Source organism: Trichosurus vulpecula, chromosome 3 (genome assembly GCF_011100635.1).
Source record: "Trichosurus vulpecula isolate mTriVul1 chromosome 3, mTriVul1.pri, whole genome shotgun sequence".
NCBI classification, from domain to species: domain Eukaryota; kingdom Metazoa; phylum Chordata; class Mammalia; order Diprotodontia; family Phalangeridae; genus Trichosurus; species Trichosurus vulpecula.
Window position 1 is genome coordinate 407697867 of NC_050575.1, and position 144179 is coordinate 407842045.

The following is a 144179-nucleotide window of genomic DNA, read 5'->3' on the forward strand; positions in this document are numbered from 1 at the left end:
TTAAAACATCCTTTAGCTCTTCAAAGAACTTCTCATGAGTACAGCATCAATCAATTATGCAGAATAGTATGTGATACAGGAATTCTTAACCTAGGGCCCATGAAATCACTTATTAAAACAGATAGATAGTTATATAACAGTATTTCAACAAAATTGATTTAATTTGTAAGGCTGTAATTTCATTTTTTTTCATTTAAAACCTTTTTTAAAAAGGAGTCTATGGACTTCACTAGACTGTGAAGGGATCATGACATAAAAATTTCTAAAAGCCCTAGAGAGTATAACAAGCAGTGGATAAAGAAATAGGAAACCCAGGTGCTAGACCCAGGTCTGACAATAACTAGTTCTGAAGCTTTAGAAGAAGGAAAAAATAATTTTCTGTTCTAGACCTTAGTTTTTTCATTAGCAAAATGAAGTTGGAGATCTCAAAAATACTTTATATCTCTGATTTTTTTCTTGAGATCTGTGAAATAGGCCAGTGTGGATTTAAAGAGAGATGTCAACAATTGTCACATGTTTATTCATTAAATTTTGATGGACTTCAGCTCTGATATAACTAGTCCATGGCCCCATCACTGAACACTATTGATTCATTTTCCAGAGCAAAAACTAAATACTGAGTCAGTAATGCCTCAATAGCACTCTTGCTGGGATGGATATAAAGTAATAGCATTGGCTTAATTTTATATTTATTAAACAACCATGTCCAAGTGAGTGCTGGGAGATCATTTGGTCTCCAAAGATTAACTTACAATAGTAATTTGAATAATGCTTCCATTGCTCAAGACCCTTTTGGAATTCTGTTTTGGAAAGTGTCTTCAAGGCTTAAACAAAGAACTTCATGTCATTATTTCATAGCCATGCCTTGTCCATTGCTTACAGCAACATTTGTCAGCTCTAACCCCAACCTGATTCAGTGACCTAGCTCCAAACACCTTTATCTGCCAGAGCTATAATTATCAATGTTGAGTCACAAGGCAACCAACTCAATGTCTCCTCATAAATTTTCAAGGAAAATTTGGACGGAAGGGAGAGATATCAAAGAAAGAAGAAACCAATATGGCAGTACTCTCCCAGGCTGCCATTCCTGCTTCAAGCCTAGCCTCACAACTGTCATCTGGAGAGCCATCTCTTGTGTAGAAGGTGCCAGCCATCCCTGCCAGCTGTCATTCACAAGGAATATAAGCCAGCCTAGCTGAGACAGAAATCATCTTGAAGGAGAGACAGAAGGCAGCATATGCCAGGCAGGTCAAACCACCACCACCACCACCTCAATCACCATCTCTCCTCAGACCCTGTTGAAAACAGCTTAGGACCCTGAACCCGAGAGCCTTGTGAATAGCGATGTTTTGGCTCAGTGCTTTCTTTCACTATCCTGAGAAGCGGCTCCTGTGGAGATGAATCCAAATAACTGCTCCCGCAGCCACATCTTTTAAGGAACCAAAAAAGAAAGTTTTTGTCACCAATGTCCTTAGCACTTTCAAACAGTTCTATATCAGAAACTGAGATGATTTTGTCAATGGAAACAATTTTAAAGAATAGGTGTTCTCATCTACTTTGCCACTGGATTCTAAGGACAATCGGACCTTTCTATCTGACTTGCAGCTGAATCCTTCCATATGTATCATTTCCCACGTTAGAATGTGAGCTCCTTGACAGCAAGGATTGTCTTATTTTTCAAATTGTATCCCCAGTACTTAGCACAGATACTGTATCTACTGCACATAGTGAGCATTCAGTAAATGCATTCATTCATTCACATGTTTATCCTAAAAACCAAACAAAAGGTTAGCTCTTATTATTAATGGAAATAATCGCTCTCAGTTTGGGGGACTTTTAAAGCCTTTCGTCAGCACTTCTCATCTTCCATTTTTGTATTATATTTGTGTACCTGTGTCATCGTTTTAACTTGGTTCTAAGCTCCTTCTCTTTGGTGACAAGTGGTGCAATATAAAGAATCTGTATCTGGAGATAGAGGACCTGGTTTCCAAGCTCTGATCTACTACTTCATTTTGTCGTTCAGTCACTTCAGTCATGTCTAACTAACTTTTCATGACCCATTTTTCCTGGAAGCTCAGAAGCTTAAACCGGTAAATCCACCTTCCCCCCTCCCCCCACCAAAAAAAAACCCAGTCTAAGTCAGACCGTTGTGCAAGGGGAAGAAATCACCTCAGGGCTTTCTGGACAGAAGTATCAAATATCCCAAATCATAAAATCATAGTATTTTTGAGTTAATAGGGACCTTAGAAGCCCTTGGTGATTTTTGCTCCCTGAGCTGGACAGAAGCAGCTTTTCTCATCCCTTTCCGTGTCTGCTGGGGTGCTGACCCAAGTGCCCCTGGTTTGCCAGCTTCTCCTGTCTCGGCCATAAGCCTGACTGGCTGCTGTGAAATGGGGAGGGAGAGAGGAACTTGAATCTGATTGCTCCTTTCCTCTCTTCTCTGCCCACCCTCCCCCTCTAGCCCTGTTGGCCTGAGACTCTGGGCCACACAAATACTGTTTATTGCCAAGAACCTAGATAGGAGCTGAGGGTAAGAGGCAGATACAGCTTCCTCCCAGCTTCCTGGGCTAGCATCATGGACTGCTCCGCATTTACCCTGCTGCTGCTGCTGCTAGGATTTCTCTTCCCTGTCCCATCTCATAGCCAGAGCTTGTAAGTAGCCCCAACCCCACCAGTCCATGCCTTTGTTCTCCTTCATGAGTCAGGCCTTTGTGCCTGACCGAGATCCCAGGGACATGGTGTTGTCTTCATAAAGTCATATGATAGGCTTAGGAGGAACCCCCACTAATATCTTAGCCAACCCCCTCATTTGAGACAGGAGGAAGTGGGATCCCAGAATTTTAAACTAATTAACTAAAGATCATCCAGGTGATAAGAGGCAGGACCAAAACTAGAACTCAGAGATCTTCCTGCTCCAGGACCTGAGCTGAGAAGGATCCAGGGTGACAGAAGTGCTGATTTCATTACAGTGAAATGATGAATGGGGGAAAGGGGAAGACAACAAGCATTTGTTAAGCACCTACTATGTGCCGGGCACTTTGCTATGTGATTTATGAATATTATCTCACTTAATCCTCACAATGAGCCTGGAAGGTAGGTGCCCTTATTATCTCCATTTTACAGTAGAGGAAATTGAGGGAGATAGAAGTTGAGTGACTTGCACAGGGTCATGCAGCTAGTAAATGTCTGGAGTAGGATTTGAACTAGGGTCTTCACAACTCCAGGTCCAGCACGCTGTATGGCATCACCTACGTGCCTACAGGCACTGGACTTGCAGTCAGGAAGACCTGAAGTCACATCATCTTTTTCCTGTATACTAGCTGTGTGACTCTGGGAAAATTGTTTAACATCTCTGGGCTCCTGTTTTCTAAAATATAAAATGGGGGATTTGGATCCAGTGGCCTCTAAGGGCTCTCCTAGCTCTAAATCTACCATCCTATGAGGAGGTAGTAGATGTTATCTGATGCAACTGTTTGTCCCATTTTACAAATAAGGAACCTAAGGCCTGAAGAGGCTTTTTCCAAGCTCACACAAGTGGCAAAGTCAGGACTCAAATTTGGCTTCTCTGACTGTCAGCTCTTTTTCCATTATACCACAGTGAGACAGAGTTCATGCATAGTTTGGAAAACAGTAGCTATGAAGGTTAATAATAACTCAAAGAGAGTGAGTTTGTACAGTAATTTGTGCTTTGCCAAGCGCTTTCCTGGCAATGATCCCGTGAGGTAGGCATGCTAAGATCCGGGATTGCATCAGCATGGGAACTCCCTCTCCCACAAACATACTTAGGAAATTCATCCTGGATTGTTGCTCGTGACACATAGCATTTGAATGCTTACACAGGGTCATACAATACGTGTCAGAGTTATGATCTGAAGCTGAATTCTAACTCGGTGCTTTCTCTACTCCACCATGCCTCATCTACCAAATATTTTACTGGTAAAGAAACTGAGACTTGGACAGATTAAGTGACTTATCTAAGGCCAAACAGCTAATAAGAGGTAGAGTTAAGACTCAAGCCTATATTATCAGCTAACAAATTTAGTGTTCTTTCTCTGACACTGGTCATTATTTAGCTATCAGGGTGGGGAGAGGGGAGGATTGTAATGACTCAGTAAGAAGCCCCAAGTCTCTAGAGAGTTATCTCTGAAGGTTGGCATTGATTTTGTTTCTTCCCCATCATTATTAGGTTGAAAAAGGAAGTCTAAAGTTTAATGTGAAATTTAAGTTGGATGTTAAGGGGAACTTCCTGATAATTAGGATGTTCTTTCTAAGCCTGGTCACTCATCATCCTGGATGCGGTAACATGTCCAAGCCCAATAGAACTGAAAGGCAAAATTATAGTGTTCTGATAGACAACCTCTAATGTCATTTGTCACCCTGACATTCAAAGATTCTCTACAGTTCACCTCCATTGTCAGGGACAGGAAAGAATGAAAGTAAGAAGGAAGGGATAGAGAAGAGAGGGAGGAAGGAAGGACACAAGCATTTCTTAAGCACCTACTATGTGCCAGGAACTGTGGTAAGCACTTTTTACAAATATAATCTCATGACAACCCTAGAAGGTAGGTGCTACTTTTATCCCCATTTTACAGTTGAGGAAACTGAGGTATATAAAGCTTAATGACTTGCCCAGTCACACATCTAGTAAGTGTCTGAGGCTGGATTCGAATTCAGGTCATCCTGATTCCAGGTCCAGCACTCTATCTGCTGCACCACCTAGCTTACAGTGGGAGAAATGAATCTGTGGTATACAAGGGATCCACAAACCTCTCCTCCTGTTGACTCGCCCCTCCACAGCATCTCACTGATCACTCCAAATGTCATGCATCCTGAGCGTGAAGAAATGGTGTTGGTGGAAGCTCATGGTCTCACCTTCGACATGACATTTACAGTCACCCTCCGTGACTTTCCAAAGAAGAAAGTTCTCTTTGATGAGGTCACCTTCACACTGAATTCCAGCAATAGCACAGCCCTTGTCAAGGTCAAGGTAAGTGATCCCTAAGATTCTGGAACGAGATGGGTCTGAGGTATAAGGTTTATTTCTTGGTATTAAGATTGTCCTCAAGTGTCAGGAATCATTGAGTCATACACTATCAGAGGAGGAACATGTTGTATAAATCCTTACTTTGCAGATGAGGAACCCCAGACCCAGAGAGACTAAGTTACTTTCCCAAGGTCACACAGGAAGTAAGCATCAAAGCTAGGATTTCGACTCATCTCTTGACTCCAGATCTAGTATTTTTTGTCACAACAGCACACAGCCTCTTTCAAAAAGAGCAGACCCTTACCATTTCCAAGAAACTCCTTTGAAACAATGAAAAATATCTAATTAAACTTGGGATCCAGAAGACACCAGGGTAGAAAGAAATGGACAGGGTAGCAAGAGATGGATTCAAACTAACATTGAACAGTGAAAAAAAGACATGAATAAAACCCTAGTAGAACCCTAAGTTCACTGAAGGTTCCCAGGAATTGGATTCTAGACAATCAGGGTTTTATAAGACCATAGATTTAAAACTTGAAAGGAACAGCCAAGGTCAACCCACTCATTTTACAGCAGAGGAAACTGAAGTCCAAAGAAGTCAATTGATTTGACCATAGGCATATAGTAGTAAGTGGCAGAAACAGAGTTCAAACCAAGATCTTCTGACTCTTCATTTTTCCCTCATCCTCCACTACCCACAGAAAAAAAACCTCTTCTGGGCTTATTCAAGTGGAAAAAAGTTCCTAGGTAAGAATAATAAGCCATCACTAGATATCTTGCTGCTAGCAATGTCAATAGCTTAGAGCTTAACCCTTGGAGTAGCCCAGTATAAATAGAGAATCTGAGGTACCCTTAAGCAGATCCTGTTGAGAAATGAGAGAGTGATAACAAGCACTTTTTGAGCCCAGGGCAAGCAGTACATAAAGCTCTCTCAATTCAATTTGTTGGGGAAAGAGAGAGGGGAATGGGGGAGGAGGCAGGTGGTAGTAAAGACCTTTAGATATCTTAAGGCCACTGATGCTGGGGAGGCCACTGTGGATTGAGGGGTGGGGCATGAGCTAAGATCTACCATGTAGAAGCACACCTAACATTAAGCCATTATCTTGTGGTTGTTCAGTAATGTCCAACTCTTTGTGACCCCATGGACCATCATAGTACCCTAGGCTCTTCTGTCCTCCACAAGCTCCTGAAATCTATCCAAGCTCATCTTCATTGTTTCCACAATATTATCTATCCTTCTTATCCTCTGCCATCCCCTTCTCCTTTTGCCTTCAATATTTCCCAACATTATGGTCTTTTACAATGAGTCCCATCTTCTCATTATGTGGTCAAAGTATTTAAGCTTCAGCTTCACTATCTGTTCATCCAATAATTAGTCTGAATTAATTTCTTTAGTGGTAGCTTCCTATTTTAACAAATTATTCTTACTAAGTACTAAACTCACTTCTTTCTATGAAGCTAAATGACTGTCAGCACCCTCTAAAGTTTGGTACCCTGAAGGAAAGTCCTGTCATTCTACCTGAGTTATAGCTTTTGGAATGAGTAGAGTCTAGAGGCTCTTCTTCACCTCCAATCACTCCATCACCACCCCCACCACCTCCATCTTCTTTGTCCATGAGCTGCTCTTTTTTCAATCTTCCTTTAGATTCCTCTAGAAATGACAAATCCAAACTCACCTGTGAAGCAGTATGTGGCTATCAGTGTGAAGAGCTCCCAATCAGAGGTGGAAAAAGTGGTACTAATTGGCCACCATAGTGGATATATCTTCATACAGACAGACAAACCCATCTACACTCCAGGATCCACAGGTGTGCTGGTCCTTTGGGATGGGGATTGGAAGTTAAGGGAGGGAATGACAAGGGTGGAAGGAGTCCACATAGTGGCAGAATGTTGGAGGGCCTCTTCCTCTCAAGAAATTTGACTCTCTCTTTTCAGTTCTTTATAGGATCTACACGCTGGATCTTCACCTGAAACCTGTCTCTAAAACTGTCATTGTGGATATTCAGGTGAGCTCTCTACAGGAAGTTTGGTGGTCCAAACTTGAACAAAAGCCCCTTAATCTCATACTATCTTTAGTATCCCATGCCTTTTTGGTTAGGAGCGACCTTTTCAAGAGCCCTGCCATTGGAGTCAAGAGTTCAAATTCCATCTCTGTTGCTTACTATCTCAATGACTTTGGGCAAATCATGTCCTTTACCTCTAGTCTTAGGTTTCACCTATACACACTACTGACATCACAAAGCTATAATAAGGGTTAATGAGATGACAAAATCTATGCAAAGTGCTTTGAACTTTGTTCAAAGATGTTATGTATGTATGTTAGACATAATATTATTAACTACCTTTAAGAATTATGATGTTGATTAAAATAAGCCAATACAATAATTTCAAGAACAATTACTATAAAATGTGACATTTTTCAGGAAATAATTTAAACCAATAAGGGTTCTGCCTATCTTTAAATCCATTCACATCTGTCCTAAATATGACTTCTGAATTAAAGAGGGAGTCAAGCCTAAACATCTTATTCATCATGATGTGTAATTGGATGATATCAGACTATATGACCCCATTAAAAAAACTGGTCCACTCTTTCATCTTGTGGAATCTTTCTCCAATCTTTGGACTTTATATGTATAAAGTTCTGAGTATGTATAAAGGAAAGATAAAGACACATTTTCACACTTATATCTGGAGGCCAGACGAAAACAATAGCTTGGTGTCCTCAAGGTTAGACAAAACAAATATAATATCAAGAAAAAAGACTCTGATTGAATATGTTAATGGATTGATTGGCATCCTAAAATTAAAACTGAATGGAAAGAAGTTATTAAAAGCATCTAGTGCCTACACAATACCAATGTTCTTTGTACAATTTCAGTGCTATTGAATAGACCAGGATAGGTTTGGAAAGTATATTCATGCTAGGATAAGGGTTTCCACACCCATCCTAATTACTGTTAACACAGAAGGTCCAAACTTTTTCCACTGAATCAACTAATTGATCAAAGAATAAAATGGGTATGAACTAGTCCTTCATTAATTTGGTGAGAGTACAATTCTTTGATCATTGAATGAAAGCAGATGATGCCACATGGGAAAATCTTGCTATTGGTTGAAGAGTATTATTGGTCATACTACATGGAGAAAGGAGCAAGCCAATCCAGAAGTTTGGCAAGTGAGCCAGTACAGTGGTGGTGGCCAAATCCAAGAGTGAGGGACTCCTAAGGTAGAATTTTTTGTGAGGAGGGAAAACTCCTCCTCTACTGACCTTGTGAACTTTGAAATGTCAGAAGATCTGAAGATCAGCATCTTCCCTGGGCAATGGTGACTTAAAATATCTGCCTCAGGAGACATAGCAAAGACAAACTAAAAACTATGAACAAATTAGATTTAGGACTGAGGGAAATCCACTTCATGAGTCTTTAAGGACACCAACTCTTAGAACCCATCAGATAGCTACACACAAGTTCCATTACTGAGAATTCCACAAAGAGACAAAAGGACTTCCAGTGACCAAGAGTTGTGAATTTTCATTTTGGCTAGATCTCTCTGAAGTTGAACCCACTCTTCCCAGGGACCTATGTGTGAAAAGGCAGAGTGTGCCTCTACAAGAGGCAAATAATTTTTATAATAAATAACCTTGCTACATTTGCTTAATAAATACCCTTCGTAACATTAATCAACTGCTTTGTGGCCACCAGTCCTAGAAACTCCAGCCCCTTAAAGTTGTCCCCAGAACCCAGAGAGAAGTAGTCAGCTACCCTGTGGGGACTCATTCTGTCAATGTAAGTAGGAGTTGAGGAATTGGCCCCAGATGGATCACTATACTCACAAAATCCTCACAATATTAACAAAACACAGAGCTCATTACCCCCAAGCATCTAAAGAAAGATGAAACCAAAGAGGGGGAAGTTAACTAACAGACATTCTTAGGGCACATAATCAACAGATTAAAAACCAACAGGAATATATTTGATATCACTTCACTGAGCAATAGTCAAAGCTTATCATAGGTACTTTTAATTGGATTTGTTAAGTATAACCAAAAGAGTTTTACCATCAGATTGTACTTATGAACTATCTAAGATCAAGAAAGGAATTAAAAAACCCTCATGGGTGACATCCACATGAATTCAGTCAACGATACACACAAAGAAGCTGCTAGTCATATGAATTTGTTGGAGAAATGGATGAGTTTATGATGGTAATTCAGGACCAAGGCATTGCCGCTAGAAATTCCAGAAGGGTTTTTCTTAAGTAGCTTAGATTTAGTGATCAATGTAAATTATTCAAAGAAATGATAGAAATGACACAACATCCCTGCAGGATATAAGAATTTAGCATCTTTCAGATTCCTAGTAAGATATGATGTGGTAGTTGTAATTACACATCAGAAAGCCATTCTTTTGCATGAACTATCTCAAAAATCACCCAAAGAATTCAGTGAATAGATTGTACTAGAATCAATCAGACCATTATCACAGACTAAAAATGTTGCCCAAATTGCCTGGACATAAAACTTAAGAAAAAAACATTTTAATAGTTGTCATGCTACTAACTATTCATGTCCAGTCTATGTAAAAAAAGATCTCAAAGCATAAAGACCTAGTGGAGGAGATCAAAGTCACATGAGAACAGAATGAGGTCTTGTTCTGTTTGCTATTGGAGTTATACTGAGGGTGCTTGCAGGGAACCCGCGAAGGCAGAGCTTGCATACTTATAATTTTATTCATCTATATAACTTACTTAACCATCTGCATAGTAATCCACAGAACAGTTTTATATAACTTTTATAAAAAAAGAATATCGGGATAGTGCTTTATCTTAGGATCATTTCAATTTGAATCACATCAAGATAGTAATTGGTGATAATAGATATACGTACCTATTAGAGGATATAATCTCAAAAGGACCAATGCCCTGAGCTAAGAGGCAATGGTTAGGTTGTGAGGGGGTGGGGTGGAGGATGAAATATATAATAAAAAGAATAAGAGTAATAACAAGGAAACAACTTACATTTATATAGCACTGGAAGTGAGAAAATCTGGAATTGGTAATAAGATTTCAGACTGGGAGAGGACCTTCAAGGACAATGAATCCAATCTCCTACTCAATGCAGGAGTTTTTTTCCTACAATATCCACTGCTAGACTCAATCTCTGCTTGAGGACTTCCAGTAACAGTCCTGTCAAGATAGCCTGCTTTAATATTGGACAGCTTTAGTTTTGAGAAAACCTTGGAATATCACAGAATGATTGGACCAGGGGAAAAGGGTAGCATCCTTATTATTTCTTGTTTGTGTCTATCTTCCCAGAATTCAGAAGGCATTGTGATAAGGAGTCAAACATTAACAGATCCTGAAAATATTGGAATCTTCTCTTCAACTTACTTCATACCTGAACTGATCACGTAAGATAGAGAGGGTGAGGAGAGTAGCTTCTGAGGTAGGAATCTGGTTAAATTGACAAAGGAAGCTTACTCCCAGCCCCCCTTTCACAAAGAAGAGCTGACTCATCATCGGTCATCCTGGATTCTAAACCCAGCTCCTACATTTACCTGGCTGTTTGACCTTTGGCAAATTACTGAAGCTCTGTTAAGTTTCAATTTGCTCATTTGCAAAACGGAGCTAATAAGAAATACCCTGTAGCTCTGGGAAAACAAATGATTACAGTAAAACTGTCCCAATACCAAGATGGTTGCTGTACATTTGGGGAGTGTCGTACAATGAAAGAGAGGGGAAGCAGGGTTTCCATATCATCGGTGTATACCCATTAAGTGGGCTTTGCTCCCTTCTGTCTAGCCTGGGTACATGGAAGATTGTTGCCCAGTATCAAGACGCCATCAAAAAAACCTTCTCCACAGAGTTTGAAATTAAGGAGTATGGTAAGTATTGCACTTTTGGGAACCTTACCCTATGCAACATAGGTCTTCCTCTGCCTCTAGCATAGACTAGCTCCAGCTCCTCTTTCTACTCTTTCCCCAAAACTCTAGTGCTACCAAGCTTTGAAGTCACATTGGAGCCATCCACAAAGTTCTTTTACATTGATGGGAATGACATGCTGGAAATTGATATCAGTGCCAGGTAGGTATGCCCTCCTCCTTCATTTCTTAGCTCTTCCAAAAGAAGCTCTCCCAGGGGGGCAGCTTCGTGGGAATTTGCCTATTCCACTGGATAAAATTAATTAATCCCTTGGATGTGGGAAGAACTTCCAGGTGTGCAACAACAAGGTGGAAAAAGGAGGAAAGTCCAAAGGTGGTGACCAAAATGTCCAAGAGGATGCTTACTTGACTCGAATAATGAAGAAAGGAAAAGAGTAAAGGGTTTTAAGGGTTAAAGAGAAATGGGGTTTAAGGCACCCTAACAACATATCAATCAACAAGCATTAATTAAGCACCTGCTATCAAAGACTGGGATTAAGTGCTGGAGGTACAAATAAAAAGAATTAACCAATCCCTGTTCCCAAGGAGCTAATATTCTAATGGTGGAGATAGCAACTACTTATAGAAGTCCATACAAAATAAATATATGGAGAATAAATACAAATAAATATATAGAGAAAAAATATAAAATATTAAAATACAAGATAGTTTGAGAGGGAGGGGCACTAGCAGTTGGAGAGATCAAGAAACTCTTCATGAAAAAGATACTTAAACTTCATTTTAAAGGATGAGGAGAATTCAATGACACTGAGGTGCAGAGAGATTGCATTCAAGGTATGTAGAATGACCAATGAAAAGACATGGAGATGGGAATTGAATTGTCATCTGTGAGAAACAAAGAGAAAGTCAGTTTGGGTAAATCACAGAGTGATAAAGAGAAGTAAAGTCCATTGTGGCTGGAAACATGGTTTGGGGGTAGGTTTTGAAAGGAAGGTTAAATTGAGTGGGCTATACTTTACCCAAGAAGCAATGCGGAGCCACCAGAATTAACTGAGAAGGAAAGTGATATGGTCAGATCTGTGTTGGAAGAAAATTACTTTGGCAGTAATATGTAGGATGAACTAGAGTGAGGAAAGATTTGAAGCAGGGAAAAAATTTAGGAATTGATTACAATTATCTAGAGGTGAAAGCCCTAATCAGAGTAGTTACTGTGTGAGTGCAGAGAAGGGATTTGTTGAAAGATTTTATTAGAAGTAGAAAGGCAATATTTGACCACTGATTGGATATGAGGGATGAAGGAGAGTGTGGAGTTGAGGATAAGTTTCAGCTTATGAAGCAAGAGGATTGCAAGGATGATGATACCTTAGGTAGAAATGGGAAATTTTGGAAGAGAAGAGAGTTTGTGATGCAAAGATAATTAGTTTAATTTTGGGCACGTTGAGTTTGAGATGTATTTGGGACAACTGATTTGAACTGTTCAGTAGAAAGTAGGTGATGTGGAAGCGAAGCTCAGGTGAAAGATTGGGACTGGATAAGTGGATCTATGAGTTATCCACTTAGAAATTATAATTAAGACCTTGGTAGCTGCTGCACTTACCAAAAGGGAGTGTTTAGAGAGAAAAGAGGATTTACAACGGAATCTTTATAACATGCACAGTGAGGGTACAAGATGTGAACAATGATGAGCCACAAAAGGAGACAGAGGAATGATAAAATAGATAAAAGGAGAACCAGGAAAGAGAAATGTCACAAAAACCCACAAAGGAGAGAGTATCCATGAGGAGGGAGGAGGGGAATCAACAGAGGCAGACGAAGGTGGAGAAAAGATCATCAAATCTAGCAACTGAGAGATCACTGGTAAGTCTAAAGAGATTAATTTCACTTGAATGTGGAGATAAGAAGTGATATTACAAAGAGTTGAGGAGTAAAAGGAGAGGAAGTGGAGGTGGTGAGCGTAGACAGTCTTCTACAAGTTTAGCTAAAAAAGGAAAAAGAAATAAGATGATTGCTTGAGTGTAGGTGATTTAACAAAAAAAATTATGGTAGGGGAAGCTAGATATTTGAACGTGTATGAGGATAGTAGAGAAGGAGCCTATAGATGTTGAGAATTCTAGAGAGAGGGGATGATCAAGAGTGTAATCTGAGGAAGAAGATAAGAGGATATGTCAACAAGTGCACGTGGTCTTGGCAAGAAGGACTGCCTTATTGCCACAGGCTTGAGGGAAGGAAAAAAGAATGGGGAGTGGGAATGATATTAAAGGGTTTGAGATGAAGAGAAGAGGAAATGAGTTCAATTTTCCTAATAAAGTAAGATGGATGGTCCTCAGCCAAGAGGAGAGAGGTGGACATGTGAGTGGCTTAAGAAGTAAGAGAAGGTGTGGAATACTTTTTTTGTGCGGAGAGTGAAGTGAAGAATCAATTAAAGTGGCCCCAGTGGATAGATGCCTGGACTTGGAATCAAGAAGATAAGTCTTCCTGAGTTCAAATTTAGCCTCAGACACTTGCTAGCTGTGTGACCCTGAGCAAATCCCTTAACCCTGTTTGCCTCAGTTTCCTCATCAGTAAAATGAACTGGAGGATGAAATAGCAAACCATTCTGGTATTTTTACCAATAAAACCCCAAATAGAGTCACAAAGAATCAGACATGACTGAAACAACTGAAGAACAACAACAAAAGGTATGCTTGGTTCCAGTGAGAATTTAATCAAAATTGGATAACATGAATTTACAATGTATTCAGTCTGTGTGATTGTGCGATTTCCTCCAGTTCTGCTTAGTAGCCCATGTGTAAAGGTGAAGGAGGCTGATGGCAGGGATGGTCCAGGACTGACATTTGGCAAGAGACGAGTGACAATGAGATAAGGGGGCAAGTAACTTATAAACATAGGACTAAGTAGAGTTGAAAATGATTAACTATAGTGCAGAAATTGGAAAGAAGAGAAGGTGAAGTCATAGTACAGCTAACGACCTTAATTTGGACTTTGACGTAGCTTAGTGAATAGAGCACTGGGTTTGAAATCAGGAAGACCTGCATTCAAACCTCAGTTCAAACATTTACTAGCTGTGTGATCCTGGGCAAGTCACTTAACTCTGTTTGCCTCAGTTTCCTCATCTTTGCCAAGAAAACCCCAAATGGGGTCACAAAGATTTTGATACAACTGAACAACAACAATGCCTTAGAAAGTACAGAGGAGTGGAGAAATTAGAAATCTCAATTAAGGGCGAAGAATAGGTTTTGGAGGGGTGTGGTATAGAAAGACATTGGAGGTTATAGCAGACAGAGTAGTACAGGTAAATTCAATTTGATATCATTGGGAGACTTCTCTGTTATCTATGGGATTATAAAATAAGAGCATTTTCTAAATTCTAATAAGGAGAGAGAATTTCAGAGAAGGGAAGTAGAAATGAGGAGCGGGGAAATAAAAAAAACTAAACCATGATAATATCATTTTGATAAGAATCTGAAATTGGGGGGGGGGCGTTGGAACTATACCAGTCAAACTAGTTTTCTCTGGTTTACAGAAAGATCAATGTCAGAGTTTCTAATTAAAGAATTGGAATTTTGTGGTTAACAGTGAAATCTAGTGTGTGACTGAGGTTTAGCAAAGGAATAGACATGAGTTAGAGGGAACATCAATATAAATGTTGAAAGTTCCCTAATACAGTAAGGACAGGCATTAGGGAGAAAAGAAAGACAGTGAGCCAAACACTGACTTCCTTGAAAAAGGAGGAAGAATAACCTGGGAGCTGGTGTACAACAGTCACCATGATGTGGATTAAGTGGAAAAATTTTTATTAAGTGGATTGTAAAGGAGAAGCTACTGAAGATACTGGTAAAGGAAAAATCAATCTATTAACAAGACAGTCAACAAGCATTTAGTAGGCCCTTATTATGTGTCATGCTATGTTAAGCATTAGAGATAAAAGAAAAAATACTTTCCATGACATCAAGGAACTTACATTCTGATGGGGAGACAGCAACACACAAGCAACCATGCATGTCCAAGATAGATACAATGCAAATGGGAGATCATCTCAGAAGGAAGACACTAGCAGTGGGGGTAACCAGGAAAGACCTCTTTCAGAAGGTATGATTTTAGCTGAATCTTAAAGGAAACCAGGAAAGCCAGGAAGCAAGAGGAACAAGGAGCATTCTGACACCCTCTCTAGCACCAAGGTTTAAAGGGTAGAGAGAGAGAAGAGACAGCCACTACTGGAGATCATGGCCGGGATGCATCGATGTCAATGGGGAGCCAGATCTCAGAAAGAGGTGGTAGATATAAAGGAGAGAGATCCAGGTTGAAGGGAAGTTCGTTCACTGTAGAATTAGAATTCCACCCCCAGAGGATTATTGGTAGATGCCCACTTCTTTCAATAAGTTCCTCTCTTCAGGCAACTAGGGGCATAGAAGGTAGGGTGCTGGACTGGGAATCAGGAAGACCTGAGTTGAAATCTGGCCTCAGATAATTAGCTGTGTGACCTTGCAAAAGTCACTTAACTTCCATCTATCTCAGTTTCCTCATCAGTAAATGAGGAGAACAATAGCGCCTCCCTCCCAGAGTTGTTGTAAGGATAAAATCAGATATTTATAAAACATTTTACAAACCCTAAAGTACTATATGAATGATGTTATTATTATTTTCTCCCCTCTTTAGGTACATCTATGGAAAGCCAGTAGATGGTGTAGCCTTTGTCCTCTTTGGGGTAATGAGGGATGGAGATAAGGAAAGCTTACCCTACTCCCTTCAGCGGGTTCCAGTAAGTGCATAGTTTGGGTTGAGATCATCACAGAGCTCCTGGGATTTATACCTAAAGAATATCCCCAGACATTCTCCCTTGGTCCCATCTGACTGGCTCTGCCCTGAGATGGGAGACAAATTATGTTGTCTGGGTGACTGTGGAGATAGTTCTAGAGTCACAATCCCTGAACACATTCTACAAGCTACCTGAGCACTTGTGCAGTTGGTCAACAAGTCTTCATGCGTTACTGATCACCTGTGATGGTGCTAAGCCATGAGGGCGCTACATAGAAATATGACAATCCCTGCCCTCAAAGAGCTCGTCTTCTAAATGACAAGAAAGCAAGCAAATACAGGAAACATGTCATGAATAGCATGCTATTTGGTGGAGGGAGAAGATGGCCAGGTTCATGCTTGGTTTAACACAGAGTAAAACAGGAGACAGAGGGAAGGAAGGACCTCATAACTCTTAAAGGTGTTTCTCATAGAATCATAGGAATGCTGAGCTACAATAAACCTCAGAAGCCATCCAGCTGAACCTTAAAATGAGTGGGCTGAATTTGAAGATTTCTAAGGTCTTTTCTCACTCTGAGTCTATAATAACATCTCTAATAAGGAGCCATCCTGCCTTTGCTTTAAAATCTTCGGTGAAGGAGAACCTACTACTTCCTATGGAAGCTATTCCACTTTGGGGAAGGTCTAATTGTTATGGAGGTTTTCCTGACATCAAGACTAAATTGAGCTGTTTGCAACTTCTATTTCTCCTAATTTTGCTTACTGGGGCCAAACATAGCATGTCCAATGCCTTCTCACATCAGAGTCCTTCAAGTATTCAAAGATGACTATGAACCAATCAATAAACAAGCATTTATTGAACACTTACTATGTGCCAAGCACTGTGCTAAGTGCTGGAGATACAAAGAAAGGCATCATTTCTACTCCACCCTCAGTCTTCTCTTTTCCCAACTGAACAGTCCCATTTCTTTCAGTTGATGTTCTTAAGGCATTGGCACCAGGCCATCCTAACTGCCCACCTCTGGGTGCTCTATAGATTGTCCCTGTCCTTCTAAACAGTGGCACCCACAGTACCCCAAATGCCATTTGACCAGAGCAGCATACAGCACAAATGTCACTTCCTTAATCTGGGACAATATGCTCCCCACCTCTTAATACAGCTTAAGATTTCATTAAAGCCGTTAAGCTTGCAAATTTCCTCTACTTGGTACAGGAGGTTGGGGGGGTGGTATATCCAGGAGTTAGAACCCTGCCCTTAATGAAATGTAGGCATACTGGATCTAAGTTCAAGGTCTGCCCAGGGAAATGGGAGATGGGGCAACAATGGTGGTGAGCCTTTGATCCTGTCTTTGTGGGCAAGGAGCCCTCAGCTAGTAGGTGGCATAGTGGACAGAGTGGTGGACTTGAAATTGAGAAGATCCGAGTAACGTGTCCTTCCTCAGGTACACTTACTATCTGGGCAAGTCATTTAATCTTTACAAGACTAATTTTTTTCTATCTGTAAAATGAGATAATAATAGTCCCTATGTCATAGGGTTGTGGTGAGGATCAGAAAAGATGATTTATGCACTTGAAGTGCTATGTAAATGCTAGTTATTAATAATAATAACGATCATTATTATTATATAGTCCCAGTCTCAAAACCCATTATAATGGGACCGGGCAGAGTTGGGGAGAGAGAATCCTAGATCTTACCAAAGGGGAAGTTCTTTGAAGTCTTTAGTGTAGCAAGCTGAGAAAAGGGACCTATTGGGAGATCTAGGATTCTCTCTCCCACTCCCACCCTCTGTGTTCTACAACTCACCACACTGACACATGGAGAATCATGGGGCATTGATCTCCACCAATCAGGATAGATTCCCATGCCAATGGCTCTGGGACTGGGTTACATTTGTCATTGTGGCTGTTGTTACTGTCTACCATCCCAGATAGAAGATGGAGTGGGAACTGCCACCCTGGACAGAGCTATAGTGCAGCGCCAGTTTGCAAATCTGAGCCAGCTAGTCGGTCAATCTCTTTATGTCACCGTCACTGTGCTAACAGATTCTGGTAAGTAGAGGATCTATGTCCTCCCTCTGTACTCAGTTCAAGCTAGCCACCAAGAGAGAACTGTCAGTTCCAAAGTGACATGACTTCAAGATTCCCATGGTTTTTACTCATGACCCTTCTTTCCTCCCCTCCACTGAAAAGAAGTGGTGCTGAGAGTTTCAAGAAAACATTTTTTATAATTGTATTTCAATATAATTGGTTTGCTTCGTATTTCCTGTGTGTTTCATTTTATACATTTAAACCCATGGTTCTGAGAAGGGATCCATAGGCTTTACCATTCCATCACTAAAAGAGACCATGACATGGAAAAGATTAAGAATTCCTGATCTATTTTAACCCCTATTTCTTTCTTATAGCAGGGCCAGTTTAAAAATTTTTTATTGATTTTTTTGTCATAGAGTTGTGATGAGGATCAAAAAAGATGATTTAGGGACTTAAAGTGTTATATAAATGCTAGTTATTAACAAAATAACTATGTCCCTTCCCAACTCAGAGAACTATACACTATAATAAGGGTAGCTGAGTGTATAGTAAGTAAGAAAAATTTTTTTTGGAGTCAGGAAGACTTGAGATCAAATCTCAACTCAGACATTAACTGTATGGCCCTGGATAAGGCACTTAATCTCTGTCAGCCTCAGTTTTACTCTCTATAAAATGGGAATAACAATTATTGCTAACATTTATACAACACCCACATACTATGCTAAATGCTTTACAATTATTATCTCATTTGATCCTTACAACAACCCTGGGAAGTAGATGCTATTATCATCCCCATTTTACAGATGAGAAAACTGTGTAAGTGTCTGAGGTCAGATTTGAACTCAGGTCTTCCTGACTTTGGACCTGGCACTCTATGCACTATACCACCTAGCTACCCTATATGTACAGTGCTTTGCAAACCTGAAAGTACTATATAAATGTAAGTAATTATTATTATTAACTATTTAAAAGGAATAAGGAGGGAAAATCAGTTCAGCAAAATTAGCCAAGACCTTAGCTGAATCTGACAGTTTCTACAATGTCCTACATCCATAGTCCCCCACCTCTGCAAAGGAAAAACCGAAGTATATTTTCTCATCTCTACTTCAGGGCCGGCCTTGGTCGTTGTAGTTACATCATGTTCAGTTTTGTTTTGTTCTTGTCGTTGTTCTTTTTATTTTCATTCCAACCCCCAATTTTTAATTAATGAACTGAGGCCCAATGACAGTAGTGGCAGCATCTAGAACAGCACCCAGATGATTTCCTCTTTCCACTACTTCATGATAATAAAAATATAAATTTCTTACATGGAAATTTCACAAAGAAACCGTGTTTGGCGATTGAGCTTTCACATTCACCTCAATTATTAAGTGTAAGTGCTTCATTAATGTTTGTTCACTGACTGACCTTTATGTGCTCTCTTCCCACTAGGAAGTGATATGGTTGAAGCAGAGAGAAGGGGGATTGCCATTGTGACATCTCCATATCAGATACACTTTACAAAAACATCCAAATACTTCAAGCCTGGGATGCCCTTTGAATTCACGGTAACGCTGAAAACCCTAAGAGTGGGGATAAAACTTGGGAAAACCGGAAGAACAGGAAGGTAGGGAAGACTAAGAGCAAGAAGGATCTGAGATAGTGGAGAAGAAAGAACAACGAAGCCACCACCTCATTAAGTCAGGTCAATGGGCTCAGGCACAACTTCTGTCCTGTTTTAGCTTCTCCTTTGAACCTCCTCTGCTCTGAGGACTCACATAATCACAGAATTCCAGGGCTGAAAGAAGGGGGACCTCTGGGCTTCAATAACTACCTAGTCTAACCCACTCCTGAAGAAGAATTTCTTTTCCTACAATGAGTTATCCAAAGCTATCCTTTGTTTGAAGACTTCATTGAAAGTCAGGATTGTTTCAGACTCTGTGCTTGTGTCTCCATCCCCTAGCACAGTGCTTGGTACACAGTGGGCTTAATAAATACATGGTGATCGATTGATAGAAGAAATGCTCATCACAATTTGGATAGCTCTAATTATTAGAAAGTCTGTTCTTAAAATCAAGCTTATGTTCGAAACTTCTCCTGATTGCTCCTAGGTCTTTCCCTCGAGGCCAAGAAACTCTAATTCCTGTTGTGACTATTTGGATCACCTACCTAACATAGGTCAGGAGAACTTTCCAGCCAGGGAAGAGGCCTGATTGGTTGGGCCAATGGGAAAACCAGGAGAGTCTGAGTGGCAATAGGAAGTTAGGTCACTGAAATTTGGAGGGTTTAACTGAGCCAGAAATCCAAGAACAGAAACCAGGCCAAGGTCCAATAAATGGTCTCACCTTTTTTATTCCAAAGTTTCCATTTATCTCTCTTCCAGCCACTCAACCTTTCTTGAACAATATAAGCTACTTGATCCTAGAGCATAAGACAAGGAGTAATGATTGGAAGTTACATAAAGGCAAATTTTAGGCCAACTCAAGTAAACACTAACACCTCTGACTATTAATATTACTCCAAAGTAGAAAGAATTACACCGTGAGAATATAAAGGTCCTCTTTACTTGAGGTCTTTAAACTGGAGCAGGATGATCCCTTGGCTTGAAGGCTACTGAGGTTTCCTGTTCAAGTTCTGGCTGAACAAGTTGATCTCTTTTCCAACTTTAAGATTCTGTGATTCAGTGCAGGGAGTGGGAGGGCAATCCAGCAGATTGTCTCCTTTGACAAATCCACAAATAGCCAGAAGGTTTAAAAAATGTAACTTTACTGAGAAACAACAAACACTTGGGGGTTGGAAGACATGAATTCACATAATAACTATGCTACTTACTAGAGGCAGCTAGGGAGTGCAGTGGATGGAGTGCTGGAGTCAGGAAGACCTGAGTTCAAATCCAGCCTCAGATACTAACTGTGTGTCCCTGGGTGAGTCACTTAATCTCCTTTGACTTTAGTTTCCTCATCTGTAAAATGGAGATAATAACAGCCCTTCCCTTCCAAAGTTGTGAGAATAGGGGCATCTAGGTGGTGCAGTGAGTAGAGACCCGGCCCTGGAGTCAGGAGGACCTGAGTTCAAATCTGGCCTCAGACACTTGACACATGTACTAGCTGTGTGACATTGGGCAAGTCACTTAACCCCAACTGCCCTGCCAAACAAACAAACAAAAATAAGTATATAAAACCAAAGTTGTGAGGATAAAATGAGATAACATTTATAAAGTGATTTGCAAACCTTAAAGTGGTATATGAATACAGGCTATTATGATCAGCCTGTACGACTCTAAACAAATAAGGATCCCTCTCTGAATCTCAGTTACCTAATCTGGAAACTGTTAGAATACTTACAGTACCTACATGTAAAGCTCTCTGGTAATTATAGAGGACCATGTACATATGGGTTATTATTATTAGCAGCCATAGAAGGAGCAGTGACAATGAGTTTGATGGTGATGGTAATAATAAACAAAGCAAAAGAGATATATGAAGGAATAAGTATGGAGTGCAAGCTTCTGTCTTGGTCTGATTGCTAAATAGTCTAAAGTCTAGTGTGTGATATATCTGGAGGCAGTGCAGGTCTGTGGGGTCCTCAGCTTCTCTCAGCACCTACTTCTAATTCCACCTTCTACTGTCTAAGTAATTTTTCTCTCCAAATTGAACAAAACCCCCAGTTTAATTACAAGGGAATACTCTCCTCTAATCTTGTAGACTTGCCATCGACATAATAACTCATATTTTTCTTTTTTCAATTTTATTTTTAATTTATGGAATAAAACAAGCATTTCCATGACATAGTATAATAAAGAAGATTTTGCACACGAAACTGCAAATCTACTAGGCATAGCTTTCTATTCCTTTCAAATATATAACAAAATTATCATGTAAATTTCTTTTTTATAATTCACATTTTTAATAACTACTATGTGATAAATCAGAGGCAGGGCTCCAATCCAGGTTTTCCTGACTTCCCCTCAAGCTGTCATGCCAGTACACTGCCCTCAGAGCCATCCCCTCAGCTCCAGCGGCTTAAGTTATCCTTACTCTGCCTCACCCTCCAATATCTCCTTTTTCCCCTTAGGTCTTTGTGACTAACCCTGATGGCTCTCCTGCTGTAGAAGTCCCAGTCATGGTTGACTCTGTCCATGGTAGTGTAAAAACCCTAGAAGATGGAAGGGCGACACTGATCATCAACACCCCTGGGTACCAAACTACGTTACCCATCCAAGTGAGAACCCTTTAAAGACTGGAGCCCACTAGTCCTTCAGGAAGAACCCAGTATATGAACAGTTCACTTGCCTTAGTCCTGGTCACAAAATCTGAGATTTGGAAGAGATATTCCCTGACTGTTGATGTGCCCAGTTTTCATCTCTTCAGTCTAAGTTTAGGTTGCTATGTCAGTCCCCTTGCTAGGGAGACTGTGGCAAAGCTCTTGGAATCCATTGACAAATACTAGTATCTTTAAACAAAGAGGTACAGCACCCTAGGGAGGGGAATGGTCTTTGTACCCTGAAACAGTGTCATAATTGGTCATCCTTGTGACTGGGACAAGTGCCACAAAATGTTCCCAGGATAAAGATAAATTTAGTTGGCAGTGCTAGACGGGAGCAGCAAGCAGCGGAACACTAGGAGGAGAAATATGGGACCTTAGGACACAAAGTCCAATTTGGGGGTGGACCCAAGATACTTCTCTTTGGGCTTAGGGGCAGAGACTTCAAGATACTAGGGTGGGGAAGAGAAGGAAGAATCTGTTGAGGAGGAGATAGCAAAAAAGTTGGCCTGAGAAGCTGCTCCCTTTGGGTGTAATCAGCTGGAACTGATCATTCTTGCTAACAAGGTGCTTAGCTTAGCAATTAAGAAGGCATAAGTGTTTTTAGATACCAATCAATTCTGGCACCCTGTATCAAAGTCTGCAGGGGCTACCTTGGTACATAGGTTCAGTAACCACATGAGTTTCCTTCCCAGGTGAGGACAGCAGATCCAAAACTCCCTCCTCATCGCCAGACAACTGCAACAATGGTGGCGAATGCTTACCAGTCTTTTAGAGGGTCCCAGAACTACCTTCACATCGCGGTCCCCTCCTCAATAATCAGGCCTGGTGATCACCTACACTTGCAGTTCATTTTGAAGAATGACAACAATGATGTGCAGAACCAGATCAAGTATATCTCCTACTTGGTATGGATCCAGTCTATTCCTGGGGAAGGGAGGCACCAGGAGCCAGGCAACGCCACATAACTGGGGAAGGGCAGCATTGCTGAGCCAAGTGATACTGAGGCAGCCACCAGATGTATGGCAGGAGGCACATTCCTGCTCAGCTATCCTTTTCTTTGTCTCCTCTATGCAGATGCTAAATCAGGGAAGAATAGTCAGACATGGCCAGCAGACCCGGGATGCAGGGCAAACGATTGTATCCACGACCTTGGAAATTGATTCAGACCTGATTCCATCCTTCCGTGTTGTGGCGTATTACTATGTTAGTTCATCAGGACAGATGGAGATTGTAGCTGATTCTGTCTGGGTAGATGTGAAGGACACCTGCATTGGCTCAGTAAGTTGAGCCCCCTCTAGTTGGTAATTCTACCCAGCAAGTTTTGGGGAAACAAAAAGGTGCTTTATGCTGATATTCTTTTAAAGTCTCTATAACTTTTGGAAAGAGATGAATCCTTCTGTCCCCTCTTTGTTCAGCAATCTGTCTCTATATTCATGAGGAACCAGAATTTTTTCTGGGTCAAGGTTGGGGTGCTTTGAGGTCCCATAGTATCCCTAGTGATGCTGAGGCAAATGAGATGCTTAGGTCTTAAATGTCCTTTCATGTGGATAAGTTTCCTTCCAAACCCCACCTCATAAAATCAGAGACTCTCAGACTTAGAAGGGACTCCAGTTTCTTCACCTGCAAAGTAGTTTAAGAAGTTGGACTAGATGATTTTCTAAGATTCTTAATTCTCATTCTTAGTTCTCAGATCTAGGTCTGTGATGTTATGATGCTATCTGAGGTAGTTAGGTGATGCAGTGGATAAAATGCCAGACCAGGAGTCAGGAAGACTTGGGTTTAAAAAAATCCGACCTCAGACATGTAACTAGCTAATTGCTAATATCACTTAACCCCCTAACTTCAAATATTTGTTTCGCTTTTACAAACCTCAAAACTTTCTGTAAGAACTATTAATGTTATTCCCCTTTGATTCAGTATATCATTCAATGTATAGATCACCCAGGTCCAGGTGACCTACACATTGGATATTGAAAGAGCTGGAAAATGATGATTGCAGAGCTAAAATCAGCGACTTTTGAAGTACTGTGAAGAATGGGAGAGATACCATAGGTGTGGAGAAGTACTGAAAGATGAGAGTATAGTCAGGTAGATTTAGAACTGGTTGAATGACCATACAAAGGAGTGACAATCAATTGTTTGATATCAGTTGGGAAAGACGTCTCCAGGGAAATGCCCCAGAGAACTGTACCTGTTCCTGTGCTATTCAACATTTTTATAAGTAATATAAATAAGGCACAGATGACATATTCTAAAATTTTCAGTGGACACAAAGCCAGAAAGGATAGTTAACATTGGTAAAGTCAGATATGGCAGATTAGAACATTGGACGTAATCACATAAGATGAAATTTAATATGGATAAAGGTGAAGTCTGGATGAAATTCTAGTCAGTATCAATATCATTTTTATTGTCCATTTCTCTCTCTTTTTTAAAAATTTCCAAAAGCTTGTTTAAGTAATTCAAGGTTAAATCTTCTTAAATGTATGCCTTATCTTTCACTCTTTCACTCGTTACTATTCTTTCCCCTGTGTCTGACTACGCACAAACTGCTGACTCCATGTCCTTAATAAGTCTTTTCTTATCCATTAAAATGTACACAGTTTCATTCTTTGTGATTTTACTTGGTGCTTACCATGTCTAATATCTACCTTTGTTTTTCATTTTGAGAAAAGTATTCAAGATATGGAAGCTTGGTCCTTCTGTATAAACTAAAAGTTTTTGCCCTCTCCCATTTCCATCTCTTGAATCATACTTTCACATGTATTTCTTCCCACCCAGAACTGACTGGCAGCATAGGAGATAGAGTGCTGGGTTTGTGTCAGGAAGATCTGAGCTTAAATTTGGCCTCAGACATTTTCTAGCTGTGTGGCCCTGAAAAAATTATTTGCTCTCTGTCCGCCTCAGTTTCTTCAACTGTAGAATGGGGATAATAACAGTGCCTACCTCCCTGGGTTGCTATAAGGATAAAATGAGATCATATTGGTAAATACTGTTTGGCACAATGCCTGGCACATTATAGGAGCTATATAAATGCCTATTCCTTTCCTGCTCTCATCTTTTCCAGCGTTTCTTTGAAGCCACCAGTTGATTTTATTTGGAGAACCTTATCAAATTCTTCATAGAATTTCTCTAGCACTTTTCCCTCAGCAATTGATATCAATATGTGCTGTTGTTCAGTCATTTCAGTCATTTCTGACTCTTCGTGACCCCATTTTGGGTTTTCTTGGCAAAGATACTGAAGTGGTTTGCTTTTTCCTTCTCCAGCTCATTTTACAGATGAGGAAACTGAGGCAAACAGGGTTAAGTGACTTGCCCAGGGTCACACAGCTATTTTGAGGCTGGATTTGAACTCAGGGAGATGAGTCTTCCTGATTCCAAGCCCAATGCTCTATCCATTGCTCCATCTAGTTGCCCAATATTGCCATGTAAGCTGCAATTATTTTCACCATGGTCTTTTGCAAATACTTATCATTAGTACTGTAATATGTGATAATCAAAAGTCCCATGAAATAATATTTCTTATAACTTTTGACTGGTTGATAAAACCCCCTCCACCAACTCCTTTCTTTCCCCCTCCAAGTATTACCTGTGAACTATTCTTCTGGTTTCATTTATAGTAAGAGTTTCAAGATTAATACGATTCATTTTCCATCACAATATAATCTACTCATTGGTCACTGGATAATGATCTCACATTTAACAAATCAAGAAAGCTGAAATTTGTTTGAAGATCTAAAAATGATCTAATTCTTAGCTCTCCTTGCTCACTTTCCTCCCTCTCCTCTGTTTCTGCCACCATCATTGCAAAAACAGAAGGGAACCACATAGAACTGAGGGCAACTTTTACAAGTTTTCTTTGCTTCATGATTGTCATGGCCAGAAAAAGTTTCATCATCAAGTGGCCAGCTTACTGGTAATGTGCTTTTCTGTAATTAGCAAGGATGGCAGTCGGAAAACAGATTTCATCTGTTTCCACATCCATATTTTCAGCCTTTCCAGAATGGTAAAACCCGACAGAACACGTGTTCCATTGCCATGGTCTTCAAGAGCTCTGGGTTATCTCCACCCCTTTCATCTGCAAGTTAAACAAATCTACAGGAGTTATTACAATGAGACCAGAAGAGCCCAGAAAGTGCCTGAGCAAACATGTGACTTCCTTACCAAATTGAGATGGATGTCTGCCAAAGGCAATAGTAGGTCAGAATATAAACTGCTCTGTAAAATCTTTTTGAAAAACAATTATTGGTGATCACGAGCCACATAATCTCATAAAGCAGAAATGTAAAATCAGTTTAATGAAAGCTTGTTAATATATACAATGAAGCAGAGTCATTCCAAGAACATTCAAAGATAAAAATAGAAAGATGTCTACAAACAGAAAAAAAAGTAAAGATTTTTTTAAAATTGCAATGATTTTCTCCATCAAGGATAACAGAACCACCATATCTGGAACCTGAGGTGGTTACAGAGGAAGTACCAAAGAAAATAAGATGGGAAAAGCAACCAAAGTAAAGCATGTATATATGAAAAAGATTCTTGATGGTAACAATACAGTTGTGATGTCTCTGAGGTGCTGTTACTATACAAGGCACCTAAAAGATAAAGATCTTTTTATTTTTAATAGTATTGTATTTTTCCCTAATTGTATATCAACACAATTTTAGCATCCACTTTTACAAAATTTTGAGTTCCAAATTTTTCTCCCTGCCATAATGTAAAACATATTTCCATATTTACCATGGTTGCGGAAGAAGAAACAGATCAAAAGTAAAAAGAAACATGAGAAAGAATAAAATAAATGAAAAAAATATTCTTCAATCTGCATTCAGAGTACATTAGTTCTTTATCTCAATATGGATGCTGAGTCTCTCATAGTTGATCATCACATGATGTTGCTGATACTGTGTACAGTATTTTCTGGTTCTGCTCATTTCACTTTGCATCAGTTTGTATAAGTCTTTCCAGGTTTTTCTTTCTTCTGTGTGTCTCTCTCTGTTTCAAGTGTGTTTCTTGTAAGCTACGTATTGTAGGATACTTGTTTTTGATCCACTTTGCTATCCACTTCCATTTTATGGGAGAGTTCATCTTATTCACATTCACCATTATGATTACTATCTGTGTATTTCCCTCCATCCTATTCTTCCTCCTGCTTCTCCTCTCTCTCCTTTCACCCTTTCCCATGTCATCAATGTTTTGTTTCTATATACCACCTTCCCTGATCTGCCCTCCCTTCTGTCAGTCTCCCACCTTATTTAATCTCCTCCCCTTCTAATTCCCTGGTGGGTTAGATAGATTTCTATATTCATCTGACTGTGTATATTATTCCCTCTTTAAGCCAAGACTAAGGAGAGTAAGGTCCTTTTCCTACCCCCCCTCCATGTTCCCCTCCATTGCAATAGGTCTTTCTTGCCTCTTCATGTGAGATAATTTACCCCATATTACCTCTTCTTTCCTTCTGCACCCATTTTACTTCTTTTTCTCATCCCTTATTTTTTTATGTCATTCCCTTAAATACCCCTTATACCCATACCTTTTGTCTATGTTTATTCCTTCTATCTGTACTGTTATTGATACAATTTTTAAGAGTTACAGGTATCATCTTCCCATGTAGGGATGTAAATAGTTGAACTCCATTGAATCCCTTCAGTTTTCTTTTCCCTTTCTACCTGTTTATGCTTCTTTTGGGTCTTGATATTGGAAGTCAAATTTTTGGTTTAGTTCTGGTCTTCTCCTTATATTTCATTGAATGACCATTTTCCCACTTGATGTGTTACTTTTAATTTTGATGGGTAAGAGATTCTTGGGTATAATCCTAGCTTCTTTGCCTTCCAGAATATCATGTTCCTTGACTTCCAATCCTTTATTGTTGCAGCTGCTAAATCCTGTGTGATCCTGATTGTGACTCCCTGATATTTGAATTGTTCTTTTCTGGCCACTTGCAATATTTTTTTCCTTGACCTTATAGGTCCGAAATTGGGCTATAAGGCTCCTTGGATTTTTTATTTTGGGATTTCTTTCCTGAGGTGATCAGTGGGTTCTTTCAAGGTCTATTTTGCCCTCTAGTTTGCAGGACATATGGGTAGTTTTCCTTGATAATTTCTTGAAAGATGCTGTCCAGGTCTTCGTTTTGACTATGGCTTTCATGTAGTCCAGTGATTGTGATATTGTCTCTCTTGGATCTATTTTCCAAGTCAGTTGTTTTTCCCAAGAGGTATTTCACATTTTCTCCCATTTTTTCATTCTTTTGAATTTGTTTGATTGATTCGTGATGTCTTAGAGAGTCATTAGCTTCCACTTGCCCAAATCTAACTTTTAAGGTATTGTTTTCCTCAATTAGCTTCTGTACTTTCTTTTCCATTTGGCCAATTGTACTCTTTAAGGAGTTGTTTTCTTCTGTGGATTTTGTATCTCTTTTTCCATTTGGCCAATTCTATTTATTAAAGTTTTCTAAGCCATTGAGTCTTTTTTTTCATAATTCTCTTGTGTCACTCAGTTCTTTTCCCCATTTTTCTTCTACCTCTTTCGTATGATTTTAATCTCCTTTTTTTGAGCTCTTCCATGAGTTCTTTCTGGGCTTGAGCCAACTTCCCATTTTTCTTTAGTGTTTTGCTCATAGGTGTTTTGAGATTGTTGTCTTCTTCTGAGTTTGTGTCTTGGTCTTCACTGTCACCATAATAACTTTCTATGGTCAGATTCTTTTTTTTTTTTTTTGCTATTTTCTTCTCATCCCTCCCCCACTTTTGCCTTTTTCCTTTCTTTTAAATTTGAGCTCTGCTCCCAGGGTGGAAGGGGCACTGTCTCTGGCTTCTTGAGCTAATGGCTACAGGCCCTGGCTATATAGCTGGTGCCATACTGATGTTACCCTGAGGACCAGGGGGACTCTTATGACTGGTGCTACACTGCCAGGGTGCAGTGGGAATTGGCTGGTGCTGCTGGAGGCTGTAGAGGTCTGGCAGCTTGCCTGACACTGAGCTGGGGTCTTACTGGTGGTGTCTGGTGTGTGCTGAGGCCCAATGGGGTTTTTCTTCATTTCCCTGGGGCTACACTGAAGTACATGGAGGTCTGGCCACTGGAGGACACCTGCCTGCCCAAAGCCAAGCATCTGGAGGCTCTCAGAGCTGGAGTTTGCTGGTTCCCCTGGCTATGTTAAGGCGCACAGGGGTCCTGGAGTTGGTGTTTGCCTGTTCCACTACATCGGGGCTCAGGGTCTTCCACTGGTTTGCTGAAGTGAGGCTTGCTGCTGGCTTGGTGGGATGCTTCCTGTCCTTGGCCGTGATCCCCTTTTACTTGAGTTAAATGGACCTTTCTTGTAAATCCTTCAAGTCTTCCAGGCTAAAAGACTGCTCCATCCTGTCTTTCTGCTGGATCCATTGTACCTGGATTTGTTCTGGGGTGCTATTTTATGGTTGTTTGGTTGTTTAGAGGTGGATATGGGAGAGTGACAGTGATTTACTCCTTACTCTGACATCTTGGCTCCTGGAAGTCCCCTAGTAGTGGTATTGCTGAATCAAAGAGTATGCACAATTTGATTGCCCTTTGGGCATAGTTCCAAATTGCTCTCCAGAATGGTTGATCAATTCACACCTCCACTAACAGCACATCAGTGTCCCAATTTTCCCACATCCTCTCCAACATTTATAATTTTCCTTTTTTGTCATATTACCCATTCTGATAGGTGTGAGGCGGTACCTAGAGTTGTTTTAATTTGCATTTCTTTAATCACTTGTCATTTAAAGCATTTCTTCATATGACCATAGATAGCTTTGATTTCTTTATCTGAAAATTACCTGTTTTTATCCTTTGACCATTTATTAATTGGGGAATGGCTTGAATTCTTGTAAATTTGACTCAATTCTCCATATATTTCAGAAATGAGGCCTTTATCGGAGACACTTGCTATAAATATTGTTTCCCAGCTTTCTGCTTTCCTTCTAATCTTGGTTGCACTGGTTTTGTTTGTGCAAAAGCTTTTAATTTAATATAATCAAAATTATCTATTTGACATTTGGTAATGCTCTCTATTTCTTGTTTGGTCATGAAACCCTCCCTTCTCCATAGCTCTGACAGGTAGCTTATTCCTTGGTCTTCTAATTTTTTTATGTTTTCACCCTTTATACCTAAATCATATACTCATTTTGATCTTATCTTGATATATACAGTGTGAGATGTTGGTTAATGCTTAGTTTCTTCCCTATTGTATTCCAGTGTTCCCAGCAGTTTCTATCAAATAGTGAGTTCTTATCCCAAAGACTGAGCTCTTTGTGCTTATCAAATACTAGGTTACTATGGTCATTGACTACTGTGTCTTTTGTATCTAATCTATTTCACTGATCTACCACTCTATTTCTTAGTCAGTACCAGATAATTTTGAAGGTTACTGGTTTATATTATAGTTTGTGATCTGGTATGCCTAGGCCAACTACTTTTGTATTTTTTTTATTAATTCCCTTGATATTATTAACCTCTTGTTCTTCCAGATGAATTTTGTTATTATTTTTACTAGCTCTATCAAATAATTTTTTTGATATTTTGATTGGTATGGCAGTGAATAAGTAAATTAGTTTAGGCAGAATTTTCATTTTTATTATATTGGCTCGGCCTACATATGAGCAATTGATATTTTTCCAGTTGTTCAGATCTGACTTTATTTGTGTGAAAAGTGTTTTGTAATTGTATTCATATAGTTTCTGGGTTTGTCTTGACAGGTAGACTCCTGAGTATTTTATATTATTTACAGTTATTTCAAATGGAATTTCTCTCTCCATCTCTTGTTGTTGGACTTCCTTGGTCATATAAAGAAATGCTGATGATTTAGTGGGTTTATCTTATATCCTACAAATTTACTAAAGTTGTTAATTATTTCAAGTTGTTTTTTAGTTAATTCTCTAGGGTTCTCTAAGTATACCATCATATCATCTGCAAAAAGGGATAGCTTTGTTTCCTCATTGCCTACTCTAATTCCTTTGATTTCTTTTTCTTCTCTTATTACTATAGCTAACATTTCTAGTACTATATTGAATAATAGTTGTGATAATGAGCGTCCTTGCGTGTCCCTCCTGATTCTATTGGGAGGGCTATCTCCATTACAGATAATGCTTGCTGATGGTTTTAGATACTGTTTAACATTTTAAGGAAAGCTCCCTTTATTCCTTTGCTCCATATCAGGATCTTCTGACCAAAGTGGCTACTCAAACAGAGGCATACATTCCAACTCCCACATATCCATTCCAACAAAGGGCTGAGATTAGAACCAGATTGAATAATAATCAAGAAATCTGATGAGATGGTTTCTCCCATTCATTAGAATTCTTCTATACAACATGACTAATGCGGAAATGTGTTTAATAGGAATGTATGTGTAGAGCCCATATCAGATTGCATGCTGTCTTGGGGAGGGGGAAGGGAGTGAGGGAAAGAAAATGTAAAACTTATGCAGTGAATGTCGAAAACTAAAAATAAATGAATTTTAAAAAAGAAATCCAATGAGAAACCCCAACAAGTGACTGACCTATCCGCATTTTTTGTGAAAAATGTTATTACTTGGCACTGGCAGAAACACAAACGGTATATTCTAATGGTCACTGAAAAAATTCTCCTTGACTTCTATGCTTTCTAGATGAAGATCCTCAATCCTTTGTCCCTACTGTTGGTTTTTATCACTAACTCTCATGGCAAACTCATGTGGTTCTTCCCAGAACATATGTGACTTGAACTTACCATAAAATAAATACCTATTTGATTTTCCTAAAGCACAGGTCTGACTGTGTCATTTCGCCACTCAGTAAACTCCATTAAGTCCATATTACTTCCAGGGTCAAATACAAACTCTTCCATTTGGCATTTAAAGCCTCTTACAATCTACCTTTCTAGCCTTGTTTTCTATCACTCCTCATCACACATACTCTGAGCAGGAAAAACTGGCCTATAGCTGTTGCTCACACATTTCCCATTTCTGCGCATTTGCCCAAGTCATCCTTAATAACTAGAGTGCACTTCTTCCTAACATCTGCCTCTTAGATCCCTAGTAAACTTCAAAGTTTAGCCCAAATGCATCCTTCTACATGTGGCCTTTCCTGATCCACCCAACTACTTGTGACCCTCCCTGCCAATTACCTAGTATTTATGTCATATTTATTTTGTGCAAGCTTATATGTTTAAAGATTTTTTTCTCTCAATAAAAGCTGAATTACTTGATAGAAAGGACTGGTTCATTTCTGTCTTCGCATACCCAGTACCAAGGAAAATCTGTTGACCGAGTATTAATACATACCATAGGAATGAAATTTTCTTTAAAAAAGACCATGTTGTTTTTTTTACCAAAAAAAGAAAACTCTGTATTTTAAAATTCCTATCATTATATTCCCTCCCTATCTGTCTTTTATGCTCTATGTGGCATCTTGTCTACTTAGTAACAGCCCTTGCTTAGACACTCCATTCATGCCCTTGTCCCTTCAACAGCTAGCAGTAAAAGGAGCAACTCCAGATGATGACATCGTCCATGAACCAAGGGCTTCCATGGCACTGAAATTAGAAGGTGACCCAGGGGCTTCTGTGGCATTAGTGATTGTTGACAAAGGTGTCTATGTCCTGAACAAAAAGAGATTCACTCAGAGCAAGGTAGGTGTAAAGCGCACTGGCTCGAAAATTAGAGGTACTGGATTCAAATCTACTTCTTATTTTCCTGCATGTGTGTCCTTAGGTTTCCCTGGCCCTCCAAAACTATGGATTTAGACCAAATGACTTATATGTTCCCTTTCAGCTTTAAAGCTATAATCCCATGGTAATAGTAACAATAATTCCCTGCCATTGCCCACAATCCCTTAGAGTGATAAACCTAGCTAATTCCAGCCTCCTTCTGAAAGTGATGCTTATGTCTTTTACCAGGGAAGGATGATTCTTTCTCCAAGTTTTGTGAATTCAGTCCAGGGAAACTTTAAACTAAAAAGGGCCAGAATGATTTTATGGGATAGAGACCTTCAGGAGCCTAAATTTTGGCCCCTGACCTCTGAAGACCTGTGGTCACCACAGTTCATGGCCAGAGCTCCATAATAGATCCTCAGCAACTAAGTCACAAGAAGTAGCCTTTTTTAAAGGAAGAGACAACATAGATCTGTGCACTATCCTGTCTTATCTCCAGAGTCATCTCATTGCATCTAATGTAATTCCTATATCCAGTGGAAAGCAGTAACAATAAATGAGAGTGACAACCAATCGATCAACAAATATTAAGCTCCTACTATATGCCAGGCCAAGGGCTATCTTTTCCATTTCAGTTTTAGTGTGTGCCTAACTGTGTCCCATCAAGCTCTAAGTCCACAAGCTAGAACTCTCTTGGATAATTGAATAGAATATCCTTCTTTTCTCTGTTGTCATCAAGGCAAGGCCCTTTCCAGAAGCAGAAACAAATGTCCATGGAATGCAGCTTTCTTAGGCGTTTAAGACAACTGAATTTATATACTAGAAAGGGATATGATCTCCAACTACCCTATAACGGGGTGTGTGTGTGTGTTTTCCCCAGGTCTGGAATACTGTAGAGGAAGCAGACCTGGGCTGCAGCCCAGGTGGTGGTGAAAATGCCCTTGAAGTGTTTACAGATGCAGGGTTGAGCCTGAAGACCACTGTGCAGATAGAAACCCGTCTGAAGACAGGTGGGTGTCAGGAATATGGTTCACGATTAGATCAAGAGCCCTTTTCTGGATAAGCAAGTAATAGGATGATCATTATAAACTGCCTATCTGAGGACATCTGTAAATGATGCCATTTTTCAGGAGGGTATATGAAAGACAAAGGTAGCTAGATGTCACAGTGCATAGAGTGCCTGGCCTGGAGTCAGGAAAACCTGAGTTCAAATCTGGCCTCAGGCACTTACTAGTTGGGTGAGCCTGGGCAAGTCACTTTATGCTGTTTCTTCATCTGTAAAATGAGCTGGAGACATAAATGGCAAACCACTCTAGTATCTGTGCCAAGAAAACCCCAAAATAGGGTCGTGAAGACTCAGATATGACTGAATAGCTAAAAAAACGACAACGTGAAGGAGAAGTCAAGCCTTTAGCACCCTGGAGAGTACAACTTCTGGGAAAAGAAGTTGAGTGACTTATGTCTAAATAAAAATTCCAAAGAGAGGGACCCTGAGAGATGGTTTTCTTGGGAAGTAGGAAGGAGCAAGGATCAGAGGGGTGTCCAAGGAATAAGGTAGTTGATGTCAAAAAGTGCACCGTAGAATACAATAAAGAAAAATAGAGTAAGTATAGCATAATATAAAAATGAACAATACAAATATACATATATAAATAAGGAATACAAAGAAATAAGAAAAAATAGAGTAAGACAAATATAAAATACCGCCTAAGATGCTCATTTCCTCGATCTCAATGTCCTAATTTGTAAAAATGAAAGAGTTGGATTTGGTGGCTAAGATCCTTTCATATTCTAAATGTATGGGCCTATGAATATTTAGAGGAGGAAAGTATGTAGAAGCAGCTTAGTTCAACCATATCATTTTATACACGAGGACACCAAGGCACATAGGGGTTGTGACCAAGCTGATCAGTGGCAAAGTTAAGATGATGATTCTTCTCTCAAGGCCTTGTTTAAGTCTTGGTTCTTCTTTGAAAGCTTTTCTGACTTCCCCCAATAATGCAAAATTCCTTCTTTGAAGTGCTCAAACAATTAATCTCTGTGCCATTTCTGTGGAACATTTTCTTTGGAACAAGAGTTGCAGGAATATGAGAGAAACATGGTTCTTGGATATGTTTTTCTATTTAGAAGTGGGTTGCAAACCATCAAAAGGACATCGCCATCGAAGATCCTTACAACTCATGGAAGAAAAAGCAGCTCAAGGTGGATGGACTGGGTGGGGAGGAGAGGTAGAGGGAGAGATGAGATGGTGTGAAGTGGGGGATTACATGGGGGCTGGACTTAGAACTGTCCCTCTCCTGAAGGCCCAAGTATCTGGAGGCAGTGGGTTAGGGGAGACAATCCAAGTTTATCTGTGCCCAGTCAGGCCACAAGCCTTACTCTGTACCACTTGCACCTTCAGTCTGAGGGTTGACAACTCCTAGGGTTTGGAGGCCATTTTGGGGTCACTCAACAGTTGACTGGCCTCAGTTGTTTCACAAAGGGCTATTTACAATAGTCTAGGGGTTCAACATGAGGAAAATTATGTCTATGCCAGTTCTATATTAGCAAGGACTGTGTCTTTGCCTCTGTTCGCATCCCTAGCACTTAGTACTATGCCTTGCACATAAACAAATGTTTAAAAAATATTTGTTGACTGACTGACCATACCACCAAGGGGAAAAGAACCCCATGAAGGGACTGATCTCAGACCAAAGAAAGCAGGGCCATGTAGTGCTAGAGGCTTGGGGCATGGTGTCTAGATGTCCAGTAGGGGTTAACATAAGAGTCTGGCCCTGGGCAGTATCTAAATACAAGGATCAGGAGCAGAGGCGTTGCTGTGAGCATGGCATGCACAGGAACCCAATGGACCACAGCTGTGAGAAGAGAACCTCCTACATTGTGGAGGGGAGTGAGGCCTGTAAGGAAGCCTTCCTGAACTGCTGCCGCCACATCCAGGACCTGAGAGACAAGCTCCAGCGTTCAGAAGACCTTGTCTTGGCCAGAAGTATGTGCCACTGGGGCCGAGGGGGAAGGTGCATGTACAGGTGGTGGTGTAGAAGTCCAGCACTGAAAGAATAGACCATTAGGGATCTTAGCACCAGGCTCAGAGGTAGACAGCTGACAAAGGGAAAGACTTCCTGGATAGGGTATGTAGCTGGGTGAGGAGAAGCAACGTGGGCTAATGTCTCAGCAAAGGGAAATTTAATAGAAAGAACCCAGGACTGAGCGGGGGTGGGGGGAATGCCAGGAGACCTGGCCAATTCTGCCACTAATTTAGAGTGAAACTTTAGGAGAATCATTGTCCCTCTCTGAAATTCATCTCCAAAATGAATGGGTTGGACTAAAGGCTCCTTAAGGTCCCTTCAGAGCCATGGGGGCTGGGGAGAGGGAAGAGGGACCAGTAGAGTTAGATGGGTGGGCAGTGGTGCTAGGAAGGAAGAAAAGTTAATGGGCTTGTAGAGGTAGTGTTAGGCAGAGAGGGGACATGTTCACAGCATCGGTAGAAGGTTTGGAATTTCATTTGCTCATCCTGATCTGTATCCTAGGTGACTGGGAAAATGACATATTTCCTGAGGAAGACATTGTCTCCAGGAGTCAGTTTCCAGAGAGCTGGCTTTGGCGTGTGGAACAGTTGACTGAGATCTCCAAGACAAATGACAAGTGAGAAGTTGCACATCCTCCCTTATTTCCCATTCTGAGAGGGCCCTCCCTGCCCCAAGTACATGGTGCTGCCTTTATGTCCCTACCCCATTCCCCATAGCACTCAGAACAATGTTGGGTGCACAGAACAGTTCAATGGGTGGCTAGAGACGATATAGGACCCCAGTGTGTGGTCTCCCGGGATCCCTTCAGCCTCCTGCTTTCTCTGAAGGCCTTGATCTTTTTCCATTTCACAGACTTGCATCAAAAATTATCCCTATATATCTGAAGGACTCCATCACCACCTGGGAAGTTTTGGCCATCAGTGTCTCCAAGACCAAAAGTAAGGTGCAGTTCATGAAGGAAGTGAAACTGTTGAGATCCCATGAGCTGGGGACACAAGACCACATACTGTATTGTAAGGAAGATAGAATTAGATTGTCTCCTTGGCCCCTGATGTGATGTTATGTGAACTTCCCAACTTCCAGCAAATTAGTTACTAACATATGAGGTTGCTCATACTTCCCAATGAGAGAGTGAGAGAGAGAGAGAGAGAGAGAGAGAGAGAGGAGAGACAGAGACAGAGACACAGAGACAGAGATGGAGAGAGACAAAGAAAGAGAAGTGGCGAGGGAGAATAAGAGAGGGGAGGAAGAGAGAAAATGAGAGAGGAGGGAAGGAGTGAGGGTGAGAGAGAGAAAGAGAGGGATAAAAGGAGGAAAAGGGAAGTAGAATATTGGGTGTTGGCCCTTGTTTTCTGGCACTAGAAAGGGCCCATAAGGAAAATGAAGAGTTAAGTTTCTGCCTCTCTGCTTCTGCTTCTCTGGCCTTATAAGGAAAGAGAATGCAGAGTGAATAGAGACAGCTCAGAAAACACTTTTGCATGCTGCTTCCACTCTAGTCAGGTCCCATGTAATTACCTCCCTTCTTGATAAAACCAGATATTTAATACACCTGGAGATCAAACTCAACCTCATACCTTTTGTATTTGAAGCCCTATGGTGATTATGAGGACCACTGCCCTTCCCTCCTTTTCAAGGGACGAGTCCATTTTGAAGCACTTGAAATCCAAGGAGGATTTCACAGAAGGGTGTCTGTCTCCTTTTCCCAGCCACTGTCATCTCTGAAACTTATTGCTCTGGTAAATGCTGAGTTGGGGAAGGATAAATTGTTAGAACTTCTATCCTGAATGGCTGGATGGTAAGGAGGTGCTAGTTGTAATGTTGTATTGCCAAGGATGATGGGGCAAGTGAGTTCCTGATACTCATCCTCTTGCTTGGCAGGCATCTGTGTGGCCTCCCCTTACGAGATCACTGTGATGAAGGATTTTTTCATTGACTTGAAGCTGCCTTATTCTGCAGTTCGTAATGAACAGGTGGAGATCCGAGCTGTGCTATATAACTACAACAAAAGACATCCTATTAGGGTGAGACTACCTCCTCTAGTAATTTTTCCTTCTCTCACCCATCTCTATTTGATGACCATTCTTTTCTGTTCTGTGTGCCCTGTGGCCACTTTCCTCCCTGGGGCCCCCAGGGATTAGCATCTGATCCTCATCATGCCCTGTTCTGGTAGATACATATCTCTATCAGGAAGCTAACTTTCTGTTCAGAGGGTGGGCAACTCATTGATCACTATATGAGGAGTCAGAAGTCTAGTGCTGACTCTACCACTAAATAATTGTATATGACTGAACAAGCCACTGCATTTCTCTGGGACTCAGTTTCCCCATAAGTAAAATGAGGGAGTTTGATTACACGGCATAAGTTCCATTCTAGCTCTAAATGACTGTACAAATGTCTTAATTTCCCTGGGCTTCAGATTCCTGACTTGTAAAATGAAGAAATTGGCTTGGATGATATCTATGGTCCCTTCCAGAGCTAAGATTTTGTGATACTATAACTAATCTTATCTTCTCTCCTTCCCCCTCCCACCCCCGCCACACCTTACTACCTTGTTAAGAATCACATAGGAAGGATAAGTACTGCCTAGGATCAGTTGGTGAGGTTATTCTCCTGGGGGAAGCCTACCCTGAGAAATAGCTCAGAAATTCATTTAAACAAATAAAGATTCCTTTCTTTCAACCTAGGGCTGTACCACAATGGCTAACCACTCCCTTTGCCATTTAGGCATCCTCTCCTCATACCTCTTCTCTATTTGTCACACCCCAGGTCCGTGTGGAACTTTTGTACAACCCTGCATTCTGTAGTTCCTCTACTGCCAACAGACGGTACCGGCAAACCCTGAGTATTGAGCCTAGTTCCTCTCGTGTGGTGCCATTAGTTATTGTCCCTTTGATGCTGGGACTGCATGATGTTGAGGTGAAGGCAGCTGTCTGGGGTGCTTATGTGGCAGATGGAATAAAGAAAAAACTGAAGGTTGTGGTGAGTTCTGGGCTCCTTCCACGAGAGCAGATTCTGTCAGTAAAACTTGTTCCTTCATCAACGTTTTCCTCCTTTTCCCTTTCCTTGGTGATAGACACACTGTTCTGACCCCCAGAAGGAAGCCAGCTAAGGATAGGATCCATTTGACAATGTGATAATGGAACACAGAAGACCCAAAATTAGAAATGTAATCATTCATTTTTGTACCTGGGGAAAATTCCAGGGACTGGAATTTTATTCTCTTCTCATTCTAAAATGGTCACTTTTCCCCAAGATTCCCATTAGCTCTACTTCAACAACCAATTTCTTCTTGGTAAGAATCACTTTCCAGGAGGGAGCAAAGAATCTGGAATAAATGACTTAAAATCTAGGAATTAAGGGCTCTTAGCCTGGGATTGAGTATATCTAATGAAGGATGATAAGATTGATTTTTCCTAGTCTTGCACATGTAATCCAATGTATATTAGACTAACAATGAAAGAAAACAAAGAAAAATGTCTGTGTATCGCCTCTAAGATATAGATAATAAAGAGTAGCTATAATATAGAGAAAAGAATTGCAGTGGAAATGCCCCAAAGTTCACAGAATCAAAGAAAGGAGGCCCCCCCTTAAAATATAGACTCTCCAATGCCTATACACAAAAGTCTGAAGTGTGAAGTAATATGAACTAGAAATCCTAAGGTATCACTAAAATTTGGTAGGATAAAACTCAACTTGAATAGGGATCTGGAATAGGTAAATGGAGATTGAGGGGCTTAGTGTATTGAGCACCATTGTATATTAAGCAGATATATTCTCTTAACAAATACAGAAAGCCAGAGAGAAGAGCATTTGCGTGAAAATCTACTAAGGTGGAAATAAAAACTACATTGTCACCAAAGTCTAATACAAACCATCTGGATAGAAATGGGAAATAGATGAGGAGTTCAGGAAGCAGAGCACAAGCTTCAGCCAGTAGTGAGATAGTAGTGATGGGAAATAGCAATTTTCCACACTTCTGATGCAACTCTCTCTATGCCAAAATCAGATTTGCTAACCATTTCTTCACTTGCCTTAATTTCATCTTTCAAAGGAAGAGGAAAGTATGAAGGGAACTTCTATTCTGGGCTCAATTCTTGCCAAGAAGGGAGAGATGGTTGCTAAAGTAGAAATGTTGGGAATGTTGGGCAGAAGTGACCAGTTTAGAATTTCTGATAGATAAGGAGAGGAAAGCTTATCATAATCTGACATGTGTGCTATATTTCCAAGAGGCAGATTTCAAAGGATACAGTAAAGGATGGGAGAAGAAGATGTAAATGGGATGAGAAGCTCTTGGCAATTAAACTCTGAAAAAATAGAGAAAATTATTGGGAGAATGAAAAGAAAGAGTGGCTCTGAGATAGATGTGAATTCACAAGGAACTTAGATAAACTCAAAATCTGAAGACAGGGAAGCACGGGTAAAAATGGATGATGGATACAAAAGTGTGCCAAAGTCATCTATGTAGTATAAAAGTATTAAAGCCCTCAGATAGGTTGGGTAGTAAGCTCCTTGAGGGCAGAGAGTGTTCCTTTTTAAAAATCTAATTATTTTTGGTGCCTAGCATAGCACATGTTGGTTAACATTATATTTTAATTTTTTGGTCTTTTTTTCAGCCTGAGGGAATAAGAATCAAACAGAGTGTCATGAATGTTTTCTTGGATCCAACTGAGAAGGGAGAAGGTATGTTGAGAATATGGAGTTCATGGATCTTTTTCTTTACAACTCCTCACAAACCCCTTCATTCCTTCCTAAAGAAGATATTACATTAGCACTTAGCACAGTGTCTGGCACATAGTAAGTGCTTAATAAATGCTAAGTGATTGATATTGCATGCATGGGACATCTATGTAGCACAGTGGCTAGAGAACCGGACTTGGAATTAGGAAGACCTGAGTTTGAATCCTGCCTCAGACAGTAACTTTGTGACCCTAGGAAAGTCACTTAGTTTTCCTAGCCTCCATTTCCTCATCTTTGAAATGAGGATCACAATAACAGCTGCCTCTCAGGGTTGTAGAGAGGATCAAATGAAATGGCATATGTTAAACACTTTGCAAATCTCTATAAATGTTAGCCATTATTACAAATATACTTCAATTGTTCTTTGACACATACATAATTTCAAAATAAATATTCTATATATGGTGCAGAGAGCAACCCGTGTACCCCTCCTTGTCCTGTGCTATTCCTATCTATGATCTCCCATAGATCTTCAGAGAATCTATTCAGCTTCGCAGAGTACTCTCTTTGGGTCTTTCAATATTTCATGGGTTTGAAAACTCTAAAGGACTATAAAAAAGTAATATGAGATTATTGAAATAGCAAAACCCACAGCATGCTTGGGAGCCATTCCTATAAGGGGTGAAAAGAGAGCAAATGAGGTGAAACCAGAGAACAACGTCAGAGTGCGTGGGAGCACTGGAGCAGACGACATCCAAGGATTTGGGGTTTTTAGCCATTGTGTTCATTTCTGTGTATGTGAAACAATAAATATTTATTGATTGATAAAAGACAAGCAAGTTCTAGTAAACATGATCTTCCCGCCACTCACCAGGTTCTATTATATGTTCATTTCTATCTCCTTTCTGATTAGAGAATAATTCCATCATTACTTACACAGTTCCATACCTGAAGTAAGACACTCAATCACTGCTGCCTTAGATTCAAATCAATGAAACAATAAATATTTATTGCACTCATAAAAGACAACAATAACTTATTTTTTGCATTTTTTCTTTGGGGGGGGCATTTTTTGCATTTGCGTGGGCCTCATCAGAACCTCACAACAGCCCTGAGGTAGGTACCATAGTATTATTATTCCCATTCTCTAGATGAAGAAATAAGAGGTACAGACAAATTAAATGACTGCCTATTCTTACAAAGCTAATAATGTCAGAAGCAGGATTTGAATCCAGACCTTCCTAGTCCAAATCTAGCACCTTATCCATTCATAGCTCCAAGTTGCCTCTCTAAAATGATATTTGTACAATTATCCTCCTAAGACAGGCCTTAGGAAATTTTTTTGACCAGTTCTCTCAGACCTCATGAATTCCTACACCATTTACTTTATCATTGGAAGTGACCCCAGTTCTCAAAGGCTAGGCCGGTAGGACACAAGGTCTGGCAGCTATGATTGGCCACTGTTAGGAACTTTTTTCAGCTGTGGCAGCCCATCCCAACCCATGTTATGATCCAAAAGCACTAGAATGGTTTCATCAAGAAAATTTCAATTTCATCTAGGAAATCACAAATTCTCCTTTTGGAACTCCCCTGTGAAGTTCTACTTTACCTTGCATCCTCTTTATTCTATAAGATGCACCTCTTTTTCTTAGTATTTTCTGTAGAGGGCCAACTCTGAGAAAGTACATTATGGGATATAGACACAAGCCAGGTTTTCCGTGAAGCCTGATCTTGCCCTTGGGCTGATAACTCAGCACATGGGCTCTCCTAACCCCTCCTTGGCACACACATGCTGTCTCCAACACTCCTCGGTACTCACGTGCTAAAACCCACCTGTGGGCTATTAGCACAATATTGTTTATGGCAAAAGGGGAACAAAGCATGAGGAAGTCATGCAATGCAGCAAATATCTCGCACATGAACTTGTTCATCTGCTTGCCTAAAAAGGTATATAAGCCCCTTTCTTCAGCCTAATAAACAGAGCTGTGCTGTACTCTCCCACCTGGCCCATGTAATCTTTTCACTCTCCGTGGCATTGGGCCATCTCTGGCCATTTCAGCGCCACAGCCGCTGACGGCAATTTTCCATTCCTATTTCTAGTCTACACCCACTCTTATCAACACCGTGAACATTAATGAATGTCTAAAAACTATCCTGAGATGTATGATTCTTTTGTACCTTTGCCAGAGAAGCAGGGGCCCACTTACAGAGCCAGGTTTGATATTTGGCTTTCCACAAATATTTTTTTTTGCTTTGATGCCTCAGATAATGAGCAGAACATAATAGTGAGAGCAGCAGATCTGGAAAACATCGTACCAGGCACTGAATCAGAGACACAAATCATTTTCCAAGGTAAGAACCGTATTTTGCTTTGAAAAATATTGATGCTTAATAATACATCATCCTTAGACTTACTTTGGTTATAAATAACTGATTTCTTAAAGAGATCCTAAACTCATTTTATTAACATTTTGATAATTATTTCAATAGTATTGTTTCCTCTGTACTCCTATATATTTTCTTTCATTTATTTAAAAACATTATTCTGAGAAAGGGGTCCTTAGGCTTCACCCAAAGGGGTCTGTGACCTAAAAAAAGGTTAAGAACCCCTGAAGGTGAATTCTAGCATCCCTTCTAACTCTGTAAAGCCAGAAACATAAAGTAACCCAATACTTTTGAGTGCAGGGTAGGTTTTGGTTCACTGCACAAGCTCAGTTGATCTGCTTAGCCCTGATATTGTGTTTAGAATAATAGAGAAAATACTTCACATAGTGGCACATAGTAGATTATTGTCACAAGAGATTATTGACTAAATGACTGACAATATCATGCCTCTGTCTCACAGGGAATCCCATTGCAGATATTATTGAGGCAACCATTGAAGGCAAGCATATCTCACAATATATTGTCCTCCCCGGTGGCTGTGCAGAACAGACCATATCTTCAGCTTCCCGTGCAATCATCAGCGCCCACTATCTGGACAGCACAAATCAATGGGACAAGGTTGGGATTGACCGCCGACAAGAGTCCATCAACAACATTAGGCAGGGTGAGTCAGTGGTTAGTGACCCAGAACTAAGAGCTCTGGGAGTTTTTATAGTATATATGATGTCAACCAAGTTCCCACTGGACAATTTGCCACATCTCCAAAAACTTTGTCATGATTCAGGTCCTTTCACCATTTTGCTTCATTCTAGCAAACTCAGAAAATATGGGTTGGACTACTCTGGCAGATTGGGAAACTGAACCTTTCACCATCTCCCATTGGTAGATAGGCTGAAGCCCCTCTTCTTGCCCCTCCCAGCCACAGGAGCTCAAAGTTCTTACAAGATCAATCCTCTGGATTCCTAGGGATCTGCAACTGGGGAAGAGCAGTGGAGTCCTCCACATTTTAAAGGTGGAAAATTCAAGACCCAAATTGATCTCAATGATTCATGCAAGCTTCAAGATAATACCAATTTGTATTCGTGTGAGAACATTTTAAGGTTTACAGACATTTTCCTCACAAAATATCCTGAGATTGTTCAAATATTATTGTCATCATTTTTAATGAAGAAACAACATCTGAGAGGTCTAGGCCACAACAACACAAGCCTGTTGTGGTTGGTTTTGAATCCAAGTTTTCTAACTCCTGGTCCAATATTCATTTTGAAAGAGATTGTTTAATTCTTCATTTTTGTATCTATGGTGCCCAGCACATAGTAGGTACTTTTAAAAAATGCTTGTTGATTAATTAATCAAGAAAATGAGAAGTAATGTGTAATCCTCCTAGAAAAACAAGCTAGGGTCAGATAATAAAAAGCTTTAAATGCCAAACAGAGCTTTCATTTTATCCTAAGAAAAGTGTCCCCGCCACCACCCTGATACAATCCTTCATCACCTTGTGTCTATCTTATCACAATAGCCTACTGATTGGTCTTCCTCCCTCAAGTCTCTCCCCATTCCAGTTCATCCTTCATTCAGCTGTCGAATTGATCTTCCTAAAGCACTGCTCTGGCCATGCCATCTCCCTATTCCATAAACTTCAGTGGCTCCCTTCACTGGAGGGAGTGGACTCCAGGATCAAATATAAAATCCTTTGCTTGGTCAAAAGCCATTCATGATCTGGCCCCTTCCCAGATTTCCAGTCTTCCTATATCTTACTCCCTTCCACACACAGTGTGATCCAGTGACACTGACTTCCTCACTCATCCTCACAAATGACACTCTATTCACTTAACTCTCAGGATTTTCACTGGATTCTCCCTATGCCTAGAAATTTCTTCCTCTTCATCCTGGCTTCCTCCAAATCTCCATTAAAAGCACTCCTTCTGAAAAACACCTTTTTCAGTCCACCTTAATCCTAGGGCCTTCCCTCTCAAACAAACCTCCAATGTATCCTGTTTATATCTTGTTTTTATATAATTATTTACGTGTCTTTCTCATTGTAATGTGAGTTCTTTTAGAAAGAGGACTACTTTTTGCCTTTCTTTGTATCCCCAGCACTTCACATAGTGCCTGGAACATGATAGATGCTTCAAAAAATGCTAGCTGACTGATACTTTATCTATTTAGTTTCTCTGCCTATGAGTTCTAAGACAAAACCCCCAAGCAATGGATATAACTTCACCTCTTGTTTCTTTCTATAGACCAGAGTCCAGGAGATAATGTTATTTTAACCACAAATAGTCCACAGCTGTGGCCTGCTCAGAGAATAAGCTAACTGACACTTCCTGTACCAGAATAACCTTGTGTTCTCTCTGTAGGTTTTGCCAAAGAGATGGTATTCAAAAAACCTGATCACTCCTATGCAACATTACCTGGGAATCCCTCCAGCACATGGTAAGACTCTCCTATTGGCATGTAGCCATCTGTCCACCAAAGCAGCCAAGGGGAACCCTAGTATGAAATTCTGGATACTAACTCCATTCTGTGAGAGCCTTAGGACAGGTGTTTACATAGGGTACTGAATAAAGCAAGCAGGACCAGCAATCCTGTGTTCTAATCTCAGTTCTGGCACTAATTTACCAGCATTCAGGAAATAACTTTAAGGCAGTTCCTGCTGATGGTGAAATGATGTGACCTCTCTGGTTCTGTTTACTCATCTCTAAAATGAGGGGAAAGGTGATCTCTAAGGTCTTTTTTAGATCTAAAAATTCTAGTAATACTTTGATCTAGGGCCTCCTCAGAGTACTGATAAAGGACCAGAACTCTTGGGCCAGCTCCAGACCAGCATTCTCTGATCAGGAAATGATCCAGAAGTGAGTCAGACTTTTAGAACTGGAGCCATTGCTTCAGTTTCTCTTACCAGCCAGCCTTGCATGTCAGTCAGTGAAGAGTCAACAAGTATTTATTAAGTTCCTGCTATGTTCCAGGCCCTGTTATAAAGAGATGGTATTCAAAAAATTGTTGTTTTCTTCATAAATTGTATAAAATTGCTTCCTCGGGAATCACATAGAACTCTATTATAAGAACGAAGGTACCTGACACCTAACCCATTTGAAACTTAGAATCTCAGAATGTTAGAGTTCAAAGGCACTTTTGAGATGACTTAATAGACTTTCCTCATAAAGCAGATAAGGAAACAAGATGAGGGAGGGGAAGTCATTTACCCAAGGTAACATAACCTCTTAATGACCTGATATTTGGTTATGGCCATCTCACTTCAAGCTTAGATTTTGGCCTGCGTACATGATAATTCTTGAGAGGACTTTGCTGAAAATCAAACTAATGGCTTCCCCATGACTGCGTCTCTTTTTTTGTTTTTTTGTTTTGTTTTGTTTTTTTTGGAGGGGGGAAGGCAGGACAATTGGGGTCAAGTGACTTGCCCAAGGTCACACAGCTAGTAAGTGTGTCAAGTGTCTGAGGACAAATTTGAACTCAGGTCCTCCTGACTCCAGGGCCGGTGCTCTACTCACTGCACCACCTAGCTGCCCCTACTTCTCTTTAAAAGTTCATGGTTTCTCCCGCTGTAGCTGCTATGACAAAGAGTGAAAGAAATGCATAGTATATTAGAATAGAGGAAGGAGAAAGTGCTTATGGTGTCCAGGAATAGAAGAAATCTATGTGTAATGGAGGCATCACACAGGCTTAGATCACCTCGAAGGGCCTCATCCATGTGGAAGACACTAGGAACCTGCTTCCACCAGTCAGGAGAAGTGGCCCATGTGTGGACATTCTATGGTGACCCACCACATGGTTGGAAACAGCCTTTTTCCATTAGTGATGGAGATAAAACTTTTTTTCTTTTCTTTAAAAATGCTTAATTTGGCAACGGATTTTCTTATATTCTTTAAGGGTGAAAGATTCCTTCACTCCCTGCAGGTGAAACTGTGGGAAGGCCAGAGAACCTTCTCTATCCCTCCACTCCCAACTTAGGCCATGTGGTCCAGAGGAATGGATCTGGGAGGGGAGGGGTTGAGATTTTTAATTCATCCTTTACAGTTGTAGATACAGAGTGAAGTCTCTGACAGAATTCCTGCCAAGAGTGCGGCAGCTGCAGCCAGCCCAGCAGTAAAGTCCTGAGGAGCAAGGGTCCACAGACACTAGCTAGGTGAGGCTTTGGATTTGAAGTTGGTGGAATGAATGCAGTGTAGGAGCTAAGCTGAGCTGTGGGGCTTATAGAGTTAGTATCTCCGGATTGGCTCCTCAGGAATCTTTGTGCTTTCCAGTCCCCAAGGTTCACACTCCCAGATTGATGACTCCATTCTCTATACCTATAACCCTATAACTGAAAAAGGAATGAATGAAAAAGGCTAGTACTCCAGTACTGCTTCTTGAAGCCATGTGGCCTAAATAGGTGGGAGAAAGGAAGGGACCTTCAAGCCCTGAGTGACCTGATGGTGTCACCTGCTGTGAGTAAAGGAATCTACCACCTTTAGATGGGAATGCAGGGAAATCCCAGACTAACTTCAATTAGCTTGAAATGCAAAAACAAACAAAAAACAGTTCCAGCTACACAGTCAATAGAAAAAGGCTATTCCCAACCATGTGGCAGGCCAATAATATCCACAAATGTACAAGTTTTTCTGTTTCCCAGAAGTAAATTTCCCCCAGCATCTTCCAAGTGGGTGACACCACCTTAGGTGATCTAGACATACACCAAGCCCCGCATCACATGTGTCTCTTTTAAGATCCAAGCAGAGGACTATGTAAAACTCTGTATCGGTTTTGAATCTCTAGGATGACAGCCTACTTAGTGAAAATGTTCTCCATGGCCAGTGGAATAGTGTACCTTGACCAAGACTCCCTTTGTGGGTCAGTCAGGTGGTTGGTACTAGAGAGACAAGGACCTGACGGGGCCTTCTTTGACACAACAATTCCATACTCAAGAAGCATAGTGGTAAGTTTCTCTTCTTCCAAAATTTTCCCCCAATTCTAAAGGCCCAGGGATCAAGCACTCATTCTGACCATTGGGATCTATCTAAATGTCACCAAACAAAAGCATGATAGGAATGAGCGTAGCTCCCCATAGGTAGAGAGGAAACAGGATTATGTATGAAGTGAGGCCTTATGGAGTCAGCTGAGAATAAATATGAGTGGTAAATGAGTAATAATCTTTATTTTAATGTTCATATTTAGAAGGACACAGTACATAGGATCACAGAATTCAGAGCTGAAGGGACCTTAGCAACTATCTAGTCTAAACCACACATTTTACTGATGAGGAAACTGAGGTTAAGAGAAATGGAATGATTTGTCCAAGTTTATATTCTGAGAAAGTGGCAGAACCAGACCCAGAAGCCAAGCCTCTCGACTTCCAGCCATGAGCTCTTTGTGCCACATGGATCTGCAGGTCTTGGATTTGCAAACCTTGGCCTGCAATGGGGACTTCAGTGACTTTGTTTCTAACCATAAGAGACCAGCTGGTTTTTTATGGCCTTTTCTTCCTTTGAATTAAATACCCTAAACATCTATTAAATACCAACTCTATACAGAACCTTTTGCTCGGTGCTGAGAAGTATAAGAAGTTTGAATGAGATCCTTACTCTGATGGAGCTTCCAGTCAGATAGGCAAAGTGAGATAATGCAGAGGACATTCTTATCTCCTCACCCCCATAAAATCAGGGGGCAGCACAGTGGCTCAGAAAAAGATAGATATGATACTAGACAGTTAATATGTATTAGATATAATATATAATATATAAGATACAAGATATTAGACATTCTATCTGTTCTAGATATTGCTGTATAGACAGACAACACATGCAGTATAATTAAACTATGTAATCTATGGGTTCTTTGTCTGGGCTGTGATACCATTGGTATCAGCAGCTCCTGGTGAGGAAATTGCCAATATTGGCACCTGCTTTGCAACTTATAATTTTGCAGAGCTGTTTGGGGGCACTGAGGGGTTGTGACTTATCCAGGCTTATGCAGCTAGTGTGTGTCAGAGATGGAACTGGATCCCAGATATTCTTGACCCTGAGGCCAGCTCTTTCCACTACAGGGTGCTAGTATATATAGCATAATTTATATCTCTAACAGGTAAAAGGGACTAACCCTATGGTAGCTTTAGGACTAAAATCCACTACAGAATTCTTACCTTTAGATCCTTAAAGCATCCTTGGATAGATTTCAGGGGGTCTGTAAACTTGAATGGGAAAAAATTTATATCTTTATTTCCTTTGTAATCCTATATATTTTATTTTATGTATTTTAAAATGTTATTCTGAGAAGGGGTCCAAAGTCTTCACCAGACTGCCAAAGGTATCCATGATACAGCAAAGGTTGAGAACAACCCATTATACATAGTCAGAATTTGTGCTGGCTTCCACACATGAGACCACTTCCATATTTCTTTATCATTTCTTACCTACACTTATGCTAACATGTAAATACTAACTTGCTTTCTATATTTTCATTTTTGTATTTGGTAAACTGCAGCATTTTCCATGAAAAGACATTCCAAATCATTCACTCCCTGTTACTCCATTTCTAAAGTATGTCAGAAAGAAACATGTGAGGTTCTCCTCACTGAAACACCAACCTAGGAAGTCCTACCCTTCCCAAGGGCAAAAGCTGAAGGAGGAAAGGCACTTGAGATGGGAGTGAGGGGCTGAGTTGGAAGGAGTAATTTCAGAAATCTTGCTCTACCCCCTCTTAATCTCTCAGGAAAGTTCTCAGCCTCATAAGTTGAAGCAGTCTTGGTAGTTATATGTAATAATGGCTGAAATAGCCTCTTTCTACTACATAGCTCAAAAGATATAGAGTGGTCAAGGAGTATTTGACATGAGTAAAGACAAACTCCCAAAGACATGAAAGTTTTACATGCCCCGTTCTGTTTACATGGAAATTCTTCTACCAGGAATGCCTATCCTTCAGTTAACTCTTGGGGTTGTATAACATTCTCCCTATCTCTCTGAAACTCATTCTGCTATCAAAGGACTTTTAAAAAGGGCTGCCAAATCTCAACATCAACCATTCCTGATGGCTCACCTAATGATTCTCAACCTGAATTTTTTTTAAAAGAACATATAATGCCACAACTAGCTCTGGACAGAACCAAAGAGTCCCTAATCTACTTAGTTCACACACCTTTTGGCTGAATGAAATTTTATAGCTAGGATGGAAATAGGGGTGGTATCATTCTAAATTGGGGCAAAGGAAGTAAGAAAGGCCAGAAATACAAAAATCTGAAATAACATTAGTGATCTAGTGAGGGGGGAGATGCATGGATAGCTTGCCTTGGTGCTTCATTGTTGCCCATTAAAGGCTAAATAAGAGGTCTAAAGAAAGATTTCCAGTAGATGCTCTATAGGAAGACATGGGCAAGGAATACATGAACCAAAAGGGTGTGGATGAGTTGCTATCTGTGCTGTTGAAAAAGTTCCTCCTGATACTATAGCTTCATTGAAGTGTTAAGCAATGAAATTGAGGTTGAAAATGGCATTTCTAGTTTGTGGCTTATTGATCACCAGTGAAATAGCAGTTCATCACAATCTGGGTTCATTTTGCCAAGGGCTATTTTGTGTCACACTGGCAGGCATCAACTAGGCCCAACATTTTATCTTTTCAAGAAAATGTTATAGTAGGGGTAGCTAGGTGGCACAGTGTACAGAGCACCAGCCCTGGAGTCAGGAGGACCTGAGTTCAAATTTGGCCTCAGACATTTGACACTTACTAGATCTGTGACCCTGGGCAAGTCACTCTACCCAAATTGCCTCACCAAAAAAAGTGTTCTAGTAAAGTAACCTAAAATTATCCTTCTGTGAAGGGCAGAAAGTCTAGTGGAAAGAGTGTTGGGTTTAGTATGGTGGGAACCTGGGTTCTAATCCTGGGTCTGCTCCTTATTACCTGCAACCTCAAACAAGTCAGTTCACCTTCTGAGCCTCAGATTCCTTAACTATAAAAGAAGAGCAGTAGACCTGATGATGTCTAAGGTCCCTTTAAGCTCTAAATGCTATACACAGATTCTCTAGGTGGCACCCACAAGTTGGCACTGAAATATATTAATAAGATAGAGGAGAAAAACTCCTGTCATGTTGATTATGTCTCTTTAAGCATCACAGATTTCTGCCTCCAAGATTCTATTCGGTGATATTGGCCAAAAAAGTCTTATTTAAAATAGGAATATGATAGATATACTTGCCCCTCAGTAATACATTTTCTTTTTTTGATAAGGAAACTCCTCTCCTGTCTCGATGTCTCAGCTTCTCTGTCTCTTTAGGTAACTGAAAGAAAAATGATCAGAATTGCAAAGTGTTGCTTTGATACATCAGTATCACAAATACACAGGGAAACAAAAATGATAAAAGTGAGATGCCATCAGCCTTCCCTGCCATAAAAAAGTTATTTCTCCTAGTTTTTTCCCTTTCTTTTAGACTTCTCCAACATGAGTGTGGATTTTTATTTTTCTCTAGGGAGGCTACGATAACATAAATTCTGAAGTCGCGCTCACAGCATTCGTGGTTGCTGCGCTACAGGAGTCCAGACCATACTGTGTGGACCGTGTGCAAGTCAGTGTGCATGGATGGGTGGTGTCCACATTCTTCCTTCAATCCCTTCTCTACTAGCTTTGGAACTTATGATCTATGCCCCTGAGCCCATCAGATATTCAAATTCCTACTTTCCATCAATCCCCTCTCTCCTAGTGTCCAGTTGAACTCTTTTCACTGCCTCATGATCAATTCTGCCTGTTCGTGGTTTCCACAGAGGTCTGGGTTCAGACCAAGAGAAGAACTGATGAAGAATATAAACCTATTATAATCGATGTGCTATCCTCCCTCCACTCTCTTGATGATATAGCTATCCTGGCCTTCTTGCTGTTCCTTGAACTCCATCTCCCAACCCTCAGTCTATGTAATGTCAACCATTTCTGGAATTCTTCACTGCCTCTGAGTTTCCCTGGCATCCTTCATGGTTTACCTCAAATTCCACCAATGTTCCCCAACTTCTGATGCCTTCCTCTCTAAGGTTACCTTCCACCTACTCTTTATATATCTTGTATATAATGAGTTATTTACATGTTGTTTCCTCCTTTAAAATGAATGATCCCTGAGGGCAGGGACTATTTCTACCTTTCTCTGTATCTCTAGAGGCACCTGGTGGCACAGTAGATAGAGTGCTGGGTTTAGAGTCAGGAAAAAGTGAGTTCAAATCTAGCCTCAGAAATTTACTAGCTATGTGACTCTGGGCCAGTCACTTAACCTGTTTGCCTCACTTTCCTCAACTGTAGAATGGGCATAACAATAATAGCATTTACCTCTCAGGGTTCTTATGGGTATCAAATGAGGTAAAATTTGTGAAAAGCGCTTAGCACAGTGCCTGGAACAAAGTAGGCACCATATTAATGCTTATTGTCTTCCCTAGTGCTTACATAGTGTCTGGCACATAGTAAATGCTTAATAAATAGTTGTAACTGACTGAATCTGTTATTCAGTATCTTAGCTATCCCTCCAGTTATGAATTATTTGAAAATTTGATGTGCACTCCATCTATGTCTTCATGGAAGTCATTGATAAAAAAATTTTTTTAAACACAGATCTGTAGAGTTCTCCTAAGTCAACTGGAAATAACTAATTACTCATTAGATCCAGCTATTCAACTAGTTCTAAATCCTAGTTCCACTGTCATCTAGCCCACACCTCTTCATATTTCCCCCACACAAAAAAGTATGAGATGCTTTAACAGATGCTTTAGAACTTCGATACTCTAAACCACAATTCTCCTGGTCTGCCAATTGAGTAACCCTTTACAAAAAGAAAATAAAGTTAGTCCACATTACCTCTTCTTGATGAAGCCATGCTGGTTCTTCGTGATCGTTGCTTCCTTTTCTAGATGTCTACTAGCCAACTATTTAATAATACATGCTAGAATTTTGCCAGGAATTGAGTTCAAGTTCACTGGTCTATGATTTGCATTGTTCTATGATTTTGTATTCTCTTCCCTTTTGGAAAGTCAAGGCAATACTTGCCCATCTCCATACCTGGAGTACTTCTCCAATTCTCCAAGATGAATAAATGAATGAATGAAAAACATTCATTGAAAACTTACTATTCACCAAGCACTGTGCTAAATATTAGAGGGGTAATAATAACAAACTTCAAAGCTTGCAAAACACTTTACAAAACTTATTGGATCCTCATAAAAGTCCTGGGAGTTGGGTGCTATTATTAATGTCATTTCATTATTTATTTATTTATCTATCTATTTATTTATTTATTTATTATTATCATCATTTTACAAACGAGGTTAAGTGACATGCCCAGTAAGTGTCTGAGTTCATATTTGAATTCGGCTCTTCTTCACACCGGTTCCATTGCCACCTAGCTGCATCCTATGTCAAATCCAAAGATAAAAACAATCCTTGAACTCTAGGACTTTACATTCTAACAGGAGAAGACACACATGTAGGAGAATGGTGAACGGAAAAGGGAATTTTTTTGAGTATCACTGCTGTGATTCAGTAACTACATCAGTTTTTTTCAGTATCAGAAGATCTGGTTTTTTTAGGACAAGCATGTGATGATGGGCCATTGGTGATAGGAAGGAAGGAAAGGCAACAAGTAAGATGGTCTTTTATGGTGACAGTAGGTGTCGTTAAACTGGAAATTTGTCTATTTTCCAAAGGGTAAGTAGTCTAACCACCATATGTCTTGGCACCAACAGACTGCGTAGTGCTGTGGGGAAGGGAGAAAGGGGAGATTCTGTCCATCTTGAATCTTCTCCAGGTATAGCAGACTCTGTAGCTCTTAGGATATAGGGAAAGAGAAGGGAGTCCTTTGATCTGCCCCTGACTCCCACCCAGATCTAGAATGTCAGGGGCTGTGAGAATCTTGTCCTCAGAGCTTCTCACGGATATAGTCTTAAGACTTAAATGGGATGTCAGAGACCATTGACCTTAACCAATCCATTCCCCAAACAAACAAGCAAACAATAATCCCTAACAATGGCAATCTAGCCTTTACTAGAAGACCTTCATAAGTGGCTATTAATGGAATTATTGACTCAAGTGAGGGGAAACTCACTAACTCTGGAGGCCATCCATTTCACTTTTATAAAGCTCTCCCAGTTAGACTCTTCTGGGTGTTGTTTCAATATCCCCTCTCACGTCTCCTGTTCTTACTCCTCAGATTTTGAACGGAAGCATCACCAAAGCTGTGGATTTCCTTGCCCAGAAGTACCCTCAATTAACTCAAACCTATGAAGTGACCCTGGCCTCCTATGCCCTGGCACTGATGGACAGGCTGGATAATGAGTCTGTGCTTCTTGATGCAGCCACTGGTGAGTTCAGAGAGGCTCCTTTCAGTTCAAGAAAAAGTTGCAAGGATTTGAAGATAAATTAGAATTTATCTATCAATCAACAATAAAAAAAACACTTAATCTACTCCAGGTACAAAAATGAAGCAATTCTGGCCCTCAAGGAGCTTACATTCTAAAGGAGAAAACAATATGTGTAAATATAATATGTGTAAATACAATATAGACTGTCCCAAAACTTTTGGTGGAGTTTCAAGATACTAGGGCTTAAATTTAAACTATTAGATTAATTTAAACTTTTAGAGCTTAAAATTTCACTGACTTTTGGGACATTCTGTATATACAAAATGAAGATGAGGTTCTTTAGGGAGGGGGTATACTAGCAGCATGGAGACTATGAAAATCCTCCTGCCAAAAGTGGCATTTTAACTGAGTCTTAAAGAAAACCAGGGATCCTGAGAGGCAGAGGTGAGAAAGTTGTACCTTCTAGATATCAGGGAACAGCTATTGCAAAAGAACACCAGTAGGAAATGGAGCATCACATGCATACAGGATGTCAGGAGCACAGGCAGAACTGACTTCCCACCAAATCATCCCCCAGTGTATATCTCTTGTTAACTTTCTGCCTAGTACCATCATCTTGGCTCTAAGGAGCATGAGCCATTGACAGACTATTTTAAGGAAAAGCAGCTAGGCTCAATCTTGGTCTTTATGTTCTGTTTGTGCCTAGATGGGGATCACTGGGAAGACACAAGATCCCACTATTTTGGTATAGAGGCCTCTTCCTATGGACTACTGAGTCTCATACACTTGAAGAAATTTCAAATGGCAGCAGAAGTGGCCCAGTGGTTGATGTTACAGAAAATCTATGAAGGGAGCTATGGAAGCACTCAGGTGAGACTTTTTCATACCCAGTTTCATAGTGAACTTACTGTTTCTCAAAGATCATGGTTGACAGAAAAGGCTCTGTGTGTACATGTATGTGTTAGGGGAATGGAATAGGATTTGGGGACAGTATTTGTACAACATGACTAGGAAGTGGGGAGCATGGATGCTATGAATAGCCTTCTGAGATGTCCCATAAGTCACAGATGAGAAAATGTTGGTGGAGGAATAAAATAACTTTACCAGATGAGCATAATACCTTTAATTTCTTAGTTGAAGGAGCTAACCAGGCCTAGAGTCATCACAGACCTTCAAAGCTAGATGGGTCTTAGTCATCTAGTCTAATCCCCTTCATTCTGAAGATAAAATCTCGGAGAGAACATGATTTGCGTCAGATGAGACAGAGTCAATAGCTAACCAAGAAGGAAAGGGAAACACCTACTCTCCTTCTGCCTTGTCAAAAAGGAATATATAGGAGATAAAGCTAAGCTGATCCATAAACGAAGAAAAGGATAGAGGCAGGAAATTAGAAAGGGATGGAATGTTCCAGACATGGCTGTAGGGTTATCAGCAAGCTAAAAGTCAGGACGTAGGGTAAGCAAGCAAAAACCTAGCCAAGACTACGATGACATGGAGTCACTAGGAAGCATTGCCCTGTCTGGGCACTCCTGGTCTTAGCTGGAAGTCCCTTCTTCCAGTTATGAGGGTCAATACTTTTATGTGTTCCACAGTAATTTTGAGGCCCCATTAGTACAGAATTCCTACCTATTGCCCTAGGACTCAGCTGAAAAATTAATCCTGATGTAACCAACCTGGTGGTGAGCTTCTCCCAGCATGGCTAGGCTGCTCCTACACAGAGCAAAGATGTATATAGTCTGCCACTGGGTGCATACTCCAAGTCTTTCCAGGTTGGTGGAGCTTGCCGGAAGACATACCACAAGTAAAAAATACAGTAACCAAGCTATGTTAAGAAAAAACAAACCTCAATGACCTATGGAAATGAATGGAATGGTGTAGCAGAGTTAAGAGACTGCAGCTATAGTCTTGACTCTGCCACTAACTTGCTATGATATTGAGTTATTTAACCTCTGGGTACCTCAGTTTTGTCGCCCATAAAATGAGGATGATCTCTGAATTTCTTTTGAAAAAGAATTCTAAGTGAAGCCAAGAAGATGAAATAAGAAATGACAAACTAAATAACATGGAAAAATACATTTTTGTTTTAAAGCAAGAGACAGAGAAGACTCAGGGAACAGTAGGGGATGAAAGACATCTTCAAATGTTTGGAAGTTTATCTCTTAGAAAAGAAATTAGACTTGTTCTCCTTAGCCCCAAAAGACAGAACTGGAAACTGAGGCAAATGCAGGTTAAATTACTTGACCAAGATCACACAGCTAGTAAATATCTGAGGTCAGATTTGAACTCAGGTCTTTCTGACTCAGGTCTTTTCTGCCAGGGCCCAGCACTTTATCCACTGTGTCATCTAGCTGTCCAAACCATTCATTTCCTCATTTCTTACGTTGAAATAATATTCCGTTACATTCATATACTAAAATTTGTTTAGCCATTCCCCAGGAGATGGGCATCCCTCTTAGTTTTCAATTCTTTGCTACTACAAAAAAGAGCTACTCTAAATATTTTTGCACACATGGAAATTTTTCTTCTTCTTTTTTTTAATCTCATTGGCCTAGTAGTAGTATTGATGCATCAAAGGATATATATAGTTTAGGGACTTTGGGAGCCATATTTCCAAATTGCTTTCCAGAATGGCTGGACCAAATTTACAATTTGACCAACAGCACATTAGTGTACCAGTTTTCCTTCAGTCCTTCCAACAATTGCCATTTGCAATTTTTGTGATCTTTGCCAATCTGGGGAGTGTGAGATGCAACCTTAAATTTGCTTTAATTTGCATTTCTCTAACTATTGGTGATTTGGAGCATTTCATTTTTTAAAATATATTTATCGATAGCTTAGATTTCTTCCTTTGAAATGATTCATAGTCATTTACCATTTATCTATTGGGAATGGCTATCTTTGAACCATTGGTTCTTATAAATGAAGATGACATAACTGTGTCTACAGGTTATCATCTGTTAGCTATTGGGTGTCACTCACTTAGCATGGTATCTTATACACCCCTGAGCAGTTGATTCTCCCTAACTGTCCAGGCCTATTCTCCCTAGATTTGGAGGAACACAAGTTACTATTTATTACTTTTTCTACATGGAACTTCTGATGTACAGTAATGGGTATTATACATGTGACTTCACCATCTGTTCCCGGATTTCTAGACCCTCATCATGGTGCTACAAGCTTTGGCTGAGTATCAGAAAAAGGTACCACAACATAAAGATACCTATCTGGAAATTTCTCTGCATCTACCAGGCCGTCAATCAGCTGTCAATCACCGGATAGACTATTCAACTAATATGTTGAGCAGAAGAGCTGAGGTATGTTTTCTCTGTATCTTTGAGAGGGAAAGAAGACTCAATTCGTATGATCCTAACGATTCAATCCTACAACCATTGAACTTCCTACTGAGTGTAAGGCTCTGTGCTAGTCATTGGGGATAGAAAGATAAAAATGAAACAACCCCTGCCCTCAAGGAACTTCCATTCTACTGCACAGAGACAACATTTGTTGAGGTTTCAGTGATTTTTTCAGTCATGTCCAACTCTTCATGACTCCATTTGGAGTTTTCTTGGCAAAGATACTAGAGTATCTAGAGATACTAGATAAGGAAACTAAGGCAAACAGGGTTAAGTGACTTTCCCAGGGTCACAAAGCTAGTAAGTGTCTGAGGTCACATTTGAACTCAGGAGGATGAGGTTTCCTGACTCCAGGCCCAGAACTCTATCCACTGCACCACCTAGCTGCCCCCAATACAAAACATAGATATGGTAAAACAAAGTAATTTCAAAATGGAGAGTGCTAATAACTAGGGGTATCAGGAACAGTGTTGCATAGGAAGAGGCACTTGGGCTATGCTCTGAAAGAAGCTAGTGATTCTACAAGGCAGAGGTAAAGAAGAAATACATTCCAGGCATGGAGGGATAATTTCAACAGTGGCAGATGGAATGTCTCTTATGAAAACAGCTAGTAAGCCAATTTTACTGGAAGGGAAAATGTACAAGGCACTACATCAGATTACAGAATACAAGGTATTACATTAGATGAAGTGGATTCTTCAGTATTGAACCAATTAATAGGGACCCTAGAAAGTATGTGTGATCCAATAAGGTGTCAGCATCCTTGCCTCTATTTCATAATTCTTCAGTGTTATTCAACTCAAATGATATCACAAAAATTTTAAATCTTCATTTTACTTCAAAGTTTCAAGGAAGTATGAATTCATTAGTATGGTCTGGCCTCCCCATGTGTATTACAATCCCCTACTATTTAGTAACTGCTCTTTGAGAGTTCTGCAGCTGAAAAATTAATCCTGATGTAACCAACCTGGTGGTGAGCTTCTCCCAGCATGGCTAGGCTGCTCCTACACAGAGCAAAGATGTATATAGTCTGCCGCTGGGTGCATACTCCAAGTCTTTCCAGGTTGGTGGAGCTTGCCAAAGTGTCTTCTGTAATAGCAGAGCCTTTGGGAACCTAAAATCACTGCTATGCCATGACAAGGCATCGGAGTAGAATTCTGTTTCACTTTAGTTTATTAAAAATACTTTTTAAAGTAATTCTATAAGCATAGAGAAGGGCATCAAGAGAGTGTTTCAGCCACACAATGTTATAAATTACTAGTACAACTGTTATCTCTCAATTTGAATCATACTTTCTCACTTTTCCCAATAAATGCCTTTTCCCTTGGCCATGAATATCACCCCTTTTTATAAAAATATTGCTCCTGACTATATAGATATCTTTATAGATACTTTTCAGGGCTTCCTTAGAGAGCTTGTTATATACTTGGGCTCCTATGTATACATACATACATACATACATATATATACACACGCATGCATGTATGTATGTTGTGTATGTATGTGCATGTATATGTGTATATACATGTATATTGTGATAGTATATATCATATATATACTCCATAGTAAACTTGGTCTGTCATGAAATTACTGAGGTATCGGGGCTTCGCACAGTGCCTGGCACATATTAAAGGCTTAATAAATGCTTGTTGACTGACTGGCTCTTTGACCAGCTTGGAATGAATGAAGAAAAAAGTATTTATTATGTGCTTGCTAGGTACCAGGCACCATGCTAAGTGCTAGGTATACAAATGCAGGAAAGCAGCAAGCAAGGCAGTTCCTGCCCTCAAAATCTTACGCTCTAATAAGGGAGGATAATACAACACCCAAGGAGATCTAGAGTTGGAAAGCTCTTTTAAAGTATTTTAAAGCCTTAAATCACCATATAAAGATTAGTTATTATCATTATTGTTATCCATTAATAGATAGAAATTAAAATAATATTTGGTTTGTGCTCAATCTAAACAATGAATGAAGTTGAATGGGGATGAGTAGTGGGAGCAGAGGTTGGCATGACAGTTATGACTTGCAAGAGTTCTTATTCATGTACGTTGTTATTGACTTTTTACTTATTTGGTTTGTTTTTAGTTAGCCCTGTCACACAAGATGTCATGCATGCCCTTCACTTTATAGGATTGTGACCATAGAAAATTCAACTAGCAGAGATCTATTATTCAAGTTTCTGAACATTATATTTGTCAAAATCTTAATTGCCTGGAGTTCACATAGAATGAATTCATAATATGAATCAGAAACTATATAAAAATATGTGTTATTACCACTAAAACCCACTTGTTTGTCTGCAGCTGAACTATCTGCCACAAATGATTCATTCTAACTCAGCTTTCTCCTGTCAATCAGGAGGCTCCTGATTGACAATGGCCATTCTCCTTACCCCCACCAGTCCCTTTCAGTGTTCAATTTATATTCAGATAATGCAAAATAATTTTAATATTAGCTTCAGCCCAAAAGAAATAAATAGAAGTCAGTGTAAAGAGAACAAGACCAGGATTCAATGACCTTGGTCTCCAAACCCAGATTCACCTCTGTGGGACCTTGAACGAATGACTTTGCCTCTGCTACCCCTCTCTCTAAAATGAGAGTCTGACTAGCTAATCATTCAGATTCATTCCAAATGATGAGATTTAATGATCCTGTTCTAGGATAGGGCTATATATGCTCAAAAAATGTTATAGGATGGAGCAAGGACCAGCAAGGATGAAATGAATGTTTTTTGCTCTTATAACCTTCTGTGGAAATTAAAAGATAGCTCTGAGCTGGGAGATGTTGTTAGCCTTCTCAAAGTTCTGATGTTTAAACATGGACAGATTAGGAGAATTAACCATTGAAAACTGACTAGGTATTTTCTTTCAGATTCCCCTCAATTCCCACATCAACAGTAACCTGTATTCTTGTTTCAGACCAAACTAAATCAAGACTTTGCTGTGAGAGTGAAAGGTACTGGGCAAGGAACAATGACGGTATGTAAGAATAATTTTATCCCTCCTTCCTTTCAGTGCTACCCAGCAAACAAACATCAGATCCCTGAGAAAACTGATCATCATCAATTAATTTGTCAAGCACATTATATCTGCTTCACATCACACTGGTCACTCCTTAAGGGGAAGATGTTTATTATTGGAGGCAATAGAACTAAGTTGGGAATAACCAAAATGTCCAAGACTCCGCAGTAATGTGAATAGGATGTTAAATAAGGAGATATTACTGACTGGTACGTTGGGGTCTGAACTGATGGGAATACAGAGAACAGGTGTCTAGTGCCTGCTTGGTTAAGAGTTCCTGGGGGTCAATACCTTCTCTAACCCTTCTTAAAGGAAAGGCAGGCAGAGGAGAGGAAGGTCATATATAGGCCAGGGGATGAAATTAATGGTAAATCAGAAAATAAGTCTGAAGCATATAGTTGGCCCCTCTGATCAGCACCAATATACCATTTCTGAATTTTTATGGAGCTCCAAACACTGTTCTGATGTTATGTGGAAGGTAATATGATTTAGTAAAAAGAGCACTGGACATAAATGGAGTGAGCAGCTTTCAGAAACTACAATTTCCCCAACATTGGAGATTTTCGTTCAGAGACTAGATGATTGCTAATCAGGCACGTAGTAATGGGAAACACTCATTTGGAAGCAAGATCCTAGTTACAGTTCCAGGGTGGAAAGGAGTGCTTATGATCACTCACAGAGGAGTAAGGACCCTGGTCTCAATTCCAAGAAAGAGGGGAGGGGCAGCTAGGTGACACAGTGAGTAGAGCACTGGCCCTGGAGTCAGGAGGACCTGAGTTCAAATCCGGCTTCAGACACTTGACACACTTACTGTGTGACCTTGGGCAAGTCACTTAACCCCAATTGCCTTGCCTTCCCACCTCCAAAAAAAAGAAAGAGGGGAGCACTAGCATTTGGGGCTTCAGGAAAGACAGAGACCTGGTCACAGTCACAGGGCCAGGAGTAGTGCTAGTGCTGGTGGCCACAGGGGAATAAGGTCTCTTTGTCAAGACTGGAGCACAGGAGAGCAATGACCACACTTCTATGTAGATCATAGCTGTGAATGTACACATACAGACATACACACACACACACACACACACACACACACACATGTTAGTATAATAAGCACTCTATTTACTCAAAACTAAACCTTATTCACAATTCATAACAACCTAACAACTTCAAAACATATCATTCAGTACATAACATACCATCCCAAAATACTTTTTTATACAATCAGGGAATCCCAAGCCCAAGTCAGGGTCTTCCCTAGTACAACACATCCCCAGGGGTACCAGAGAATACAACACACTCCACCCCTAGGTCACAATAGGTTACAATCCCCTCAATCCAAACAGAGTGTCCAAATAAAGTCCTCTTGGGGGTGTGTCTTTCCTTCCATGCTGCCTTTGAAGGCTCCCATCTGGCACTCTCAAGTGCACACATTCTTGAATGAGCCAGAGTCCAAGTCACAGCATTGCTCCAGGCTTTGCTTCTAAGTCCTGAGGGGTGGCTCGGGTGACAAAGTTTTCATCTTGACCTGGGGCTTAATTCCAAGCCCCGTGGTTGCAAGTCTGTGGGCCCACCTGTCCCAGCTCCTTCTTGGATCCTGACATAGGCAGCTCTTCACTCCTGCTCCTCATCTCATCTCCTGGGCACAATTTGGGGTAGGACTACTCCATTTAAGCTCTGCCTCCGGCCACAGCCTTGGCTCTGAGAAGTTCAAAAGAAACTTCTCCCCGGCTCCTTTGCTATCTCTATCGGAGCTTTAGCTACCAAAAGTAACACAACTGGGAATCAACAGACAACTATCCCCATCTCACTAACCCCATACTTTCCTTTGGTCTGCTCAGATCCTGCTGACAGGAGGGCTGTCAGCACAGGTTCACTCTTAATCTGTGAGAGGTCTCCTTCCCTGCTATCGGAGATCTCCTCTCTCTCTAAGCAAGTTTCCACTCATTTTTCTTCCCATGCTTCTTTTTCTTCTTCTTTACACTCAACATTCAATGCTCAACTCTCAATGCATAATCATTTTCTTCCTCTGGGTTCACGTTCATAGTTGGGGGCGGGGGGGGGGCCTTAACAATGGCTACCCAGAATCTTGTCAAGGACATTAAGAGTTCTCAGGAAACCTTCCAGCTTATATAAACAGTTTTACTCAACATCTGATTGGCTCAGCACAGAGAGCCCACATGTGTAGCACCAAAACTCGACACCTGATTGGCTTAGTGCTCAAAGGCATGAAAGCTGTACCTCAGCACCTAATGTGTTACAGCTGTGGATTACCAGGGTTCAAAGGAGATTAATCCTTTAGATGTTTACAATTTAGCTTAATAAGCCTGGGAAACTTAACCCCAAAAGAAAAACAACAAAAATCCCGCCTTGCTTGTGCTCACACTTGGAAGCATCAAAAACCTACAGACCCTGACAGCTATATCTAAAAACAGCAGCAAGCAAGGCCTGAAGCTTGCAACAATCCCCCATCCACATCAAGAGCAGAATCCAGCTTTAACATAAAGTTAAAAGTCAAGAAATGGCTGGGAAAATTAGCAAACAACAAGAGAAACTAACCATAACAACTTACTCTGGTGACAGAGAAGATGAAGAAACAAATGCAGAGGAAAGGGCTAAGGGAGGGAGGGGGAGTATAGAACTCAGATTTTTTTTAAAAAAAGTTAACATTTTTGTTTACATGTAATCAAGAAAAAATTAAATAGAACTTAAATGAAAAAAAGATAAATTTGAGACTGAATGGGGAATGGATTGGGATGGGAAAGACTTGAGGCAGAGAGGCCAACCAGTAAGTTATTATAATAGTCCAGGTACAAAGTGATGAAAACGTGTACTGGGATGGTGATAGCATTAGGAGAGAGAAGGGGCCATATTCAAGAGAATGTCAGAACTTTGATCTTTGCTGCTTAGGTAACTAAACAGCAGTGATGGCTGATGAGACACTCCAAAATTCTTAGGTGCCACTACCATCCTTATAACTTCTCCCTTAAAGCTTTCTTTTTCCTAACAGGTTGTGACTACTTACTATGCAATGCCTGAAGAACAGGATTCCCAGTGTCATAACTTCAGCTTGCATATCTCAGTGAAGAATGAGACTGGCAGTGAGTGACCTCCAAAAGGATCTTTAGAAGTTCTTGTCAAGGATTCTGTAAAATATTCTCATATATTACATGATGGTCATCATCTTTATCATCCTCCTCCTCCTCCTCTTCCTCCTCCTTATCATCATCATCATCTACTACTACTACTACTACCACTACCACTACTACTACCTTTCTCTGCTACCAAACCACACTCCAATCCTTATCTAGCTCAGTGTTACCCACTTCTTTGTTGCAATCCTCCTTTGCCCCTTATTATACCTTCTGGAGTCCCATACCACACTAGAAACAATCTCCCCTTCACATAAAGTCTTTCTTTCACAGTTTTTTCATCTTCTCAGAGAAATCTTACTTTCTCCAGAAGACACCTCACACCTGGCAACCCTCTCCACTGGTGGGTACTTGTGCCCTCTCCCAAACCCAACAATTCAGGTCAGGAGGAGAAGTCAGCAGACTACCTTATTCCTCATTATCACATGTAGACCTTCCCATGACAATGACTTGGCAACCTCTGCTCCTTTGTGGTGCACTCCATCCAAACATATCAGCAAATGGGATTCTTTTTGCTTTCATATTCCAACCCTCAAGTCACTCTTTTTTCTCTAGGAGTTCAGTACTTTTCTCAAAGTCTTTTCCACCCCAATCCCTCTCCTTCATACTTGAGGATCTCAGCATCTATGTAGATATTTCAAATACCCTAGCCTCCCAGTTTAACCTTCTTAGCTTCTATGACCAACATGATCAACTATGATCTATGATCAACATTGTCATACCCACAACACAAGGAAATGAGGATTGGGTTTGGTGTTAGAAAGACCTGAGTTCAAATTCTGCCAGACACTTGATAACTATGTGATCATGGATAAATTACTTAATCTCTTCAATTTCCTAAATTTTAAAAGAAAACTAACTGGACTCTACAGTCTCTAAGCTCAGTTCAAGTTCTAAATCTCTGATACTATGCTCTCCACTCAACCTCAGCCACCCAATAAAGTGGATATATTCTCAATCTCATCAACCCCCAATGATCTCTGAAATTCCCCTCTCATCGTAATCACCTGTCTATCCATTCATCCCTATGTTTTAGTTCTCTTAATCCTATTCTTTGTCCCAGTAGTAACCTCAACTTCCTCTCTCCTTCCTTATCATGCCAGCCCATCATCTCTTTTCTGACTTCAATTTTCTCCCTTCACAATCTTGACCTTATTGTCAACCAGTTCAACTGTACACTGTCCTCCACTTGATTCCCTTGGATGTTTGAGCTAACCCTATTAACTGTTTTCTCTTTTCCTCATACTGGGCTGCTGGATGCCATTGAAGGAAGTCATCCAACTATATCACCAGGGTTCATTAGAAATTAATGTTATCTAAAATAAATTGAGCTTTAAACTGGTACAGTCACTAGTTTAAACCTTCTGCTTTCTCCATAAGCCCCGTCTCACAAAAAGAATTTATTAAGAGTCAGATTTATTATGTGCCAGGCACTGTGCTAAGTGCTGGTGATACAAAAAACATGGTGACAGTTATATAAAAACAGGAGATATACGGGGTACATTAGAGGTCATCTCTAAGGCAAGGCACTAATAACATCTAATAACTAACTAGTATTATATAGCACTTTAGGTTTTGCAAAGTACTTTAGAAATTATCATATTTTATTTTCATAACAACTCCAGGAGATAGATGATGTTGGTATCCCCATTTTACAGGTAAGGAAACTGGGGTAGTCAGATGTTATTTGCTCAAGGTCACACAGCTAGTAAATATCTGTGGTGGCATTTGAAGTCAGGTCTTCCTGATTCCAGATTCAGTGCTACACTTCACCTCCTAGCTGGGAAAAGCTTCTTTAGCTGAAACTGGAAAGAAGACAGGAAAGCTAGGAGGCAGAAGTGAGGAGGAGGAAAGCTCCAGGTAAGGGGGACAGCATGGAATGTGAAGGCAGAATGTCTAGTGTGAAGAATAGCAAGGAGGCCAATATCATTTGTCTGCTGCAAACAGATATATGCTCTAATATGCCCAAATCTTTAAAAAAAAATTCGCTTTGACACAATCTTACCCTCAGACAATCATTCTAAGTTTTTCCTCCCTTTCACAGCCAAACTCTCAGAAAGAATAACTTTCTCACCATTTGTTGATTCTTCAACCCCTTGCAATCTGGCTTCTGACTCAACTATTGTATTAAAATGCTCCCTAAAATGTTACCATGATTTACAGTTACTTACCTGCTAAAAGTGGTTATCTTTTCTCAATCCTAACCTCCTTGACCATTCTAAAGCGTTAGACATCATTGACCATCAGCCTATTCTCCTTAATAGTCTTTCCTTCCTTGGCTTCCATTAAAGTGTTCTTTCTTGGTTCTCCTCTTTCCTACTTGCTCCTCACTCTCTTTTCCTAATTCTATATCCATTTCCTTACCTGTAAATCAAGAGTGTTCCCCAACATTTTGTCCTGAGCCATATTCTCTTCCCCATAATTTCTCTCTTCGTGATCTATTCAAGTCACATTGGTTATCATCTCTAAGCTGATGATTTCAAATCTACACATCCATCTCTAATCTTCCACTGGGAATGCAAAGAAAATAGGCATTAGTCACGAAATCACGAAATTTCCAAGTTTGAAGGCACCTCACTTAACTTCTTTCAGCTCCATTGTCTTATTTGTAAAATGATGACCAATAAACATATCAGCCTCAGAGGGCTGTTGTGAAGATCAGATGAAACAACAATAAATTCTATTGTAAGCGTGTAGTAATAATAACTCGTCTTAATATAGCATTTTAAGGTTTACACAATACTTTCCTAACAACAACCCTGTGAAGTATTATGTGTTAACTAAATTTTCCAGATGAGGAAACTGAGGTTCAGAGAGGATCAGTGGCTTCCCTATGGCTGCTATCAGGTGTCAGAGTCAGCATGGTCCCAGTCAAATGGACTTGAAAAGTCAGGGAGACATCCCTTCCATAGGGCTGACATATGTCTTATTTCTCTATTCCTTCCCAGAACATAAACTAGAAGAAACTCTTGGTTCTGTGTCCATTGAAATCTGCATGAGGTGAGAAGAAGCAAGTGGGCCAGTGGAATGCCTCTAAGGGGCCATCACACCTTCTATCTCACCCATTCCCTTCCCTACAACTCTAGGCTTGAGTAAACCTAAAATAATCTGGATAGGTATTCTATTTTTAAAGGCAGATGCAGGAGGGGTCACAGTGTTCAGCCTCATTCAGCTACAAGAGTTTAGCAATCCTATTACCAGGCAAGTTCCCTGTAGCCTATCTGGATTTTTCCTATTGAATTTCCTTTTTTGATCAGTCAGTCAATAAACATTGATTAAGAGCCTATTTTTGGACAGGCACTGTGTTGGGTACTGAGTTTGCAAATACAAAAGCAAAACATTTCCTGTCCTCAAGTAGTTTACATTCTAACAAGGGACTGCCAAGAAAAGAGGAAGATGAACTAGCTTGTTATGAAGTTTAATACTGAATAATGAATACTGTTGCCAAATTAGGTAATATTTGTAAAAAGTGCTTAGCACAGTGCCTGGAAAATAATAAGTGCTATATAAATGATTATTCTTCTAATCTAGTGGCTGATGGCATTTCTTGACCTTTCCCTTTCCTCCTCAAAGTAAATGGTCCCAATTCATAAGATTCACAGCATCATCCATTTAGTTCTGGAAGGAACCTTAGAAGCTATTTGGGCTAACTTTCTTCATTTTATATATGAGGAAACTGAAGCAGAAAATAGCAAAGTGACTTGTCCAAAGTCACAAGAGGACTAAGTGAAAAACTGGTATTGAAATTTAGGCCCTATGGCTACAGATCCACCAGGATTTCTTTTCTAAGCCCTTAAGTCATCTATGTGACTCTTCTCTGAACACAGAGTTGTTTTGACCTCCTCTATAACCTAGAGTTGTCCAGAGAGCCCTGACCACTTCACAGGCACAGAAATTTAGGCCTGGAAGGGACCTTTTAAATAGAAATAGGAATAATGAATGTAATGACTGACCCTTTATCATACACATCTGGCTTCTGGCTGGCAATATCTTGGTAAGAATGTCCTCTCTTCTTCAGGTTCTTGGGTGACACTGATGCTGCTATGACTATCCTGGATGTCTCCATGCTTACAGGTTTCTCTCCTGATATTGAAGATCTCAATCTAGTAAGTCAACTTCTCTAGGCTATTTATGGGAATACCAAAAGCCGCTAATGTTCCAAGGAGTCACATTAAGAAGGTCAAGTTGAGGACTTCCAAACAAACATTAGTGTTAGTGGGGATCATGTCCTCCATCAGCAACAACTTATATCCCAATTCAAAGTCTCTTATATCTTAACTCAAGAACTTATTGAGATTTTCCCATGTGTTCAACATGATGGCATGTCTATGAAAGATACAAAATTCCTATCAGAAAGGTCCTGAAGAACCTTACAGACAGAGATTCAATTATCAGAGAATGGTTCTAAGCCATATGTAAACAAGTCCTGGGTTGTCTGATTATGCTGTTCATATTTCCCCATTAGAAGAATCAGAATCCCAAGAGATATTTCCAATAATGAGACCCAAAACAGTCCTCTCATCAGGCTCCTCATCAATCTTGTATAATACCTATATATCCTTCTTCCGTACCTGGGATATACAGATACAGATGCTTGCTTATTCCTGCCTTCTTTACTCCCTCATAAATACACACACACACACATACACACACACACAGGCACACTTATAGAAGATGATTGAAGTGGGAAAGGCATTGGCTCTGTGCTGTTAAATTGGTTTTATCAGTTTCTTGGACAATGACATACAATATTATCAAGCCTGCAGATAACAAAGTTGGTAGAGGAAATTCTCTTGGCAGACTAAATTATAGGGAAAAATCTAATAAGGATAGACATAAAACTATATTTGAGGTTCAAAAAGTTACCTTCACAAGTACAAAATGGGGGAAGAATGGTTAGATGGCCAAATTAATCTGAAAAAATCTGATATTTTATTTTATTTATATATACATATATGTGTGTATATGTGTATATATGTAGGTTAGTTAGTTATAGAAAGTGTGAGTATGTGTGTGTGTGTGTGTGTGTGTGCTGACTCATGGAGCTGATGTGATCTGAAGACCCAGAATGAGGGAGCTGATATTCCTGTGGCCCTAGTCTAGTCAAGAGACATCTGGGTGCCACCACTTATTATGAAAGACATAGGTAAGCTAGGAAACATAAAGGAGATAGTGACCAGAAAAGTTAATAGACTAGAGATCATGCCACATGAGGACAAATTGAAAGAACTAGGGGTGCTTAGCCCAAAAAAGAAAAAAAAAACTGAGGAAAGAGGTAGAAATATGGCTCTCTTCAAGTTTTTGAAGACTTACTATAGAGAAGAAAGATTAGACTTGTTCTGATTGGCTTCTAAAAACAGAACTTGGAGACATTCACAGAAGTTGAATATGAACAGATTTGGGCTCGATCCAAGGAAATAGTTCCTATTTAAACATTCCGAAGTGAACTGGGCTGTCTGGAAAGGACTTTAAGCAAAGTGTGGATGTTCACTGGGATGATTCTTTTTCCAGAAATTGGCGAGACTGAGTTGCTGCTGAAGTCCCTCCAGTATTAAGGTTCTGAATTTAAGAATATACCAAAAGGGCAAGCGTAAATATCTTTCCTCACTCCTTTGCCCATATCCAAGTTTTTCCCATCATAGGAAGGCGTTGATGTTAAACATCTTTGCAGGCCAACAGACAGGGTGTGCTTAGTCTTTTTAAGTGCTGATGCTTCTCCACTGAACCTATTTCAATGCCTCATCATGATGTGGTTGGTTCTCAAAAGCTGTAACGGTGCAATTAAAGATCTGGTACATATTACCAAATGTAAAGAGGTAAGACTATAAACCTGGTGATCTCAGGTATTTCTGCCATCTAAGGACCAGTCTAAGTTTGGAAATTTTCATCATCAGAAGATTGGCCACCAAGGGACAAAGTTTTTTTCTTTTTTGTTTTTCTAGTGGTATTTCAAGCTTTACTAGTAGTGAAAGTAACAAAAAATGAAGTAACGGATTTTTTAAAGCTATGAAATGTTGGCATTCATGCCAATATCTATGCCCACTGCAGGATCAAATTGTTGACCATTATTAAATACTCTTCAAACTGATTCTAACTCCTCGTTCTGTCATGTGTCCAACAAAGCCTGCACTTTGTGAAGATGGCCCTAAGAGAAGAAATGGGCATGAATTAAGGTCTTCCCTGACCTACTCCAGTTGGGATCCATCACTCCTGATGTAAGAGAAGCCCAAATATTCCATGGAGGCTTCTCCTCTACCTAGATGAATCCTATAATCCTAGGCAAATATGAGAAAGATCAGCTTCTTGCTTCAACCAGAGTCACTAATTGACCTCTGCTTCCAGAAAGTGTGGTTCTCCACGTAATAATAATCCATAACATCATAGGACCATAGATTTAGAGCTAGAAGGGACCTCAGAAGCCATTTAGTCTAACTCCTAAATTTTTCAGATTAGAGAACTGAGTCTGAGTGGTTAAATGTCTTTTCCAAGGTCATCACAAAAATCAGGATTTGAATGCAGGTTCCTGTATTGAAAAGCTAGAGTTCTTTCCACTGAGCCAGGTTATTTTGTCCATCCATGAGACTCAACCCTTACAACTGAAAGTATCTGGAATTCTACTGATCTATCACTGATCAAACAAAATTCAATCAGTGAATAGGAGTGAAGGATGCCTTTTCTTCATTAATAAGTAAAGTCTTTAATAATGTGTTCTCTGTTCCTCTGGAAGAGATGCCAGGTGGCAGTGGCCACCACCACATACCCATTTCCAGCCCTAGACCTCATGGCCTTCTGTCTCTCAACATATTTTATTCTCTTTAATGTTCTCAGCTTTCTCAAGGAGTTGACAAGTATATTTCCAAATTTGAAATCAACAAATCCCCGTCGGACAGAGGGACCCTCATTATCTACTTGAATAAGGTAATATTTCCTTTGACTGAGTTCATCTCTCAGGTATTCATCCTCTTGTATAATCTCCTCCAGGTGGGTTAGGAATAAGCCAAGAAAATATTTTCCCCTTCTATCTCCTGACTCCATCATCACCTCATGCCCTCCTCTCACTACCACCAGCACTGGATGCTATTACCTCTCCCCAACATCCACAACCATATAATGATTGTCTGATATGCATCATACTCTCCCATTTACACAATTTGTTCTCATCCCAGCAGTACTGGCCCACTGCATTGTTTGCAGTGATCAATGACCCACTTTCCCACTAGCGCATGCTACCCCTGCCTCATCTCGACTAATTAGATCTTTGTTTCCTCCCACTTTACCCTTACAAATCTAGAATGTGTGTTATGCAGGCATGCATACACACACACACACACACACACACACACACACACACACACGCATGCACACACAGCTCTCTGGTTTTTCCTCTTCTTTCCTGTTCATGCTCTTATTTCTCCCTTTTTCTTCATCCTGCATGCCTGAAGTTCGTTTCCATTCATTCAATGTTCTCTCTGTACTTTCTGCCTCAGAATCCCTGGTTTTCTTTGAGAATCAGCCCAATCAGATTTTTCTGTAGGAGCACTTTCCTTCTACCAGATGTTATCCTTATGTAAGTCCTATTACGCTTAAGATTACCTTCCATCTACTCAGTGCCTCAAGCCAACAAGCATTTAAGTGCCTACTATGTGTCAGGCACTGAGAAAGACCATAAAAAGGGTCCCTTCTCTCCAGGAGCTCCATTTAGTGGGGGAGGCAACATGCAAATGTCTATGTAGAAACAAGATATAGACAGGATAAACTGGAGATGATATCAGGGGGCGGCACTAAGATAAATAAGAACTGGGAAAGATTTTACGGGTCAGATTTTAGCTAAAACTTGAAGGAAGTCAGGGAATCCAAGAGGTAAAAATGAGGACAGCTTACTTATGCTGTCTCTCCTGCCAGAATGTAACCTCCTTCAGGGTAGCGACTCTCTTTTGTCATTGCATCTCCAGAATTTATCATAGTGCCTGGTAAATAGTAATCAATTAATAAATGCTTGCTTGATTCACTGGAATTTTCCCTTCAGGTTTCTCACAAAGAAGAGGAGTGCCTCAAGTTCAAAGCCCACCAGTTTTTTGAAGTGGGTGTAATCCAGCCAGCAGCAGTCAAAATCTACGAATACTATGCTTTAGGTAACACATCAGCTGGGAAATGAAACTAACAAATGGAGCCAATGAATTGTTCAAGACTAAAGCCCAAAAGATCATGGCCCAAATATTCGACCTGGAAGTGCCCTCAGTGATTATCTAGTTGAACCCTCTCATTTTGAAGTTGATGAAACTGACACCTAAGTCTTCTCATAAAAGAGGAAACTGAGATCTGAAAAGAAAACCACATTGCTGATCTTAATGGTAGAGCTGAAACTAGAATCAAGGTCTGACTCCTGGGCTAGTGCCTTTTCTGCAGGAACACTTAAGTTTAGCATAAAAAAAACTACTCAAGTACTTCTCAACTCAACATCTCCTCTACCCTAATCCATTGAAGTAATTATCAACTTTATTATATATACAAATGTATGTCATGCTAATCTCCTTTTCTAGATGATAGCAATCTTAGAAACATGAAGTGTGTCTATTTGTTACCAAGTGTCCTCAATGCCTTGGTGGGCACTTAATACTAATGTACCTTATGGATGCTTAGGAGATGTCATGTAATGTCCCACTAAATGTGTTTGCTCAAATGGGTAATAGAAATAATTCTTACCAGACCCTGGAGCTTCAATTCTGTAACCCTTGTGGAACTATCTCCCCACCTTGGCTACTCTACTCTGGTCATTTGTGACCAGAGCAGAGGACTCAGAAGGCACATATTAATCTTGTCCCTCTCTAGAGAATCGCTGCACCCGTTTCTACCACCCAACTCGAGAAGATGGACAGCTCAACAAGATTTGCACTGGGGAAGTGTGTCGATGTGCTGAAGGTAACCACTATGTCAAAGAGTGGCAGAGGGTGGGATTTCTCTCCTCTCCAGAGGGCATGGTATCCTCCTCTCGGAATACTTGTATAATCCTGGGATTAGCCTCCATATTAAATTTGGTAAATGAGAGGAGGCAAGAAGAAAAGACAAAGATAGTGGGAAATAAAACCTCTCAATTGGCATATACACTGAAGCTTTCCTCATGTCATCATCTTTACTTAAGAACTGTAAGCTTTCACTTCATTATTTTTTGAAAGCACGTGCTGATTCTTGGGTATATATTGTAACACTGATTTTTCCTGCATAGAATTTCATATAACCACTTTTCATAATTCACACTGGCCAAACCTATTATTTTTTAAAATTATGCTTGCCATCCAGTCTTTCTTGATTATTGCATGAAAATGGCTTGTTGCAAATAATCTTTTAATATACTCTTCTAATGGCCGCAAATACCCACTTTCTGCATCTATTACTCCCTCCTCCTCAAAAAAAAATCACCATTCAGGGAGGGTTTCAAAGTGAAATTAACTATAAATGGGAGCAAGTGCCTGAGGCTTGGTATAATCACACACACAATGTCTTAGTACATAGGTGGCAGGCAAATCTCTGTACATCAGCCTCTGCACAGGAGCAAAGCATTAGAGCCAGAGAAGCAAACTGACCCCACAGTCCAGAGGAGTTCCAGAGATTAATCCCAGAAGGGCAGTCAGTCTTTATAAGGTCACATATGAACAAGATCATTGAGTCAATGCTAGATTAGTAGATGACAAGTTGATGAGTCAAACAACTCAGAGTCAGACAGGTAGAGTAATAATCAAGGGGCCAGAGAAAATACTGAGAAAAGTACTGAGAAAATCAGGAAGTTGGCAAACATGGGAAAGGTAGGGAAGGAACAGAGGGAAGACGTAAGTGACCTTGATAGAATCATAGATCACAAGATACATAGTTTTAGAATTGAGAGGGACCACAGAGGTCATCTAATCCAATCCCCTCATTTTACAAACAAAGGAAAGAAGTCTCAGAAAGGGTTAAGTGACTTGCTCCCAAGATCACATAAGTAAATATAGTGTTGGGATATCTGAAACAATTTGATTTCTTGGTTTTAGTTGTTTCTATTCTTTTCCTACCATAGTGGAAGCCAATTCTTGATTTGCTACTGGCATGGAAACTTCCAGAGAAAGGGAGTTGAGAGGCAGGATATTATAGTGGTCAGGGTAATCGACCTATGTCTATTAGACATAGACCTATGAAACACCTGTGTCCAAATTCCACCCCAAATATTGTGTCTTAGCCTCTCTCAATGTCATTTTATTGATCTGAAAAAATGAGGATAATAGCACCTATTTCACAAGATTATTGTGAGGATCGAATACACAGAAAATACTCTGCAAATATTAAAGTACTACATAAATGCTAGCTGGAATCCTGAGAAAATTGTCCTCACTAACCTTCATCATCCTCCCTACTGTACCAGAGTAGAAGGATTTTAGGGCAAAGGACTTACTGGAGGATTTTTGTATATCTTGTTCTTCTCCTTAAAAATGAATACATTTATCTCATTTATATTGCATCAACTGTCAACTCAGTGACAGTTACACCAGGGTCATGTGTTCATATTCTGGGGTCAAGAGCAGAACCAAGACCAGATGTAGTTCCCAGAAAAAGAAAAGAAACAACTTCTAGAAGAAGCATTTAGTGACTCAAACACATCAGTTTGGTTCAGGTGTGTGTGTGTGTGTGTGTGTGTGTGTGTGTTTTAATAAAAGGTTCAGTTTAGTCCCTGTCTGTATCTTCCTATTCTCTCCTGCATATCTGGAGTCAGGAAAGTGTGAGTTCAAATCCTGCCACAGACACCCCCAAGCTATGTAATCCTGGTCAAGTCACTTAATCTCTATTACCTCAGTTTCCTCATCTATCAAATGAAGAAAATAGTAGTGCCTGCCTCACCTGTCATGAGGATAAAATGAGATATTTGTAAAGCATTTTGCAAACCTTAAGGTGCTACCTAAATTCTAACTAACTATCATTATCATCTCTATGCCCCCATAAGCTCTTATTTCAGCTGTCTCCATCCTCTTCCCCATCTTAACTGCCTGTTCCTTCTTTCCCACTTTGCAGCTTGTTCCAATTCTAAATATTTCCAACTTAATCTCTGCCTTTCACGTTCTCCTTCTCTACTATGCATAATACAAGTCTTTAATTTTTTAGTATTGCTAATTTAGTATTTTATTTTCCCCAATTATATGTAAAACTATTTTTAAACTCATATTTAAAAATTGTTGCATTCCAAATTCCTTTCCTTTCTCCCCTGCTATTGAGAAGGCAAGCAATTTGATATAGTTTATGATTTTTTGTTTTAATTTAATTTGTTTGCAATAACAAAAAATCTATTTTCTCTCCCTCCCAATCCCTTCCAACATTAGGGAAGAAAAAGGATGACATTGTTTTAATCCTACTGTAATCAATTGTCTTCCCTCCCTGTAAAGTATCTGATGCTCTCTGTATTTCCCACTCTGTGACTTGACATGGTCTATATACCTACAACAGCCAGTGGGATAAGGATGACAAATTAGACTTGAGCAATAGCCCTCTGGACTAGAGATGTGAATCAAAGAGATCTGTGGAGAATGGATTTCAACAACTGAGCCTGAGAGTACCAGGTCCAAAAACAACTTTCATTGCAATAATCAAAATACGACATTCTAATAGGTAATTGTGGATTGTAGATGGATTTACTTAAACTATTAAGCCAATTAGTGCCCTGACGTGCAAGAGAATTGTACATCTAATTTCTAGTAGGTCCCCAACCTCTTCCTGCCATCTTCATTTGTCCTCCATCCCTCAATTCTCTTAGTGATTTCTACTCTGTTCCCATTTTATCTTGGGGTTTGCTTCCTTAATTGGAGGGCTAAGAGAACAGATAATAGATTTAGAGCTCTAATAAACCTCACAAGCCATCTATTCCAGCCCATTCATTCTATAGATAAGGAAATTTAGTCCAGGAAAGGTTAAGAGATTTACTCAGAGTCAAACTGCTAGCAAGGGCCCGAGGTAGCATATGAACCCAGGTCATCTTGATTCTAAACCAGTGCCTATCCCACTACACCACATTGCCTCTCTTGTTAGACACATCTATTTTCCATGTTCATTTCCTTATGCATCTGTTTCCCTGATAGATCACTGCTTCATGAAAGAAAATCAAGATGGCATTCGAGAGGAAACAGCCTGTCAGCCTGGAGTGGATTTTGGTAATGTCCTGAGATCTGTAATTTTCAACTGTCCATCTGATTTGTAATGCCATAAGAAGCAGAGCACAGAAAATGAAAAGAGAGGTGGGAGCTACTCAAAAAAGGAGAAATGGATGGAGGACTCAGGGCTGCTTTATTCCTTGTGGGACAGTGAGGGAACAAGTCTGTGAGAATTATAAATATGAAGCAGAATTTATTCTAATATTTGACTGCCAAGCCTGACTTAAGGGATTGTTTTGGAAAAGCTCTAGCTGTCAGTAAACTTCCTGAGCCCCCAGAAGCATATTTTGGGGGGCCTTCTCTTTATGCCTGACTCTTTCTCTTTGTGTTTCAGTGTACAAGACAACACTCCTAAGCATAAACCAGAGCAGCAGCCATGACAACTATATAATGAAAATCCTGAGGGTCATTAAACAAGGTCAGAGAGAGCCCAGTTTTCCCCCTTGATCTCCTAAGTTTTGATGTTCTTTCAATGTTTATACATGGTAGAAGTGAGACCCCTGAGTCTTCCATACCTCATACCTTAGGATGTGGACTAAGCTCAGATCCTGGCAACTCCATCTCAGAATGTGTTGCTTCAGAGTATCACTGGGATCCCTCATTTGCAGACAGAGTTGAGGGGGAACATTTCAGCCATTTCAGCCTAATTCTGACCTTGAGGAGACCTGACTTCATTCTAAAGATTGTTTCCATATTCTTTTTTCCCCTTAGGGTCTGATGATGGTCCTGAGGGGAAAGAAAGGAATTTTATCAGCCATGTGAAATGCAGAGATACTCTGAGACTAGAGATTGGTAAAGATTACCTGATCTGGGGTGCTAGCAATGACCTGTGGATGAAGAAGTCTGAGTGAGTTTTCCATTTCCTGGTGTGGCATTTAGGTTTGGTCTAAGATTGGAATCCCAAGGGGAAGGAGATATGATTCTAGCTAACACTGGATATTATTTTGAGAGGCAGTTAGGCAGCACAGTGGATAGAATGCTGAACTTTCAAGCTTTATTATGTTCATCCTTTTCCTTTACATAATCTTTGGTCCAGCCAAAGTGGGTCTTCTTGCTATTCCTCATAGATGATGTTGTAGCTCCCTTCTCCATGCCTTTACAAAGACTGTTCCCCACCCCCATACCTGGAAAGTATTCCTTCCTTACCTCCAACTCTTAAGATCCCACAGTTCAACTCAAATGTCATCTCCTAAATGAGAACTTTTCTGACCTTCCCTGCTGCTAATGCCTCCCCTGCAAAATTACCTTATATTTATTTTATATATGTATTTGTATATATTTCTACAGTACATAGAAACTGTCTCCTTCTATTGAAATGTAAGCTCCTTCAAAGCAAGGACTGTTTCATTTAATTCTTTATATCTCCAGTGCTTAGCACAGTGCCCAGCTGCGGGGCACTTCTAATGGGCTTTTTGGTAGATTGATCACTTAACTGAATAGTACGATCATTAAAATCTTTAGGCAGTCTGGACAAAGCAGGGGTTATCTACTCTTCCCATGTCTGAATGACAAACAGACTAAGTTTCAGTATGAAATAGTCAGACTCATTAACTAACCTATTCAACAAACATTTATTATGTGCCTATTATAAGGTAGGCACAGTATTAGACTCAATAAAATACAGAGGCAGTGAGGATAGAGTATTCTTTCAAGAAGTTTGGCAATGAAAGAAAGGAAAGGTAATTTCAAGTACTAATGGCAAAGTAAGCACTTTGTTGGGGAGTAGCACGATTATACATGGATGCGAAGGTGGAGGGAGGGAGAAGGGGAAAAAAATTAAGATGGAAGAAGAGAACTGATTCATGAAACAAGGTTCTAGAGGAAATGGAGAGGAACTGAGACCAAGGGCACATGTGGATGGTTTAGCATTGGTAGTAAGGAGAGCAATCTCTTCTTCTGAGCCAGGAGCAGAAGAGAAAATGAATGAAAAAACTCCAAATGTTTTGAGGTGAGGAAGAGGATATTTAAAAAAGAATGGAAGGACATTGTCAAAACAGAAGGCAATGGAAGAACAGAGTGATGCTCAGCAAGAATTAGCACCTTCTAGAGCAGGGGTTCTTTACCTATAATCCATAAACTCTCAACAGGTTCATAGATAGATTTCACAAGGTCCATGAACTTAGATGGAGAAAAATTTATATATTTTTATATAATTGGTTTCCTTTGTAATCTAATGTGCTTTATTTTATGCATTTAAAAATATGATTCTAAGAAGGGGTTGACAGGCTTCACCAGATTGACAAATTGACCCATGACACAAAAGAAGTTAAGAACTCCTCTTCTAAAGGCATCTTCTTAATTAAGGAAGACTTCCACATAACAAGAAAGTCAGGAAGGACTTTGAAATTCCAACCCATCTCTTGCTACATAGAGTGTGGAAGTAGGGAAAGGATCTGGTGACTGGTTAAATCAGAGATTTCCTTCCAAGGAATTGTAGAGAAAGAAAGCCACAAAAAGGCCACTTAGGAACAAGCTCTACAGGGTCAGAACCAAAGACTTGGGTGATGGGGCTGAAGGGAGAATAGCAACAAAGATGCCCTCTTTTCTACTCACTCCAATGTTAACTTACCTTGGTTAGGCACATCACTGTTAGGGATATGCTAGAAAATGATGACTAGGGAAAGTGACCTTGTTAATTTTGTTATGTGAAAAAAGGAACAAAATTTGGTATTCTTCACCTGAATTTTGCTTGCTAAGACGCCTCTGGCTTACTGAAATTTCTCTTTATGATTTCTTATTTGTCTGCAGTGACTATCTATTCAGTATTTTGAAGTGAGCATTCTTTGGGATGTATGTATGGGATAGGTCTTCGGTGCTAGGTTTTGGGTGCGGCGTTTTGACTGAGTTCAAGTTTTACAGAACAAATCCTTTTATTAAGGAGATTTGTTCTGTGAAGCTTGGATTCAGTCAAAAGGCCACACTTGGGGACCTAGAGGTCTACATGTGGCCTTGAGGCCGCAGGTTCCCCACCCCGGGTTAGGCTATATGGTCTCTGAGGTCCATTCCAACTCTCAAATTCTGTGATTCTACGACTTTCAAACAATTTTCTTTCTTTTCTTATAGTGGGTGTGAATTAATGGCATAAAATCTCAGGTGGACCCTTGCTGATGCTTTACAGTCCTTCAGTTCCCATCCCATTTAGCATTTCCCCTGAGTTTCTGTGGTTGCTTCCTCCTGTGATAGCTAGATCTAAGTGCCTTCTTGGATACTACCATTCTCAGTGTAAAATTTTCCTCCTTTAGTATCTACCTAATGGTGCATATCCCAAAGGCACCTAGGACTGGAATTTCCTCCAAAACCATGGCACTTTACCCGCTTGAGATAGAGAAGAAAGGGTGGCTTCATTTCATATAGTTAAAGGGCTTTTTGGAATGTGTCCTATCACTGGGTGGCTTGAAAAAGAAAGCTTTGACTCCTTCTAGCTAGCCTCACTTCATGCAGGTGCTAATATGACAACTTCTTGATCCTTCAAGGATATCTTACATCATTACCGAAGACACCAATATTGAGAAGTGGCCCAGTGGTGAGGAATGCAAGGATCAGAAAAACCAGAAGCTGTGTGAGGACCTTGATGACTTCACCAAGAAGATGCTATTTGGCTGCCGCAACTAAATGGTAGAAACGCTCTAGACAGATCATGAGAATAAATGTCTGTTGATTGATTGATTGATTGACTGAAGACAAAACCAAATATGATACTCACTTGAAATTCCCTTCCTTCAATATATGACTTACTCTTCCACAGTTTATCCTGTTTAAATCTTGCTTGTACATAGTTCTTTGTATGTTGTCCCCCCCTCATTAGACTGAGATCCTTGAGAACAAGGACCATCTTTTACCTTTCTTTGTATCTCCAGCACTTAGCACACTGCCTGGCACAAAAATGTTTACTGGACTGGTTAATTTCCTTTTCCCCCTTCTTTATAAAAATAGATTTTACTTAGTTTCTTGCATGACTATTATTTAAATCATTTATTCCTTTTGAAAAAGATGATCATTTTCTCCTGGATACATCAGGGAAGGCATCATGGAGGAAGTGGTACCTGAACTGCACCTTGAAGTTTGAAAAGAATTTTCATATATAGAAATACAGACAAAGAGCATTTTAGTGATTCTGAGAGGCAGAAATGAGGAAGGAGTGCATTCCAGACATATGGGATGGACTTTGAAAATATACAGAAGCAGGAGGAATAGTGTGTTTGGAAGATAGCTAATAGTACAGCTTGGCTAGAATACAGAATATGTGAATAGCAGTAGTATGAAATAAAGCAAGAAAGGGAGATAGAAATCATATTTTGGAGGCTATATTCAGGGGTACTACAGTAATCAGTCAAAAAGTACAGTTAGTGAGTGTCTATCATGCAGATCTAGGCTCCAAGGGGGTGGGGTCTTTAGTTCTTGGTACCATATTTTAGGAAAGAGATTGATATGCTGAAGATCATTCAGAATTAGGCACCCAAGATGCTGAAGGTCCTTAAGAGCTTGCCATACAAATATCAACTGGTATAACTGGGCTTGCTTAGCCCAGAAAAGAGAAGGCTCTGGGGAACAAACGATAAAGTTGTCTTCAAGTATTTGAATAGTTGTCATGTAGAAGAACAATAAGGTTTGTTTAGATTAATTTCAGAGGCAGAACTAAGAGAAATGGGTGTAAATTAGAGAGGCAGATTTAGACTTGAGGTAAGGAAAAGTTTCCTAATGTTTAGAGCTTCCCAAAGGTGGAATAAGCTGCCCCCAAGAGATAATGGATTCCCCCTCACTGGAGGTCTTTAAGAAAAGCTAGTCATGCTTGCCAAATATGCACTAATGGGAATTCTTGGTCAGGTATAGACCAGGCTACTTTGCTTCTGAGGTCTCCTTCTAATTCTGAGTTTTTAGGATTCTATAAAGGTCAAGATCTAAGCCATGAGGGAGCACCTTAGGTTGACACCTAGAATTCTGAATACCAGTTATGAAAGTCATTGAATTGGAACCATTTTATTTTGGAAGAAATCACAACAGTGAAAGGGGAGGAGAAGGAGAAGGAATGAGGATGAGAAATGTATCATTAATATTGACTGGAGAAGGAAAAAGGGAGACCAAGAAAGAAATAATGATGCTCAGTGGGAAGAAGCAAGCAGAATACAATCTGCATCTGAGAACTAGAAAGAGTCTGAATTCTGTGTGAACCAATAGGAAAGCAAAGGGGCAATAGATGGGAAGTCCTGGATGAAGGTAACAGTGGTTCAGACCAAATGGACTAAAACATTTATCAGTGTGCATGTCAGGGAAAGGAAAGAGATGGCCCACGTCCTAAACTACTATCTCTAACCTTCCTAGTCATCCTCATTTCCCTAAGCTAAGGGAAGAAGAGCAGAACATATAGCAGAGTAACAATGTCCCCAAAACATGAAGTCTCGGTAAAATTTTACTTTAGAATATTCTCTAGGAAAAAAGGAATGTGAAATTCCATGTAAGCCAACTCCCTGATTTGCATTAGATCTCTGCTTTATCTCCTTCAGGATTCATGACCACTCTTTCTTTTGGAAGCTGAAGCTTGGAGAGAAAAGACAGCTAGAGAAGATGTTATCGGTGTGAAGTCAGGAAAATCTGAGTTCAAATCCTGACAACCATTTAGTAGCTGTGTGACTCTGGGCAAGTCACTTAATCTGTCTCCAGCCTTGGTTTCCTCATCCGTGTAATGGGGATCATAATAGCACCTGCCTCATAGCGTAGCTGGGAAGACCAAATGAGATAACATGTAACAAATGCTTTGCAAACTTAAAATATATAGCAATGCTAGTTATCAAGATGGTGGTGGTAATGATGGTGATGATGACAATCATGGTGATGATAATGGCAGTGATGATAGTAGTGCCAATAATGATGAAAGTAAAGCTGAAGGATCTGCTGAAATGATAAGCTCGGGTGATGAGATGAGGAATGTCCAGAGGATGTGCATGTGACACACACAAGAAGGAATCTGTTCTTGAATGGCCCTGCCTCGAATAAAGAGAATGAGGAGGAATAGAGGGCCTCAGGGTACAGACTTTTCAGTTCCACTCCCTATCCCCTGAGCTTGGAAAACCCTTCCCCTACAAATCCAGAGAGTCTATATAAGACAGGCACCACTATCTCAGAAGGGGAAGCAGTTGGGACAACTTAAGCCTGGGGAAATTTAGGTTCAGTACTAGAGCACTTTGCAAGGATGATAAGGATTCTGAGCACAGGAATAATCTATAGCAGCCTCAGCCTCCATATCACTGACTGTGAACTTGAAATCTATGTCACAAACACTGTCAATGAACCTGGCAGGGACCAAAGAGTACCAGATGGAAACTGAGCAGATGAGATGTAGGTTTCTATTAGAGCCAATTTGGGTATATTTTCCCATCAGAATGTTCCTCACTGACTGTTCTTGCAATTGACAATGTCTCCTGGGATCCCAGAAAGGAAGTCAGGCTGGGTGAACATTATGTCCCCACTGAAGTCTAAAGGCAGAAATAAGAGATAAGCTTTCATGCCCCAAACCAAATGCAATTTTCCTAAATCTTGGCACTAAGCCTAAAAACATCCTGTTAGAACAAACTACCTTGTGTTACAATAGAAATACACATTCCCACTTTGTTGCACAGACTCCCCACATTTTCCCAAGTGACTTTTAAACCTCACATCTCATTAGAAAAGAGTACATCTGGCTGTTTCATTATCATATGTTGTCACCTGGAACCAAGAGCAAAATAAGATTAAGGAACTGGGATGGTGACTCCATCTTGCTGTGCTTGAACCCATCACTAGCAAAATGACCTCTTTATAACTGTTTAGCAGCACCATTTCTGCAGAATTCTACAAAGCAAGTGATGTAACTTGGAGATAATGGAGCAGAAGGGAGTTGCTCCAGCTCCTGGCAGACCCTAAAACCTTGTTATCTTGAACAATGATGGCTTCCAGGAGTCCTGCTAAGGCATATGGTCCTAGGTGGGAGATCATTTTAACATTGAAGAAAATTCCACCATCCCTAAGATACTAAGGTCGAGTGCTCCAAGAAACCAGAGTTAGAGGATCATAGGATTTAGGGATGAAAAGTACTTTTGAAATAATCTAATCCAACATTCTCATTTTAGAGAGAAGGAAACTGAGGACCAAAGAATTAGATGAACTAGTCAATAGTTAGTAAACATTTATTAGTCATCTACTATGTGTCAGGTACTATGCTAAACGCTGAGGTAACAAATACAAAAAAAGATAGTCTCTGCCCTCAAGGAGCTTACATTATTTTTAAAAAATATATTTTCTGTCCCCCCCCAATTACATGTTAAAATAATGTTTTTAGCATTTGAGTTTTTCTTAATTTTTGAGTTCCAAATTTTATCCCTCTCTCCCTCACTTCCCCCTTCCCCAAGATAGTAAGCAATCAGATATAGGTTATACATATGCAATAATGTAAAACATTTCCATATTAGTCATTTTGTACAAGATTTAAAGAAAAGAAAGAGAGAAATAAAGAAAGAGAGAAAGAAAGAAAGAAAGAAAGAAAGACAAAGAAAGAAAGAAGGAAATAAAGAAAGGAAGGAAGGAAGGAAGGAAGGAAGGAAACAAGGAAGAAATAAAGAAAGAAAAAGAAAGAAAGAAAGAAAGAAAGAAAGAAAGAAAGAAAGAAAGAAAGAAAGAAAGAAAGAAAGAAAGAAAGAAAGGAGGGAAGGAAGGAAGGAAAAAAATAGCATGCTTCAGTCTGTATTCAAACAATATCAGTTCTTTCTCTGAAGATGGATAGTATGCTTCATCATTAGTTCTTTGGGTTTTTCTTGAATCATTGTATTGCTGAGAATAGCTAAGTCATTCACAATTCTTCATCGGACAATATTGCTGTTACTGTGTATAAATTTCTCCTGGTTCTGTTCACTTCACTTTGCATCAGTTCGTGAAAGTCTTTCCAGGTTTTTCTGAAATCATTCTGCTTGTCATTTCTTATAGCAAAATAGTACTCCATTACAATAATATACCACAGCTTGTTTAGCCATTCCCCAATTGATGGGCATCCCTTCAATTTCCGATTCTTTACCACCTCAAAAAGAGCTGCTATAAATATTTTCGTACAAATATGTCCTTTCCCCCTTTTTGATGTCTTTGGGATATAGACCTGGCAGTGGCATTGTCAGATCAAAAGGTATGCATAGTTTTATAGCCTTTTAGGCATAGTTCCAAATTGTTCTCCAGAATGGTTATATCAGTTCACAACTCCACCAATAGTGTAAACTCTCAAGTATTTTATATTCCTACAGATATTTTAAATGGAATTTCTCTTTCTATCTCTTGCTGTTGGACTTCGTTGGTAATATGTAGAAATGCCAATGATTTATGTGAGTTTACTTTATATCCTGCAACTTTGCTAAAATTTTTAATTTCAAGTAGTTTTTTTAGTTGATTCTCTAGGATTCTCTCAGTATAATATCATATCATTTGCTAAGAGTGATAGTTTCATTTCCTCATTGCCTATTCTGATCCCTTCAATTTCTTTTTCTTTTCTTATTGCTATAGGTAACATTTCTGGTATAATATAAGGAGCTTACATTCTAATGGGGGAAGACAACATACACACAAAAAAGAAAGCTAAAAAAGTTGGGGGGAGGGGTTGGGAGGAAGTTACCCTTAGAGGTTTGGTGGAGAATACAAATATTTCCAAAATAAGCATGGCTGCACGGAAAATGAAGAGATGTCTTGGTAGATGGTGTCATTTTCATTCCTCCTTAAATGGAAGAGTGTATGGGTCGACCCTCCAATCAAAGGGGCCAAAGGCTTATTGGATCCTGTGAGACAATGAGATTTCCCATTGATGAGTGAATTAGCTAGGGGCATGGTGGAGGAGCCAAAGAAGTCCCAAAGTAGTGCAGCTGGTTGCAGGAGGGAAATGCAAAGAATTGTCCAAAACCACAAAGTGGTATGAGACAGAGCCAACATTTGAATTTGTACCCTATTGCCTCTTTTGATCACTGTAGAAAATGGAAGCAGCTCATTGACTAAGCTTTCCTTGGTTCCCCTCAATCTGTTCTGCTGAGGACAGAGGTGTAAATATGAAATCGAGATCGAGACAGTATATCAAGGACTAACAGCTGCTATCTCCTCCTTCTTGCCTTCAGAATAATAGTGTTGTGTTTGTTGTGGTTGTTACTGGTATATTTGTCAAAAGGTGGAAGAACTAACTGCTATTCTCTACCTGAATCTGACCAATAAGTACAAACAGAAGACAAGAATGGACATAACAGAAATCTCAGGATTGTCAACTCTGGTAACAAATGATCAAAGAATCACAGGGGTTTTGCAACCAGTGTTAACTCCAGAAATACCAAAGAGCTCACACAGGTTAAAGATTTCTTTATTCTATTGGGGAAGGGTAACTAGATGCATGTGTCAGGGCTTCCTCTAGTAAGAGACCCAAGGCAGTGAGGTTTAACCTTGATTTATGTATTAATGGCTAGACAAAGAATCAAACAGTGTAGTATGGTAACAGTGATGAAGCATAATAGCAACAATAAGGTAACGTTTTGTAGTGACAAAAAAAGTGCATTCACAGTAGGACTTCACGTCTGGGCCTGTTGGTGCTTGCCTGAGCTCAGGGACCATCAGTTCTGTGATTTAGCTGCAGCAGTGTTTGTCCAGAGGGTGAGCGCAAAGGATTATTGTTATGCCAAGCTCAGGGCACAGCTTGCTTGCTGAGCGTTGGCTCTGGAAAACAAGGGGTCTCCTAATAGTAAAAACAGAGAGGAGTAAAAGTAGAGGGGTAGTCTTGGCATGGGGATCCTGACAGGAGTTAGGAACCACCCATTCCTAGATTGTGATGGAGAAGGGGCATAGAGGGATCAGATAGCCATATAGTTATAGCTATTACCCTAGTTATAAGAGTTTCTAGATAATCTGGTCTAGATTTTGAAAGAGTAGATTTCAAAGGGCTCAGAGGAAGAATAAATAGGACCCAATGGCCTTATATTTTGACAGATGAAGTTAGCCATTGAGGGAAAGAAAGATCTCAATAATGAGATTCTGAAAACAGAATGAGAAATAATTCTGATTAGACACAAGTAAAGAGCTGCCTGATGCGGGTGCATAGGCAACTCATCATCCAACTTAGATTTTTAAGAAGCGTATATATTAGATGGAAGCACAGATAGGTGTGGTGATGAATGTAGAAGAGTATTAGGATCCTGTAAAAACAATGCTGGCAGATCTATATCCTAATGTAAACCCTGCAAGTTAGAGAGGAAAGGGAGTTAGATATAGGAGAAATCATAGGATCATAGATTTAGACTTGGAAGGGAACCTTAGAGAACATTGATTCCAACCCCCTCACTTTAAAGATGAGGAAACTGAGACCAAGAAAGGTTAAATGACTTGCCCAGGGTCATACAGCTAGTAAGTGTCTGTGATAGGATTTGAACTCATTTTCACCACTCCAATCTCTCCATTGTATCATCTAGCTGCCACCAGCTCTGGGTTCATGTGGACCAGGACCAACCCAAGGGGGAACCTGATACCAGAAAGAAATACTGGAAATCTTCTTGAACTTTCTTCTTCAGTGAACCCCCAGCCCAGAATGGAACTCTGGGGAAAACTTCTGAAATATAGATTAGAAAATTCTCCAATTGATAAATTGTCAAAGGACATGAACAGGCAGTTTCAGAAGAAGAGATCAAAGCTATCAATGTTATTATTCAGTCATTTTAGTTGTGTCTGAAACTTCATGACTCTATTTGGGTATTTCTTGGCAAAAATACTGGAACGGTTTACCATTTCCTTCTCCAGCTCATTTTACAGATGAGGAAATTGAGGCAAACAGGGTTAAGTGACTTGCCCAGGGACACACAGCTAGTGTCTAAGCCTGGATTTGAACTCAGATCTTCCTGACTCCAAGCCCAGTGTTCTATCTGCTGCACTACCTAGCTGCCCACGCTATCAATAGTCAAATTCAAAAATTCTCTAAGTCATTATTGCTTAGAGAAATGCAAATTAAAATAACTCTCAGATGCCAAAAGGGAAATGACAAATGCTGGAAGAGATGTAGAAAGATTGGGACACCAAAGCACTGTTGATAGAGTTGTGAACTGGCCCCATCCCTTGAGCCTTGCTTATATTTACATAGACCCAAGGAATTCACATCTGAGCAATCCCCATAACAACTGCCAGGGAAGGAGAAGCAGCAGGGACATCAGTGCTATACTCATCAGCCAGCCTAGGGTTGTTTAAGATCTGGACTAGAGAACTGTGGGTAAGGAACATTATAGCCCTGCTGACAGTAATAATCAGCAGCATCTTCTACTTCCACACTACTGATTATAAATGTGAAATCTGTCCCGGACCCAGAGCCGCTGAACCGTGCAGGGACCTCAGAGGCCACCATAGAAGCGTGGTAAATGAGTAACCTCAGGACTTGGCCAGGCTTCTGTTGGTACCAGTGCATGAAGCTGGTGCCTTGGCTTCCAATTATACTCTTACTGGTCTTGCAGGTGGTGGTGATGCTCTCTCCCGGGGACCCAGACAAAAAGGCTGGGGACTGAGTTACCGAAACTTGTCCGTGGGTGTCTGAGTTGAGAAATACCATAAAAACTTCAGAGAAGAAAATTTTCATATCATCAAATATCATCTTAGACCTACAAAGAGCACTATTTCTGGAGTCAAAAGACTTGAGGTTAAATCCCACCACAGACAATACTAGTGTTTCCTTGGGGAAGTCACTCAACCCTTGTAGGCCTCATTTTCCTCATGTATAAAATGAAATAATTGAACCAGTTCTCAATCTATAATCTTACACTATCTAAAATCAGCACACACCAACATGTACCCTTCTCACTTGAGTACCTCTTTTTCTCTCAATCACATCCAGTCATAAGCACCTTATTCCACTTCCCCACATCCCAAGCCAAGAAAGAACCCATAAACTGTCCCATAGACACTTGGGTCTGTCCTGTTTCTCAAAAACCCAGAATTATATTCTCTCCTAGTGTCATTTCACGAGGGTGAACAGAAGGACTACTAAACTGACTCTGACTGGGTTTCTCTATCACTTATTCTTCCTTTCTACTTTCTCTCACCCTTCATCCAGAACACCAGCAAGCCTAAGAATCCAGCCAGGGACAGCATCCTGCAAAGTCTGACCTATAGGAGATTGATGAATAAACATCAATTACTGAGATGCCCGCTTTATCATCATTTTATCATCAGAGGTGCTGCCTCTAAAAAGGAACAGACTTTGAGGGCAGAGGAAGTTATGCAAAGTAGCTGCAACCATGCAAGAAAGTCAGGATGTAAAGGGACCTCCTAACCACAGCACTTATTATTAGACCCTGAGTTCCCTTGAAACCTGTGGGCCCCACTGCTTTAGCAAGAAAGGCACCAAACTTCCCTCTTGTGCCCAGAGAGATAAGTTATGGTCCCTCTGAAAAGGCAAGTGTCAGAATTTTCATAGCTTGTCACCCATCCTTCTCAACTAACCTTGTGTTGTTCAGTAGAGCGGAGGAGCCCCCTGGGAAACCTGGATTCCCATTCCATGGTGGTACCCATCTCTGCTCCAAAGAAACATTGACATCTCAACAGATTCTCCCTATCCAGCCTGATAATCTGACCCTTCCTCTAGATGCATGAGTTCAATAGCCAGAAAAAGTCAGGAAACCAATCTTGATTGACAAGGAGATGATTTCAAGCCTTCCTGTCAAGTTATCAACCTTAGATCTCTGGCATGAACAGTGCCTAGCACATAGGAAGGTCTCAATAAAGGTTTGTTTATGGACTGACTGTCCTAGGGCACTACCTCACTTTTCTGGATACAGAGACCATATCAAGCCCAGATATTTATAAAGGTTTTTAAGGTTTGCAAATCCCTTTAAATGCATTATCTTATGTAAGTCTCTCAGCTTTTCTGTGTGGTAGGTCCTAGCAACTTGTATGGATGAGACCTTAGTGGCCTTCTAGTCTAATCCATGCCTGAATAAATTTCCACTCCGCAGAAATGGAAAGATTAGTCTAAGTCAAGGGGTCTTAATTTTGGCGGGGGGCTGTGTACCCCTTGGGCATTCTTGGTGTAGCCGGTATACCCCTTTTCAGAATCTTTTTAAATACATAAAAGAAAATACGTAGGATTACAAAGGAAACCAATTACATTTAAATATGTTTATCATTTAAAAAAAAACAAGTTCATTAACTCCAGGTGAAGAACTCCTGTTCCTGGTGTTTTCTCTAAGACTTTAAGTTACAGCAGAATTGTGGATCTGAATCAATAAAGAAAAAAACTTCTACACCAGAGAGGTCCCAACATTGATGAAATCACAGGTCTGGAAGAGAGAGGGAGAAAGAGAGAGAGAGAGAGATTTTAAATGATGCATTAAGTACTATACAATACACACTAGGGACATTAGTACAGGAAACAGTGCCTGAATTTCAATTCCATTCAACTTTCCTTCTCATCTGGTACCTTCTCTCTTTGGAACTTCCCTCCCTCAAGCCAGCCTCCTTCTCCCACTGGTGTGTTCCTTCCAGAGGCCTTTATTTTGGGGATGAGTCCAGCCCATCCATGCTTCATTCCCCTCCTTGCTCTGGGTCTGACTCTTTAGACTTCAGTACCATGCACTCATGGATACTCTTTCTACTCCCAACCCACACCTCTTTTCAGCTCCCTTTTGTGGGTTGCCTTCTCCCATTAGAATGTAAACTCCTTGAGGGCAGGGATTGCCTTTTTCGCTTGTGTTTGTATCCCCAGCACTTAGTACAATGCCTGCCTGGCATTGTACCAAAGGCAAACTGAGATGCATAACTGGATCTGAAAAGAAAGGAACTTGGTCCTTCATGGGCAAAGCAGTCAGCCTAGGAGACTAGGCAATGTCAAGGCCATCCAGCTGATACAGGGCACTCATCGGTCCTCTCAAGAGCTCAGCTCCCTCTGAGTCACAAAGAAGTCCCTTTTAATAACTGTTTTTCAAATTGAATAGAATTGAATTGAAAGCAACTCTGAGTTGCTTGGGTTATTTCAACCCAACATTACCCATCTGGAGCTCTCCCATTTAATTGATGTTACCTTGGATGGAGCAAGTCATTTCACTCAGTTATTATTTTTCCAAATATTTTTGATGTGAGGAAAAAGCAGGAAATGCAGGGGTAGGATAATCACAGGGCTTGTAACATGAATGGAGTTGCCCAAAAATGATGATGATAGTGATCACTAGGATTTAATCTGGTGCCTTAAAGTTTGCAAAATGCTTTATAAATATTGTCTCATTTGATCCTCATAACCACCCTGGGAGATGGGTCCTATTATTATCCCCTTTTTGCAGATAAGAAAACCAAGGCAGAAAAAAAGTTAAATGACTTTCACAGAGTCACACAGCTATTAAGCCTCTGAGACAGGATTTGAACTCAGGTCTTTCTGACTCACTCCTGACTTGCCCAGAGTCAGACAATTAGTAAGTGTCTGAAGCAGGATTTATGTTCAGGTCTTCCCAACTCTGAGTACAGAGCTTTACCCACTGTACCACCCACCTGCCTGTACATATGTTATAAATGAGATCATGAAAAAAGAGAGTCATCATGTTTAAAAGATCAAAGACCTGTGAGAGAAGAAACAAGTGTCCTTCAAAGTTCACACACATTGACTAGGCCCCCAGAGTGGTAATTATGAGACCTCATGAGGAGTCCTGGAGAAAGACCATGGTGAGAGTTCTCCAGTACATCTGGTACAGATGAAGAGAAGAGCTGCCCTACCAGTGAGTAGGGCTTGAGAGCAAGAATAAGGCACTACTAAAAGTGCCTCCTTGTTACTATACCAGCAATGGTGACATGAATTTTATGAAACTGTGCAATTTGTACTTTTGAAAGGGAGCTGACTTTCAGACCCCAAAAAGGAATGGGGCAGCTGAGATGGTGAATGACCTTTTTCTTCCTGTTTGCCTAGGGACATTTTAACCTACTAGATACCAGTGGCATTGAAACTTGATTCTGATTTCAGCAGGGTATGATTACATTGGTAATAGACCCAATTACATTGTCATACATTATATGCACTTGGGAAATGCTTGTTGTCATTTTTTATTTTACTAGGTTAACTCATGAATTATATCTCTAGAAAGAAAGCAGGTCAAGGAAGGAAGATCCTTATTATATTTCCCTTTTTATTCTAAAGCAGAGGTTGGATTGGAACATACCCCACGTAACATATGACCAATGACACTCACAGCTCAGTGCTAAAAGATTTGTCTCCCAATGATCAGGAAATTATGCCAAATGTGACACAACAGGACAACCCTAAGAAGCTGATGAATAAAGGCATTCGTGATATTTTTAGTGGAGGTCAAAGGAAGACATTTTATGAAGTAGCTAAACACGGAAAGGGGCAGCTAGGTGCTACAGTGGATAGGGTGCTAGGCCTGGAGTCAGGAAAACTCATCTTCCTGAGTTCAAATCTGACCTCAGACACTTACTAGCTGTGTGACCCAGGACAAGTCACTTAACCCTCTTGGCCTCGGTTTCCTCATCTGTAAAATGAGCTGGAGAAGGAAATGGTGACCCACTACCAGTATCTTTGCAAATGGGGTCACAAAGAGTTGGAAGTGTCCAAAACACAACTGAGCAACAACAAACATAGAAAAAAAAGTTGTATTCATATATGCTATATACATTACCCTACACATATAGGCACCACCACCATGTAAGCTCCTGTAGAACAGAGATAGTTTCCCTTCGGTTGTGTACCAAAAGAACTTGCCCTCTCTCTTTCCTGGTGGTGAGGGAGGCAAGAACTTCTGTACATCTGTGGGTGAGGAGAGAAGTAACACCAATGGCCTGCTCTCATTACCCAGTCCAACATGGATACTTGAACACAAGGCATCACTGTTTCTTCTCTTCCTGCTGTGTATATTCTTTCCTATTGTTAGGTGAGTGGGTATGGGAGATGGAAAGTCAATCAGTCAACTAGCATTTATGAGGGTCTTACTATGTAAGATACTGTGATAAGTACTAGAAAAAGCCAGGATGAAATCTTATGAGCTTCAAAATATCAAAAGAAGTACCACAGAACCAGCATCTGAGCATAAGAATTGGCTAGCCCTAAGAAGTGACCTGCTTGACCCAGTCCTGCAGCTAATTGTCCTGGTGGACTGGACATCCTGTCCTGCAGGCCAGATTGTATTTTATCCCTTATCTATGTCATACTTGGAATTGAACTCAGTGGTGAAAATGTTTTATACTCACCATTTTAAACTTGAGTTTATTTTCTCCTAGGACCATTCGGTTTCACATCTGATTATACTTTTAGTTCTTGCTGTATCATTTCTGCAAATATCCTCTATTATAGAAAATGGATGTTCATTGTTTATGGGTGATATATAGGAGATGTCAACATGTTACATTATACGAGGGGCTAATCACTGGCAATGATATTGAACAGAGAACACCAGAATGGGTAACAGTAACACTAGAAAGATTCTCCCAAACTTTCATTACCTTTAGAACACTAAGAGCGGCTAACCTCCAGGGCCACAACCTGCCAGTAGAACTATGTTTGACATACAGCTCCAGCTGGAACAGTTTAATGATTGTGGGCAGAGTCCTGTAGGAGAGATTATTGAGCTATGTATGAGTCTAGAGACCAAAATGAATCAGGAGGTGACTCATCCCTGGGATGGAGGAATGAGGACAGGTGTAAAAAGGAAGTGAGTTGGATTGTGGAACAGATGAACTAAATGAAACCCAACATAGTAGGCACTTAATATAAATGGTTTTTTTGTTTTGAACTGAAATCAAATCAATAGCAACTTTGAGTTGTTGATCTTTACCATCACTTGTCATTTTAGTCAAGAACTTACTATATTGTGGTTGTAGAGATCATTGTTCATGTATATTTCTGTAGTTTGGAAAGAAAATGATATTGGGGAGTGATGAAATCACTAGGCTGGTACTGCAGGATCTGGAAACTTTGGAGAAATGATTCAATCCATCCTATGTGACAGGATCACACATAAAACACCTTAGACATATGAGACACAGTTATGGTTTTTAAGGGCTTCCAAAGAAAAGAAGTGCCCTGAAGTTTTCTTTCAAACTCAATAGAATCTGTTATTTGGATCACTCATTTTAGCACCAATGTATCTCCTTGTTTTGTTAATTTGCTATTTCATAAGTATATATCTTAACTTCCCAATTATATGGTAAGCTCCTAGAAGGACAGAGATCATGTCTTAAATTGCTTTATTTCCTCCCAAGAACCCAGTATAGTGCTATGATCAGAATAGATCTATAATAAATGCTTTTTGATTGAAAGAACATTTCATATCTAAAAACACTTTCTATCCACATCAATTCATTGTGTTGAAGACTGAATACAGCTCCTTTTGGTCCATGTTCAATGGAAGTGAAATTTCTTTGAATGAAAGTTCTTTTTCAGGTACATGTTGGACCAAAGGACTGTTAAGTTCTGAACATACTGTGATTCCAGAATCTGCAATGCCCTGAGTTCTGTATTTTTGATCAATAGTCAACTTCTCCACACATTTACGTGCCTTTGGAAAAGTCCATTTGCAACTGGGCCAAATCATTCTAAAAAAATGGAATTATATAAAAAAGTCTGTCACATGGTAGGTACTTAATAAATGCTTATTAACCAAGATTTTTATACCATTGGACCCAGAGATTCCACAGCTAGGCATATACATCTAAGGAAGTCTATTGATCAATTAACCACCAAGCATTAATTTAATACTTACTATGTGGCAGGAACTTTGCTAAGCACTGAGATTATGAGGAAAAAGAGTCCCTTCCCCCAAGGAGCTGAGACTCTAAAAGAGCAAATCACAAGTATTTCACAAATACATACATGTTACATGTAGAGTAGATCGAAGTTAACAAAGGGGAAGGCACAAGCAACTTGGGAAACCAGGACAGGGCTCCTGCCAAAAGTCGTGTTTGAGCTGAGTAGTGAAGGAAGATAGGAAATCTAAGAGACAGAGGTTTGGGGGAAGAACATTCCAAGCAAAAGGGACAGCATGTGGGAGATAGTGTACCACATGTGAGGATCAAATAAGTATGGCCAACATATAGAGTGTATGAATGGGATTAGTTTATGAGAATGCTGAAAAGACCAGTTTATGGAGACCTTTAAATGCCAAACAGAGGGACTGATATTTTATCCTAAGGGTAATAGAAAGCCATTGAGGTTTATCAAGTAGGGAGGTGACATGGTCAGACCTATACTTTAGGAAAATCAGTTTGGCAACTGTGTTAAGGATAGACTCTAATGGACTGGAGGCAGGGAGACCATCCAGAGTTTTTTCAATATTCCAGGCAACAGAAAAAGAAGGGCTGGAGTAGTGGCTGTATGAGTAGGGAGGACACCCCATGAGAAAGGTGGTGGAGGTAGACATGAAAAGATTTCACAACTGATTCAGTACGAGAGTGAGGCGTCAAGCGTAACACCAAGGCTGCAAACTTAAGGGATCTGGAGGATGATGCTGCCTTCAAGAAATAGGGACATGAGGAAGAGGGGTGGTTTGGGGTAGAAAGATCATTAGTTCTGTTTTGCACTCTCCTTCTGTGACTCCTAAGGATAATAGAGTTCAGCGGCAGCATATGGATCCTTTCCCCAAACTAAAATGCAAGCATTTTATCCTTGTTTGGTTCCTTATGTTTGACTATTCATGTTTGTTTACCTCTTTATGTTTTTCTTGATTCCTGTGTTTGCATTTCAAGGTTTCCCCACAGTTATGGTCTTGTCATCAGGAATATTTGGAAATCCTCTTATTTCATTAATTTTCCATCTTTATCTTGTAAGATCATGCTCAGTTTTTCTGGGTAGTTATTCTTGTCTGTAAGTCTGGATCATTTGCCTTCTGGAAAACTGCATTCCAAGATCTTTGCTTCTTCAGGAGTGAATGCTAAATCATGTTTTATCCTCATTGTGGCTTCTTGCTTCTCGTATTCTTTCATTCTGCCTGCTTGCAATATTTTTTCTTTCCCTTCGAAGCTCTGGATTTGGGCTATAATGTCCCTGGAAGTTTTCATTTGAGGACTTATTTCAAGAGGTGATTGGTAGATTCATCCTATTCCCACTTTGCCCTCTGGTTCTAAGAGACTTGGACAGTTTTCTTTTTAAGATCGCTTAAAATGTGGTATCTAGGTTCTTTTTTTTGGTAATGACTATAAGCTTAGTCCAATGTTACTTAATTTTTTTCTCCTTGATCTGTTTCAAAGGTCAATGTTTTTTTTTACTATGAGAGACCTTATATTTTTCTATTTTTCTGTCTTTTGACTTTACTTAATCTATCTCATTGTCCCATGGAGTCATTGGCTTCTATTTGAAACCTATATATATATAGGTGTGTGTGTGTGTGTGTGTGTGTGCGCGCGCGTATGTGTGTGTGTGTATTTGAAAACAATATAAACCAATATAATCTATTTGAAACCAATATAATGTATATAATATTTGAAACCAATTTATCTTGACTATCACTTGACTCTCTCTAGATTCGCTTGACTGTCACACTATAGAAACCCTTATCATTTTCAAGTAGTTTGGTGCCTGGGCAAGGTTTTGTACGTTTTGTGCCCCAACTGTTCATTCTCTCGTAAATCTTTCTTCTGTAACCGTAATTAATTTTAATGACATTTCTCAATGCTAACACTAGGGGGTGGGAAATAGCTACAGCAGAAAAGACCTGGGTGACTAACCCTGTTCTTTTATTGAAACTTCAATTTGCCCCAGTTTTATAACTGAGTTTTCAACCCTTTTTAAAAATCTAAAGCATAGATCTTTACTAACATCAATTTCAAATTAAACACCAGGCTTAAAGATGAGATCTTCATCAGAGCAACCTTGAAAAAACAAATTGATGCCAGAGAGGTCAGTAGATGGCACAGAGGATAGAGTGCTTCCCCTGGTGTCCCTAAGACCTGAGTTCAACTTACTAGCTTTGTGACTCTGGCCAAGCCACTTAATTGTTGTCTGCTTCAGTTCTCTTCTGTGTAAAAGGGAATAAAAATAGTACTTACCTCCCAAGGTTGTTGTGAGGACCAAATGAGGTAATATTTATTATAGAACACTGATATAATATGCACTTAATAAATGCTTGTCTCCTTCCTGCCATATTCTGAAATATATCTCTCTTAACTGGCAGGGAACTTTCAGTCCATTCACACCTCCTTATGCTCATCCCACTTAATCTTAAAACCCCATTTGTGTTATACTTACATGACAGAACCATTTGGCATCAAAATCCTGATACCTTATTCTTCAGATGAGGTCTTTAACTTACAATCATTAATAAAGTTCCCATGTGATTTAGTACTTCAAGGGGAAGAATGACGCTGACCCCATCTTGGAGCAAATTTAACAATCAGAACTGGTATGATAAGTACACTCCTGTGAAGCCACAGTTTGAGAATTTAAACATAGAAACCACCGGATGTTAAAATCCTCTTGATGTTCTTCTACTGTTGCTTGGTCCCTTTACACCTGTACAAGTGAAAAGTTGTATTGCCATGTAGAAAGTAATCAGTGCTCAGAGTACTTCAACTTTTATCTAAACAAGTAAAATCTCTTGGCTCGTGTGATTTTTAAAGCTTGATTGACAGGGGGTGGGAGGGGAGGGCAATACCTAATAATAAACCGACTTGGTTATTCACTGTTATCCTTCTGACTTGGGTTGCAACCTAGCTGAGATCAGAAACCATTTCTTATACTTCTTTGTCCTTTGAATGCCCACTGTGATACTCAAGAGGTGTTCAACAAATTCTTTTGAGTTATTGAATGACTAACTAGGGAAATTTCCCTGATTCTTGAATGATTCAAGAAGATCTCTCTGTGTGACCTTTAACTTTCATAAAAATGTAAAGGGGTCAGCTGTCTAGTGTCTAAAGCATGGGCATTCTGCCTCCTCTCCCCATACAATATGACCAGTAGCAGAAAACAGCTGTCATGCCATAAGAACAAGAGTCTCTGAGCTTAGCAAGGAGGTTTCTGTTTGGGTCTGTGTCACTGTGGGAGGGAGGACATAGTGCTGCTGACAGTGATAAACTCCAGCATCTTCAGCTTCTACTCCGCGGATGGTCAAGGTGAAGTCCAGCCTGGAGCCACCTCCTCGGAATCGGGCTGGGGTCCCAGAAGCCAATGCAGAAGCACCAAAGATGAGGAGTTTGGGGGCTTGTCCAAGTTTCTGCTGGTACCAAGCAATGGAGGTACCCACCTTAAAGATGGTTCTGCAGTGGAGAGTGACGTGGTTTCCTAGTGACACTGCCACAGTCTCTGGAGATTGAGTCATCACAATCTGTCCCCTGGAATCTGGATGAGATATTCCATTACAATAGCACAAACCATTCCTTTTACCTAATGTTAGAAAATAAACTTAGATCTATGAGCAAATTATTACCTTTTTAGCCTTGGCATAAAGTAACTTATAGATGGGCTGTCCATATAAGAAATGCTTCAGGATCAGAATGCAGAGTCAAGCTCTGGGACCCTCCTAGTTACCAGAACACTGTGCCAAATGTGAGACAATAGGACAGCCCCACTCTGGAGAGCTGATTAATCAAGACATTAATGACATTAATTATTGATGGAAGCATTTTTGATGGTGAGCATCTTACAAATATAGAAGAGGAAGCCCTGGATGAGACCCTATGTGACAGTCAAGAGATAAAAATCATCTCTGACTCCATTTCCAGTCATGAAGACTAGACATCTGTGCCTCAGTTTCCCATCTGTTAAATAGTGGTTACAATTCCTACCCTGTTTTGTTTCTCAGGTTTATACAGGAAGGTTCATACCTTGAATGGAAAACACCAGGAGCCAGAGGAGCTGAGCCAAGGAGCTCCACTCCGAGCTTCCAGAAAACATCTTATCCCAGATCTTCCAGCAGAGTGGTGGCAATGAACTGTCTGATTTCCTCTAACTTTGAGTCAACAGTTCCAAGGGTTTAAGTAGGTACAAGAACTAGGTGGGGTCACTTTGCATGGTCCAACCCAGAACCCTCCTCTGAGAGCATAAGATCATAGGGCCCTTAGAGTTTACTTAGTCCAACTATCTCATTTTACAAATAGGGAAACTGAGACCAAGAATCCAAGGCTACACAAATAGTAAATAGTAAAAACAGATTCTAACCATATCTGAATTCCATATCTTCCCTCTACACAGTGGAACTTGTATGAAGACGGAATTGCAACAACTCAGCCCAGGAAGCAGCTGTCGCACTGTCCCTACAGCATCTGAAAGTCAGTGGTTGTCTTCATTTTCGGAGAAGGGAAATTAATTTTCCACTCACAGAGACAACCCTAGCATTTCACATTGGTGGGAGGGGAGAGTAATATCAGCCCCAGGTCTAGGGATGAGAGGCCAGGAAGTCCCAGAATGACTGTGTAACTCTGAAAAGAGGGGTAGGGGTCTCTTAAGAGACCAATAAGTTCTTGGGGGGCCAACAGATTGTGCCCTGGTCCATTCTCTCCACCATGTGGGAGTATCAAAACATGCCTGAAATTGTTTCCTACGATCTGAACCAGCTACTTTGACACACAATCAAGGAAAGGATGGAAGGAGCAGGAAACATGGTGACAACATTGCCCCAGGTCCTCAGAGCCAGTGAAACAATCCTGGAGAAAACCAGAGGCACTGATCTTTAGAAAGGGAGGAAAGCAACAGACCGGGCAGGAGATTCTCATTGATTCTAGATTCAGGATCTGGTTCCAAGGGCTGGAGGATCTGAGCAAAGAGGCTTCCGTGTAGGTAAATACTGAGAGCCTTGTGGATATTCTGGGATAGCTTGCGCTACCTATATGGGGGATGCTACTCAGCATTTCTCTGAGGAGATGGTGAGCATGGAACATGCGGATGGGGAGAGTCCAGCTGGGGCAGGAAGAAAGAAGAGAAAGGAGAAACAGAGTTTCCTTTGGCCATGAACTTAGAACTGGAAACAACCCAGGAACAGAGCCTGAAGAAGACTTTGATCTTGTTTGTTGTTTAGTGGTGTCCAACTCTTCATGACCCCATATGAGGTTTTCTTGGCAAAGATACTGGAGGGGCTTGCTATTTCCCTCTCCAGTTCATTCTACAGATGAGGAACTTAGGCAAGTGCTTAGGCTTATATAGACAGTGTCTGAGACCAGATCTGAACTCATGAAAATGTGTCTTCCTGATTCTGACCCCAGTGTTCTATGTGCTATGGTGCCACCTAGCACTTTAGGAGAGAATAGAATGATGTGGTCTTTACCCAGGGCAGGGTATGAGCATTTGATACTGAGGTTTGACCCTTCAGGAAGCAGCTGGTATGTGGGTGAGACCAAAAAAAGCCAGAGAGGAAGTTTGTGCTCAGGTCTATATCCCTAAGGGAGAGAGGCTGCCATCCTTCTGACCAGACCCTTAACTGACAATTTAGGAGCCTGAAACAGTTGGTGAGAGGATAGAGGAAGTCATTTGCAATAGTCTAGCATGCCAGAAATTTGGTATGCTACTGAAGGACAAAGATTTCTAAGGAAAGATGCAAGAGAGAGTGGCGATCACAGGGAGCAAAGAAGGAGGATAAACTGGTCCATTGCTAATCTGCAGAAAAGGCATTGCATCCCAGAATGAGGCCTCTGCTGCCACCACAGTCACTGAAGGGGAAGGGGAGGAAGTGAGCATTTATTAAGTCCCTACTATATGTCAGTCACGATGTGAAATACTTTACAAATATCACCTCTTTCGATCCTGAGGAGGAGACCAGGCAAGGAAAGAAGAGCTATCAGAAGTCAATAAATTTCCTGCCCCGAAGCAAAGCCTCAGCAGCCCCACCTTACTTATAGACCTGCTTCTGGCAATAACCTGCCACATCTTCAGTGCCCACATGGCTGCTTAGAACAAAGTCCACAGGCTTATGACTTCTGGAGGCTAAATGTTTTTGTTTTTTTTCTTTTGGAGGGGGGAACATGGGGCAATTGGGGTTAAGTGACTTGTCCAAAGTCACACAGCTAGTAAGTGTGTCGAGTATCTGAAGTCGGATTTGAATTCAGGTCGTCCTGCCTCCAGGGCCGGTGCTCTACTCACTGTGCCACCTAGCTGCCCCAGAGGCTAAATGTTTTACTGTTTCTTCCTTTTTCCCATTTTCCACTCTCGTGGAAGGAGGCCTAACATAAGTGACCTCCCTGACACCCCACTCCAAAGCAGGGCTTAATTAGACCCTGCCCTCTCTCACCTTGTGCCTGGGGAGGAAGCTGCTGCTGCTCCACTGAGCTGAAGAGCAGAGGACCCTGGAGAGGTTTGTGTAAGAAGCCAGAGTGCTGGGGGAGGGAAGGGGGGGACATGATTATATTTCTGACAATAACAATCTGCAGCATCCTCAGCCTTCACACTGGCAATAGTGAAAGTGAAGTCTGTCCCAGTCCTGATGCCATTGACCTTGGCAGAATGGCGGTGTTGTTTAGAAACCTCTTAGGAAGGTAGCTGAGGAGACTGTCTTGCTTCCTACTGATAGCAGGTTTATCATTTGCCAATGCCAATACCATCCCTGCAGTTGATGGTTACTCTCTCTGCTGGAGTGAAGGACAGGAAGGCTTGGCATGAGGTCAGCACAAAGGCTGCCCAGAATTCTTGGTGGGAAAAGAATGAGAAGAAGGGAAGAATCCCATCTAGATGCCATGAGCATAACAGGCAATCCCCTTCCACTCAGGTGTATGGCTGTTGCTGAGATGTCATTCCCACTAGATATAGGGACCCCACACTTCTTTGGTCATGAAAGCTCCTGTTTTACCTAGAGGAAGAAGGGTATTTATTCCCTGAGCCCAGAGAACTAGGAGACAGAGGAGCTGGCTTTCAGCAAGCATTGAGAGACCCTGGAAAATGCAGCCACAGAACTCTGAGCACAAAGACAGGGACAGAGAGACATTTATTTCTTAGAGTGATTGGGGACTGTCCCTTGGGTATGTATATGCAAATGAGCCCCAGTCAAGATGGAAAGATGTGCTCCTTGGAAGGAAAGCTGTGGCAAATCTGGACATCGTACTAAAAAGCGAAGACATCACCTTAACGACAAAGGTCCATATGCTCAAAGCCATGGTTTTTCCAGAAGCAATGTATAGCTATGAGAGTTGGGCTATAAGGAAAAATGAGCACCACAAAATCAACACTTGAATTGTGCTAGAGAAGACTTTTGAGAGTACCTTGGACAGCGAGAAGATCAAATCAGTCAATACTTAAATTAATTCAGGCTACTCACTGGAAGGTCAAATACTGAAGCTAAAGCTTAAATACTTTGGCCACATAATGAGATGACAGGACTCATTAGAAAAGACCCTGATGTTGGGAAAGATTGAAGGCAAAAGGAGAAGGGAATGGCAGAGCATAAGATGGATAGATAAGTGTCATGGAAGCAATGAACATGAACTTGGGGAGATTTGGGGAGATAGGAGAGGATAGAAGGGCCTGGTATACTGTGGTCTATGGGGTCATGAAGAGTTGGACATGATTGAATGACCGAGCAACAACAGAGCCCCAGTCCCTGCTCTGAGCCTAGCTGAATGTGCCTGTGCCTTATGTCCGATGTACGGCTATAGCTATATCATTTTCTCATTAATGCTAATCTAGAGATGCCTCACTGTTTCAACAATCTGGCTAGCAGCTGCTGGCAGGTGAAAAACCAACCACAACCAGCTCACAGAACGCTGCAAGCCCAGGTTCTTTTGATCTGCTTTACTAAGGAAAGCAACGTTAAGGGGTTAGCAATCTTACTTTAATCCAGCATACAAATATCATTCATTTAGTTCAGGGGAAAAAGCCAGCCCCCTGAACTTCAGAGCAAATACAAACAAATTACAAACATCGACAGACAGACCAAATACAATTCCTAGTTACCAAGGAACCATCAACAGCCAGGAGCTCAACAAGGCTGGCTCAAAGTCAAGCGCCATTCCTGCTGTGGCTCAGAGCTCCAAAAAAAGAAAGCCAACCCCTGGTTTTTTTTTTTTAATGCAATTTATTTATTTAACATATTTGGTTTTCAGCATTGATTTTCACAACAGTTTGAATTACAAATTTTCTCCCCATTTCTGCCCTCCCCCCCCCACTCCAAGATGGCGTATATTCTGGTTGCCCTGTTCCCCAGTCAGCCCTCCCCTCTATCACCCCCCTCCCCTCTCATCCCCTTTTCCCTTCCTTTCTTGTAGGGCAAGATAAATTTCTACGCCCCATTGCCTGTGTATCTTATTTTTTAGTTGCATACAAAAAGTTTTTTTGTTTTTGAACATCTGATTTTAAAACTTTGAGTTCCAAATTCCCTTCCCTCTTCCCTTCCCACCCACCCTCCCTAAGAAGTTGAGCAATTCAACCTAGGCCACACATGTATTATTATGTATAACCCTTCCACAATATTCATGTTGTGAAAGGCAAACTACATTTTGCTCCTTCCCAACCCATCCCGCTTTATTGAATTTTCTCCCTTGACCCTGTCCCCTTTCCAAAGTGTTTGTTTTGATTACCTCCACCCCCATCTGCCCTCCACTCCATCATCCCCCTGCCTTTTATTTTTTTTTTATCTTCCTCCCTCTTCTTTCCTGTGGGGTAAGATACCCAACTGAGTATGTATGGTATTCCCCCTCAGACCAAATCTGATGAGAGCAAGGTTCACTCATTCCCCCCTCACCTGCCCACTCCCCTCCTCTCCTAGAACTGCTTCCTCTTGCCACCTTTATGGGAGATAATCCACCCCATTCTATCTCTCCCTATCTCCCTCTCTCAGTAAGTTACTCTCTCATCCCTTAATTTCATTTATTTCTTTTAGCTATCTTCCCTTCATCCTCAACTCACCCTGTGTCTGCTCTCTTTCTTTTACATATATATATATATATATATATATATATACACATACATACACATACATACATATACACATAGATACATGCATACATACACATTCACTTATATATATACATAAACATATATATATGCATATATATATATGCATATTCCCTTCAACTACCCTAATACTGAGGTCTCATGAATCATACTCATCATCTTTCCATGTAGGAATGTAAACAAAACAGTTCAACTTTAGTAAGTCCCTTGCAATTTCCGTTTCTTGATTACCTTTTCATGCTTCTCTTGATTCTTGTGTTTGAAAGTCAAATTTTCTATTCAGTTCTGGTCTTTTCACTGAGAAAGCTTGAAAGTCCTCCATTTTATTGAAAGTCCATATTTTGCCTTGGAACATGATACTCAGTTTTGCTGGGTAGGTGATTCTAGGTTTTAATCCTAGCTCCATTGACCTCCGGAATATCGCATTCCAAGCCCTTCGATCTCTTAATGTAGAAGCTGCCAGGTCTTGGGTTATTCTGATTGGGTTTCCACAATATTCAAATTGTTTCTTTCTGGCTGCTTGCAGTATTTTCTCCTTGATCTGGGAGCTCTGGAATTTGGCAACAATATTCCTAGGAGATTTCTTTTTGGGATCTATTTGCGGAGGCGATCGATGGATTCTTTCAATTTCTATTTTGCCCTGTGGCTCTAGAATATCAGGGCAGTTCTCCTTGATAATTTCCTGAAAGATGGTATCTAGGCTCTTTTTTTGATCATGGCTTTCAGGTAGTCCAATAATTTTTAAATTATCTCTCCTGGATCTATTTTCCAGGTCAGTGGTTTTTCCAAGGAGATATTTCACATTGTCTTCCATTTTTTCATTCCTCTGGTTCTGTTTTATAATATCCTGATTTCTCATAAAGTCACTAGCTTCCACTTGCTCCAATCTAATTTTTAAAGTAGTATTTTCTTCAGTGGTCTTTTGGACCTCCTTTTCCATTTGGCTAATTCTGCCTTTCAAGGAATTCTTCTCCTCATTGGCTTTTTGGAGCTCTTTTGCCATTTGAGTTAGTCTATTTTGTAAGGTGTTGTTTTCTTCAGTGTATTTTTCAGTATTTTTTTGGGTCTCCTTTAGCAAGTCATTGACTTGTTTTTCATGGTTTTCTCGCATCCTTCTTATTTCTCTTCCCAATTTTTCCTCTACTTCTCTAACTTGCTTTTCCAAATCCTTTTTGAGTTCTTCTATGGTCTGGGGCCAGTTCATGTTTTTCTTGGAGGCTTTGGTTGTAGGCTCTATGACTTTGTTGTCTTCTTTAGGCTGTATGTTTTGGTCTTCTTTGTCACCAAAGAAAGAATCCAAAGTCTGAGACTGAATCTGGGCGCGTTTTTGCGTCCTGGCCATATTCCCAACCAACTAACTTGACCCTTGAGTTTTTCAGTGGGGTATGACTGCTTGTAGATTACAGAGTTCTATGTTCTACGTTTGGGGGGGAGGTGCCAGCTCTGTCAGAGCCGCACTCCTCCTTCCCCAAGGACCCCCAGTCCAGACTGGGCTCAGATCTTCGGCAGGCTGTGCACCCCTGCTGTGATCCGCCACTTAATTCCCCCCACCAGGTGGGCCTGGAGCCGGAAGTAACAACAGCTGTAGCTGCCCCACCTCCGCTGCCCCCGGGGCTGGAAGCCGAACCGCGAACTCCTTCCACTCCCGCAGCTTTTCCCACTAACCTTCTCCGCAGTCTTTGGTGTTTGTGGGTCGAGGGGTCTGGTAACTGCTCACGTATTCAGGGCGCTAGGGCCCCCTCCGCCCGGCATCTGGTCTGGATCGTCCACGCCGCTCAGGCTGGGCTCTGCTCCACTCCGTTCCCAGCTCCCAGCTCCCAGCTCCCAGCTCCGTGTGGAATAGAGCTCCCCCAGAGACCATCCGGGCTGTCCTGGGCTGGAGCCCTGCTTCCCTCTGCTGTTCTGTGGGTTCTGCCGTTCTAGAATTGGTTCAGAGCCATTTTTATAGGTTTTTGGAGGGACTCGGGTACGGAGCTCACTCTAGTCCGTGCTTACCAGCCGCCATCTTGGCTCCGCCCCTCCAACCCCTGGTTTTGTATCTTTTTCAGGGTCAAGGGGGAGTCACACATGCGATTCACCCATGTAACCTAAAATCGTCACAAAAATTCGACTTAAATCCAAGTGGTCTAAAAGCCCCTGATGTCATAAACACGTCAGTCAAACCCATGTAAACTAGGCTTTCCCTTGACGCAAGGAGGTCATCAAGGACTCCTAATTTAATCAAGGAAGTAAAGGCCAAACTCTTCAAGGGCACTTGGTTGAATCAAGTGCTAAGAGCCCATTTTGATTGCCAATACACTCACCCATCTTGTACTTGTGAAGAAGTTGACTTTTTTTTTGAGACTACGTCTCCCTGTCTCATCCAGGCTAGAATAATAGTGGTCACCCGATGCCCAGACCCCACTGATGTTCAACACAGAAGCTCCATTTTCTACCTGGGCCAGTTTTCCCTTCCATGGTTGGACCCTCCTCCCTCCAAAACAGAAATAGTTACATCAAAAAGGAAGAGAGGGCAGGGCTTGGATCAAAGCTAGAAGTGAACAAAGCACGTTTATGATGCTTGGGCACTGAAGGGGAGAAAGGGGGAGATGATCTGAGTGGATGGAGTGGTGGACAGATGTTTCTGTGGTGGGAAAAAAGGAGGCTTTGATTCTCAGAAAGAAGATGGTTGGGAGGAGGGGCCAGTCTCTTTCTTTATTCCCTTCACATCTCAGGCTTCTCCCACTATCAGTCTTTCATACTCTTCTAAGGGTGGCAAAATGGCTGAAACCATGGACTTCCTTAATAGATAACCCCACTCCAAGCTGTGTTAAGAGGTGTAAATAACATTTGCTTTCTGAGCCAGAAGAGGAAGGTTAGTGTGATTTTAAGGCTATGTCCCACCAACCAAAAGAAATGTCTCCCCATTTGCTGTTAGCTGACAATCTTTTACGAAAGAGCAGAACTTTTTATTCCACAGTTAAGGGGAAACCCTTAATAGGGGAAAATAAATTGTTGATTCAAGTACTATGTAAGGGAAGAAGGTTTTGTTGGAGAAGGCTTAAGAATGGGAATCATGTGGGAGAAAGATGAGAATGAAAAAAATAACTTAATAGCGACCTTAGAAATTGGAGAAACATGCTAAGTAGCCTGGCTTGGAAGAGAGGAAAGTCTGGGTTTAGAGCTATAGAGATGGATTGTCTCCAGGGTTTACAACATGGGCAATTCTATATGTCCCAAGTTAGGACAGGGCCGCTCATTGAGTCTCAGGGAGATTATACAGTCTGCTCAATATGGCTTAAAAGGACAAGACTCACTTTATTGGCTTCCTCTAAAACAAGCTTAACTGCAGAAGTCTTCAGGAGTCCCTTGCCTCTGGTTAGAATTGTACCCCTCATAAAAACTGCACTTTATTTTAAAAAAACAAATGCATCTTCCTGCCTCTGAAATCTCCTAGAAAGATCATAGGACCCTAGATTTAGAGCTGGAAGGAACATCACTGGCCATCTACTCCAACCCCTTCCATTTACAGAGGGGAAAACTGACGTAGAACAAGTAATAGGCTTACCTGTGGTCACACCACAAATAAGTATTAGAGGTGCGAAATTCTGACTGGAGTATGTGAATGAAAAGCATTACAAATTGCAGGGACATCACTTCTCTTTCTCATCCCTAATTCTGGGCATGGTCTACAGGCCCACTCTGTGGGCAACTGCTTTGTAGAATGTGGAGGAATGTTTGCTCTGAAAACCAGACCCAAACTGAATATACAGGTGAACTCCTCTCCCATGGAGGGTTTTCAAGTCAGACTGACCATTGGGGACCAGAGTCACCCTGCTCCCTCCCCAGGTCCTAACAGCAGGGACAATTAGGGGCAACTTCTACCTCTTATTCATTTCTTTCCTTTGGAGAAACTCAATGGTGTCTGGCCATCTGACTCAGACTCCTGAAGACCCTAGATTAAGAAATGCAGTGATTTCCCTTTAGGCATCAATATCCTCCCTCCCTATAGCCCCTTGGCCACCAGGGAGAGAACATGGTGGCCACATCAATCCCAAGAATCAGAACTTGGCCTCAATGGATGCAGTCAATAATGATAGGATCCAAAGAACACTCAAAAGTGAGGGGCAAACCATCATTTTCCCACTTCATGAAGTCCTTGGTATTGGCACAGTGAAAAGAGCATTGGCTACAGAGTCCATAGTGTGAGTTCAAATCCCACCTATGATCACCACAGCTCCCCTGGGCCTCAGCTTCCTCATCTATAAAATGAAGGTGTCAGAATAATGGTTTCTAAGGGCCCTTTTAAGCCCTGGATCTATCAGCCTATATTCCATATCAGTTCACTACCTCCCTTTCCTTTAGAAGCGATACAGGGACAGAATTTACTCCTTAAAGGAAACTTTATTTTCCCTTCCCTTGGTGTGTTTTGAGATTTGTTCTTTCAATGTGCTTAACAAAGAAAAGAGCCTAATAGATAAAAAGTGCTGGGCATGGGACAGGGAGATGGGATCCAATCATAACTTTCACATAACCTTGGATAAATCATTTAACTTCTCTGAGACTCAATAAGGCATTTCCCTGGACTTAGCTGCAAAATCATCCAGGTGTAATCTGTCACAAGTGGAGGAAGCCACCACGCCATGAGTTTCCTACCCTGACGAAGTCACGATACCTCAAATATCAGTAGAAAATAGCATGTGTATTATATCCATGTGTACACAAAACACATTTTAATTCAGTGTATTACATGCTTGTGGCCCCCAAAATGCACAGCCTCTGGGACTTTCCTATCCAAACACCCCAACTCTCTCCCCAGCTCAGTCCATCGCCGCTTTCCTACCCATTCCCGGCTTGTGAGGTGGGAGTGTGGGGGTGGGGCAGTGCAGGGACAGAGAATCGATGAACAATTTGATGTTGTTATTGTTGTTGTTGAGTTAGTTTCAGTCATGTCCAACTCTTTGTGACCCTATTTGGGGTTTTCTTGGCAGAGATACTGGAGTGGTTTGCCATTTCCTTCTTTAGTTCATTTGACAGACGAGGAAACTGAGATAAACAGGGTTAAGTGACTGGCCCAAGGTCACACAGCTAATGTCTCAGGCCAGATTTGAACTCAGGTCTTCATGACTCCAGGCCCAATGCTCCCTTAATGTATATGTGAAATGTGTGCCTATTTCTTTCTCCAGAAAAAAATGGTCCACTGGAAAGAGAATTGGCATGAAGTCATAGGACCTGGATTTAAATCCTGCCTTGGATTTACTATGCTAAAATAAAGGACTAAGATGATTTCTATATCCTTTCAGCTCTAGATCTATGATCCTATGATTTCTGACCCCAACTGTTGTTTTACATGTTTTATGTACAAGTCCCACAATTAAGAGGCTTAATTATTTCTTCTTGGCTCCTTTGCCTGGAATTAGGGCAAGTGGCTATGAGAAGGCGGTGATACTTCCACTGGATGGCCCGTGGCCCCAACAGCAAGGTTTGTGATGAATTAAGCCCAAAGCACAACATCCTCTACATTTTACAGAGTATATTCTGTAAACAAATAATAACTTGATGGAAACGGCCAAACACAGTGACCTTACATGGTGTTACTAGATAGTTTATTTGAAAGTTAACAACATTTAGAGCAAGATGTAGACATATCACATCTAGGTACAATTCACTGTCTTTCTCACTAATCTTCCCTGTTTTACTTTGATCTTTCCCTCCTTTCCCTTTAGGTTTGAGAGAGACAAACCCTTAGCTCCTACTCTTACCTACTTGCTTCTCTTCTAAAATATCAGGCTTTTAAATGGAGGGATTTAGCCATGAAGGTAGCTCCCAGTCAGGCATGATTTAAGGGATACCCAGGAAGCTGCTGTTCCCAAAAATGGCATCCCCACTCTGCTGGCAATCCTTTACTCCATATAATTCATTGATGCCTTTTCAACCTTCTGTTGGTCTTGCCCAAATTTTTCCATGAATCCTTCAGAGATGATCCAACTAATGTGCAGACCTTTGAATCTTGTGAGTCCCCCCCCCCCCCCCTTGAATCATCCATCTGTTCTCTCATTCTCACTACAAGAAGAGCCCACATCCTTTTCTGGGCTAGTCCCCTCTTCGATGCTTTTGGAGTCACACCTTATACATAAACCATCACTTACAACAATTCACTATTGCCACGCATCTTTCCTTTGCCCATTAGGTTGTCTTTAACTGAGTTTCCTGAAAATGTGGTATTCCGTGATCAGTAGTTTTATAATATCACTGGGAAAATACAGAGTTAAAGAATTAGGTTTTCACAACAACGCAGTTTGGGATTACTAAAAGCAAAGCATTACACAATTCTCTATGTTCAATTCAATCTAATCTTTTCTCATGAAATTCTGGGTCCAGCTCATTGCCTATAAAACATATATCAACAGGCTAGCTAGTTGGATTGCTGCCACCATGACATATTTTGAGGAATTTTCATTTTTTATCCACTTTGTTTTTCCACAAAGGATACACTAAATTCTTTCACATTTCTGGATATGTCACTGTTGGTCAGTGAACAAACATTCAAGTGTTTACTAGATGCCAGGCACTGTACTAAATATGAAGTGTATTATTCCTGGGCTTGATGCAAGTCACTTGTAAACAGGAGCACTTGGAGAACTTTGTCTTCAATAAGAAATCCTTTCATTTAGACTCTATGCAGGACCACTGCCATGTTGAACTGCATGTATTCTACCATATTGAACCACTCAGCCCTATTCTAGCTATAAATAAAACTAGAAGCTGTCACAAAGCCACAGCAAAATGCAAGAATAGCTCATAAATCTCCTTCAGCAAAGTAAATATATGAGGCGTTCAAGTTGTTTTCATCACACTCCAAGGCAACAAGAAATATCATTTCATGCTATGCTTTGTTATCTCATCTTGCCGTTTTCACCAATTTCACAAGCCACAGCAAAGGTGAATAAAGCTTATATACCAATAAATATTGCAGAGGAAAGGGTAGAAAATGGGTTTTTTAAATAACTTGATGAAATTCTCTAAACTAAATTAACAATTTTGATGCTCAAGCGGTCATGTGAGGATGATAAAAACTACATTGGAGAATATGGTTCAGGACCAAGAAAGGAAAGGGGTCAAAGGCTTGTGGACCATTCAGAAGCCTCACATCAATAAATTGTGGACATTTTCAACTGAAGTGTTAGAAAGCACTTCATGTGCCAAATAGCTAACATACCTTAAAAGATAGGAAACCATGGATCCACTATAGCAGTGACTTTGGAGTCAGCTGGTGTTATACAATCAGATCAATTAATTAATTTTGATTAGAGCAAAGGTTAAAACAAGAATCAAATGGTGGGGGGGTCCCACAAAAACAAATGGACAAAATTGCTTTTATCACCATTTCCTAGAAAAGTCCAAATTATGCTGACTAGTTGTCACAACAAGGAGACCAAAAGAGGCCAGAAACTGCCACAGGTGTCAAGCACTCAATTTTGTGAAGCAGACATAGCAGCCACAGGTAGCAATAGTTTAGAATATGAGCTCATTTGAAAAACTATATAGAGAAGGACAGAAGACCAGTGTCATTGCTGCACAAGACAAGCAAAAACAATTAATGAAAACATGGAATTCCAGAGAGCTTGGTGTGAGATCCAGGTAAGTTAGATCATACTGAGAATACCTATAGCTAAAAACCAGAAAGACATCTAGTAGATGTGAAATGAAACATATCTTTCAGTGGTTTTACAATGACTGGTTATTATGAGGGACAAAAGTGGACCTGGCACATTTGGATTCCTAACCCCTCAGGATCAGATTTACTAAGGAGGTGGGGGTGGCCCTTGAGATGATGAAATTGAGAAAAGTGACTGGATTTGACCCAATTTATACAGAAGTTAATCTATGCTGGAGGTGGCATGATCCTTTTTTAATTACCCAATTTAAACTCATTTATTGGATGGGTAAACTGAGAGTCAGAATACTAAAGTAAATTGCATCTAATTAGTGGTAGAGCTCTAGGATTCAAACCCAAGTCTTCTGAGTCTGAATCTGGTGCTCCTTCCATTACTCCACACTGCCTTCGGAATAATAGTATAGATTATGGAGGGTACAGACCCCAAAGCATAGGACCAAGCCAAGCCCTATCTTGATCTGAGAACAGTGGCTACTCTGGACCTAGGTTTTGAGATGAAGCAGGTGGTCCTCTGAGCTAAAGGACCAAACAGGCCCAGGGAGGTGGGGGAAGGCTGTAATAGGCCCTGGAATTCTATGGTAGGTAGGATGATTGTCAGTAATAATCAGCAAAATCTTCAGCTTTCAGCCTTCTGAATTTGGAAATGAAATCTGTCCTGCATCTGCCACCAATGAATTAGGCTGGATCTCTCAGAGCACAGAGTGGAAACCAAATAAATGAAGAACTGGGGAGTTTTCCTTGGTTTCCATTGGTACAAGGACAAGCAGGTGTTTTTAATCACAGAATATGTGGAGTCTTTGACTGGCATTGCAGATGACGGCAACTCTCTTCTTCTGGTGCCGTAATCAGGGAAAATGGAGACATAGTCAGCACAATATCCACACTGGAGTCTGAAATGAATAATGAGACAAACATTTAAGGTCAGAAAGTCAATAGTATGTGTGTTTGCTTCTCAGATTTTCCCTTTGTTTTATCACAGCACATATGCCGTTATTTTACCACTACCTCAATTTTCTAATTCCTATTCAATCCCATATTTTCTTCAAATGAGAGAAAATATGGATTATTTTTAGAAAACAATCCTTCTCTCTACCCTCTGCCCCTGACTTCTTAAGCATAAAGAACTGGATTTGGAGTCAAAGGACTTGAATCTGTTCATTTAACACTTCTGTGACTGTGGACAAGTCATCTCACCTCTCTGGGATTCAGTTTCCTGATCTCTAGAATGAGAGTAGGTAGTAATAATCTCTTCTACCCCTAGATCTATGATCCTAGGATCTAAGAGCCAGTATCAAAAGAGAAAGAGAAGTGAAGCTGGTTATATCATCTCCTTGCTTTTCTCAGTGCTGACCCTTGCCCAAAAAGCCTGGCCATTGGGTTGAGAGATTAAGGCAGCAGAGACAAATGGAATGAGTTGGGTTGTGTTGGGATGGGATGGGATAAGATAGAATGGGATGGAATGGAAACGAAAGGAAATGTCCAAAGTAGTCAGTTTGTAAAGGCGAGTCTGGGCTTTCAGTTGTAGAGCTGGTTGGTCTCCAAGTCTCTGAACACAGCAAGTTACTCTCCCAGGATTCTGAATCACAACAGAGAGGCATATTCAGCTATGTAAACCTGTCATCCTCTAGTGATTAAATGACAAAATTATTTTATTATCTGATCTGATTTTCCCCCTCATATTTAAGAGGGTAGATTTCCTGCCATGGTTACTGAATCTCCTTTGCCCCACCTCATATCTCCATGAGGCAGAAGGGTATAGGGACATGTGATCTATCTAGTATTTCTTCTCAAGGGTAAGGTTAGTTTTTTCTTTGTCTTCATATTCCCAGACCCTCAAATATGTCTGGCACTTTGTGGCTCTGTATAAGCACTTACCAAATCAAAGTGAATAGAATTGAATTGTGACAAATGGTCCATTTTATCATAATTTTATCAAGTATATCTGGGACTTAATCCTGATGTTGGAACCTGGAGATTCTGTCAAGCTATTGCAGACCACAGCTGCGCTTCCATGGACAACTGATGCAAGAATGCAAAACACAGAAGTTGTTCCATAAACCAGAAAACACAAATTTCTTAAAAAAGAACTCTCTATTTGATAAAACTGGAAACTAGGGAAACTGGAAAGCATTCTGGCATAAATCAGGCTTAGACTAACACCTTATGCCATATTCCACAATACATTCTAAATAGATGTGTGGTCTTAATTTAAGAATATAGTATTAAAAAAATTATACCTCTCACAACTGTGGGTAAGAGACATATTCTTAACCAAACAAGTGATAGAAGCAATTACAAGAGATAAAACATTTCTTGGATAAAAGCTTGGTGTCAAAGATATACAAACAATTAACAGATAGGCAGATACAATATGTATATATATACATATATACACATATATGTGTGTATGTAACCATAAATCCATTCCTCAATGGATAGGTGGTCAAAGATGTAAACAAACAGTTCTCTATTAATCACATGAAAGAATACTTCTAACCACTAATTGTAAAAGTGCAAATCAAAACAACCTGTACACACACGTATGTATAGTGTAAATGGAAGGCAAGTATGTGTGTGTGTATTTGTAATTACACAGTTGTTTTCATGTTGTCTCCTCCATTAGAAGTGGGGCTCCTTGAGGACAAGGACTCCATTTTTGCCTTTATACCCCCAGTGCTCAGCACAGTGCCTGGCATATAGTAGGCTCTTAATAAATGTTTGTTGACTGACACATGACAGAAGTAGTGTGGTGAACACAGTAAAAAATCTTAATTTACAAGAGGAATACCTGAAATACTTAACGCTGGAATTCTATAGTTAAAACTGAATCAAGAATCTCATTCGAGGTTGCCTCGTGGGTCCGTTTTAACATTTGTTTCATTGTAAAGAGGAGCAAGCAACTGGCTTTAGCCCAGGCACTCCTTGGCTCGTTCTGTCTTTCTCTCTCCCTCTCCCCTCTCTCCCTCCCCTCTCCTTTTCCCTTCTCTCCTCTCCTTTCTCCCTCTGCAATTTCATTTGCTACCATGGTAACAGCTTTCACGTCTACACTATTGACTCCTGAATCTCTTATCTCCATCCCTGACGTCATTCCCCCCACCTCCCTCCCCCAAGCTCTTAACTCATCCATATTAAGGTTCCTCAAATTCAATTCCTTTCTATTCAGGAAACACTTATTAAGTGGCCGAAGTGCACTTAACAGTAAGGGGAGAGGCTGGGATTTACCAACCCCGTCGCCTTTCACCCAAGATATCCTACCGAAAAATTCACCGTGACGCTGGAATATTTAGATCAGTGTGCTCCTCTGAGGTCCCGTCCAGCTCCACGGATAAGATCCTATGATGCTATGAGCTCAAGGACACACAGATTCATTTCAGTGTCCCCAAATTAGAGTTTCATCTCTAGTTAATATCAACATAGCTTAAAATAGCACAGCTTGTTTCCTTAAAGGAGTGGACTCGGCAGAGCATACTGTGGACGCTGGCAAGCATACAGAAAAATGTCCCAAACCCATTTTCAATTGTAAAACGTTCAGCTCCATTCACCCCACCTCATCCAGCTTCCCCTTCCCGCCACAGTGGCCGAAGCATGAAATCGGGATCAACGAATAGCAACCGCGCTTACCTCCTCAAACATTCACGGGTCGGGTGGAAAGCAGCGGCCCCCACCATCGGCCCTGCCCACGCACGCCCAAGCCCCGGATCTTTTCGCTGGGCCCCCCTCCCCAGCTGGGGGGTCTGGGGGTGGGTGTGAGGGAGGGCCGTCGGGGCGAGGCTGCTGTCCTATTCTAGCTTGCTCGCCTCCTGCCACTGCCGGGTCCCCTCGTTCCAGGCCATGTAGACGAAGAGGGCCAGCACTATATGTACGGAGACTACGGCCACGATCGCGGAGTAGAAATAGCTGTCGATGGCAGGCAAGCCCAGCATGCCTTCGAAGAGGTACGTCTTAGACACGAAGTAGAGACCGATGGGCAAGGTGATCATCGCGGCGGTGAAGAGCATCAGAGTCCGCAGGGTGGCCAGCAGCGCGCGACCCTTACCCAGACCCGGTGGCTGCAACATCTGCAGGGCCCGTAGCTTTTTCTCGTCAATGGGGTCCATTGCGCGATCGGGCTGGACAGCGGCTCTGCAGACTGACTGGGATAATGCCCCTGCTTGGCCACACTGAAGCCGAGGGGCGGCAGCACCGTCAGCTGACCCTGCTCTGCGCCAGCCTCTCGGCCCCAACACTGAATCCTGGAGCTCATGTGACTCGGGGGTAATGGGGGGCTGAAGGGGGGATGCTGTCACATGTGTCTCCCCGGGGCCCCTGGCAACGGCCCCTCCTAGGCCGCTGATAGAAATGCGTCGCTTTTACGCACGCTTGTCGTCGGTCCCTGCTCTCCCTACCTTTGCAATACCGTCGCTTGTTGCCAAGGCTCTGAGCATCATTAGCTCCACACAGCTGAACACCTGGATCTCAGCCCCCAACCCTGCCCTCCCTACATTTCCTGCATCTTCAGCTGCCTATGAGGCATCATTACCTGTTGCATCACTGACCACTCAAACTTAATTAGTACTAAATCAAGCGAGAGACTGACTCAATGATAAATACAGATGACAGGTAGGCAGACGCAGGTCAGATGCACTTAAAAGAATAGAAACACATGGAGACCCAGGCACACACATAACCTGCTTCTAGGGGCCGGAGCCATCAGAACTCCAGGGTGGGTCAAATACCCTTCATTTTCTAAAACACCTACTTTCATCATTCATTTCTTCTCCCTTAAACTCCAAGGAAGAGATTTTTAACTTTTTTTGTGTCACAGATGACACAAAAGTCAGGCTGAAGAAAGCCATATGTTCCAGGCATTCTATAAATATTATCCATTTTGATCCTCACAACCACCCTGAGAGGTAGGTGCTATTATCCCTATTTTACAGTTGAAGAAACTGAGGCAGACAGCGGTTAAATGATCTGCCCACGATCACACAGCTAGTTGGTCTCAGGACAGATTTGAACTCAGATCTTCCATGATTCCAGGCCCAGTACTATGCCTATTTTACTAGCAGCTTCCTCTGGATCCCATGACATAGTTTTTAAGTGCATAAAATAAATACAAGAAGTCAATTATCTTGAAGTACTTATTTAAAAAATTTTAAAACATAAGTTCTCCAACTCTAGGTTAAGAACCCTTGCACTAAGAGCAGCTTAAAGTTACATGTAGGTTTGGGTCCCTAACACCTTTCACAGTTGCCTGGGACTGAACTGTTGCTCTGAAGTAGATTAAGTATAGGGAGGAAAAACATGGATCAGTGGCAAAAGGGCTGGACCCTGGAGTCTATTAATAGAGATCTTAGTTCATATTCTCCCTCTGAAACTTACTAAGTACATGACTGTGGAGAAATCACTAAGCCTTTCTGAGCCTCAGTTTTCTTATCTGGAAAACAAAGATAATAGCTACTAAGCATATCTCACAGTTGTTAAAAGGAACAAATGAAATCACGTATGCAGAGCATTATATTAATGCCAGTCATGATTATTACTTGAGAATCTACTTAAGGCCCTCCAGTTTTATGCAGCTCAACTGGTTAATTATGTCTTTTACCTCCAAATAATCCCCACTGCCCTGCAAAGTGCTCCTCAAGCATACTGTGGGTGTCCATTGGGATGATGATACGTCCATGGGGCTAAGGAGCAGGTAGGAGACTGAGCCCAGGGGGCCCGCTTTGGATACTTCCTAATTTGGCCTAGGCTTCCCCTGGTTACCTTCATGTGGGTGGGGAGATTTAGGAGCTTGACACTGATGGGTCTACACCTGGTACTGCACAAAAAAAAAATCACTCGATTTGGAGTCAGGTAATTTGGGCTTGCACTAAGACTCTGCCATATAGCCCCTGTGTGACCTTTGAGGCTTCTCAGAGCTGCATTTTCTTGATCTGGAAAATGAGAATGTTGGATGAGAAAACCTCTAAGGTCCCTTGAATCTAAGATCCGAAGTCATAGGGACAGTTAAAAAGTTCTGGGCCTGGAGCTAGGAGGACTTCAGTTCAAATCCAGCCCCAGACACTTGCTAGCTGTGTGACCCTGGACAAGTCACTTTACCTGTATTCATTTCTTCATCTATATAATGGGGATAATAATCGCACCTACCTTGTAGGGTTGTTGTGAGGATCAGATGAGACAATAATTGTAAAGTACTCAGCACAGTGCCTGGCACATTGTCAGCATATACAAATGTTAGCTATCGTTCTTTATTACTATTCCCCCTCTCTGAGTGAGTCTCAGTTTCCTCATTTGCAAAATAAGGAGGTTGAACTAGATGGCTTCTGGGAACCCTTCCAGGTCTAAATCTTTGTTCCTTAGCACTTCTGTTCTACAGCTTAGAACCCAGCCAATTCTCCCACCCTGCCAACATCATAACAAGGAATATTCAAGGATTTTTCAATGGAGATACTCCTTGTAGCTCTCTTCTTCCCAAGTCATAATGCCTCTTCATCTTTAGGGATATCTCTGGAACAGTTTTTGAAGAGATGAGTGGTTAGTGCTGACCACCTTCAGTGCCTTGCTCATAGCAATCAAAAGGTAATCGACTTGCTATACCTATTTCTACACATGTGGTTTCCCAATTTAGAATGTCAGTTCTCTGAGGCCAGGGATTGGTTTTGCTGTTTTTGTATCCCCAGAACTTAGCATAATGTCTAGCACATAGTGCATGTTTAATAAATGCTTATTGAATGCATAGGAGACAAGAGAAACTAGAAAGGTAAATTCTTATGCACAATTCGAAAGGGCTAAGTAATGATCACCTAATGACTTCTTAGTAGGTGGAGAACAGACAGCTTCTTCAGATTTCCACTGTTTTCAAGGGTCACAGAGAGAGTGAAGAAAGAAAAAAAATTAAAAATTGGAGTCAGACTAGGAACCATTCTGGGGATGCAGCTGCCTCCTCCTTTAGGCCAGCCCTAGGTTGAACAGAAACTCTAGAGTAGGAGCTCTTAACTTTTGTGTCCTATAGACCCTGTGGTAGTCTGGTAAAGCCTAGAAGGCTCTCAGAAAAATGCTTTGAAATAATCGAGGGAAATGTTAAATTTTAGTTAAATGTTAGCGAAAACAAAGAGGTATTTTTTCCTTATCCAAATTTAAGGACTCCCTAAAATCAATCCATGGAGCTCTTAGAGGGGTCTGTGGACCCCAGGTTAAGAACCCCTGCTTTCAGGAGAGTTTGGGGTCTATGTTGGAGAGTTCTCAGGCCAAGCCTTTATCACCTCCAATTACCTAAAATATTCAAAGAAAGTTTTTCCTTTTTTTCCTTGAATTATATAGGTATCTGTGTTAAGCCTCTGCTCCACGTTGAGAATGGAAATGTGACCTGTAAGTGTCAAGTAGTTGGGTTCTAAGGGGATGGGGGAATGAGGAGAGGACCTCAGGAGACTGGGCATCTACGCTGGCTGGGGCAGCTAACACAATGGATGATGGAACCAGGACTCGACGTGGTCTTGACAGGCTAAATCATTAGTTTGAATTCAATAAAGTGAAATTTAATTGAGATAAACATAGCTGTATACTTGGGTTCAAAAAACTGACTTCTCAAGCACAAGATATGGGAGATATGGTTCGACAGCAATTTGAAAAAGATCTGAGGGTTTTAGTGGACTGTGGAGCCAATATAAGTCAACAAAGATAAGGCAGCCAAGAAAGTTAATTTGATCATGGCTTGACTGATAGGCTGAGCTTCCAAGAATAAGGAAGTAATAGTCCCACTGGATTCTATCTTGGTCAGATCATAATCAAAATATTTTAGGAAGGACCTTCATAAGGAGGGGAACATCCAGAGAAGGCAACCAGGAGGGTGAAGGACCTCAAATTCATTCCATTTAATTCAACAAACATTTATCAACTACATACCACATTCCAGGTACTGCACTCTTGTTGAGAATGCAAAACCAAAGCCAATAGTCCCTTTCTTAAGGATCTTTCTTAAGGGTTCTATTGCACAGAGAAGAAAGGGGAAGGGAACAAGCATTTATGAAGTGCCGACGATGTGCCAGGCACTGTGCTAAGTGCTTTATTTTGCCTTGTTTGATGTTATTATTATCCCCATTTTACAGCTGAGGAAACCGAGGGAGAGAGAATTAAGTGACTTACTCAGGATCACACTGTTGGGTCATCCTGACTGTAATGTTCTATTGCAAGGGAAGAGAAGTGAAAGAGAAGGGAAGGGAGGGGAGGGGAGGGAGAAGAGGGGAAGGGAAGGGATTTATAGAGCGCTTTAAGGTTTGCAAAGTGTTTTACATACATTGTTATTTGATCTTCCCAGTGACCAGTGACGTATTATAGGTGTGGTTATTCTCATTTTACACATGAAGAAACTGAGCCTGAGAAAAGTGAAATGGCTCCCAGTGCCCTGGGCATCCTGCTTCCCCAGCCCCCCAGCTCCACCTCCTCTCCTGGCATGCAGGAGTCCCTGTCTCGCCCCCATAGCTGCTACACTGTCCAGGGTGTCCTCCTTCCCATGTCCTACCTCTACTCTCCTGACATAGGCTTTCCACCTCCTTGGCTCCACTTCTTCCACAGCCCTTTGCTCTCCCACCAGGATCCAGGCTTTCTTTACTTTCCCTGTTGCTTCCCCTGAGAAGCACCTAACTGGCAGAAACTGTTTTATGTTGCACTTGTATCCCCAGCACCTAACATAGTGCCTGATATACAGTAGGGGCTTAATAAATGATTATTGGTTGATTTCTTCATCTGCAGAAGTGTCTAACAGGGATCACAAAATCCTCCTAAATTTAACCTTTGCAGCATCATGAGCCACAACACTCCCTAACCGATCAGACCTCTCTCCTTACCCTCTCTCTCTAGATTTGTTTCCTCATTTACAAAATGGGGTGGGACTGGAAGATCCCCAAGTTCCATGCTGGCTCTATCCTGTGTCCCTGTTCTCCAACCTACCCCTGTGGAATTGGGAGCTAGGGTTGAGAGAAGTTCTCCAACAAAAAGGAGGCTTTGACCTGCGGACTCTGAAAGACATCATTGGTTCCTTGGATTAAAGAACAGAGGAAGGTCAGAGAAGTCCTTCTATGGAAGAAAGCCTAGTGTGCTGCTGACAGTCACGCACTGCAATGCATCATTGCACTGACCCCTTCCAAGGGGTCAATGGAACAACAGGAAGGCTGATGAGGCTATGAGTTAACTCTGTCCCTGACCCACAGCCACTGAACCTGCCTGTAACCCCAGAAGCCATGTAGGATGTACCCATAGGAGAAGTTGGAGTCTGAAATCATCAGTTCCTACACTCTTCCTGGCCTAGTGACCCACATAGTGACTGCCTCTCCTGGAGACAAGGACAGGGAGCTAGAGAACAAGTTAGAACAAGTTGCCTGCAGTGTCTAAATGGAGGAAGAAGGCAGAAATGCTTGACATCAGTAGACAAACAAAACCTAATGAAAATTAGTGGAATTTAACTATAAATACCATTTTTCTCTTTAGTGATATCTTCCTTGCATTTACATTCACAAGAACACACTCATAAGTGAGTTAGGATGAAAATATTTTGATCTCTCTTTTACAAAGGCTTCTGAATGAAGTGACTTGCCCAGGGTCACACAGTATCAGCCACCAAGTCCTGTCAGACACCAGACACCCTCTTACCTCCTTCCTCATCTGGTAGCTAGGACTACAGGAGGCAGAAAGGCTGAGCTGGTGCCATCATTTCCAAACTCCAGCTCCTTCCTGACACATACGGTGCCCAGGGAAATGATTAGGGCTCTGAATGGAAGGGAAAAGGGGACTCAGAATTACAGATTTAGAACTGCCAGGAACCTTAGAGGTCACTTAGTCTAACCTTTCTATCACTTATAAGTGGTGAATGTTTGAGCTTTTGTGAGAATTTAAATGAGACAATATATTAAAAATGCCTTTGCAAAGTTGAAAGAGCTACATAAATGTTAGCCATTCTTATTTTACACATGGTAAAAGTGGGACACAGGAAATAAAGTTATTTACCCAAGGTCACACAGGTGGTCAGTAACACAGCTGGGATTGAACCCCAAGTCCTCTGACTCCAGGCCCAAGTTCTTGTCCCACAAGGGTCTGAACATGAGGCTGCACAGCTGGTTTGTCTCCCATGCTCTAGATACTGGTGACTTTCCTTCTGTAAACTCTTGGTCAGAAGAGAGCTGGCCATTTATCCTCCCAGATAGAGCCTTCCCCGCCCCCATTCCAAATCACCATTGTCCATCTCCTTCCATTCTCCCTAAAGCTCAAGAAGAGCTTAACAAGGAGAGCTCCTGTTCAGAGAATAAACAAGCCCACCTGCCCTCCACCTCTCCCTGATCATCCATTTCCTTTCCTTTCCATCCCCCCGCCCATCCTTCTCTTCCCCCCATTTCCCTCTTTAGGGCTCTTGACAGCAGCTTGGGTCTCAGGAGAACAGCCTGCCCTTCTCTCTTGCCTGGATGCCATGACAACAGCCTTTCTCAGGCCAATCATCTGGAGCACAAAGCTTTATAAGCCCACAGGTTCTATTCAGATCTACAATTACAGCCATTTGCAGTAGGCTGAGAGTGATTTTGTAGAGGCTTACCACTGCTCTGGGCTTCATTTTCTTCCTCTATAAAATGGGTGAAACAGGGTGTGGACTGGGTGATTATCTAAAGGCATTGGTGTCAAACTCAAATAAAAATGGGAAGCCATTAAACCAAAGATATATGAGAATCTCTTATTTAGAAAACCACGTATTAATTTATCTATGAGCTATTGTATTTTTATTTAGCTTGTTAAAGAGTATTCAATTACATATTTATCTGGTTTGGGAGTGTTGTGGGCTACAATGGAGGGGGAGGGGGATCATAGGGAGTCAGGGTTAACTTTAACCTTAATGCTGAGGCCCCCCACAGGGTGTTTGATGATGAGGTTTGAGAGAGGTTTGAGATGTTCAGGGACCCCTCCAGGACCAGAGTACTGGATAGGATCATCCGGAATGAATTCATGGACTCAAGCATTCTTTAAGTCAAGGTGGCAAAGAGTTATTGTTATGCTTTTCAGCCGGCAAGAGTGTTTAAGGAACCTGCAACCTAATGGGAATGATGCTAAAGCTTAAATAGGAAAAGTAGTGGATCTGGCAGATATGCTAATTACGTGATAAGTGACAACCATGGTCACAGGCATCATTCACTACTGGAAACCAGGGGAAGGGTTTTTCAGGAGTATACTTTTGGTCTATTATATCTGTAGCAAGATAGCTTTGAGATTTGATGACTGTAGCTTGATCTCTGGATTGTATATGATAACTCTGAGAATCAATACACAATAATTCTGTGGTTACAAGATAGTCCTGTTTTTACAAGAGAATTCCTTCAGGCGTCTGCTTGTTCTTGTGATGGAGAAAGATAGTTTCTTTTACTGGATCCCATTCATGAGTAATTTCAGGAAAAGTTATTTTGCCTTACTGGGGCCCAACCATGAGTTATTGCTAGGCATAGTGTCCTTGGACTGGGGAGAAAACTGTCAGGGATAGTGTTTTGAAGCTAGGGAGAAATGTGATCTTGGAATTGGAGTCCAAGCACAAGCACCCAAGCACCCCATCATTTGACACCTTTGATCTAAAGTCTGTTCCAGTTTTAAACCTGGTTTCTTATCTCACAGTCATGGAGAGCTTTGTACTGAAAGGGTGAGGAGGAGAGCTAGATATTCAGAGCTGAGATTCTTAACCTAGAGAGATCGCAGGGTAGCTGTTAACTTGGAAGGCGGAAAAATTACATCTTTATTTTCAATAACCTCTAACAGAAATTTAGCATTTCCTTTGATTATGAATGTAGGTAACATGATCCTGTAGGCTTCACCAGACCTCCAATGATGTCCATGACACAAAAATGATAAGAATCCCTTGCTTTAGGGAGTGAGCTATGAAACAGTAAGAAGAATAATAGAAATATGATGAGGCAAATCTCAAGAATGGAGCCAGTAGTAAAATCTGTGGCTTGAGAGGTCTATAGACAAAATATACAAAGAGCGTATGAAGAAACAAGCAAGATGAATCACAGACTCCCTCTCCCCAACTCTCAGGGAGTGAGTCATTCATCAGAAAGGGGAGGGGCAGGAAAGGAGAAGGGGAGGAGGAAAGGCCTCCTGTGGAATTCAGCACTTGAATGTATTCTTGAAGGAAACAAGAGATTCCAAGAGGTAGAGGGGAGGAAGGAGAAGGGCATTCTAGGGGCAAGATGGGAGACAGAGTATCAAGTGGGAAGAACAACAAGTAGGCCAGTATGGTTGGACCATCCAGTACAGAAACACATCAGGGTGTATTAAAAAGCAGCTGCCCTGTGGGTACTTGCAGGAGGAGCCTCCGTGGCACAAAAAAAGGGAGCAAAGAAGGTACCGTAACCACCTCTAGTCAACAAGCAGAGAATGCCCTCCTACTAACTATTCTTTGCTGTCTCATAGGAAGAGGCCTGTCAATTCTTCCTTGTATTATTAGTGCTGGACTTGGGGGTCAGGACAACATGAATTTGAATCCCACCTCAGACACCTGTGTGATCCTTGAAAATTCTCAGAGTCCATTACTTCCTTTGTAAAATGGGGATAATAATAGCACATATCTAAGGAGGTTATTGTGAGGACAAAATGAGATATGTAAAGCCCTTTGGAAACCTTAAATAATTCTATAAACATTAGTTATTATTATTGTTACAAAACAAAAATCGTTGTTACATCATTAGAAGGTCAACCTTTTGTAGGGAGGCTGTCCCCCACATATAGGCATGGGGTGTCACATGTGTCTTGAAGGATACTGTTCCCTTTCCCCAGCATTCTCCAAAGGAGACATTAATTCCTGCCAGAAAAGAAAGCAAAAAGCTCTTCTCAGAAAGAAGGAGTATAGGATAAATATTGTTAGTCTAGGGGATGTAATTTTAAGGTTCAAGCTAAACTCCTGATGGTTATTTTTAACAAGGGAGGGAGAGCCCCAAGTTTTAGATCCAAGGCTTAACCCCATTCCCACCAAATGCCACTTCCACAATGAACAGCCATAAGAAAATACAGATTGAAGGAGCTCTTCCATTGGGAGAGAGATATTCCAGCTCAACTAAGAAAGTTCCAGATCTTGTCCAAAGGGAAACTTCTCTGAAGTCTGTACTGTAGCAACACAAGAATAAGGACATGATTAGTGCCAGCATCTTCCCAAAATCTTACTCTTTTCATGGCTCTGAAGAGAGGCCAGAATTCTGTGCATCTTCTTTCTTGATGCTGGAAGCTAGAAGACTTCAAAGAGATTCAAAAAACCAAATCTTTCTTCTCTCCCACTCTGGACAATCCTATCCCTGCACCTCATACGGGGAGGAGGGGGCATTGAGCTTCACCAATAAAGAGAAAGTCCCATACCAATTGGCTTTGGGGCTTATTGACAGAACAGTGATTTCTTCCCAAGGGACAGAACGGTTATAGCCAAGGAGTTATGATAATGTAATACATGGTTTGAATTCACTGTCTCTATCTCAACCACACTGGTAGTTGAGACCTCTGAGGGGATACTTACGCCCTCAAGTATCTAAGGTATCCCTGAGGGGTTGGAAGGTTGTTTTCTAATATAATATCTCATGAGCTCTCATAGGTTCAATTAATACCTCTGTGCAGATGATTCCTTGATCTATACATCCAGCCCTAATCTTTCTCATTACTTAGAGTTCCACATCACCAACTGCCTTTTGGACATCTCAAAATGGATGTCTCCCAGGCATTTCAAATTCAACATGTCCAAAAGAAAACTCATTATCTTTTCCCCCAAACCCTCCCCCTTTTCCAAATTTCCCTATTTCAGTCAAGAGTACCATCACCCTTCCAGTTACTGCTACTCAAAACCTTGGTATCATCCTCAACTTCTTGCCTATACTCACCCCACATGTCCATTCTTTTGCCAAACCATGTCCTTTCTAACATTCACAACATTTCATATTCTTTCCCCTTTCTTCACTCACAGAGCTGCCACTCTGGTGCAGGCTGGTCTCCCTGACTCAAGTCTGCCCCCACTCCAATCCCTTCTCTATTAAACTATCGGTGATCCTCCTAAGGCACAGATCTGACCATGTAACCATCTCCTTCCATTCACTAAAGTCTGGGGGCTCCCTATTACCTCCAAGATCAAATATAAAGTCATCTCTTTGACTTTAAAGTCCTTCACAACCTGGCCCTTTCCTACATTACCAGTCCTCACCCACTTTGCTCCCCTTTACCTTCTCTACAATCTGGGGGCACTGACTTTCCTGTTGTCTGCAATACAACACTCAATCTCTCTACTCTGGACCTTTCCACTGGCTGTCCTCCATGCCTGAAATGTTCTCCTCTTCCCTATTGCCACCTGCTGGCTTCCTCTAGAACTGCACTCAAATACCACCCTCTTCAGGGTGACTTTCCCAGACTGCCACAACCCACGCTGCTAGTACCTTCCCCAAACTATCTCCAATTTACCCTGCGTATATCATATGTACAATTTAGGGCATGATGTCTCCCCATTAAAATATATAGACTTTTAGGCAAGGATGGAGTTTGTGCCTTTCTTTTATCTCCAACGCTTAGCACAGTGCCTGGCACATGGTAGGTACTTCCTTGCTTGTTGACTGACACCAATTAGACAGCCAAACTTAGTTAGAGAGGGTTGTTTACCAAGATTGTATCGTAAGAACAGTGGCTTTCTCACATGTATATAAAGAATTGAAGGTAAATTGGACTTGGTCTTGGAGAGCACACATGACAGCTTCTAATTTTGGGAAGTCCATTTTCTCCCCTGGGTGGGGTATTCTTGGCACCTCCTTTAGGCATGTTGTAGCTTTCTAGTATTTCTAATATAATTAATGGTGCAGTGGATAGAGCTCCAGGCCTGGAGTCACAAAGTCCAAGAGTTCAAATCCAGCCCCAGACACTTGCTAGCTGTGTGACCCCAGGCAAGACACTTAACCCTGTTTGTCTCAGTTTCCTCATCTGTAAAATGAACTGGAGAATGAAAATGACAAACCACTCTAGTATCTCTACCAAGAAACCCCAAATAAGGTTACAAAGAGTTGGACACAACTGAACAACAACAAATTTTTCTAGTAAACCTCTTGCAGTCTTGAAGCTCCCTTTCCTTGGACACTATTGCAATCTAGTGACAGTGCTAAGAATCCATGGCAAGTCCCAATCCTCCAACTTTCCCCTAGCTAAGAAAAGTGGGAAGAAGCTAAGACTGAGGCCTAGGGAGAGATCTGAGTTCTAATCACCCCTCAGAGACTTACTAGCCACTGAGCAAGTCATTTAACTTCTCTCCAAAATGGGGATAATAATAGCAGTTGCCTCATAGGTTTGTTGTGAGGATCATATAGTAACATGCCTTGCAAACCTTCAGACACTATACAAATGCTAGCTCCTATTACAAAGACTTAGAGGCATGACCTCTCTCTTCAACCAATCCAGACACACTTCCTGTGAGATGTCACTCCAATTCATCCAATGGCTCAAGGACTTTTCAAACTTAGTCTGATTTTGATTGATTTGAATGATCTATTCAATACAAGTGTTTAGGCTTTGTTAGCACCTAATTCACAACTCTGATTATTCCCCAGCAAAGGTATTCATTTAAATGGGATTGGATAATTTATTTTTTGACTCAATACCCATCCCCCTCACAGTAGCTGAGGGATTAACCTATAGGAGAAGTTTCAGAAACCAAAAATATGTGTTGGGAAGGGGGTGGGGTGGGATTAGATGGCTTCAGCCCAAGAATATACTACGGTATAGTCTTAGATTTGAACTTCTATAATTCTAGCATCTAACTAACTTGGTTAGTTTAGAATACCTTTAGAACTGTCTAGCCTTGTTAATGGGCAAGCATTTTTAACTGAAGAAATGTAGGGGCTGACAAGAAATAATCCTTGAAAGTGAGCTATAAATAAGACTCAATGGAGCATCATTAGGAGGGTGGCTATCCTCCAGAAGCCAACAAGAATGGCAGCTATTGGGGACCAATCATGACAACCAGAGCACTATGGTGGAGGAAGAGAACTGTTGCCAGGACAACAAAGGCTTAGCTAGGGCTGGCGAGGGCCTTTGAGGTCAGTGGCTCCCCAAAGCTTAGACTGAGCATGTGCAGAGTTCTTATGCAATGATATTATGATTAAGGTAACCAACAGCCAAGGTGGTACATCCCAGACTTTTGCTCAAGTAACACTTGGTGAGGGGAAAGGCAGGATGCCTGATTTTGAGCATCATAGGAATAGCCGGGGGTGGGATAAGTCAATGAACCTGAAGTCCTATGCTTTGCTCCTAGGTAGTGGTGGGAGGGATTAGTCATTTTCCCTTCTACAAGGCTGCTTCTCATAGCTGTTAGTCAAAGCTAGGTGAACCAGTAAAGCAGTTAGGTAAATTCATCTCTTCTACATAATTGTGAACCCTAGAAAACTAAACTGGAAATGAGATGAAGGGGCAGAGGGGAGATGGCACCCAGATGGACCTTATATAAGAAGCTTAGGGAGCTCAGTGTTTCTGTTGGTGACATGTTTATGTTGGAGAGATGGTAACTGTCTCCTGGAGCCATACACATGTTAGCACTATCTGCAGGAGTCAGAAACCCTAGGAGGAACACACATGTGGGTGCTGATTGATTGATTGTCTCTAAAAGGGAATCAAAACTGTCCTTTCCATGCAAGAGGAGAGGGAAGAAAGCTGTGGGAGTTGATAAGTTTCTTTCTTGTTTCTGTATAAGGAGCCTTCAGTGAGACAGCAGCATGGTCAAAAACAGAATATGGAGACATTTTAAATCTTTGGTTTATCTTAACATCATATATATTATACACACACATATATGTACATATGTACATGCACATGCATGTATATATGTATATGTCTGATTATCAAACACAGGAAAAGCATCAATAGGAATGTGAAAAAGGAAGAAGGTATTGCCAGGGACCCACCAACATCTCAATAATTGCAGAGGTTTGAAGCAGCTTCTATAGTTTAAAAAAGAAAAAGCCTATACCTAGAGTCAGGAAAAACCTGGGTTCAAATCCTGCCTCTGGCACTTACTAGCTGTATGACTATGGGCAAGTGATTAAATACCTATAGTACCTACCTCACATGACTGTTTTGAGGATCTAATGGAGCGGCTAGGTGGTGCAAGGAATAGAACACTGGGTTTGGAGTCAGGAGGCCAAGTGATGTCCTCAACCTACAATCAAGGTCTTTGACCTTAAGACAAAGGACGATGCAGCTAGTTCCCTGATACACAGTATCTGAGTAGCTTAGCAAAGGATTCTCTCTGGGGCTAAATGGGAGGTGTGGAGGAACGTAGGTAGTTCCCAGTTAACACTGGACTATAACAATGTGTTATTCTAGGCTTCCACACTGATGATATCAAGGGTGAAATCTGTCCCATACCAATGGTTCCTGAATCATGGTTAGGGTGCCAAAGGTGAGACTGATTAGATCATAGAGAAGGAGCTTGCCTTCTATTGGAAACAATGAGTAGTGGTATCACTGATATAATTGGGAAAGTCAGGAAGGGAATATGGTCTGGGGGAGAAAAGATGATACTTTGGTTTTTGGTATATTATCCTTGAGGCAGCAACAAAACTTTCATGTGGAGATGTCCAATAGGCAGTTGGAAATTCTGCTGTGGAACTCAGAGCTAGATATAGGTTAGGTAATCATCAATAGAGGTGATATCTAAAGGCAGGAGAGTAAAAGAACTGTCTAAATGAGGAAATACATAGAGAAAGAAAAGCAAGAATTGAGAAATCACCTGTCCTATACATGGGCAGATGACCAGCCCTGAACCTTTAATCTGACCATCAAGGTGAGAACCCATCAGACTGATGGATGATGGGCCAAGATCATAGAGGTACAGATTGGCAACTGAAAGGGACCTTAGAGGTCACTGAGTCCAACCCTGTCTTGTTAAGAATGAGGAAAATGAGATCCAGAAGAGAAAAATGACTTGCCAGGAATAATTAAGGAATAGGGTGTCTACCCCAGGCTCAGCCAGGATAAAGGCAGAAAAGGAGTATCAAAGGATATCCAAAGGGTCCACATGATCAAGAGTCTCCAGAAGAGCAGACCAGTCCCCAGGACCATGGAGAAGCAGCAAAAACTGGAGCAAGCCAGGCCCCACCACAGCCTGAACCTATGAAAGATGATCCATAACAAGACATGTAGGTTTGATTATAAGGTGGGGAGGGCAAGTTCTGAGGGGTCAAGACTTGGCCTCTTTGGGAAGGACTTAAATGGTCAAATGAAGTTAAGTTGATAAGCATTTATCAAGTGCTTAGGATATGACAGGCACTGCGCTAAGCACCCAGTTCAAAAATATAGGCAAAAAACTTTAGGCTTCTAGAGAAACCCACAGTTTAATGTGGAGATGACATGCAAATAATTAAGTACAAACAAGACATAGACAAAATAAATTAACACAAAGACAGGATATAACTAGTATTGTAAGGGATCAGGAAAGTCTACTTGTGGAAGGTGGGGTTTTATCTGGGACTTGAAGGAAGCCCAGGAAGCCAAAAGGCTGAGATGAGGAGGAAGAGCATTCCAGGCATAGGGCACAGCCATAGAAAATGCTCAGAGTCAGGAGATGGAACTTGTTTTTGTAGATCTTAGGTGTTTAGAACACCGGGCTTGGCAACCCAACAGAACCATACAGAGGACTGTTAGTTAAAGGAGTACCTTCTGGCCCAAGTAATAAGGATATTTAATGTTTTATAAAATATTATAAAGCATATAGGAAAATATGAAATAGTAAATATGGGGTATGAAAATAGAAATAAAACTTTATCCATTTTCTATAAATTGCCAGAGGATTTGGACCATTCTAAAATCCCTAAAAAGGAATTTTAGGGATTTTTGAGGAAATATGGTATATTTGGATTAGAAATATGACTGAAACTTTATATGAAATGGAAGAAAAACGTAGACTATTAGAAAGTCCTAAAGACACAGCATTTGTAATGGTGCAAAGTATAAAACCTTTAATACCTAATTTTACTTGGCAAGAATGTTTCCAGAAATTAGAAAGGCAACTGGTGCTGGGAGGTGGGGATGTCTCAACAAGCATGGAGAATTTATTCAATATACTGTCCAGCAAAAAGATAAAACACCATTAGAATCTGCAACTACAGCGGATAGTCAGCTTCAAAGACTAATAACAAGAAAAGCGGTAAAACTTGAAGAAAAACATGCCATTACTAGAAAAAGAGTGTTGCTGTCACTGTTGATCAGTCATTTCAGTTATGTCCAACTCTTCATGACACTATTTTGGGGTTCTCTTGGCAAAGATACTAGAGTGGTTTGCCATTTCCTTCTCTAGCTCACTTTACAGATGAAGAAAGTGAGGCAAACAGGGTGAAGTGACTTGCCCAGGGTCACAGAGCTAGTAAGTGTCTAAGGCTGGATTTGAACTCAGGAAGAGGAATCTTCCTGACTCCAGACCCAGCACTCGATAGGGTTGAACTGACTCAAAGTGAAGTGAGTAGAATCAGGAAAATGCTCTAAATAGTAACCTCAATATTGTAAAGATAATCAAATTTGAAAGACTTCAGTAACTCTAATCAACAAATGACACACCAGAATTCCAAAGGACTCATGATGAAACACACTATCCATTTCTAGATAGAGAACTGAAGACTCAGAGAACAGATTGAAACATACTTTTTTTTTCTTTTTTGGAGGGGGCAGGGAGACATGGCTAATTGGAAAATTTGTTTTACGTGACTATACATATTTGTAATAGGCTTTCTTTTTCTTACTTTCTCATTAGGTGGGGGGAGAATGTAAGGAGAAAGAGAGAATTTGGAACTGGAAAAAATAAAAACATCTCAAAAGAAAGAGAAGAGAGGGAAGGGGAAAGGAAGGAAGAGGGAAGAAAGACAGGAACAAAGGAGGGAGGGAGAAAGGAAAAGAAAAGGCATGGAGTAAGGAGGTAGAGTTTCTTCATCAAAGAACAACAAGAAGGCCAGTGGCACTGGATCATAGAGTACATGGAGAAGAGTAAAGTATAAGAAAACTGCGAAGGAGGAAGGAGCCAAGTTTTGAAGAGCTTTTATCAGTCCTTTGTGTATTTTCTTTACCCATTAAAAACATTTGGAAGGCAACCATATAAATCTTAATCCTCAAATGGAAATAATCTGAACTTGTTATTTTTCTCAAAGTAAAAGTTACTACTCAATTAACTTATTTATTACTATCATTATCACTTTCTCCCTTTGAGGATATATGTTATCCTCATACCATTCAAAAAGAATGTGACACTAAGGACATAATCTTATATATGAATAAATAATGATTAAGCCAGTGAGCAAGGAGATGTCAAGTCCAGTAACTGAGCTGTCCTACTTACCTGAGCTAGGAAGTTGAAACAAGTAATGGTCACAAATTCAGACCAGCAAAAATTTAAGCAACAGATTCCTTTCTACTTGTATCCTATCACAGTAGACTCAGAGATGCTAGGTTGACTGTAACAAGAAAATTCGTTATAAAACCTTTGCACTTCTTCTGCCATGATCAGAGAAATTTTTTTTTCATTGTGAATTCTTTTTTTTTATATATATATATTTTTCTTTATTTATTTTTAGTTTACCACACACGGTTCTACATAGTTTTGAGTTCCAGTTTTTCTCCCCTCCCTCCCCCCTCCCTCCCCAAGACGGCATGAAGTCTCATATAACTGTCATGTATAACTTCGCATTGAATTAATTTATGCTCTAGTCAAGTCGTGGAGAAGAATTTTGATCAATTGAATGAATCATGAGAAAGAAGAAACAGAACCAAAAAACAAAAAAAAAAAACCCCAAAAACAAAAACAAAAGAGAAGCAGAAAAGGCGAGCATGTAGTGTGCCTCAGTCTGTATTCAAACTTCGCAGTTCTTTCTCTGAATGAAGATAGCATTCTCCATCGTGAGTCCCCTGGAGTTGTCCTTGCCCCTTTAGGTTGCTGAGAGAAGCGCAGTATGTCAGGATTGGTCCTCACGGAATCCACATATCTGTGGCTGTGCACAACGTTCTCCTGGCTCTGCTCCGCTCACTCAGCATTATGTCGTGTAGGTTTTTCCAGGTTGTTATGAAGTCTGCATCATCCCCATTTCTTATGGCACAATAGTATTCCATCACCTTCATATACCACAGCTTGTTCAGCCATTCCCCAATTGATGGGCATCCCTTTGATTTCCAATTCTTGGCTACCACAAAGAGAGCTGCTATAAATATTCTTGTACATATGGGTCCTTTTCCTGCTTGCGTGATTTCTTTGGGATACAACCCTAGAAGTGGTATTACTGGGTCAAAGGGTATGAACATTTCTATAGCCCTTTGGGCATAGTTCCACACCGCCCTCCAAAATGGCTGGATCAGCTCACAACTCCACCAGCAATGCAACAATGTTCCAATTTCCCCACATCCTTTCCAGCATTTATCATTCTCCTGATTTGTTATTTTAGCCAATCTGACAGGAGAGATGTGGTATCTAAGAGTTGTTTTGATTTGCATTTCTCTAATCAGCAGCGATCCAGAGCATTTTTCCATATGCCTGTAGATAGCTTTAATTTCTTCCTCTGAAAACTGCCTGTTCATATCCTTTGACCATTTCTCAATTGGGGAATGGCTTGTATTCCTATATATTTGGCTTAGCTCCCTATATATTTTAGAGATGAGGTCTTTATCAGAGATACTAGTTGCAAAGATTTTCTCCCAATTTTCTGCTTCCCTCCTAATTCTTGTTGCATTGGCTTTTTTTTGTACAAAAACATTTCAATTTGACATAATCAAAATTATCCATTTTGCATTTTGTAATGCTCTCTATCTCTTGTTGGGTCATGAATTCTTTACTTTTCCGCAAATCTGATAAGTAAACTATTCCTTGCTTTCCCAAATTACTTAGAGTATCAACTTTTACTCCTAAATCATGAACCCATTTTGACTTTATTTTGGTATATGGTGTAAGATATTGGTCTATGCCCAGTTTTTGCCCTACCATTTTCCAATTTTCCCAACAGTTTTTGTGAAATAGTGAATTATTAGCCCAGAAACTGGCTTCTTTGGGTTTATCAAAGAGTAGATTGCTAAACTTGTTGATTTCACCTACTTGTGTACCTATCCTATTCCACTGATCCACACCCCTGTTTCTTAACCAGTACCAGGCAGTTTTGATGACTGCTGCTGTGTAGTACAGTTTAATATCTGGTGTGGCTAAACCACCATCTCTAGCATGTCTTTTCATTAATATCCTAGATACTCTAGACCTCTTGTTTTTCCAAATGAATTTTGTTATTATTTTGTCCAGCTCAGTAAAAAAAATTTTTTGGTAGTTCGATTGGTATGGCACTGAATAGATAGATTAATTTAGGTAGAATTGTCATTTTTATTATATTAGCTTGGCCTAACCATGAGCAACTGATATTTCTCCATTTATTTAGATCTGATTTTATTCGCATGAAAAGTGTTTCATAGTTATGTTCATATAGGCCCTGGGTTTGTCTTGGCAAATAGACTCCCAAATATTTTATAGTGCCTTCAGTAACTTTGAATGGAATTTCTCTTTCTATCTCTTGCTGTTGGGCTTTGTCAGTAATGTATAGGAATGCTGAGGATTTGTGTGGGTTTATTTTATATCCTGCAACTTTGCTGAAGTTGTTTATTATTTCAAGTAGTTTTTTACTTGATTCTCTAGGATTCTCTAGATAAATCATCATATCATCTGCAAAAAGTGATAATTTAGTTTCTTCTTTTCCTATTCTAATTCCTTCAATTTCTTTTTCTTCTCTTATTGCTACAGCTAATGTTTCTAGAACCAAATTGAATAATAGGGGTGATAATGGACATCCTTGTTTCACCCCTGATCTTATTGGGAATGCATCTAGTTTATCCCCATTACAAATAACGCTTGTTGATGGTTTTAGGTAGATGCTATTTATAATTTTGAGGAAGGTTCCCCTTATTCCTATGCTTTCTAGTGTTTTTAATAGGAATGGGTGTTGTACTTTGTCAAAGGCTTTTTCTGCGTCTATTGAGATGATCATATGGTTTCTGCTAGTTTTGTTGTTGATATGGTCAATTATGCTAATAGTTTTCCTAATATTGAACCAGCCTTGCATTCCTGGAATAAATCCTACCTGGTCATGGTGTATTATTCTCGTAATGAGTTGCTGCAATCTTTTTGCTAATATTTATTTAAAATTTTTGCATCAATATTCATTAGGGAAATTGGTCTATAATTTTCTTTCTCTGTTTTAACTCTACCTGGTTTGGGTATTAGTACCATATTTGTGTCACAAAAAGAATTTGGTAGGATTCCTTCTTCACCTATTTTCCCAAATAGTCTACAAAGTATTGGAATTAGTTGTTCTTTAAATGTTTGATAGAATTCACATGTAAAACCATCTGGCCCTGGAGATTTTTTCCTAGGGAGTTCATTGATGGCCTGCTCAATTTCTTTTTCTGAGATGGGGTCATTAAGAAATTTCACTTCCTTCTCTGTTAGTCTGGGCAGTTTATGTTTTTGTAGATATTCATCCATATCTCTAAGGTTGTCAAATTTATGGGCATACAGTTGGGCAAAATAATTCCTAATTATTGTTTTGATTTCCTCTTCATTAGAGGTGACCTCACCCTTTTCATTTTTGATACTGGTAATTTGATTTTCTTCTTTCTTTTTTTTAATCAAATTGGCCAAAGGTTTGTCAATTTTATTGGTTTTTTCATAAAACCAGCTCTTTGTTTATTTATTAATTCAATAGTTTTCTTGGTTTCAATTTTATTAATCTCTCCTTTGATTTTCAGTATTTCTAATTTGGTATTTAATTGGGGGTTTTCAATTTGCTCTTTTTCTAGCTTTTTCAGCTGTATGCCCAGATCATTGATCTCCTCTTTCCCTATTTTATTCATGTAGGCATTTAGAGATATAAAACTTCCCCTAAGAACTGCTTTTGCTGCATCCCATAAGTTTTGGTATGTTGTTTCATTATTGTCATTCTCTTGAATGAAATTATTAATTGTTTCTCTGATTTGATCTTTGGCCCACTCACTCTTTAGAATTAAATTATTTAGTTTCCAATTAGTTTTTAGCTTATTTTTCCATGGTACTTTATTAAAAATGATTCTTATTGCATCATGATCTGAAAAGGATGCATTGACTACTTCTGCTTTTCTGCACTGGATTGTGAGGTTTTTATGCCCTAGTACATGGTCAATTTTTGAGTATGTGCCATGTACTTTTGAGAAGAAAGTATATTCCTTTTTATCCCCATTCAGTTTTCTCCAGAGGTCTATCATATGTGCCTTTTCTAAAATTCTGTTTACCTCCTTAACTTTTTTCTTATTTATTTTGAGGTTAGATTTATCAAGTTCAGAAAGGGGGAGGTTGAGGTCTCCCAATATTATAGTTTTGCTGTCTATTTCTTCCTGTAACTCCCTTAACCTCTCCTCTAAGAATTTGTATGCCTTACCATTTGGTGCATATATGTTAAGCAATGATATTGCTTCATTGTTTATGGTGCCTTTTAGCAGGATATAATGTCCTTCCTTATCTCTTTTAATTAGATCTATCTTTACTTTTGCTTTGTCTGAGATTAGGATTGCTACACCTGCTTTTTTTACTTTAGCTGAGGCACAATATATTTTACTCCAGCCTTTTACCTTAACCCTATGTGTATCCCCCTGTTTCAGATGCGTTTCTTGTAAACAGCATATTGTAGGATTATGGTTTTTAATCCATTCTGCTATCTGCTTCTGTTTTGTGAGAATGTTCATCCCCTGCACGTTCAGGGTTATGATTTCTATCTGTGTCTTTTTCTCCATTCTAATTCCCCCTGTTTATGCTTTTATTTCTCCCTTTCCCCTTCTCCTCCCCAACAAAGTTTTGCTTTTGACCGCCGCTTTCCTCAGCTAACCCTCCCTCTTTATTCCCCTCCCTTATCTTACCGTTACCCACTTGCTACTTCTCCTCTTCCTTCTGCCCTCCCCCCTCCCTTTTTCCCCCCTTTCCCTCCCACTTCCCGTAGGACAAGTTAGATTTCTAAACTTATCAGAGTATGTTATTCCCTTCTTGAGCTAGATCAGATGACAGTAAAGCTCAAATACTGCTCTTCTCCCTCCCTTCTTTCCCTCTACTATAATATGTTTTTTTGCCACTTCCTTTGGTGTAATTTACCCTTTTCTACAACCTCCTTACCACTTCCCTCATAGCCCTCCCTTTATATCTCTTATTTATATTTTATATCTTTACATCAGTTAATTTATACAGGCATTCACAACCTATGTATATCCCTTTCATTTGTCTCAATAGTTGTACCATTCACAAGAATGACTTATATATGTATATGTATATATATATATATATATATACATAAAAAACATACATAAGATGATATAATCCCACATAAAGATGTAAACAACCTAAGCTTATTGGTTAATGAAGTTTGTGGGGTTTTTCCCCCTGGTTACCTTTTTATGTCTCTCTTGAGGTTTGTATTTGGAGATCAAATTTTCCATTGAGTTCTGGCCTTTTCATCAGGAAGGTCTGGAATTCCCTTATTTCATTGAATGTCCATCGCCTTGCCTGGAAAATTATGCTTAGTTTTCCTGGGTAGTTGATCCTTAGTTGTAGTCCCAGCTCCTTTGCCCTTCGGAATATCATATTCCAATTTCTCCTGTCTTTTAATGTGGAAGCTGAGAGATCCTGCGTGATCCTGACTGTAGTTCCACGATATTTGAATTGCTTCTTTTTTGCAGCTTGCAGTATTTTCTCCTTGAGTTTATAGCTCTGAAATTTGGCTATAATATTTCTTGGTGTTTTCAGTTTGGGATCTCTTTCAGGGGGTGATCGGTGAATTCTTTCAATGACTATTTTGCCCTCTGGTTCTAGGACCTCTGGGCAGTTGTCTTTGATAATTTCTTCGAAGATACTGTCAAGGCTCCTTTTTTCATCGTGGATTTCCAGTAGACCAATAACTCTCAAGTTGTCTCTCCTGGATCTATTTTCCAGGTCAGTTGTTTTGCCAATCAGATATTTCACATTTTTTTCTATTTTTTCATTCTTTACGTTTTGTTTTATTACTTCTTGATGCCTCATAGATTCATTAGCTTCCACTTGCTCAAGTCTAATTTTAAATGAGTTAGTGTTTACATTTTGCTTTTGAGCCTCCATTTTCAATTGGTTGATTTCACCTCTCAGGGTGTCCTTTTCTCTCTCTAGATTCTGAATCTCCATAGCCATTTCGCCAATCTTATTCTTTAGGGACTTGATTTCGTCAGTGGATTTTTTCTCCCTTTTTTCCATTTTTTCCATATTTTCTTTTAGCTCCCTAATTTGGTTTTTAAAATCCTCTTTTAGCTCTTCCAGCAGTGCTTTTTTGGGCTGGAGACCAGATCATATTAGTTTTTGAGGTATCTGATGTATCTACCGTGTCATTGCTATCTTCTTCTATGTCGATATTTTGATCCTGCCTGTCTCCATAAAAAGAATCTATTGTCCTCGGTTTTTTTGTGTTCTTCTTCATGTTGGTTTGCCTTTTGCTGGCTTTACAACGAATTTCTATCTGTGAGTCTCGGGGCTTTCTGTCCCAGCTTTCTTATTCTGGGGGTTGTGAGTCTAGAATTATAACCTTCAGTTTCCTGAGGTGTGGGGGAGGGGTCTGGCTCCCTATGGGTGCTCTCCAGCACTTGCTTTTCAGCAATGGTCTCAGCTGTTTGTTGTTTGAGCTGATGACTGGCGCTTCCCCTGGGGGAGCAAGGCTACGTCTGGGCTCCTGGCTTGGCCCCCTGCCGACTCTTCCCCTCTGGAACTAATGAGCTTCTAGTATTTGTCCTGTGAAGCCCCGCTACTCTCTCCTCTGTTTCAGTTCTCTTTTTTTTTTTTTTTCCCGAGGAATTCTCTGGGTGAGGGGGGGAGGGGTTAGAGCCGTTTACCTGGCCATTGAGTCTTCCGGAAGTTCAAGAGGTCGAGTTCCTGGGTTTTGCAAGCGTCAGGACTGGGCGTTTTCGCGGCTGGTGGCGTTGCGCTGCCTCTCGTCGCTCCCAGAGACTGCCGTCCTGTGTTGGGAGGCCTGGGGATCTGTGCCGGTTTCGGGCGCCCAGCTTTCTCCCAGCCCATCTCCCACGTGGATTTCCCGGCCGGCCGCTTCCGCCTTGGTCTGGAGCAGCTCCGCACCGAGCACTCTCCGAGCCTGCAGGTTCGTTCCTCTGGCCTTTCAGACTCTCCCGGCTCGGAAATTTGCCCCACGCACACTGCTCGCGGTTTCTGACTCTCTCAAATCTGCTCAAATTCACTTTTTTATGGGAATCTGACAGACCTTGTGAGAGAGCTCCGGTAAGAGGCTGCCTTCATGCGGCCATCTTGGCTCCGCCCCCCTGATCAGAGAAATTTACTATGAAAATAAAAAGAAACATAGCTCAAATAATATCAAGACTATTCCTTCAGGCCTAAGCCTAAAGGCACAGACTGACCTATCATAGGTATACCAGGACAAAAGTCCCTTATTTCTGTTTTATTTCAGGTAAAAGTCATAAATATATTTTGGAAAGCCAATCCTGCAACAGAGTTCCACATTATTCAAAAGGTCTCAAAGCCTTTGGACCCCCACAAAGACCTCATGATCTACCAAATGGAAAATTTTCATGTTCAGAAAGTAAATAACATAGTGGGGAAAATGAGTCAAGAGAATCCTGCATTACCTTCATTTGGCTGTCTTCTCTACCTTTCCAGTCATCTATATCCACCTATAACATTTTCACATGGCACTCTGCAGCTCTTAGCATTTTCTCTCAAATGGTGGAACATTGGTTTAACAATAATTGAAATAGTTATACCTGAATTTGAAACTTGGAGCAAATAAGTTACACTTCCAAGAGTTTCTGACTAACTTAGCAAGTTCCACTGCTTACGATTTAGAGCAGGTTACAAATATTTTTCCTGTTGCAATAACATTTAGTTAACAATAAATAATAATTCATAAAAATACTTATCCATAATACTCATTAAATATATACAAGACCTATCCAAAAGCTTTTATCATTTTTTCTCTTCTAGTTTTAAACACGTGATGTGAAAAATCAATCATTATAATTAATAAAATAGTCATTATTTGTGGTTTTTACATGTAAAGTGAATACACGATTTTTTTATTGTTCAGTCACATCCGACTCTTTGTGACCCCATTTAGGATTTTCTTGGCAAAGATACTAGAGTGGTTTGCGATTTCTTTCTCTAGCTCATTTTATAGATGAGGAAATGAAGGCAAAACTGGGTTAAGTGAAAGTGTCTGGAGTCAGATTTGAACTCAGAAAAATTAATCTTCGTGACTCCAGGTCCAGCAGTCTATCCATGGCACCCCCTAGCTGTCCCCAAATACATGATAGTTCACAGAAAACCCAGAATGATACTGCCTACTGTTAGCCTGGATATTCTAAACATATATATATATATATATATATATATATATATATATATATATATATATATATATATATATAGGCTTTCTAATTATCAATCCTTAGGGCAAAAAAAGAAAAATCTTTCAAACTTTGATCTGATGATCCAAAGTTGACACAAAGATGTAACTTTAATATACGCTACTCCAGGATTAGCCAGTCAGCTTGAGTAGACTTCATAATCAGTAGTCAGGCAATATACCCCATAAATCACTTCTATATTATAAGCAAACCTGTAAGCCATCTCTCACTTTGGTTTTAAGTATCTGTGCTACAGGAAGGGATCTCGGCTCTTCAATAAACGAATCTACTATTAGAATTTACAAAGTTCTCATTATCCTCATGTGTATTCTTGCCACTTTGCAGAACTGATAAGATTTTATGACCTTGCCAGTGCTAAAGATCCAGAAAACCTGGCAAGTCGCCAAAGAACTTCACAGATAATGTTTTCCAAGTACTTCTGTACTTCTCTCAAACACTAAGTATTATTATTCTCTTTAAAGCAAAACATACTCAATTAAATACTTACAACAGCCTTTTAACCATCAAGACATCATCCTACAAAGAAAAGTCTCTAATAAGTAATAGCTTAAATTCAAAAGAGGAGTCAACGTACTAATAATACAAATGCATAGCATTTTAGGAATCATTTCTCAAATGAATATTTCTTGTACAATAGTTTCCCAAATCACAATGAAAAAAATCAAAAGCATTATACAAATATAAAACTACATCATGGATTTAAAGTATGAAACACAAAACTTATCACCCATTTAATAAGCATTATCCAACTGAATGCATTTCTGAATTAACTTACATGACAAAATCTTTTTATTCATCTTTCAATTTTGGTATTCTCTTCTAGTTGCATTCAGATATCAACACAGAGTCTTTATCAGTTACAAAGGTGGAACAAGTAGTTGCTATTCAGAGCACAGATCAACTATGCTATAAATAATAATTTTCCCCAATTAATTTATCAAAACCCAAAAGAAATCCAAATTTAAATTTTCTCAATAGTGATATGTCACTGCAAGTCCTTTTTTACATCCTTGAAAACATAAAAATCTATGGAAGCAAGATTAGAAATCATGAGAAATAAGAAAACTAAAACCTATTAAATTTTCTGAGAAAAAAACACCCCAAGCATTTCCCCAAAAGAGTTAATAATTTTACAGACATGGAAATCTTTCTCTCCTCTTATCTCAATGAGATCTAAAACTTCCTGAAACTTTTTTACACTATTTTATTAAAGTCTGAGCTTGTCTTTTGGTCTATGTTGGACATTTTGATAGCTGGCAAAGATGAGAACCTTGCATTATTCCAATTTGCAAGTTCTATCTTCCTGCTCTTTGGCAAATCAAAACTCTTACTTCACATTGCCCTCTAACTGAGCTTTCTAGCTTCACTGTGTAAATACAAAATATCACTAACTTCCTTGAACTTTCTTTTCCTTTATTCCTATGAATTTTGATAAGAGCTTTTAAACTTCAAAATTGTGCATCTTTCTCCACACTGATTCAGCCCTTCCTTCACTACTATTTTCTCAATCCTTCATATCTTTACTTCCCAATCCAATCCCAATTCATCTTCACTTTACACGTCTTTACTCCATTGAATCTCTACTTTGCAAATTAACATGCTTTCTGGTATGCTACCAATTCATGCAAAACTTTTACTTTTCCCTGATAAAAATGTAAACTTTAAGATTTACAGATAGTTGCTCATTTGATCAGATAAACTGTTTCCAATTTGGTTTCCTAAGAGCTTGAAAATGAATAGTGTATTACAATTTATTTTGGGTGATTTGCCTCTAATTTGTCTAGGCAAACAAGTTCCACTAAATCATTCACATAACACATTAGTAAGGTAAAACATTCTATTAAAATGAATTTTTGCCTATTCCTGAAATGATTGCTTTCAGATTTAAACAAACCTTTCTTTCTAGGCTTGAAAAAATAATTAACAGTTGCACTAGGTAGTTCTAAAGCAACAGATAAGGCTTCAAAACTTCAAAATGCAAAAGTGCTTGCTTGGGTTTTTTTTTTTCTTTCTCCACTTTTGGAATCATTAAAGACAAAACTGAGCATTCTCCAGTTGGTAAAATCACCTTCCCCTTCCCCCCAGGAAAACAACAAATCTTTCACTCACCAGGGAAGAAAGTGATAGAGGGGTCTAGGTGCTGTTTGTATATAAAGTTCAAAAAAGTTTCTACTCTTAAAATCCTAGGCAGCTGCCCCCTTAAAAACCTACTACCATATTTTAGCATACATTTAAAAAATCAAACCACATTTTCATCATAATTTGGAAATGCTCAGTAGATTTGGTCTCTAGTCTGCAATGCTATAAATTTCTGCAAATAGGGAAAGGACCTCCTTCCCTTTTATCTGTATCTCTGCATTCTGAACCTGTCCAGAATTAGGAACACAGAGATGAGACTATATCTTCTGAAAGCTTTGAAATTTCAGCAGAAAAATTCTCATTCTTTTCCTGCCTAGACTTGAAGTGTTTTCATTCTTTAAAGAATCTTTCCTTATCTCCCACTGAAAGTTTATCAAATAGTGAAAGTCCCTCACTATTGTGAAGACAGTTTAGCACTAGAATTGACTAGGTATGGCGGTGGGGGTAGAATGGATAAATCTTTTTTCAGCACTCAGTTTGTTCAGAATAACTACAGATTTCATCAGAAAATCAACTAAATACTTTCTTCTTTATATATGCAGCATGGTTTTTGTTCCTATTCTGTCCAGAAACTCTGATGGTCTTCCCCTACCCTACTGATTCTTATTTGTGAAGGCAAACTAGGCTATCTTTTGCTTCAATTGTAGCATTTAATTACTGAATAGGCATTGCCTCAGACAAACTGAGATCTGGAAAAGACCTTAGCTTAAAAAGGCTGAGGCCTCTCACTGCATCTGGCGCCATTGCCAATCATCTTGACCTATATCTTGCCACTGGACTCTGATGACTCAGGAGGAGAGAGTGAGGCATCTAAGGACTCTGGGCAGCCCTGCCTCACCTAAATCCAATTCACTCGTAAGTTAAGACATCACCTTCCCGATGTCATTGGTCCTCTTTAAGAATGAAGGATAAACAAAAAAACAACTTCAACAATGGCAGAAGGCCAACTTGGGTTAGACTCTAGCTGCAGGGCAGCGACTAAAGTAGCAAATAACAGCCACACCTGGCAGTCCTCCTGCCTCTGAGTATTCATTTTTCCCTTTCTCTCTTCTCATCCCACACATTGAAGACAAAAGTAATCAGAGAGAGGATTTCAGAGAGGGGTTTTTCTTGCCTTTCAGGAGCAGGGTCATAAAGAGTGATGGCATTGTTCTTAAAATTAATCAATTACTGCACCTCTGGAGTGTTTGTATCACCAAAGAGAGGGTATTTAATGGAGGTGGCAGGACAGTAGGTAAAAAACGAGAGGAGGTGGCCAGCAAAGGCAGCATGCATCCTCTGCTGAAGTCTCAGGTGTTTTTTTCCCTTTTCCCAAGAAGGAAGAATTTCTTTTGTACTTTGATGAAAAATTCATGCACTTTGAAGTTACTATTTAGTACCAGTTTAAAAAGAGAGAGATCAAACAATGAATAGATGAAGTTTACAATATACAAAGCCAAGCACCACAGCAACACAAAGCTTTATAAACCAAAAGATGCCAAACCTGGGGTAACAACTCACTATTTGACAAAAACTAGAAAGCAGGCTGGCAGATGTTAGGTACAGAAAAACATCTCATATCATGTGCAAAGATAAGCTCCAAATGGATATGATTTACATATAAAAGTTCACCAAGGAAAGAGTTTATGACCAACTAGGGATAGAGAAGACCACAGAAGATAAAACAGATAATTTTTATTAAATAAAATTTAAAATATTTTGCACAAAAAAAACCACATATTAAAAATTAGAAACAAAATATATAACTGGGAGAAAAGCTTTGAAAAAAGATTCTCTGATAAAGGACTCAATTCAAGATATATTGCATATGAGGAACTGATTGAAATGTTAATGAATGAAAAAGAAATCCAAACCATAAACCCAGATGAAAAAAGATGTTACAAGTCACTCATTGAAACAACACTGAGGTTCCATCTTCAGCTGGCAAAACTGACAATCTGCCCAAAAAAAGGAAAAGGAAAATTATTGGAGGGGAAAATGGGTATATTAGGAGGTCTAGCCATTCTGGATAGCAATTTGAAATGGTTTCCAAAATGTCACTTAATTGTGCCAGCCATTTGACTTGGATATCATTATTAGGCTTATTCTCCAAAGAAATTAAAGAACTAGAAATTAAAAGGGTGTCCATCAAATAGATTGGCTGGATTTGAAGGCGATAGAATATTATATTGAAGTATAAGAAATTACAAAAGGCATTGTTTCAATGAAATCTGGGGTAACTTGTATGAACTAATACAGTACAAATGAAAAGACCAATTTCTTCAATAAACATAAAGAAAAATGCTTTTGAAAGACTTGAGAACACTAATCAATGCAAGGACCAATCATAATTCCAGAGGACTGATGATGACTTCATCAGTCATGCTATCCACCTCCTGACAGAGAGGTAATGGAATCATGATATAATACGAATCACACATTTCAAAACATAGCCAATTTAAGAATATGTTTTGCTTGATTATGCCTGTTTGTTAGATGGGTTTTGTTTTCCTTTTTTTCTTTTCCAAAAGGGAGTGGAAGCTGGAGATGGGGTGGTGGTGTAGGAAAGTGTTGACTTCACACAAAAGGTGGAGGGAAGACAAGAAAAAAAAAAAGAGAAAGTGGGAAGAGAGTCCTTAAAGCATTTTTAAAATGAAGAGAATGGAAGACCAGAAGAGAATTACAGACAAGCAGAACTTTGAGAGTTACATGTTGAATTTATTACACATAAAAGAAAAGCACGTTGCATGTAACTGAAAGTTTTCAGTACTATATACAATCCTCTTTTTCTGATCTACTGTATATACAGAAGTGCTCGATTTATTTTAAAAATCTGTTATGAAAAAAACAATAAAATATAGCATTTAAAAATGCACTACCCTCTCCTCTCAGCTTCCAACAAACATAGTTTTTGTCACATTGATGTCAAAGATTTTGTGATCTGGTGCTTTAAGTAGAGGGTAAAAAGCAAATCGTTAAGGTAAAAGACACTAATTGAATCACATTGTGCATTAGTTTAATGCGGGAATAAAGATTAAACAGTCTCTTCAAGTACTCCTAATTGTTGTCCTTTTCTGGTTTAAAAGCTACTTTTCCAGTCTTTCACTCTTCACATTGTACTTTGTTGTTTTTGGAGACATTGACTGTGATATCTTTTCCTTCCTTTCTCTTCTTCTCCCTCCATAGAGCTCTGGAAACATTAGACTTTGCTCAAAAGGCACATTTCTGTAACTAAACTTTTAGCACGATGAAAATGTCAACCAACATAAACCTCAGCTGCTTTTGGATTTTACTTAGTACTCAGAGCTAATAGAGTATGGAGTGTATTTTCCTTTCAAGAGACCTAAGCCTATTTGTTCAGTGGTGACTATCAGAGGAGCCAGATCCTAAAACCATAGAGGCCAGAGGTAAACTAGTTAACTTTGATCACATGGCAAAGAAGTCAACACCAAGGTACTCCCAGCAAAATTCAAGCTAAAAATTTC

At 40.4% G+C, this 144179-nt stretch overlaps 1 protein-coding gene, 1 long non-coding RNA gene and 1 gene segment (V, D, J or C); 1 reads left to right on the forward strand and 2 right to left on the reverse strand.

Moving 5' to 3' along the window:
* The first annotated feature begins 2491 nt into the window (after window positions 1-2491).
* LOC118841480 (A.superbus venom factor 1-like) lies at window positions 2492-79577 on the forward strand. Its single transcript, XM_036748916.1, has 41 exons — window positions 2492-2652; window positions 4798-4987; window positions 6630-6792; window positions 6920-6990; window positions 10301-10395; window positions 10787-10869; window positions 10978-11068; window positions 15523-15625; window positions 17550-17670; window positions 19084-19199; window positions 21706-21852; window positions 22590-22802; window positions 22972-23175; window positions 32359-32517; window positions 33419-33548; window positions 34666-34740; window positions 35321-35524; window positions 36066-36180; window positions 36417-36502; window positions 37443-37585; window positions 38331-38543; window positions 40178-40244; window positions 42507-42593; window positions 43087-43290; window positions 44987-45062; window positions 47403-47562; window positions 51083-51178; window positions 53795-53945; window positions 54652-54815; window positions 57101-57259; window positions 60220-60279; window positions 63326-63416; window positions 66416-66467; window positions 67486-67573; window positions 70296-70385; window positions 71494-71599; window positions 72297-72386; window positions 75563-75634; window positions 75969-76052; window positions 76346-76481; window positions 79108-79577. Exons 1-41 carry the CDS (start codon window positions 2576-2578, stop codon window positions 79244-79246), a joined length of 4971 nt encoding a protein of 1656 aa, XP_036604811.1. The 5' UTR covers window positions 2492-2575; the 3' UTR covers window positions 79247-79577.
* A 7260-nt stretch (window positions 79578-86837) lies between these two features.
* Window positions 86838-87324, reverse strand: LOC118842758. The segment is given in 1 exon segment: window positions 86838-87324. A coding segment is annotated over 1 exon segment (411 nt).
* Window positions 87325-108023: 20699 nt separating this feature from the next.
* Window positions 108024-114419, reverse strand: LOC118841155. Its single transcript, XR_005009841.1, has 2 exons — window positions 113734-114419; window positions 108024-111002 (listed from the first exon to the last, which is right to left on the reverse strand). It is a non-coding gene; the product is annotated as an uncharacterized LOC118841155 (long non-coding RNA).
* Between the last annotated feature and the right edge of the window lie 29760 nt (window positions 114420-144179).

Coding starts and splice junctions, on each gene's coding strand:
- LOC118841480 (XM_036748916.1), top strand. CDS start 2,576: ATGGACTGCTCCGCATTTACCCTGCTGCTGCTGCTGCTAGGATTTCTC. Junction 6,991..10,300: donor CTGTCATTGTGGATATTCAG/GTGAGCTCTCTA, acceptor CTATCTTCCCAG/AATTCAGAAGGCATTGTGAT. Junction 11,069..15,522: donor GAAATTGATATCAGTGCCAG/GTAGGTATGCCC, acceptor TCCCCTCTTTAG/GTACATCTATGGAAAGCCAG.